We start from the raw sequence: 144,179 nt of genomic DNA, 5'->3' as shown, positions 1-144,179 counted from the left end.
ACTCAATTAGAGGTAACCCAGTTCCAGGACTGGTAACTTCATTTGGTGGCAAGAGATGGCCAATTGGGTCTCTGTCTCCCCAATTATTTGGTGATTTAATTTAGATTGCCTTCATATATGTATATATTTTAGGAAGACTCTAATGTACTGTGTCCATACTATACTTCAATGTCTCTTAATTGTAGCTGTCTTCCCCCTGCCCATATTCCATCCCACAACAATCTTTCTCCTCCAGATACAGTCTCGTTGCCATGTATCCATAATTATCTATTCTATTTATTTTTCAGAACAAGAACTATTTGTTCCTTTATGTTATACCTACTCTATATGTTTAGACAGATTATATCTTGGTTATCATTTACTTAACTTAATCATTAATATCCACATATAAACAAATATATACAAAATTTGTCTTTCTGGTATGGTATACCTCATGCAGGATACTTAATTCTAGCTCCATCGATTTGCCTACAAATTTTATGATGTCAGGTTTTTTTTAATTTGTTTTTCCCTCATACAATGCATCCTCATTGAAGCCTCCTGTCCCTCCACTCCTCCCAGTTCCTCCCACTTCTCCTCTCCTCTCCTTCAGATGCACTGCTCCTATATTTCCCTTCAGAAAAGGGCAGACCTCCCAGGAATATCAAATAAACACATCCTAGCAAGATTGAAGAACCAAAGTTCCTCCACTTTGTTTTCCACCTCCATCTTGTGTCTTGTGTAAACTATTTCCCATAAAACATTCCAGTCCTCAGAAATTGCTAGGGGTAAAAGTAACATGGTAGCCACCTTGTCTGATGGTCAGAGAGCTTGAAGTTTGCTCAAAATTGATGACAATAATCAGGGCTACACATTCTGACTCAGGATGTGGTTTCTTGATTCTTTTGACATTAAGATGGTTCATACAGGTAGATTCACTCCACCCTGACAGATGGTCAGGATATGCAAGCATATTTTTGTTCCTTCTTCTGTAATACAAGGGTACTAGGGGAGTGGCTATTTCAGAATACTTGGTCTAGGGTCTTGGTCTTTCACTGCCTACACAGCAGAATGCTAATAATTTGATGTCTCAAAGTGTTGAAGAAATTAACTGGGTTGTCCTTCATATCATGTTAAAGAAGTCTTTTGTTGCCTTCTTCCCCCTTTTGTATTGGGGTATAAAAGTGTTTCGAAAATTAACTGTGGGCAATTTCAATATTTACTGGAACTTCCTCCTAATACTGTTTTCTGTCTTATTAATTTATTCACATCTTTGTCCTTTTTACTAATTTTCTGATCTCCATGCTCATACCCTGGCAAGAGGTATTTTTGTCGAGGCTGGCCCCTGACAGTCAGGCTCCCTTTCATGGCTTGGGCCTCAAGTTAGACCAAACATTGGTTGTGGAGAGCAATTCCTTCAAGTTCTCAGTAACCATTGCTCCAGCATCTTGCAGGTAGGACAGGTTTTGTGGGTGGGCTGGTGTCCCAGTACCACCACTGGAAGCCTCACCTGTTTATAGAGGGTGGTGGATTTAGTTTTCATATCTTCCATCATTAGGAGTCCTCACTATGGTCACCCTCATATGTTCCAGGAAGTTCCCACTGCACTAGGTTTTCACATCACCTCCTAAATGCCCCCCTATTATACATCTCTCCTTTCATCCCACCCTTCCTCACCTGATCCCCCCTAGTCCCACCCCCACCTGCCCCAATACCACCAGCAAAATTTATTCTATTTTCCCTTCCATGGGAAAGCCTTGTTAATAGAGCCCTGCTTGTTATTTAGCCTCTCTGGGTCTATCAGTTACATGATTATCCTTTACTTAACTGTTAATATCCACTTATAATTGATGATTTTTTTTCTAATTCCATCCATTTGCCTGGAAGTTTCACGATGTTATTTTTTTTTTTAGCAGGTGAGTAATACTCCTTTGTGTAAATGTCCCATATTTCCTTTATTCATTTTTCTGGTGAGAGACATCAGTGTTGTCTCTGTTACACTATGACTATTATAGGTTATGACTATTACAAATAAAACTGCTATAAACATAGTTGAATGAATGCCCTTGTGGTATGATTGATCATCCTTTGGATAAATACCCAAAAGTATTACAGAATCCCGAGGTAGATGAATTCCCAATTTTCTGAGCCATATTGATTTCCAGAGTGGCTGTACAAGGTTTCACTACCACCAGCAATGGAAGAATCTTCCTCTTGCTCCTCATCCTTGAAATCATGAGCATCACTTGTTTTGTTAATCTTAGCCATTATGACAGGTTTAAGATGGAATCTGTAAGTATTTTTGATTTGCATTTCTCTGATGGCTAAGGAGGTAGAATGATTCTTTGTTTCCCAGCCAATTTACAATCCTCTATTGAGAAGTCTGTTTAGATCTGTGTCCCATTTTTAATTAGATTATTTTGTAAACTGATATCTGAAATGGATTAATACAAATGTTGCAGGATCCTCGGATCCCAAGCAGCTACAGCAGCAAAAATGATGCAGTTCCCTGAGTGGTAGCAGTAGGTCACAAGAAGAGACAGATAGATGGACATGCCATGAGACCTCACCACTGCAGGTCTCCGAAGGTGACTGGTACTGGGCAGGGAGCCATGTGGCAGCAGGCAAGAGACAGAGACATGAATAGGCACACCATGCAGAGTGAAGTTGTATATTTATTTAGTGGGTTATGGAGAAGAGGAGAAGAGCAGAGAGACAGACAGAGAGAGAGAGAGAGAGAGAGAGAGAGAGAGAGAGAGAGAGAGAGAATGGAGAGACAGAAGCTGCCTCTTCGAGAGGGAGAGGGAAAAGAAAAGAGATTCAGGCTGCAAGCAGGAAGGAAGATCTGCCTGCCTCAGTGGACAGGGGAGGGAATAGGCTTGGCTTGTCTCTTAAAGAGACAGAACAGATCATTACAATATCTAGTTTCCTGATTTATATATATAGCTAATATAAATATTAGCTCTCCACTGGTTGTGGAGTTGGTGAAAATCTTTCCATTCTGTATGCTGCCATTTTGTCCTATTAAAGCTTTGTCTTACAGAAGCTTCTACATCTCATGAGATCCTACTTATTGATTGTCTATCCCAATACCAGTTTTTCTTCTCTCTACTACTCCCAGTTGCCCAATCCCACCTTTCATTTCCCCCAACTCTATGCCTCATGGTGAAATGTTGCATAGACAGTTGGCAGATCCATTATAGCATCTGTTACTTCCATCTTTGTTTAGCTTTTGTCTTTATGACAAGTCAGTTGATTGGAGAGGGGTATTGAAGCTTCCCATAATAATATATGAGGGTTGGTGTCTGTCTTAAGCTTTAATAAGGTTTCTTTTTCAAATGTGGGTATACTTACAGTTGGAAAATAGATGTTAGTTATTGAAAACTCATACTGGTAGGTTTTTTTTTCCTTTGATGGATATGAAGTGTCCTCCCATCTCTTTTGATTAATTTTGGTTTGAAGTATATTTTGTTAGATATTAGAATGGCTACATCAGCTTGTTTAGGGTTCTTTTGCTTGAAATATCTTTTTCCAAATCTTTACACTGAGACAATGTCTATCTTTGATGCTGAGGTATGTTTCTTTTATGGAGCAAAAGAAAGGATCTGTTTTCTCATTCACTGTTAGTCTGTGTCTTTTATTGGAGAACTAATTGCACTGATATGAGAGACATTCATGAATAATGATTGCTAATCTCTATTTTGCTGTTGTTGGTGGTGGTGGTGGCGATATGTATGTGTACTTTCCTTTGAGTTTTGCTGGTGTGAGATTATTTATTTCCTGTATTTTTACAGGTTTATCTAACCTCCTTGGGTTAAAGTTCTTCTCCTAGTATCATCTATAGGACTGGATTTATAGATAGATAGGTATTGTTTAAATTTGACTTTATCTCAAAATATATTGCTTGTGATTGAAAGTTTGCCAGGTATATTAGTACAGGCTGGCATCTGTGATCTCTTAGAGTCTGCAGTACATTTGTCCAGGTCCTTCTGGCTTTTGTAGTCTCCATTGAGAAGTCAGGTATAATGCTAATAGGCCTGCCCTTGTATGAGAGTTGGTCTTTTTCTCTTATAGCTTTTTAATATTCTTTCTCTGTTTCATACGTTTATGGTTTTGACTATTATGTGCTGAGTGACTTCTATTTCTGATCAAATCTATTTTTTGTTCTGTAGGCTTTCTTTACTTTCAGAGCCATCTCTGTCACAAAGTTACAAAAACTTTTTTCTGTGGTTTCATTGAAAACATTTTTGTGCCTTTTGCCTTGGTTTCTTTGCCTTCCTTCATTCCTACAATTCTTAGATTTGGTCTTTTTATAGTGTCCCAGATTTCCTGGATGTATTGTGTTAGTAGTTTTTTATATTTAACATTTTCTTGACTGTGATAGTCACTTTTTTCCTATTGTATCTCGACTGCCTGAAAATTACTCTTCCATCTCTTGTATTCTGATTGTAAAGTTTGCCTCTGTGGATTCTGCTCAACTTTCTAAATTTTACATTGCCAGAATTCTCTCGTGTTTGGTTTTCTTTATTAATTCTCTTGCCAATTTCTAGCCTTAAACAGTTTTATTCAATTCTTTTCCATGTTTGTTTGTGTTTTCATAAATTTATTTAAGAGATTTATCTCTTATATGTCCTCTTTAAGGACTTCTATCATCTTCATACAGCTTGGTTAATAGTATTTTTCTTGGGCTTCAGCTATGTTGGGATGTTCAGGGCCTACTATGACAGGGTTGTGGGGCTCTACTGGAACCATATTATCCTAGTTGTTATTGATTCTGTTTTTATGCTAACATCTAGGTATCTGTGATTGGGATGATTATAGGCTTAGGTGCTGATCACAGGTTTTGTTGTTTCCTCTCTGGATGTTAAGAGAGTGTGGTGCCTGTGTGCGCTTCCTGGTAGGAAATTTTCTGTGAACCTTTTCTCTGGCCTGCTCAGCTGGTGTGTTTTCAGGGAATGCTTGCTGGAGTTGGAAGCTGAGATAATAGAGTGAGTTGGGGAAAGAAAAGTTGGAGGAGATCTTTGTGATCTGTTGGGGATCGGGTCTAGAGAGGAAAGAGAGACAGCAATGGGTGTTCTACTTACAGAGCTGGGATGAGATTGCAGGAAGTGGATCTGGAGGAGTAGAAGAGGAGGCAGAGATCTGAACTCAACCTACCTGCTTTCCTGACAGGAGTAGCCTTTACATTAGCAGGGGGTACCTGCTGAGTTTCCAGACTGAGTGAATCAATGAGTGAGAGGAGGAAAGCTGTGGGGGAAGATCTGTGGGATCCACAGGAGGTGAGGCATGGGCAGGGAAGGCTGCAGCAGGAGTTGCAGAGCTAGGAATGGCACTGGGGTACTGGATTTGAAAGAGAGGAGGGAGGGTGAAGGTCTTGGTTAGCAGACCTGTGTCCCTGGTCAGCGCAGTTGGGGTGTCCCTAGGGAATGTCAATAAATACTTAACTATTGTCAAGACTAGATACCAACTATCAGTACTAGCACACTCTCAGGGATATAAGGTACTTTTCTTGTCAGTGGCCAGTGTCACTGCTGTCTGTTTTAGCTGGAGTTGCTTGGTCAGAAACACACAGTTCTAAACTATAATGGGCCTAAATATTAGAAGCTCTGTTGTTACTAACATGTGAACTGTGATATACATTACTATAGTAAATTTATATGTACTGTTTGAGCTCACTTAGTAGCTGGCTCTGTTAGCAGGGTGACATACACCCCTTTCAGACCCAGATGTGTTTGTCTCTATAAGGCCCCTTCTCTGAGTATGAGCTAGGTCCCCTAATTCTGTGACAGGAAGAGATGAAAACAACCAAACAGCTCCAAAGTAAAAAAAAAAAATTCATGTCTTAAAAAATAGCTAAATGGTAAGTTATTTCCAGTAAGTGTTGCTAGTATTTATCTTGTGTTATAAAAGTGCCTGAAATCCAAGGGAGAAGCTGAAATTTCAGGCCTGGAAAACTCATCCAAGAGGAAAGGGCTCACCAGGAACTCCAGCAGGCTACCTCCATGAGCTGCCTTACTCAGTTTCAGCTGGATGTTACACCCATGTGATGTGATGTTTTGCTATCTATCTACCTATCTATCTATCAGCCATCTATTTGCTTATCTATCCTATCTTTTCACATATATAATGCATTGCTTATTTAAACATATATTTATCACTTGGTACTTATACTTTTGTTTTGACTGACTACATACTTGATAAACCCATACAGAACAAAAAGCACTGCTATTATAAACCAATATCTCAATCACATAAGACAGAAATAGACTTGGTATCATCAACCTTCACTGAACTGTACTTGTAGATTCTAATCTCCTAAGTCAAATATGATTCTATATATTACTCTTTACTGAAATATAATGATTTCCAAACAACTTTGAAAGATCATGGTGATGAAACATTAAAGTAAAAGAAGTCTTTTATCTCACTAAGTTTCTATACTATTAAGAGAAAGAGAAATGGAAAACAGATAATCATACCTATATAGAGTTACATTATGTAATACGTACATTTATTGAGAAGGTAAGAATATGAAGGAAAGACTTTGAGTGGATATGAAGTTTTGTATTTCAGGACAAGGGAAAGTCCCTTTGAGAAGATGATATTTGTGTATGCCAAGTAATTATGGAAGAAAAGAGGATTCCAAAAAAATAATAAATTCCATCAGAGGAGAAGATATAAAATGGCAAGTGTGGCTTAAATAGACAGATGGGTGGAAGAAGTGGAGTTCATTGGTAAGTCAGATTCACTAGGAGGCAAAATCTATTCCCTCCCTTTTTTTTTTTTAAAGTAATTTTATTAAATTATAAAAAGTTTCCATTTACGCCCCTCCTCCCAACGCCCTCCCACTCCCTCCCTCCCTCTCCTCCTCCCTCTTTGTCCCCAAGGGCAGTCAGGGTCTCCTGCCCTGTGGGAAGTCCAAGTTCCTCCCCACTCCCTCCAGGTCCAGGAAGGTGAGCATCCAAACAGACTGGATCCCAAAAATCCAGTATATGCAGAGGAAACCAGTCCCAGTGTCATTGTCAATGGCTTCTCAGAAAGACTGCAGGCCAGCCACATTCAGAGAATCCGGCCAAATTCCGAGAATCTGGTTGGATCACATGCTCGTTCAGTCACGGTCCATCTGGCCTTGGTAAACTCTCATTAGATCCGACCCCTTGTATCAGTGGGTGATAGTATCCCTCGCAGTCCTTCGTCATTTTCTTCCTCCTTCTGCTCCTCATTTGGATCTTGGGGGGCTCAGTTCGGTGCTCCAACGTGGGCCTCCATCTGTATCGCCATCCAACGCCAGATGAAGGATCTATGGTGATAAGCAAAATATTCATATTCCCTCCCTTTTAATAATAAACATGTATGTCAGTTACTTAAAAGTTTGGTGTTTCCAAAGGTCTCACTCTTTACTTAGATTGTATAATACTCTGTAGATTCTGAATCTGCAGTGGTTCTAAGGTGGTCTATACCTTTGCACAGTTCATATGCTATTATAATACACAGACTACATTGAAAATCAGTGTTGTAAGCATGAACTGTCTAGTGATCTACTTAATAGCCCCAGGTAGCCAGTATCACTAAGGGACTGACCTTAATGTTTATTCTTTTTAAGTATTTTACTACTTTGAAGTTCAGTTTCTAACATATCTGGAATAGTTTTGAGAATGTAAATGTATTGGTTCAGCTAGCCATGATTATTTGAAATTTATCTGTACAGTAAGCATTTCTATGAAAATTTGGTATCCAGGCTGATGTATGCTTATAGAATACTGCAAATCTCAAATATTTAGCATCAAAATTGGTGAAAATATTTCGTTAGTAAGTTCCATGGATTCTCACAAAGAGACTGAATGGATAAAACCCGTTGCTTACAAGCCTGATGTCCTGAGCCTGATCCAAAAATCCACGTGGTGGAAGTAGAGCATCAATATCCAAAAAGTCATTGTCTGACATTATAAAAGCATCATGATATGAACACAGTGCATACTCATACATATAACACTAAATAAATATCAAAAAAGTTATCTTCAATGAACATGAATTATGAAAAGTATATAATGCTAAATGTCCTTCTAGTTCTAAATTTTCTTTCTTGGTGATGGATCAGTAAATGAAAATATATTTTGAAATGAAGATGTAAAATTCAAAGCAAAGCTACACAGCTTCCTTTCCAAATAGTTATTCTAACTGTATACAAATTCAGTGAGATCTGTAGATTTTGTCTATGGTTAATTTGAGTTTGTGATCATTTTTATTTGCAAATTTTAATTTAAAAGTTTCAAATTGAAAAATATTTTAAAATATTAAAACTAATATTAAAATTTGTATTTGTTGCATATTGAACAGGATATTTATTTATATATATAAGTATATTTTTTAAGTAATTTTATTAAATTATAAAAGTTTCCATTTCCGCCCCTCCTCCCACCACCCTCCCACTCCCCCCACTCCCTCTCCTCCTCCCTCTCCATCCCTAAGAGCAGTCAGGGTTTCCTGCCCTGTGGGAAGTTCAAGTTTCTCCCGCCTCCCTCCAGGTCCAGGAAGGTGAGTGTCCAGACGGACTGGATCCGCAAAATCCAGTATATGCAGAGAAAACAAGTCCCAGTGCCATTGTCAATGGCTTTTCAGAAAGACTCCGGGCCAGCCACATTCAGAGAATCCGGCCACATTCAGAGAATCTGGTTGGATTGTGTCCTCGTTCAGTCCCAGTCCAACTGGCCTTGGTAAACTCTCATTAGATCCGTCCCCTGGTATCAGTGGGTGATCGCATCCCTATATGAGTCTTGTTTTGATGTGGGAAGTCCTTCTGTATATGTGCTGTTTTTATTGGTTAATGAATAAAGAAGCAGCTTTGGCCTATGATAAGGCAGAATAGAACTAGGTGGGGAAGACTGAACTGAATGCTGGGAGGAAGAAGGCAGAGTCACTGAGATGTTATTTAGCCTGCCATTGGAGACAGATATGCTGGAACCTTACCAGTAAGCCGCAGATTCATAGAAATGGGTTAATCAAAGATATAAGAGCTAGCTAGCAATATGCTTAAGCTATTGGTCAAACAGTATTGCAAATAATATAGTTTCTGAGTGATCATTTCAAATCTGATCATCCAGGAACAAACAAGTGGCCTCTGCTAAGAATGTGTTAAGAATAATTTTACTAACTTTGTTTTATTTGTATTTTGTCACTAATATAATTAAGTAGTTGTTAAGTAGTTGTAACAGGACCCAACATCATTTAGGAAACAAACACTTGGGCATACCTGAGAAAGCAACTGTGATTTTAAAAAAAAAGTATACTTCATCTTACAGCTTTTAGTATCTCATGAAAGGATGTCGTGACAGGAACCTGTAGGCAGATATGGAAGTAGAGACCATGAATGAATGAATTCTGCTTACTGTTGTAATCCTCCATGACTTCCTCATCTTGCTTTTCTTTACCACCCAGGGATAGCCCACAGAGTGAACTGGGTCATCTCATATCAAACATAAATCAATCAAGTGCCACCAAAGACGTGCCTACAGGCAATCTGATTGAGTAACTTCTTCTGTTGAGGCTCCTTCTTCTTGAATTTCTCCAGTTTGTGTCAAGCCAACAAAAGCAAACACTTGACCCACACATTGCCTCTAGTTGTTTCTGTCAAACTCTGTCACAGCAGAATGAACAGTAACTGACACTATAATGGGCTTGGCCTTCCATTTCAATTAGAAAAGCAGCACTGTGTTAGATGACGGGCTACTCATCTTTTCCTGTTCACATTGGCTTTCCTGAATCAAAATTAAGGCTTGGGGGAGTGGTGGGGAATATCAGAATTGATGTCTATTTTCCTTAGGTAATTGAATGATAATGCATCAAGCATCGACTTCATTTAAACATTTATAAAGCTAATCGTACTGTGGAGCATCTCTGACCAAAATGAACAAAAAAAATCAAACTGAAAGAAAATGGAAAAAGTCCCCATGTTTATCATTGCTTTCCCAACCCCCATCATCCAGTAGATAACAGCACTGGATTATTATTGGTTTATTAAGGACGAAATTCTAGCTAGATTCCTACTCCATAGCTTTTGACTTATAGCATTCCTTATCGTGCTTGCCTATGATTTCATAGGTCTTTTTTTTTTATCAGTTCCAGTCTAAGCTTCCTCAGAACCCACTCAATACCTTCCATTTATATGACAGAACTGTACATATAACTATGAGCAACTCAAAGACTCTTATTAAAGCAAGTTTTCCAGCTGGGTACTTTATTGATTTTTTTAAAAAACCACCATTCTAAAAGAAAAAAACATTTGGGTAGATGTGTAACAGGCCTCCTTGAATGAAATAGGGAGATACACAACACAGTAAAGCTATCCACTGAAGAGCCAGGTTCTGTTTGGTTCATTGTCCATTTTAGTTTTGCATTGCAGTTACACAAAATATCTTATGTTCATAGCAGACTGTTTTAAGTAGCTACAAATTTAAAGCCAAACAAAAGTTTGATGGAGGAGTGTTAACTGTCTATGTGTTACTTTCATTGGTTAATAAAGAAACTGCCTTGGCCTTTTTGATAGGCCAGCCCTTAGGTGGGTGGAGTAGACAAAACAGAATGCTGGGAGGAAGAAGGCAGTGAGGCAATTGCCATGACTCTCCTCTCTGAGACAGCCACAGGTTAGAATCCTCCTGGTAAGCCACCACCTTGTGGTGCTACACAGATTATGAGAAATGGGTTAGATCAATATGTAAGAGTTAGCCAATAAGAGGCTACAGATAATGGGCCAGGCAGTGTTTAAAAGAATACAGTTTTCATGTAATTATTTCGGGTAAAGCTAGCCAGGAGCCGGGCGGTGGGAGCACAGCCTGCCGCTGCTCCTTCTACAAAAGTTATTTATTGATCTATAATAGTTACTTTCAGACTTAGAGCCACACAAAGATGAAGAGGATACTTGCTTAAGTATGTCCTTCCCATTTTTGTTTTCCCTTATAACTTTGTTAGCCATATTAATTAGGCCAAACTCATGATTAATTGATGCCACTTTGCCTTTTAACTTACAGAAATGATAATTCTATAGGCCCTACAATATACATAACTCCCTTTGGAAACATGCACCTAGTTATTTATATATATATTATATATTCATATACATATATATATATATATATATATATGAAGCACAATATTATTTTTGTTGTTTAACAAAAAAGGGAAAATTAGTTCCTGCAACCGTAACTCTTCCTGAAGTTGAAGATGAACATTTAAATTCCTTGGGCATTTTGTGATGATATATAATATCACATATTATGCCTTTTGTGGGAACTAGACAAGAAAAAGATATAAAGCCACATAGGCCCCCACTGTTTAGAGAACAACTCAAAACGTGTTGACTTTGGGAAGAAAGCACATTTATCTTCATATATCAAACATTTTCTTTTTTTAATTTATTCATTTTTCTTAATTTCACTTTACATTCCAACCACAGTTCTCCCTCCCATCCCTCCTCCTACCCCCTCCCCTCGCCTTCCTCCAAACCCACTTTCCATTAACTTTTCCCAATGGGTAAGGCTTTGATGGGAAGTCAGCAAAGTCTGGAACTTTAAGTGAGGCAGGACCAAGTCCCTCCTCACCCTTCATCAAGGCTGAGCTTAGCATCTCATGGTAGAAAATGGGCCCCAACAAACTAGCTCATGCACCAAGGATAGTTACTGGTCTTACTGCCAGGGGTCCCCCAGATAGTCCAGTCTTCACCACTGTCTCCCACATACGAAGGGCCTAATTTTGTCCCATGGAGGCTCCATAGCTGTTGGTCTAGAATTCATGATTTTCCACGAGCTTGGTTCACCTGTCTCTGTAGATTTCTCTATCATGTTCTTAACCTCCTTAGCTCATATATTCCCTCCTCCCTCTCTTCCTTCCTCCCTCTCTTCGACAGGATTCCCAGAGCTCAACCTGGTGCTTGGGTGTGGATCGTTGCATTTGGTTCCATCATTTATTGAATGAAGGCTCTATGATAATGGTTGGGTTATTCCCCAAGAATCCACAAGGATGACTCCAGCTAAGACTCCTAGCAATAGTGGAGAGGGTGCCTGAACTAGCCTTCCCCTGTAATCAAACATTTTCTTAATAGTTGAGGCACCGTATTCTTTGCAATCACTGTGCCACTCAGCCCGGTTTTAAGTAAGTGCACCCTAAACAATGACAATCACCATTTCTTTGAAAGCTACAGGAACAATGATTCATAGAATTATTTCAGCAGTGTGTCTGTGTAAGCAACGCCTCAGATGTTCAGCAAGGTCTCTTTTCCTACTCATTATGCAGTGATAATTGATAGTTAGTGCTGTTGGTCGTCACTCCTGACTCTATATGTAGTCCTCAGTATTAACTGTTTGTAAAATGAATTCTTTACAGCTCTCCACATAGAGACGTAGGAAATCACACTTTTGCAGAAGCAGTTGACTGAAATTAAAACAAATCAGAAAAAAAGAAACACCAGCACTTCTCCTAAGTGAAATGATTTGCTAACTCCATAAAATAGTTATTTTAAGAACTGTGGTTTTTTTTTCTTTCTTTCCTGATCATCTGTGCTCAGAATTTGGACTAATGGTACATTTAAAGCTTACATTTGGGTCGGCTTAAGAAGTCTCTCCTTGAGTAAATGGGTCAGGTAGTGAAATCACTTGGAAAACGTGTCAGATCTCAGGACACTTGGAAGAACTTTTAGAAGATTTTCTCAGTGGTAGATCATTGTGGTCTCTAAATGGGATAAATGCCATACTAGATGCTTTTAAACTTGAAAGGAGGTGCTCTGAAATGGATTCTAAATGAATCCAATGTAGAAAAGGGAATATAAACGCTAAAGAAAATGTAAGTGAACATTCAACTACTCTCAAGGTGAGTGATGACATTCTAAATAGAAAACAGAAATGAAACTAGTCAGAAGAAAAAAAAATGTGCTTTAAAATTACAATTTCCAAAGTTTCATATAGAAAAGAAAGCTAAAAAGCAACTAAAAGGAAAAAAAATCTGAATATATACAGCAAAAGTTAAGTCACTACGTGAGTCATTTCAAATACTCTTAAGCTGATTGTGTGACAAAGACACACAGCTTCAAATAGGCAAACAAAGACGACCAGAAGCATCAAATGAAAATTCTCAAAAGAAATAAATTGCCCCAAAGTAGGTTAAATCATTTGATCTTATTACTAATCGCAGACACTTGCATTATATTGGGATACATGTTTTCTGCTACTACGATGAATCGCTTTAATATCTTAATGCAGATGATCTTTTGACACTAGCTATCAAAATTTAGAGACATATCCTGGATTTTAATGGAGGCATTACTAGAATAGCCCTGTCTTATGGAAGCTACAGGGGTCAGTCTGGTTTGGAGTCCCCCCAGACTCACTCAGGACACTATCTGTTTTAGGGTCAATTAATTAGAAGTTTTGTTGTATAACCTAATATAGTCACAGGACAAAGCATTTAAGGTGAGATTATCCTTAAGAAGCCATTATGCTGCCTATAGCAAACACTGTATTTAAAAATTATAATTGACTTACAAAGATTATATTCAGATTTGGACAGAAATCAATGGAAGTAAACTGGATGATAGACTTAGAATCTGAAGTATATGGATCTCAAAACAGTCTACCCATAAACCCTGTGTTTAGACAATCACATTGACGTCAGCAAACATCCCAAAGCTGAGGAATCAAAATGTCGTCTTTGAGCCTAGTACCAAACAGTAATAATGCTGTACTCAAGTGTGAACAGCAACATATTTTAAATATTATGTGCTTTGTGGTAGTAATTTGTGAAAGTCTATCATGCTGTAAGTGTTGATCTAAATAAAAGTATATTCAAGTGAAAAAAAAAACCCTGTGTTTGAGCATCTTCAGCAATGGTTTCACTTAAAGACAGTCATTTTCTCCAATTCTAGTTGTAGACCAAGTTAGAGAGATTAATGCAACAAATTTGTTTCTTGTTGTTAGACAAAGCCAGCCTGTCGACTTGCCAGAGAACTTCCATGCCCCCCCCTTTGACTGCTTTTGCTGCATGTGCCTCACCTCCCCCAACTACTTGTTTTACACACTGAGTATTCTAAAACGTTTGGATTGGCATTTTTATACATGTGCTTTATCCTTCAAATGAAAGTTAATTTGTTCTTTAAACTATTATATATATATATATATATATATATATCACAATTTTGAAATATCTTTAAATTTTTTATTGTTTTAGAACAGTTCTTTGACAGAATTCTTTTGACAATGCTTTTTTTCATAAAATCTATTTATAAAACAGAGTAGGAAAGTGACTTATAACATCCAACCACTAAACTAAGCTTTATCACAAACTATACTGAATCTAAATTCAAAATTTTCCTAGGAATTTTAGACAAGAATAGGGTGGGAGGAAGAGGAGAGAGAGAGGGAAAGAAAGTCAGAGGTAGAAAGGGAGAGAGGGAGGAAAGAAAAGAAGGAGAGAGAGAGAGAGAGAGAGAGAGAGAGAGAGAGAGAGAGTCCTGAATTTCCAAGGTTTAATCCTAATAGAGTAGAGGTTAACCACCATGGCATCATTTAATCTTCCTAAAGTCTTACCTGCAAACACAGTCACATGAGGGCTAAGGCTCCAACATTCATTTGAAAATTAATTTAGTTCATTCAAGGTAAGAATATAGCAAGACAAGGGAGGCCATAGTACAACATGAGAAACGGATGCATTTTTGAAAGATGGCAGGGTCAAGACTGGGCAGATGCTTTAATGTAGGGCTAAAATTTCAAAAAGTATTCCAGAAACAACAAGAAAATAACAAAAGAAGATATTGTCAGTAAGAGTGTCACACAATGAAATGAGACTACTTTAACATAAACTATAAACTATTAACATAAACCACATAAGCTATCTATGGATGTCTCGAAATCTTCCTCAGACTTTAGTGACTAAATATGTTGTGCTTTCTCTGGGCTGAAAATCTGGGTGCTATTTCCTGAGTTCACAGTCTTTACCAAAGACCCCAAGTTGTCTAGGAATGGAACACAACTGCAACGGCCTGGAGAACTGTCAACTCCCAAAGTCATCAGTCAGTAATTTCTCTACGATGCCAGCATTCACCGTGGCTCAGCCATGCACTCTCTTCATGTAGGTTTATTATTTTTTTTTTCTGCCAGGCAGTGATCCGTCTGAACTAAAGTCAATTCAACATTGGTTGTAGCTTTAGAGCATTGCTTGTCATAGATCTCTCCATAAAGTAGCACATCACATCTAATTCACCAGCTTTGGTAATCTAACTTTAGAAATTACAGTTGATACACTTGTATAATGTACTTCATGGGTTACAAGCAGGTCCCAGATCGCTCAAGAGGCTGAGTGTCCCACAAAACTTGAATGTAGACAGTATGTATCAGTGAAAGCCAGCTTGGAAATTCAAAGTTCTTTTACTTTGATTAGTACTTAGAAATCGTTCCTTTGTATTGATTTCATTTGTTCTGTGATAATATAATTTATGTAGATAACTCTGTTATACTCACTCCTATCTTCTCTTAATTCCCTCCTATTTCTGGACTTTTTCTCCTTCCCTTCAAGTCCCTTCTGTCACAGTCTCGCTGCAGTCTGGATTCAGATCCTGGCACAGAGAAGAGGCATGGGCACAGAGAAATAAGCTGTCTAAAGCAGATGAGTTTCACACATGTGGCATCCCCAAATATCCCCAACTGCCTTTATTTATACTTCAAAAGCAAGTCTTTTTAAAAATATGAACAAACATGTTTTTCCCACCCTCCAACACTAACCTCTGGCAAAAACACATAGGCCAAATATATTTCTCCCTACTTTTACATCAAAACATCTTTAAACCAAAACAAAACTTATCATTTTGTTAGTTTGGCCAAATATAGAGCCAGGTACATCTGGTCTTTACAAAACTAAAAGGTTATAAACAGAGGCACACATTTTCAAGAACTATTCAAAACTTAACAAAGCATATTTACAGAGATAGAGGTGAATTCTCTAGTGGCTGGTCACACTGCTTCTGGGATCTCTCAGCTTTCACCCCCTAATATCTGACTCTGAGCTTTTATTAAGAACAATGAGAATTTGTGCTACACCTTACCATATACTTTAACTCTTTCTTTAACCTGATTTTAAGAGAACAATGTAATAAGCAACCTTAGTTGCATCAGATTTCCCATATAATCAACTTTTACAACCTGAACTAATATATAGCTGCAATTTTAAATTATGCCGTCTTCCATGCCTCTAACTCAGATGATGCAAGTATATCATTTGCCAAAAGCAGCAAATCTAGATATCAAAAGCAGTCTTCTAAAAGAAATATCCACCATCAATGTTAAATACAACATTTATGGGTATTGGCTGAAAAACAATGATGTTTGTAATACTGTTTGCTTTCTAGTCATTTGAATCAGTTGGAGTCAGTCTCTCAAAATTTCTTCAAAAACTATGTCAAAGATTTCTGTAAAGTACCCCTCATCTGTCCCTGTATGATGTCTTCTGTGATTTTCAATGAAGAGAGAAAGCCCTTTGTTAGGGACAGACATATAGGGACAGGTTCTCAAGGCCATCTTCAGACATGCACAGATTCTGATTCATACAACAGGCAGAAGAAGGACAGAAAACATGTTAATGGAGAACATGAAATAGAGAATTCAAATCTGGATTTTTTTTTCTTGATTAAATGAAGCCGAGGGAAGACGATTTTCTTTCTCCCCTTAATGTAACCCCTATGCCTTGTTGGAGACTTGGAGTTAATCACTCACGTGTTTATTGCACACAGTCGATGTGACGGGAAGAGCTACTTATGTTCCTGCAGTCTTGACTTCCTTGCTATGATGAACTTGTATTAGTTACTTTTCTATTGCTGTGATCAAACAAGATTGTCATAGCAATTTATAGAAGGAAGAGTTTATTTGGGATTTACAGTTCCAGAGAGATAACAGCCCATCATCATCACTGTGGGGATCATGGCAGCCAGGAGGCAGGAAAAATGCCGGAGCAGCATCTGAAAACACATGTTTTAACTCACAAACAGGAAGCAGAGAGGAAACTCAAAGCCTGCCCCCAGTGACATACTTCCTGCAGTAAGGCCACACCTTCCAATTCTCCTGAAACAGTTGCCCACTGGTTGGTAACTAACTATTGAAATCACTAAAATTGATTAGCGGTGCCAAGAGGTGTTGGGGGTGGAGGTGGGGGGAATCTCACTCAAACCACCTCAAATTATAGCCTAATTTGCCTTTTGTCGGGTGTTTTAGCACATCAACCAAAATGAAACTAAAACATGAGGGTAGTCCATCACTCCCAGATGGGATTTGAGGCATTCTCCACAGGATGGAATATATTCCTTGAACTGTAAACCCAGTCAAATCCCAAAACTTGGGATGGATATTTTGGGTCCTGGTGGTAACTCACTGTTCTTTAGCTAAATTGACAAGGCAACAAATTTCATTTCAAATATTTGTGTCCAGGTCTATAGAAATCATTCTTTTAAAAGTTTGTTTAAAAATTAGTTCAAAATTTCAGTTTTGAAAAGTCATAAATAATATGACTTTTCCCTTTGAAAAGTCATAAATAATATTTTCCATTTTCAACCTTCAAGCCAATAAGTATCTATAAAATATTTTATTAGGTAAGAATCACGATAATGTTTGTGCCAGTTTTAACCTTAAATTTTGAAATGTGTTATATAAGGTTACCTTTGAGAATGGTGTTTAGGTTATTGGATTTTCTACTTCCTAAAACTGTAAAATATTTGAGACGTTTTCCTACATTTGTGTTACAGCCACTTGCTTTCTTTATCCTACAATCAGGGAACTTAATCATTCACTATTTTCTGGAAGAACAGAATGAGGTAGGTTCTGGCTGGTAAGTTTTGGAGTGACTTTGAGTCAATCATTTGAAAACTGCCTGCTTATATACTTCAAACTAAATTTTAATTTTGATTAATATAAACATCAAATCAGTTCTCCCAATTCAATAGGTTTCCTTATGTTCACTACACAAGCTTTTTCAAGTGCCCTATGATCCCTGAACCCCAAGGAAACAGCAGGCTGGCTTCCCTTTTCCCAGCAGAAGCTTATTGAAATACACAGGCTGTATCTGTGCTTCCAGGGGATGGACTGGAAGCACACTTGAGGCATAGTACCTCCAACAGTGTTTCTTTTATTCCCTTGTATCAAATGTTTTCTACCCCTGAAGTGAAAACAACAGTAGTACTCTATCACAATATAAGTAGGCTCCCATTTCAAAATCCCCCTGACTTTCTATTAGAGGAAAGTTTGTTTTCATTACTGCATTACACAAATAGAATGACTGAAATCTGAAGTGATTAGGTGAATGGGCACAATTTCACAACTAGAAAATTTGAAAAACAAGAACTTGAACTCAGGTCTGCTCATGCAAAGTCCAGGATTCTCTCCTCCATACCACTGTGAATATCTAAAGACAGACTGTGTTCAATTGATTTTCAGATGACTGGAATTATAGTCAAGGGCAGAAATCAAACCGCTGACCATGATTCCAAATGCCCTCCAAAGGCAGTTCCCCTCTCTCTCCTGCCTCTTGCCATTCTCCACTCTTTCAAGTTCTAATCACACACGATGGCTTACCATCTACAATTTTATGCATTTGATTGCATTCCTATCTCTACCTAAATCCCTGCTCCCCTTCTCTCTGATTCCACTATCTTTCATCTTCATCCCTTCAGAGATCTTTACTAGTTGTTCCTGATTCAAACTAGAGATTAGTGTCACCATGGTGACATTTTCCTCCCCCTTTCCATCTCTGCGTCCTGCCTATGTGTCCCATATCATATATTTACATACGCTTAGAGCCCCCGAGTGTTTTGATTGCCTTTACTTGATTATTTGAATGACAAACACAGTAACTTGCAGTGAATAGACTATGTTGGGTAGAAGAAGAAAGGAAAGAACATTCAACCTGATCCTGGAAACTCTGGTGCTATTAGCAAAGTGAAATTGGGGAGCTCATTTAGCCCCTTCAGCTTCAGTCTTAACTGAGCTAAGACCGGAATATTGCTGTGATACATTTTACATCTTCATTTTTGATTAAAATGATTATGTAAATCACATTGTAAGAAGTGTCAGTGAGGTACAGGATATATATAGGTCTTGGGGCCTAACATCTTAAAGAAAGTTAGTATTCTGGCCAGAGCTCTAGGAATGGGTTGTATTTGAATACAAATTTATTATGTGTAATTGAAAGTTATTTCTTACCTTTGGTTCACAATAAAAATAATCTTGGAAAAAATGAACTTGATTAAAGTGGAATCTATTTTTATCTTCTGTATTTTACTTTATGAGGAATGATTTTAGGCAAGCACAGTTACACACTGTAGCCATCACTGTATTTACAAGCATCATAATGCTCCTTCAGTACCTAAAATGTATAAATCCCTAATCCCAGGTCCCCGGAAGAAATCAAAGGAATACAGCAATTTCTGCTCTCAGGGAGCAAGTCAGCTTTTTTTGTCAGCTGTTTTGTTTCCAATCAGATGAAAATTAAAATGATAGGAGTACTGTAATACTTTGAGAAAAACATACATGCACATATAACTACTAATTGAAATTCTAACTCTTTGATTTTATGTCTTTTTGCTGTGTGTGTGTGCTGTTGGGGAGGGTATAATACAGCTGTTCTTGTAGATGCCAGAAGATGACATCAGGTGTCTCCCTCCGTCACTTTCATTTTATTTTTGAAATAGGGTCACTCTTATTGAATGTAGGGTTCTTCATTTCTGCTACATCGGTGGGTGAGTAACCTCCAGGTTGTCTCTGGCTCCACCCTCAGCATTTGGAATACAGGGACCTGCCACTGCACCTGGCTTTGGATTGACAAACATGATTCACAACCAGATTCTCATGCTTACACAGCTGGCACTCTTCCTATAGTGAGCCATCCCACAGCTTCTGATTTTATTCTTTGTGTTGTTTTTCTTCCATGTAATACATGTCACATACACCAAACAGATGATTTCTGAATTCATTGGAAGACGGAGTTATCTGAAAGTATGATAAGGAAAAAAAAGAGAGAGAAAGGACTAGGGCATCGGAGCATTTCACTGTGTGGAATTCTGAGATTCACACAATGGAGTCTGTGTTATTGTTTAAGGGACATATTTAAGGAAAGAGAAAGAAAAGCAGAAGAGAATGGTGGCACAGAAGGCACAGGAGGGATAAAAGTGCTTCAACTGTATTTATGTAGGGTCACAAAGAAAAGGACTGCAAATACTTATAATCGGTTATTTGATTAAGAAGTCATCCGTGCCCTGAAAATAACTACCTCGGGAGGGAAGCGGAATCAAACTTCATTTTCCAGTGAGTTGGGGGTGGAAGAGGTGTTGAGAAAATGAAAATTAAAAATCTGTGAAAGGATCTGTTAAGAAATCTAGTGCCAAAAAAAGCAGAAGCGCGTCTGAAGTCAGTATATACACTGATTGGTGAAGGATTGTGGTAATTCATGCTTTAAACACACTAAAACAATGAGGTAATGAATAAAACACTAAAGCTGTAAAGGTATGAGATTGGAGAATAAAAAGAGCTCCTGGGTAACTGAGGACATCTGAGTAGAAGGGACCTTACTGGCAGAGAAAAGGAAAGCTCGAGTTCAGGGATGATGTCCACTAAGTGAGAAAGGTAGCCACTGATGAGAGTCAAGAAACCAGAATGGTCAAAAGCTTTTGAAACATGAGAAATAGATATAAAAACGACCACCAGGATGGAGTAAGGGAAAGTAACAAAAATGAACAGAAAGGAACAATGTCGCACGATTCTGAAGCAAGTCATAGCTTTTGTTTCATAAGGTACTACATATTCAGTATATCTGCATATTTAAGGAAGGATAATCTATGTTGTTTAAAGATGGCTGTGGACCACTGATTCAAGGGAATGGATCTAATGAGAGTTTACCAAGGCCAGTTGGACTGGGACTGAATGAGGATGCAATCCAACCAGATTCTCTGAATGTGGCCGGAGTCTCTGAATGTGGCTGGTCCGGAGTCTTTCTGAAAAGCCATTGACAATGACACTGGGACTTGTTTCCTCTGCATATACTGGATTTTGGGATCCAGTCTGTTTGGATACTCACCTTCCTGGACCTGGAGGGAGGCGGGAGGAACTTGAACTTCCCACAGGGCAGGAAACCCTGACTGCTCTTAGGGATGGAGAGGGAGGAGGAGAGGGAGTGGGGGGAGTGGGAGGGTGGTGGGAGGAGGGGCGGAAGTGGAAACTTTTATAATTTAATAAAATTACTTTCAAAAAAAATAAATAAAGATGGCTGTGGAGACAGCTCAGTAAGTAAAATGCTTGCAATGTAAACACGAGGACCCACATAATGAGCTTAGGATGGTGGTGTGCATTGGTCATCTCTCTGCTGTGGAGGGGATGTCAGGCAAATCCTTGAAGTTTGCAGGCCTGTCAATTCATTTAAATCAGTTAACTTTGGGTCCAGTGAGGGATCTTATCTCAGAAAACAAGTGTTTCTTGTTCCTTAGTGTAACTAAGGAAGAAACCTCTGGCCTCTCATGTGCATGTATACATAACAGCATAGACATTGATACCACAGACATAAAAGAGAATATGTAGAGAGCCCAGAAAATCAATGGGTAAGAGCAGTGGGTCAACTTGCAAATGGCAGATTACGTTATCAGGAGTCCAGGGACATTTCTGATACAAGACAAGGCACAATACCATGTAGCATCTTCAGAGGGCATTGACTCCCCATCAATGGAGTCAGTATTGAGAAAGATGAAACTTCTGTCCATGTGTTACCCTTCGGGAGAAGAGCGAGGATTCAGAACTCAAGAGCTTGGTAGAGATTAATGACTTTGACATTTAGAGAGGCATGCTTCAGATTTTCTCCAGGTCCTACAAAACTGGAGACAAGAGGGAAACCAAAGGCTACACTGGAAACTGCATTTGAAAAGACTGATTTCCTCAGCAAGAAATCTGTAATGTTTTCCAGGTGATTTGCTCCAGGAGGTCATTTTAGTAGAGTCAACAATTGTAAACAAATAGACTTGGGGTAATTCTTCAAATCATGTATTGGCAAAGATTTGCTTTTTAAGTATACTGAATGTGATTGATGTTAGCCAGGATGTTAGCTGCAGGATGGTATAGTCAATGTTACTTGTAGGTGGCTTGTTGAATACACGCTTGAAACAAGAATGTAAGTGTCTAAATTATTTGAATTGGTTGTTATGAGACACACTTAAGGTACACAAAATTGAGTAGCTCCCTCTGGCACCTAGGTATAGCCTCTTCCTGTACAAGAGAAAGTATTGCTTGCAACATGACGTTTACGCCGCTACTATAAAAACTCTGACGGAAATGGGCTTGTCTGATAGGAAATTACAAACAGGCCCTGCAGTTTTATAAACTTCCAGGGAATCTATTCTTAATTTTGGTGAGCGTTTGCTTGTTTGTTGGTTTTTATTGCTGCCTTTGCCTGGAGGATTAACAATCAGATTGTTGGTGGTGTTATTTGGGTAGGAAGTGTTCCCTCAAGAGCTTTGTGTGTTGAAGGGTAGGTGCCCACCTGGAGAATTTGGGGACCTTAACTACGAAGTAGGTCACCAGGGTCAAGTCTTTGGAGGCAGCATCTTGTCTTATGCACTTCTTCTCCTGCCTTTCATAAAATGAATAGCCTCTGTCACACGTACCTGCAACCATGATGATCTGCCTATAGGCTCAGAATTAACAGAGTCGACAGACTGTACCCCCTGAAACTCTGAGATAAAGATATGCTTTCTCCTTAAGTCATGTCAGGTACATTGCCCCAGTGATGTAAAGTCTGACCAGTACATACAGAATACCACAAACAGAGGGGTCCTTTAAAAACAGAAATTTGTATATCCTGCACTGATAAGACTGACATTTATCCCCAATCAAATTTCCTAACTTGATATAAGAAACTGATATTGCAGAAGCTAGCATACTTGTAAGACAATGTACCAGGACATCTTTTCACTTAAGCCTACTTGCATGAGAAACTTGACAGTAAAAAGGTTATCAAAGCAGACAGGAAGCTGGTGTTGGAATTAGGAGAACAGAATAATAAGTAATATTAAGGGAAAAGAGCCTGATACAAACATCTAAAATAGATATGGCTGTCTGAGTGTGATCATAATAGTTCACTGGAGTTTTCTTCTTTTATCATCATATACGGTCATGTTAAAAAGCTGTGTAACAGTGTGACTTAGAAAAGAAACCAGAATACATTCAAGTCCCTTAAAAGAGAAGGGCTTCATACAAAGAAATAAGTTTAAATGTCCCGCACTTTTCTGTGAAACCTCACTCTCCTGGCACAGGGTGCGCTTCCTGTACCAGGCCGCCACGAGTCTGGATCAATATCCTGGGAGTTGAACAGACACACACAAAGAGATCGGATCATTTGCCCAAAGGGTAAATGTCAATCTTTATTCAGCACATGTAGGCTTATATATTTAAAGGCAAGAGGACGAGAGCCCTCTCCCACCTGGAAATGAGAAGAGGGGTGTTGACCGGCTGCCAGAATGAGCAGGGGAAGCTAAGCTTGTTAGCTTCTTGCATCCTGTGTTTTGGCCTCGAGGAACAGGGAAGACAGGGCCCTACATTTAAAGAATACAGATTTTCAAGGAACATACAAACATACACACGTGCACAGACACACACATATGCCTTAGTTAGAGTTTCTATTGCTGTGATGAACACCATGATCCAAAAACAAGTTGGGAAGAAAACAGTTTATTGAGATTAGACTTCCATATCGCACACAGTTCATCACCAAAGGAAGTCAGGATAAGAACTCAAGTAGGGCAAAAACCTGGAGGCAAGAGCTGCTGCAGAGGACTTAAAGGAGCCCTCTTTATTGGCTTACTCCTCATGGTTTGCTCAGCCTGCTTTCTTATAGAAGCTAGGACTACCAGTTCAGGAATGGCACCACCCATAATGGTCTGGATCCTCCCTCCATCAAACACTAACTAAGAAGAAACTATACAGGCTTGCCTGCTGTCCACTCTTATGGAGGCATTTTCTTAACTGAGGTTCCCTCCTCTCAGATGACTTTAGCTTATGTCAAGTTGACACAAAACTGTCCAACACACACACACATGAGAGAGAGAGAGAGAGAGAGAGAGAGAGAGAGAGAGAGAGAGAGAGAGAGAGAGGACTATAGACCCAGTAGTGAAGAAAAGAATGTCTAGCTGAAGGGGAGAGAGATTGGTTAGAATTTAATTTTACTATAAAAGGGATTTGGAACATAGAGCCTGGTCAGCCTGCAGGGGGGATTTGCTTCCATGAACCACTGAACCTTGTAGAAGCTGAGTCAATTTGCATCTGGCAAAAACAACAGTCATACTTGCATTAGCCTCTCAACCAGCTGTAGACACTACAAGGGCCTCATGTGTCCCCTTGTCCTAGATTGTTGTAAGGAGACAGCCCAGGGCTTTGTACTTGGCTGGTTGTCAAAAAGAATTCTACTGACTAACTGTGGCCAGCCAAGCCACATTTGGTATGAGTCATACCAAATACAATCAAGTGTTTAGGTTTGGGGGCCCAAGTTTTCAATTAAACCACGTGATCTTTCCAATGGTGGACATTTTAACCCATGGAATATGACAATTTCACATGGGGAAACTGTATGTTAATGTCAACAAAAAGCATTGACTCTTAGTCCAAAAGTTCCTTTAAAAAATGTAGTCAAATGCAAAGCCAAGTTAGATGTTAAGGAAATCAAAGGAAACCAAAGCCCAACTACTCTAAGAAATGAGTTGGACCATTAGGCTCTGCTTTGCATATGGTTGGAAAATAACTGCAGAGGACTATCTGAAGACGAATCAGAAGAGAAAAACACAAAGGTCAGGTCTTTAGGCACAAGTCTCCAGAAAGCCTTTTTAGGGACTCTTCCAAAAACAGAGGTGATCACCCAGCTGAGAGACCCGGTTAACCTCTTCCTTTCGGGAGCAATATCCATCTCTCCCTGTAGTTCTCCCCTTCTTTCTATTTCTGTGGCTAACAAAGTCTGCTTCTGATTGGCATAGTAATCTTTTAGCTACCGTAACTCACACACAAAATTATAACCGAGTCCTCTCATATTAGAAAATTAGAAAAAAATCTCTATCTTTTTAAGCTTTTTTTATATCTCCACTCTGATGTATTGATTTTTGCAGTTCAACAGTGAAGGCAATCTTAATTCTGGAAACGGAGAGGATTCATTAGTGTAATCGCCCTTGTCAATTAGTAGTAAAAGCAATGTATTGCCAGCTGAGCTCCTATGTGCCTAGCCTACCTATATGGCACTGATGGGAACCCCAGCTATGTACTAAGTCATTTCAGTTTCTTAGTGACCCCATTAGGACAAGGCGAGACTTCAGGAAATCAGATTGTGCAGTCCCTTGGTTACCAGCACTCACTTTTTTCTTAATCAGCATACAAACCTATCTACTTATCTGTAATGAACATGTTTAATTTGCAAAGTTTTAAACGCTATTATCTACCCTTTTCTGCTCCAATGAAACATTTTAGATGAGGTGGTCACTGGCAAATGTCTGAAACCCGGAGCAAGGACAGGTAGCATTCTCCAAAACAGCTCCATCCTCTTGTCTCCTTCTAATTTCCATATTGTCTTCCTCAGCCAAATACAGTTCAGATGTGCCCAGCTTGACGGCACGTACTTGTAATCCCAGCACTTGCTTTCTGAGGTCGAGGCCAACCACACTTGAATAGCAAACCCTGTCATGAGAAAACATTTTTAAAAATGTGTGGCAGTTTGTAAAATGAAAGATATGGTTAATATATCTAAAAATAACTATTGTAGTGATATATTACCTGTAAAGAAATAAAAGCCTTATTTTTTTCATGTATTTGTATGGTCTATACTGATTATTAGAGTGTTACTGGTTCCAGACAGGGCTGACTAGACGGATTCAAACCCTGCAAAATAAGTCAAAAAGCACCCAAGCAACAGGACCCCATGACTCAACCCCAACTGGGTGGCACAGTACACTAAGAACAAGCCAACAAGTCTTCTCCTCATGCCTTGGCTATCAATGGAGGCTTCTGATTTCCAAACTAGAAAATGACTGTTCCCTGGAGAGAACATCTCGCCAGACGTGAGTAATCCTAGTATATGGTGCTTTCTGGTACATCAGCCATGCAGGATAGTCTCTCATTAAATTCATTAAATAATGAACATATACAACAAAAATGTGCTCATCATATGATCTTATTAACAAAGAGGAAAGGACATTTTTAGATACCCTGGTCAGTATAAAATGAGAAAAAAAATTTAAGTGTTGCTAACACAAAGGAGAGCATTTAGTGACATTCGCCACCATATAAGATAACAGCTGAATTCAGTAGGGAGCTTCCTGGGAAGATAGAAATGGGTATGATCTCTCCAAGTTTCAACTCAGATAACATAACAAGAGTGCCTCTCTCATGCTGCAATTAGGAAGCTACCAGGCAAATGAAGGACCTTTAGAGAACACCTGGAAATGGATTTGGAAAGATTTAGGAGATGAGTGAAATGCGAGGGGAAGGGGTTATAGCTCTAAGTAATTTGAGGGGATGCTGCAGCAATTCTTGAGCCTGGGGAGCAGGGACACCTTAGGTGTCTATCATTTCACTAACTGACTTCCATCAGCTACAGAAAATAGGTAAAAGAGATTATGTGGCCGTGATGGTCAGTCTTGTCAACTCTATGGTACTGGGGACACCATGGAAACTGATCTCTGGGCACATCTGTCCCAGATCATCTCTATTAAGTGAGCTGAGATGAAAAGAGCCACTCTACCTGTGGGCAACACCATTCCATGGGCTAGGGTGGGAGACTGGAAAGGGAGGAGGCAAACTGAGCACAAGCTTTCAACCACTCCCCACGTGCCGACTGTGGACCCCACGCCACCAGTCAACTCCAGTTCCACCTCCACACCCCTTCCAGGGCGAAGATGAATCCCTGGATCTGCGAATAGAAGAAACCTACTTTCCTTCAGTTGTTCTTCTTTGGTATTCTCTCATAGCAATGAAGCAAATGGCCAATCCCAGGTAGCTGGGAGTGTTAGGATTATTAGAGCTGATTCTCCTGTTCTGAAGATTTTGTGTCTTGGTTTGAGTACTTTTTTTTGTCTTTGAAGTCTAATTTATTAGAAATGAAAATAGTGACGGCAAGACCTGTAAAGCACATATATACAACAAACAGAATTGAGTAAATCTCCTCCCCCCCAAGAAACTGTGAAGCAGCTGTTTGAGGGTTTTGTTGTTGGTGAGCATGCTCAGGTACAGCTTTCAAACGGGACCACGCTAAGGATTGGATGAGATTCTGTGAACCAGTGTTTTTGAGTTCTTCCCCCCTCCCTTCCTCCTTCCCTCCCTCCCTCCCTCCCTCCTTCCCTCTTTTCCTCCCTCCCTCCCTTCTTGTTTTTCTTTCTTTTTTTTCTTTTTTTTCCATTAGACTTGTTTACTCAAGTATCTGAAAACACTCTTTCCACTTCCTCCCCTCCTCCCAATACCCTCCCGCTCCCCCCACTCCCCCCACTTTCTCTCCTCCTCCCTCACCATTCCCCAGAGCAGTCAGGGTTTCCTGCCCTGTGGGAAATCCAAGTTCCTTCCCCCTCCCTCCAGGTCCAGGAAGGTGAGCATCCAAACAGTCCAGGATCCCAAAAAGCCAGTCCATGCAGACGAAACAAGACCCAGTGCCATTGTGAATGGCTTCTCAGTCAGCCCCTATGTCAGCCACATTCAGAGAATCCGGTTTGATCTCATGCTCGTTCAGTCCCAGTCCAGCTGGCCTTGGTGAGCTCTCATTCGATCAGTCCCCTTGTATCAGAGGGTGAACGCACCCCTCGCGGTCCTGACTTCCAGTGCTCCAATGTGGGTCTCCGTCTCTATCTCCATCCATCGTCGGATGAAGGCCCCCTCTGATTTTGCTTTCCTTGCTCACGATCTCCCTCCCTCTGCTTCTCATTTGGGCCTAGGGAGTTAAGTCCAGTGTTCCAATATGTGTCTCTGTCTCTATCTCCATCCTTCGCCATATGAAGGTTCTGTACTTTCTTAATTAAAAATTCAAACTGGAGCTTTCTTCCCTGGTTGCTGTTATCAGAAAAGTGCAGTTAACAAGTCTGGCTTCGAAGGAAGGATCAGTAATCTATAAACTTCCTGAAGCAGTCGCGTCCAATTTATCTATGTGCTGCTTCACGCTAAACAAGTAGGGTTTATTGTTGGGGCAGTGAGTGTGCGGTCTATAAACCTAAATATTTACTACCTCGTCCTTTACAGAAGCTTGCTGACCTCCAAGAGAAAAAGATGCGATTTGTTAGGCTCCTTCTCTTAAAGGACCAGTGAACTCAATCTTAGAGCTTGCTCTTTCTCACACCTGAGTCACATTTTCACAATTTCTCAGGACTCCAGACCTAGGCATAACCCTACCCTCACCAAGATATGTCAAGCTTCTTTGAATGCATGGATCAGGAAAACCTTGGCTACAGTAAAAGGTTTCTAAACACAAAACAAAAATAAATTAATTTCAAATCAAACGTAGTAAATCTGGGGTCTTCCTAGCAGCATTTGCCCATGTTTCATTATCTAACCTCAGTGAAACTTGATTCTGATCACACAGTATATTCACTCTGTCCTGCACACACCTCATACCACACAGCAGCAATGTTGGCCATCATGTATCAGCACAGATCCCAGGCTACTGTGTATTACAAACCGCAATATTTTATACTGCATCTACGGAGGTTCCTGCCTTATAGAAAAGTAGTGTTTAATTATGGAAAACAGAGACTTCATATTTTCCTACTGTTATTCCTTGTCATGTGTTGTATGATACTATTCCTGGGGAAGATGTAATGTCTGTACACTACTCACTCGAGATAGGAAGTCCTAAGTATAGATACCGACAAAGTCCAACTTGGTGAACCAATTGCGTTTAGTTGTGGTTAATTACAGAGATAGGAATGAGGGGTTTCAGACAGGAGCAGAAACGGCGCAAAGACAGCTGCTTCATCAAAGCCCATTGCAGAATGTATGACAGCTGGAAACCTTGTGGGCACCGCACAACCTTCAGGCAGTTTAAGAGTCTGAAAGGTATCCCTTCCTGGTGACTCCATTTGTCTGAGCCTTTTCCAAGCAGCCCAACTGGTCTGCTTCCTTCAGAGTGCTGCTCTCTCTGTTCCAGGGTGTTCTGTCTGAATCTCTTCCCAGCTGCTCAGCTGATCTGAGAATGATTCTCAATAGTCTTTATTGTTGTGTATGCTTGGGGAGGGATGAGCCTCATAAATCTGTTCAGTTTCAGGGACTTCCTGAAGCTATTTTGAGATACCTACTTCCAGTTTTAAAGCTTTTCTGCAAGACAGAATGTTTTAATCTCAGAGGTGACTACTATACAACATCACGTAAGAATAAAATTAAGAGACCAACATGTTCCCTATAGTGTTAATGAGATACCTGTATCAAATTCATGTACCAGAGCATTGTATTTATTAGTGTCTGACTGTAAAAATTGCTATTTGAATTGCTGCTGACTTGAGTTTTACTTCTATTATATGTGTTTGCATTTATTTATTTAAATGTATTTGAATATTTGCTTGCGAAATGGACAGAATTTTCAACAATATCTAAAATGACTAAACCTACTTCTGCCATTGTAATATGTGTTTAAGCAAAAAGATGCTTTCAGTATTGACTGTAGCAGACTTTTTCTTTTAGAGACCATCACTCAGCTCCCAAATCATGGCATAGAGACTTTTTATTAGTTACGAATGCCCGGCCTCATCTTAGCTCTTATTATAAAGTGTTTATCTATACCTATGTTTTGCCTCAGGGCTTTTCCTTTACTTTTCCTTCTGTATATTCTACTTTTCCTGCTTCTTCCATGTCGGACTGGCTGGTCACTGCCTGGCTGACTGGCCCCAGGTGTCTCTCTTCTTTCTCCCTCATTCTATTCTTCTCTCTCATTCTCTCCTATTTATTCTCTGCCCAACAACCCTGCCGATCCCTCTCCTTCATAGCTATTAGATGTTCAGCTTTTTATTAGACCAACCAGGTGCCTTAGACAGGCAAGGTAAAACAGCAACACATCTTTACATAATTAAACAAACGCAGCATAAACAAAAGAAACACAAATTTACAAAGTTAAAATAATATTCCACAACAATTGGCAATTATAAAACCATGATATCAGTCAACTCTGAAAACTATGTTAAAGTCACTAATGTTCTGTAGTATCAAAAACTCAGTGAAAGTTTAATTCGGTGTGAATATAAACAAGTACATAATGTTATTAGTATGTAAATAGCTTACTTTAGATAAATTTCTTTATTATTTCTTATTAACAGATGTTTGATTTATTTATATTGCCCACAAGAAGGATCACAAAATTTTCTTGGGCAAAGGGCATCATATAAGAGAAAAAGTTTCAGAGAGCCTGGAACATGCTAGGCTGCAGGCTAGCTGAAAAAGTGGCTATGCCTAGAATCGTATTGGAATAAAGTTCCATAAGGCATGGCGATGACAATGCTTAGCATTCCATCAAAACGTTGACTATTATAGGATGCTCATAAAACTTTAACATTCTTCCAGTGCTGTAATCAGATGAACAAAGTTATATATTAACACAAAGCACTTAAGATTATATAGCATAATAAGATTTTTAAAACATATGTTCACTCTACAGTCTGAAAGCAACAGGATGTTGAATAGTTGATAGTTGTAGTTAAACCTGCCATAAACTACATTATTCTTTTTAAATATGAATAAAATTACAGCAACAAAAATGGTTTATATTCAGCCACTAATGTGAACAGGCAGTATGAGTCAACTATAATAGATTAAACAAATCACAGCTGTGAATTTTTTATTAAGTAATTTATTTCATGCCATGTTTATCTCTGTTACTCATCGAGACACTTTTACCTCATGAAATGGTATTTCATTTTCTTTTATTTGAAGGAAAATATACACAAATGTACAGTTCTACAGTTTTTCATTTCTGCTATGAAAGAAAAAGCCTTTTTAATCTTGCTGGCTTATTCAATGTAAATAAACCATCTAGAAAAATTAAAAAATTAGCATTTTTACAATAAGGAAAATGTCACCTTCAAATAGGCGCCTCAAAGAACAATGAAGAAACACAGAAAATAGACCTCCTTTTTAACTTTCCAGGGATTTTCTCACTGATAACGGTGTGGCCTGATGCTTGTACACCATGCAGCACATTCAGAATCTTTCTAAGGTAGTGTACTAAAGCAACAGTCTGGCTGGGCACAATGGTCCATACCCATAATCCCAGCTCTCGGGAGACAGAGACAAGAGGATCAGGAATTCAAATCCAGACTGAGCTACACCATGAGTTCAAAGTCAGTCTGGAATATAAAGCCAGGCAAACAAAGCAAAGTTTTGGTGGAAAAGTGAGACATCTTTGGTTTTGCTTTTCTCTGATTTAACACGGAATAATAATCAGTTCAGTAAACACAAGGGAAGAATCTGTTCTACTTTTATACGTAAATTCGAGGTGAGTTTCTTAGTTGACAAAGAAGGGTACCCACTATCAGTTAATACATTACAACACATATCCTATATCTAAGACCAATGGAACACTAAAGAAGAGAGATCAGAAATACTGGATAAAGCCAAGGACCAAGAGGGATGCCACAAGAGAGTCTCTTCTAAATAAAAAGAGAAAGAAAGAAAATAACAAAATAAACAATTAAAAACAATAAAAGAGGACACAAATAGACGAAGAGGATCTGAAAGGTATTGGGAAGGAAGAATGAGAGGTAAATATGATCAAAGCATGTTGACTAAGGTTTCTGTCCTGCCCAGTTCCCGCAGTCATTAAGTCCCAACGAAATCACACAGAGGTCTACATTAATTAGAAACTGATTGGCCTAGTGTCTCGGGCTTCTTATTAACTCTTACAGCTTACATTAGCCCACAATTCTTGTCTGTGTTAATCACATAGCTTGGTACCTTTTTCGGCAAGGCAGGCACATCTTGCCTGCTCTGTAACTGACTTCCTCTCTGTCTGGGTGATAACTGCAGACTGAGCCGTCGCTATTCCCAGAATTCTCCTGTTCTTGTTGCCTCTCCTCTACTTCCTGCCTGGTCACCCCACCTATACTTCCTGCCTGGCTACTAGCCAATCAGCATTTATTTAAAATACTAACAGGATACATACTATTGTCCCACAGCAAAGGGATATGATATGAAATTCCCTAAAAATTAAGGAAAATGTTATTTTAATTTTTCGAAAAAACTAATTACATACGATCCATAAGCAACAGTTGAATATTCTGAAGTAAAATGATGAACATTTTGTTATATATCTAAGAAATATGAATTATTTAATAGAAGATGAGGGAGAGGAAATATTCAATATAAATTTTCAAAAAACTTAACTTACTGTAACTAAAAGAACAGCCTCTTCTCTGATTTCAGACTTTTTGGGTCTTTTCCATGCTTCTCAGCATCCCTTGGCTTTGTAAAATCCATTTTCTACATAAAACAGCTAGTTTTGCATTTGTGTTACCTGTCTAAGCTTGCAGTTCTTACAACCATTTCTATTTTATTTGTTAAAAATGAAATAGCAGATAATTCTTCCCAGTATGGGAAAATATCTTTTCAATTGAGATCTTGATCCCTTTTTTCATTTACAAAAGTATACAGGTCCACTTGTGAGGTTCAGGAAAGTACTCTTGAGCTCTGAGATCACAATTGTCTTATTGTGTAACTCCCTCAGACTCAGTAATACAAGTGCAGCACCTATCACTTGTTTTATATATGCTAGAATAAGTAATAAATTGATACTATTTTATTAGAATTTTTAAATCAAAACCTTGCTACTAAGGCAAGCTGAATTCAAATACTTATGTAACTACAGCAAAAGTAACTGAAAAGTTTGAAAGTAACTAGAACTTTACTATCTTGAAAAAAACTGTGAAGAAAAAAAAGATGCTGTTTTGTTTTTTACTATTTTTTTTATTAAATTATAAAAGTTTCCATTTCAGCCCCTCCTCCCAACACCCTCCCACTCTCCCCCACTCCCTCTCCTCCTCCCTCTCCATCCCCTAGAGCAGTCAGGGTTTCCTGCCCTGTGGGAAGTTCAAGTTCCTCCCCACTCCCTCCAGGTCCAGGAAAGGTGAGAGTCCAAACAGACTGGAGCGCCAAAATCCAGTATATGCAGAGGAAGCAAGTCCCAGTGTCATTGTCAATGGCTTTTCTTTTTTTTTTTTTTTTTGTAATTTTATTAAATTATAAAAAGTTTCCATTTACGCCCCTCCTCCCAACGCCCTTCCACTCCCCCCCTCCCTCTCCTCCTCCCTCTTTGTCCCCAAGGGAAGTCAGGGTCTCCTGCCCTGTGGGAAGTCCAAGTTCCTCCCCCCTCACTCCAGGTCCAGGAAGGTGAGCATCCAAACAGACTTGATCCCAAAAATCCAGTATATGCAGAGGAAACCAGTCCCAGTGTCATTGTCAATGGCTTCTCGGAAAGACTGCAGGCCAGCCACATTCAGAAAAACCAGCCACATTCAGAGAATCTGGTTGGATCACATGCTCGTTCAGTCACGGTCCATCTGGCCTTGGAAAACTCTCATTAGATCCGACCCCTTGTATCAGTGGGTGATAGTATCCCTCGCAGTCCTTCGTCATTTTCTTCCTCCTTTTGCTCCTCGTTTGGATCTTGGGGGGCTCAGTTCGGTGCTCCAACGCGGGCCTCCATCTGTTTCGTCATCCAATGCCAGATGAGGGATCTATGGTGATAAGCAAAATATTCATCAGTATGGTCACGGGCCAAGGCCGGTTCAGGCACCCCCTCCTCTGTCCAGAGAACAATCTGGGGATCTCTCCTTGGACCTGGGATCCCATATATAATCAAGTTTCCTGTAAACTCTAATCATACTACAAAAGCATTTGTTCTACTATGTTCATAGCAGCACTATTTGTAATAGCCAGAACCTGGAAACAGCCTAGGTGCCCCTCAATAGAAGAATGGTTAAAAAAGGTGTGGAACATATACACATTAGAGTTTTACTCAGCGGTAAAAAACAATGACATCTTGAATTTTGCATGCAAATGGATGGAAATAGAAAACGCTTTACTGAGTGAGGTAAGCCAGACCCAAAAAGAGGAACACGGTATGTATTCACTCATAAGTGGATTCTAACCATAATTAAAGGTCTTTGAGCCTATTATTCGTGATCCTAGAGAAGCTAAATAAGAAGACGAACCTGATGAAGATTATTTACCTATCCGCCAGGAGGTAGGAAATAGTCAAGAGTCCCAGGTAATCTTGGGTGCATGGGGGGGGGGGGTGGGAGGGTTGTTGGAAGGGGAGAGGGTTAGAGAGAAGGGAGTAGGGGAGGAATGGAGAAAGCTCGGTTGACCGGGATGGGGGGAAGGGAGGAAGGATGAATGTGGGATCAGGGAAGAATATATCTCAACTAAGGGAGTCATATTAGAGTTTACAGGAAACTTGATTATATATGTCAATGGCTTTTCAAAAAGGCTTCGGACCAGCCACATTCAGAGAATCTGGTTGGATCACGACCTCGTTCAGTCCCAGTCCAACAGGCCTTGGTGAATGTACGTGTATGTGTGTGTGACTCTGTGAATGTATACCACATGTGTGCAGGTGTCCTCTAGACCAGAAGAAGGTATCCATTAACCTGGAACTCGTGTACAGGTTTTCAGGGTGTTGGGAAACAAACTCAAGTCTTCCAGGCAGGAGAGCAGCAGGTGCTGTTAACCTCTGAGCCATCTCTGCAGAAACCAACTCCCAGAAACCATCCTATTAAGATAGCAGTGCTCATCTCTGGCGTTACTTGCTGGCAATATATTTCTAGTTTAGGAGTGTGTGTCTAGTCACACCAGAACTTCTCTTTCCTTAAGTTGCATATTAGAACCTTCTTGATTTTAGACTTTGGCATATAAGAACTAATATCTATAGCAATAAGGTATCCAGTAGGATTAGATAAAAAGATCCTGGAACCTTAAATGAAAGCTTTCAAACAAGAATCTGCAGTGATGAGATCAAAACAAGGATCTCAGGACAGGGTAATTTAGAAAGAGGTGGTTCTACATCCAGTGAACCAGATTCTTTATGAGATATGCAAAAGGAGCAACATGTATGTAAGAGGTAGAGATGGAAACAGAGGCTCAAATGGTATATCCATAAACCAAGGAATTGCAAATATTCCCAAAAGCCACCAGATACTGGGAGACATAAAGTCTATGCTTTCTCCTATTGCCCAAGGGAAACCAGTCCTGACAACAATTAGATTCTGTATTTATGAACTTGAACACTGTGGGAGAACACCTGATGCTTTAAATTACTGTAATTATAATTGTTTCTGATGGCTACCCATGGAAACTAGCCAGAAAACTATGAGAAGATGGGAATATAGCCTCTTTATGAAAACAAAATGATATGGTGTGGGGGAGGTGGCTGGGGAGTTATTACTTATGTCTTCTAGGTCAAAAAAGAGAAGAATGGGAGAAGTTATCATACCTCAGAGAAAAGCTGGGGATATAGAGAAGGACCACCTGCCAGGAGCTGTGGCTTGACCCACAGGAACGGCACCTCACAGCCAATCAGCCAGCAGGGAGTAAGCAGGAAGAACAGCCTTGGCCTCTCCTTCTGAACTCTGATCTCCTGCCAACACATCCCACTGATGAATCATGAGAAGTGAGAATGCCTGGAGAAATCTGTCCCGAGGACACAGAGCAGGGTGAGCGGGGAAAGGGATTATGTGTGGGAATCTAATGAAGAGTGTCTTGTGTCCCATAACATCAATAATGCCTGACAAGTATCGTTCCAGCAAATCTTGTACTCAACATGTATTTCTAAGCATGAGCAGGAAAAACAGCAAATGATCAAGTTTCCAAATGTCTTAATTTGTGAGAAATGAATTGTTTCTATACATCTTTGTCAACCTATAGACCACTGAAGACAAAATCAAAAACACAAATAACTATGATATCTGTGATTTAATGCATTTAGTTAATTTAGTTAATTAATGTTCTTCAGGCACAAAACCCACAACTGTTTTTATAACACATGTATTTTGGTTTTCAAATACAAAACTTACATTGCTTGAAAACAAGACATACAAAACTGAGTTTTACTCAAGTATTGACTACAGCATAGAAGTAGTTAATGTGGTTAGAAGTTTGGGAGATTGTTCATTTTCAAATTGTTTCTGACAATTTGATTATTTTTAATGTTGAAAATAAAATTCTTGCTGGAAATTTTTGTCTTCTAAAAAAGTGTATACATTTTTCTGATAGTGCATATTGAGTAATTTATAATTATACTTCTGCCATTGATCTCTGTATTGTTTATAGCAATTAAATACTCCCATAGAGTAAAGGTATGGCATCCCTCCAGTTCAACCTTCTCAGCCCTCATTCTGGATCCAAGTTTCTAGGTGGGACTGTGGGTCAATATTCAGGCAAGGCCTATGAGAATGAGATTAATACTTTTATTATAAATTTCCATTTTAGCATTTTTTATATTTTTTGTTTATTTGCTTGCTTGTTTAATTTAATCAATGTTTTCCCAACCATCTGATAGAAGAACTTTAAACAGCAAAGATTATGGACAAGGTAACTTTGTTTCTCAGTCTCTCCACTTTCGAAGTGTGGAAACTCCCCAGGAGCACTCTATGGTCTAATACTGTCCAAATAAACTGTGTGAGCTGTAGATAAATGGGGGCGCACTGTGGAGACAGCTTCTCAGCGGCAGGCCTATGATGCGACAGAGCTCAGGTGGAGGGAGAATATTTTACATAGAAGGCTTTGTCAGCTGCAATCAGGAATTACTGTCCCCAGACCACTATCAAGAAGGGAGAGCTGAAAAGAGAGAGAGAATAAAGATCAATGCTTCCAGTAGAGAACATATTGCAGAGACGGACTTCCTGCCAGACAAGATCTTGAGCAGCCTATTCCAAAGGAAAGAAAGAACTTTCATCGAGCCAGCGAGTGAGAAAGCACATCAGTGAGCGCCTATTCTTTTGGCTCATTTATCTCAGCTGAAAAAGAAAAGAAAAATCTATTTGAAGGTCTTAAAATAAGAAAAATAAATACTCTTAACTTTGGGAATAAGCAATCAGCATTTAAAAACTGGATTTCCTATAAACTAAGAAAGAATAAGTATCCATGAATATATTTCTGAGAGAGACATAGAATGAGCAATGATGATGCAGAAGATTGTGGGTATTGTTGCTCCAGTTTAATACCCATCCAGAGTTGTACGAATCAGAAGGCCTTCTCTCTTGGCCCATAACCTGTGACTGTGAACATAAAAGTAGGGCCTTCCAAGTCAAAGTCTATGGATATAAATAATTATAGTCTCAAATTAAAACCAGAACATTACAAATTATGTTCTTTTTATAAAAGGTTCATTTCAGATATTACATTATAGGCACATTGGAAATAAAGATATAGAAATATTATACCCCAAAAGACATTCTAAAGCATTATTGCTCATTATGTTTTGCTAACATCACCTATTGTGCAATAATAAACCAAAACTCTAAATAAAAGATTTTAACGTTTTTATCATGAAGAATGACAGATGTTTGAGGACATAAAATATCTGTCCCATTTTAAACAATATCCACGTGTACACCAGAGCATCAAATCATACTCCACAAACTTTCCTTTTCCTGCTTTTGAAAGTATGAGAACTCCTTTTACTATCTTTTTCTTCCCAGACCAAGAGCTAGCAGAGCAGAAAAGAGACAGGAGAATCGAGTCATGCAACAAAGTAGAGAGCCATGTTTAAAAATATCTGATACAAAAATACAACAGATTGAAGCAGGATGTGATTTCTACTAAGAATTAGGGTGGCTAATGGTGAGAATACTTTAACACCTCTTTAAAGTGTTTTTTTTTTAATTAAATACAGGATTTTCCTCCCTGAAATTCATTTTGTGTCTTCTTTAATTTTTTTTTAGTTTCGACCTACACTATGTGGCATATACTATCTTTTATAAGTTGCAATTTAAGCATTTGTGTTATTTTTCTGCTCTCTCATGTTAGACATTTATGATAATTATATCTATGTCATAATCTATGTTCATTTTCTTACAGGTATTGTTATAAAACAGAAGACATTGATCTTGTGTGAATCTGAGAATTTGATGCACATTCAGAAGAAAGCACTACCCAAGATTCAAGATGGGTTTATCTGTGCTAGTGATCCAGAGAGCCTGTGATGGACAGCTGAGCTGTGGCTAGAGACACGGTGCTGGAATTATAGCCTGAGTACAATTATTAGTTCTATGTCTGTTTATTTACTTGTTGGCTGAATCACTTTTTGCAGTGCTAGGAATCAAGTTCATAGCCTTATGACTGCTAGGCAGGAACTCCCTATAGTGCTATGCCTGGGCCTGTTCATTTTTGATGGAAGCAATGCCCATTGAAAGAACCTATCCTAAATTGTTGAAAAATTATGAAAAATGAAGAGAACTGTTTGGTATAAGTACAGCAAGTGTCATGAGAAAGTGCTATCTACACAATTAGAGGGTTTTAAAAATTGATTTGAGATAAGAAGAGTGAAAATAACTGTGAACACTATCGAACATCTCTTTCTCAACTTCAATAACTAAAAATTTAAGAGACTGTGTAAGTTTTCTTGAAATAATATGAATATTCGGGTTCAGCTTGAAAGCCAAAAATATATGAAATATATTAATAATTCTGTGCGACTGTTTTTTTCTTCTAAAGTTTAATGACTCCTAAGCATCTTATAGAAAACCTTTCAGACATTCAAAGCTCCATATCACCAAGCCTGCCAGCATTTTTTAATCTAAGGTGCAGCAAATGTTGATAGCAGTTCCTGGTTCCACTTATTAATTCCAAGTCCAATTACAATGTCGGAGAGAAACTGGGTTTTCTGAGATCTCACGGGTTGAATTGGAAAATGGGTGACATTTCCACAGCTAACACAGACGCCTACCAGTGGAGACAAGCGGCATGTAAGGAGGCTACCCGTTACTAAAAACCACTTGTGCTTCAAGCTTTGCCGACAGGAGTTAGTTTGGATTCTTAGGTCTTGGATATTTAAAAGATTTGTATACACATATCCATAAAGAAGATGAACCTTTATCACCCACTGTGTTTTTATTCTGAGAGGCTCGTATATGGGGAAATCACAAATGTGACACTTCCCAGATTCAGTCAGAATAAACATGGCAAAGAACGACTGAGGTTCTTATCACAGATTCTAGAAGCGACCAATAAATTGTTTCAGTGTTCATTGTGATTGCATAACTATGAACGAAGAAAAAGATGATACAGGAAGTTTACATAGGAGAAATATGGAAATCAGCTCTGTCTGTGTGGAACGCACCAACAGATATTTTCTGCCCTTATTTCCACTCTCCTATGCATTAGGAGAGTTCTTGAGAAGTTTGTGATGCAAATTCTAAATCACATGGAAATAAAATTCTCCCCTTGGCTTTAATACAGCTCCAATATAAAGCATGAAAACATATGTATTCCTTTCCCAGAAATATAATGAAATACACTGAGATTTATTTGGGAATTTTTTTCTTAATCTTAGAAATTGAATGGATTGGAAGAAGATAAGAATTGTTGACTATAAAGTTTTATAAGTAATGTTATTTTCATGAATAAGGCTATAGTTCTGTGTCCAACACTGACACCAGCAATAAAAGAGTAACGCTTTAATGTTAGTCTCCAGCTGAAATAGTCAACAAAAACATACAGAATTTTACTGGAATAAAACAATACTTTTACAAAAGCATTAAAATGGCTATATTCCACACTCAGGATTTTGCATAGTGACTCAGTTCTTATTCATTTTTAAAGAAGATAATGAAACTGCATTTTTGAAATTACACACACACACACACACACACACACACACACACACACGTTGGAGGGATTAAAGTCATTGGCTAGAGTTACCCAAAAAACACTTTCAAAACCCACTTCGCAAATAAAAATTATCTTCTCGTCTCACAAAGGACACTGACTTTCGGCTCCCCCTTCCTTTTCAAAACAGTTAATTAAATGAAAGATTTGTAATGGGGCTCTTTTCCAGTGTGTCTAAATATTTGGCTTTAGGCCAAAGTAGAACAGTTCTGAGGCCTTAGAAACCAAAAAGGGAAAAAAATTAACCATAAGCTGAAAATAGATAACTTTTGAAATGTTTAGAAATTAACTGAGGTGATTAATGGTCTGTTACCAAAGCAAGTCATTTTTCTGTATACTAATGAAATTATAGAATTCAGGAGTAGCTATAAATTCAAGACAAAAAGCCTAGACTAGGAATTCTTATTATATAATCACTTGGCATTCAAGAACATAGGGATTCCATTCAACAACCCCAAAGGAAAAGTACAAGGTTGAAAGTACAGGTCTGTCTAGTAAACTAAATAAATGAAGGAAGATAAAATATTCTGAAGGGAGAGAAAGGCTCCAGTCCTATTGAGAATGAACCTAAATGATCAAAGCCGTAAGAGGTGCTGACATAGTCGTAGTAAGCTGACTAGAGTAAAGATAAAAAAGACTGGCTATAAGATAGCTGTCCATTCAGATCAGGCTTTAAATGGCACCACAGGAAAGAATTACAAATTTATTAAGTGATATTTGAAAACAAAGGGGTTCTACTGGCTATAAATACAGCCTTATAAAAAGACTCAAATGTATCAGCATTCTAGAAAAATCTAAGCAATGCAGGCATCTGATTGACACACTTTGGCCTATAATTTAATTCTTAGTGCCCATATACCTACCCATTAACTAACTAACTAACTAACTAACTCTCTCTCTCTCTCTCTCTCCCTCTCTCTTCCCATAGTCACATACTTCTAACAAACCCCAGGTAGCATAAGATGGTGACTATTCCATTTTCCAATATGAAGGAATGTTTTATTCTTTATATTCCAATATGAAGGAAATTCAATAATAGGTCCAAATGTTTCATCTTCTCTGTGCTCCTCAGGATTACCTTCCACAGTCTATGCTCATATAAGGGTATGAATATTACAACAGCCTAGTGTATAGAGAACAATCAAGTTTTATTAGGGGTGGGCCCGAAAAGTCCAGAAGAAATAGGATCAGATTTTTGTGATCTTCTTCTTTAAAAATGTACTTGATATTTAATGTTTAATATATATTAACTCAGAATTTTGAGTACTCTTTTTTAAAGTTTTGAAATTAGTAGTATCTTTTCTAGTGTCAAGTGACCTAGGCAAGACAAACAACAGCCATAAGCACTGAGAGTGCCACTTAGAAAATCCTAACACTATACATTTTATTTGTCTTACCAAACAGAAACAAAATATACAAACAGAAAGCAAAGAACAAAGACAGATTTAAAAAGACATAGAATTTGCCACTATTGCGTGGCTTTATCATAGCACTTAATCTCATTACAATTTTCCATAAATAGTTTACTAACATCCACTAAGTTACAAAACCTCGAGCATAACTTAATCAGCCTTATCTAACAGAACTCCATCTATAGAGTAAAATGTTTTGAAAATTTTTCTCCAAGTTATGTAGTGTACATCTTCTTAGGTAGCCTATTTGGTTTACCTATTTATATCTTTGAACTAAATAATTTTTCCACTTATCCTTATAACTATATGATTTTACTAGGTGGACCATTGATTTATTATTGAGTTGAGATTCTGGCATACATAAAAGGCAGAAAATTAAGAATATACCTTACTGAACATTTCTCACTCATCAAACTGTCTGTGGAGAAAACATTAGTACCACGTTAATAATCTATTTTCTATTACTATAGTAAAGTACCTGAGGCAGGGTATTTTATAAAGAAAATAGATTTATACATCTGAAACTTTCAGAAGTTTGAGAGCATCATGCTTACAGTCTACTCTCAGTTCTCATGGGAAGCCCACAGTCTATAGAATCACAAGGACAGAAGCACGTGGAGAGACAAGAAGAAAGGAACTTGTGCATCGGTCTTGCTCTTTTGTAACAACACAATGCTTTAATCTGAAGTAAGTAGCATTCCATACAAAGTATATAGGTTCCTTTCAGAGGAAGCAACGTCAATGAATTACTTTTCCTAGGTTCCATTCCCTAAAAATCCTCTCACCTCAACACCATTACACAACATTGGAAGGACCAAACTTCAAATGTATAAACTGTTAAAGGACAAACCACATTCAAGCAAGAGTAACAGATAACCAGGTCTCATATTCGGGAGCTCATGACTGAGCTCTGAAGATGTATGTCACAGTGAGAAAGACTCAGGGAAAAAAAGATCTAGGGTGGGGCTCCAGGAGCATCCTTACCATCTCCTTACCATCTCTAAGATCTCAAACAAATTATGACCTGTTTTTTTTTCAAATTCTTCACTCATAAAATCAGAATCAATTGAAGTTTATCATTTATAACCCAAGAAATAATGTTTTATTCATATAGTATGTAAACAATAGAAAGTCACAGCCTCTACTGTTGCAGTAACTCCTAGAAGAGGAAGGAAGAAGGAACAGACGAGAAAAATGCTTGTCATTCTTTGGAGTAGGCTGCTTCTTCAGAGACTTGACCAAGCTCTAGTCATGCTACAGAGGCTCTTGATGACATTTGATTAGAAAAACACACCTCCTTTTTTGGTTCAGTAACAGTACCCTGGCTAATTATAGGAAATTATCTCCCCTTAAAGAACACATAACTAGGACATATCTAATTAAATTAACCTTTTTCTAATATATCAGAAATGTGTAATTACTGAACATTTATATAACAGTTGCTACAGTGTGTAGAGGAATACTGTGAAAATTTTCTAATCATATTTGAGATTTGGATGCCTCAAAAAGACCAAGAAATCATAAGACATTCCAAAGATAGGAGTAGATTCTTCCTTGTGCTCATAATCATGAGATTCATAAATCTATTTTAAAACACAATAAATTTTAAAACAAAATCAAAGTTAAAACACATGTATTTCAATTTAAGTCATAAATGAAACAGTTCTAGAAATATTTGAATATGGGTAAGGATATGATATATATCTTCCACTATTCAATTGAAAATATATACAATACTGTGAACAATAAGGTCAAGACAAATTAAAGCTAAAATATAATTTTACTATACACACTAGCTAGCTAAAATTTAAAACATTTACAGCACCAAATGTTTGGGAGGATATGGAGTTGGTGGGTTAACACATATTGTTGAGAATTTTAAATGATTTAAGTGCTTTTTAAAAGGTCAGGATTAGCTGAAGATGTAGTTTATTTAGAAGAAAGCATGTTTAGTATGCAAATCTTGGGCTCCAACCTCAGTACCACATAAAATAAGTATGATAATGCATGGCTCTAATCCTAACATTCTGGAGGCAGAGACTCAATATAATCTTCAGTTTCATACAGAGTCTGAGGTCAGCTGGGATATATGATGCACTGTCTCAAGAGAACAATCTAAAGCATCCTTACAAAAGAGAACATGCATTTAGCCTATGATATACAATTACAATTTCTCTGCTCTGAAAATGTTAATGATAAAGTGTTCCACCAAAAAGGTTTGGTAACAATGTTTATAGTAACATTGTTCATACAAAATTAGAGCAGTCTAGATGTAAAAAAAAAAACTATCTGCTAATAAAATAGAAATTCAGATAGCAATTAAAAACATCTAATATCCCAATGACAAGAGTGCATCTTAGAGCACAAGACTTTGCAAGTGAAGAATTCCACAAAAGTAGGCATAACAAATTATTTATACTATGTTCTAGAAAAAGCAATAGCTAATAAAACAAGACCAATTATTAGCTCTTTGTGTGGGTAGGATGGAAGTGGCTGAGGAAAGGCATGGGTAACATCATCTAGGACAGCATTACTGTCCTAGATTTTATATGCTGATGTGCAATTAAGACCTGTGAATTAGAGTTTATGTACCACAACAAAATGAAGACAGCAATAAGCACTGGACTCTACCTCCTAACATGCATACTGATGGGTATGGGGAGAAGTGGACTAATGTCTGTAATTTATTTAGAAATGTATTAAAATTATAAGGCTTAGTAGATATCTATAATTACATATGATATATGAGATATAGATATCTCATGTATAGATAAATGGGAGCACACACACACATGTGTATGATAAAGCAATAATAGTAAAGTGTCAGTTACAGATACCTGGGATTGAGTATATAAATGCTCCCATCGATGTTTTCGGGGCTTACTATATGCTTGACATTTTCGTGGTATATTGCTGGCCAAAATGGTATTGTAAATAGTTTCAGTTTCATTCTAATTTATATTAAAAGCCAAATAACAAATTCCTTGCTATTGACGGTAACTCAGCATAAATTCATCGTATATGAAACATTACAATAAGTTACATTTTAAAGAAAGAAACAAAATATATTTAATTTGAAACTTCAACCCGGACATAGAAACTTCACATGGTATATGGTCTATGAAACTAATACATCAGCTAAAGAGGAAAAATAAATTTTCCAGTTCTTAAATTCTTCCAAATATTAGCCCAACTTTCTCTTTGCCAGCACATGTTATTCTTTATCTAGTATATGTGAGTCCAGACCAGAGACAAATTAGGAAAGTCAACTTCTTAGCACTAAATTTTTAATGATTATCTGAGTGGGATTCTCACATAAAATCATTTTTTATAAAGTTGATATTTTCTCATATAATGTAAGAATCTATGTAACAGCCCCACGATAATAAAATTTAATAAATGGTGCCAAATTATATCTAATATGGAGACATTTTATCTTCATTTTTCACTAGCATGCTAATTTTGCTGTGAATTTGCAGGCTGTTTAATACCTATGGGGGAATCAAAATTTAGTTTTATTACTTTTGGGTTCATATTACAAGACTGGAAAGATAAATTAGAAGATCCAGCATCCTACATTCAGGAAATAGAGGGTAGAATTAAATGCAACAAGACTATTAAATCACATGCAATAAAACTCATTTATTGACAAGTTCACAACTGACATAAAAAATATTCAATATGACTGGTTACTGAGAGAAGGATAAATTTTGAGTTTCTCTTTTCTTGCTCAAGAAGCCAAGCTGAGAACAATATAAAAAATCGGCATAATTTTTACTAATAGCGTTTTCTCTTCTTCCAAAATATAGGTGCAAGTTGATTTCTGCACGAACCATGCATTAGTTCTTCTCAAGAAGGGACCAAATGGCATACAACAGGTTCCCAACCTTCTTTATACTATGACCCTTTAACACAGTTCCTCATGCTGTGGTGATGCCAATGATAAAATTATTTTCTTGCTACTTCAGAAATGTAATTGTGCTACTGTTATGAATTGTAATATATGAATTTTCCTGGGTATTGCAGGGTATCGGATATAACGCCTAAATAAGTGTCAACCCATAGGTTGAGAAACACTGGCATTTTCTTTTCAACACATTGCACGAAAATGAGGTGTGGTCAAGTGAAATAGAACTTAACACTCTGGTGTAAGCAGGATGGAAGGCTGACCAAAACTGTACCACCTTTTAAATTGTTGCTCAAATGGCTCACATATGACACACAGAGAACAACAGAGGACTCCAATGCAAAAGACCAACATAAAGCCCAAGCAGTAATGAGAAGCCATTATCGTTTGCAATCAAACAGTTGTGTTAGGTTAGGTATAAAGTACAGGAAAGAAAATTATACTTGAAAAAAATCTATTTTTCAAATTTCTGTCCTATTCCTGTGAGAATGTCAGCACTCTTGTATTAAAAAAAAATCTTAATTTTGTGCTGGAATGATAATTTTGCCATGAATTTCATTCTCCCTAATGCCTACAGGGGTGATTAAAATTTTGTGTTATCAGTTACTTTTGAATCCACATTACAAAACTGAAAAGAGAAATTGGAAAACTCAAATGCTTCAAGAGAAAGTAAACATTTTCTAGTCCCAAATAGCACTGATTAAAAGACTTAACTACAGTGGTAGCTTTTGGGACAAAGCGATAAAGCCAAGATAAATGAACAGCCACAGTACATCAGAGACACAAGTATGCAAGCCCAAAGACATAGTCAGTGCATGGAAGGGGTGTCATCCCACCAAGCCTTGGTGATCTCCACTAAAGTTCAGTGTTTTTGAAAAACAAGTCAGAACTTGAAAAACAATGAGCTTAATTGACATCTAGAAGGATGAGTCATGTGATGGAAATGTGTAAAATATAGCTTGCAAAAAGAAAAAAAACCAATTTAGGTGAAAAAATCGCCTGACAAAAAGGCAATCAAAAGAAAATACAAAGATAGGAAATATGCCTCAGAAAAAAATTACAATAGCAATTATTCTGTTTACTTAGAAAAACTATAAACCTAAGTGCTAGTTTTGCTTGGTTAATAAAGATTTTAACAACAAAATGCTCATTTGTTTTAATATTAAATTTACAGTTTCCTCAGAAAAGGATTGGAACACGATAAAATGGAAAAGTTTATGTATAAAGTGCTAGCACATTGGCAGCCTCCTGGGCCCTGATTATTATTGCTATATGTGTACATGTGCGTGAGTGAGGGGCACAGTGTAGAAGCAGTTGGAGGAAGGAAAGGGAAGGGAGAAATTGATGCAATTGTATTTTTATTAAAATGTGTAAAAATAAAGGAAATTGTTGGCAGAGTAAATAAACTCCATTCCTGATCAATAGTCTTTAAAGACTATTTATTAATCAAGAAATAAAATGCAACCACATCACTTTGTTATAGAAACAATCACAAAATAAAGGAGATCAAAACATAATCAAAAGTTGCTGCATAAGGGACTGGAGATGAGGAAACCCAGATTCTAAAGGTACTTAGCCACTTGGACATGATGCTACTTTTGACACTTTAAATTTATATCTTCTTATACATGTATGACTTTTAAAACAAAACTATTTAAGGATTCATTAAATGGAACCATTGAATTTGTTGTTAAGTTTGAACAGAATGAATGTTTAAGTGAAGCAGTCTTTTTTAATCTGTTTAATCTTTTTAAAAAAGAAAACAGCTTTTTCGCTTTCCATTCCAATCACAGTTCCCACTCCCTCCTCTCCTCCCATTCCCTCTGTCTACCCCCACCCCCCACCCCACTCCCCATCCACTCCTCCAAGTCGGCAAGGCACATTGCTTTGAGGAAGGTCCAAGGCCCTCCCTACTGTATCTAGGCTGAGCAAGGTATACATACAAAGAGAATAGGTTCCAAATAAAGCCAATATAAGCAGGAAAGATACGCCAGTGGCCCCGCAGTCTGCCCCAGCCATGCACCTGTCACCCACATTCAGAGGAACTAGTTTGGATCTATGCTGATTCCTTCCTGTCAGGCTGAAATTGGTGAGCACCCATTAGCTTAGTCACCATAGACCCGTCATACAGCAACTGATGGAATAAGAGGCAGAGACCCGCAGCGGAGCACTGGGCTGAGCCCCCAAAGTCCAGTTGAAGAGTGGGAGGAGTGAGAATATGAGCAAAGAGATCAAGACCATGATGGGGGACCCCACTGAAACAGTAAAGCAGAGTCTTACCAATACCTCAGACAGAGTCCCTTAAACGAAGTGCCAAAGTACATCTGAAATCCAGTCCAATGTAACTCAAGATGCCAATATGAAAACACTTCCTCTGGTCACGTATCAAGTTTTCCCTTCCCTTCTTACCTTGGCTTGAAGCAGAATAGAAGCCAGGTTCTGTGCCCCCACTTCTAACAGTCATCTCATCTGGATGACTATATACCTTTGCTATATTTAGACGATATATACCTCTACTATATTTAGAAGTTATCTTTTCATTTTCCCCTAATTGTCTTATTTTGTATCATTCCTACTCTCATAAACCACTTCAAATCATCCCCGAAATAGGCACAATGTAAATTCTAAGTTGCAGGAATTTTCAAAAGTTCTACCATTTTAAAAACTTAAAAAAAAAAAAACTCTCTAGTAACCTAAATGCAGCCTTTCAGAGTTAAGTGCACTGGCCAATCTCTATCCTCGCCCCCCAGAACACAGAGGCATGAAGATTGCCATTAAGTGTGAGGTAAAATTAATCTACGTGGAAAGTCCCAGACCAGCTGGGGCTACACAGTAAGAACTTGTCTCAAAAATCCAAAAATAGAATAATAAAGTAGAACTAAGCTTAAGCTTAAATTAAAAAATTCAAAAATAAATAAGTAAATAAAATGCCTTTAAGTTTAATTTTTTATAAGAGATATCCTGCAAAATAAAGAGCATTATAAGCAATGAATGATATCATTACTATTCAAAACACACTGTTAATAAATGAAGAAAGAGATACAAAATCAAAATGTAACATTCTACACTGAACAATCTCTACACAGGCTTTTTTTTTTTTTTTTGGTATTGTTCATTCCTAGGACCAAGTTTTTAGCACTGAGCTTAACTACACTTGGGATTATCTCTTTTGTTATTAACTATCTCCAACCTCAATAACAACATGACTTAATTCTTTCATTGATTTCTCCTAAGGTAGCAGAGATGTTGTAATTATTCTGTGGACCATTTTGTCTTTAATTATCTTGTGATGTTCCCAAAACAAGTTTAGTAGAAAAAGTTTGAAATTTGGATTTTACCCTTAAGTTTTAAAAGGAGGAGGTTTTATAACCTAATTTTCTAAATTATTAATTAATTATCAGATAGGATTAATGTACCGGGAAGATATAAAGTTCTATCCACATTTAACTGGTACTTCTGAACTTACTACTATTCTCCTTTTTCTTAGAACATTTCATTCTTGCTCCCTGTGTTATATCTAAAAATAAACTTGCCGAACTTAGCAAAAACTCATCATTATTCAATTCTCTTTAACTAGAACAATTCCAGTCTTTTCAGGCAGGTTATAAAAACACTTCCTATGTAGACATGTGAAACTTTGATAACGTGTTTGAACTCAGCGCTTAAACTATGCTTGTTTTAGTCTGGTTTCTTGTTGTGATGATAGAATACTTTGGGGGAAAAAAGCCATTTAGGGTAGAATAGGTGTGTTTTGGCTCTGAGTCCCAGTTAAAGTTCTTCATGGCAAGGAAGTCACAGCAGCGAGGGCATGAGGGAATTGATCATACCACATCCATAATTTGGACACAGAACAATGAATGCATACATGCCTTCTTGGCACTCTTCTCCACTCATATTGTTAAGAAACCCTGGCTTGAAGGAGAGGGAATGGAACAGAGAAAAACTGTATAGCTTGATAAAATCAATTGGAAGGAAGGAAGGAAGGAAGGAAGGAAGGAAGGAAGGAAGGAAGGAAGGAAGGAAGGAAGGAAGGAAGGAAGGAAGGAACCCTGGCTAGGAAATGGTTCCTCCCTCAGTTCAAACTTCCCACTTCAATTTGATGTAATCAAGATATTCCCACAGAGACAGGCTCAAAAGTCAATCTGATTTAGAAAATCCTTCACAGGGATGCTACTGGGTGATTCTGGGTGTGTTCAATTGACAGTTACAACTAACCACCAAAACACCTACACTAATCAAAATTGTATTTCTTCTGAAATTCTCAAAAGTGCTTGTACAAAATCCAACCAGACGCCACAGTCCTCCAATGTTATCATTGCTGAGAATATATCACCCTGTTTTCTCATGTACCATTTCTTTTAAGGAATCAACTCAGTCAAATGAGGATATTTTTAATATATGGTTTTATTTTTTTTCTCTCTTATTAGAATGGTCTTTGGTAGTTTGGCCATAAAATGCCTCAGAAAAAAAATGGCTCCCTCTGTTTTTTTGTTTTGTTTGTTGTTGTTTGACTTCTTGAAACTTGAACCTAAATGTTCAGAACATTCTCAAGAGTTAGAACCTATTTATTCATTTTCTATGCCTTTTCCCATCTTCCGTGTTTCTGCTACAGCCACATTCCAAATGTTGCTACATGTCTCATAGGCCACATTTTTTTCTTGTTTATTTCTGTCTTATTTTCTAAGTCCTTAAATGCAGAAATTCTTCTGGTATTAACCTAATCTGTTCTTGAGGATAAATATCACTTATCAAAAGTAAATCAAGACCAGATAAGCAAACTAAACAGACCTATAACTGCTAAGTAAATAGAAACAGTCATGAAAAGTCTCCCAAACAAAAAAAGCCCCAGACCAGATGGTTTCAGCTCAGAATTCTACAGGATTTTCAATGGAGAACTAATACCAATACTCCTCAGAGAAGTAGTGAGCACCATCTCAGCTTTATTATTTTTCATCTTATTCACTGTATTAGGAGCTCTTGATTGATTTTGGAATACTTGTAATAAATCCTGGTATCAAATGGATTTTACTAAACAAATAGCTTAAATTCTCCTTAAAGAGTAGACAAATGAGAGGCATTTGTTAATAGAATTCTAAGTTTTGATTACCCCTATCACTCTTTTTATTGGTCTTATCAAAAGCAAACAAGGCACTCTATTTCTAACTTATCTAAGATCTTTCATGGCAGATACCCCAGGCCAGAAATGCCAAATTGAAATGCCAAGGTGAATGTGTTCCATCCACAGTGCCCAACATGATCCTAATGCATTAGACTTGGAGTTTCAACTAGACAACTCTGCGGTTTTTTTTTTAAAGTTAGTAAAACTGTCCACTGATTTTAGTTTGCTTAGTCAAACGTTTCGTGTAGTAAAATGTAGTCATAAAACTTTAAAGTAATTAAGATTGAGAGTCAAAGCTCATCAATCTTAAAAGCAAACACCCAACGACTGCTTTCTAGAATTCACTACATTTCAAGGGAATATGCCATGGATGTTCTATTTGCAGTTTATGCTCTATGCTGCTAACTATTTAAACTGAAAAACTAACTGAAGTCCAAGAATGATCAAAAACATAAATATCTAAAAGTATTGTGAAAAGATGATAACTTTTTGTTAGTTTTTGGTTCAATATTATTTACTTCTGTCTATATTTTAAAACATACCAGATATGCATTGTAAACATTTTATTTTAATTCAAACGTTTATCAAGGTATACTTAGCCTCTTATTTGATTTTTGAGTAGGTCTAGTGATTGTCATCTTCCATTATCTTCCTGAATCTATTGCTCCCATTGTTTTCTGAAAGGTCCCAGTTTTGAATTTTTAAGGAAGAAGACATTTGCAGTCAGTTGCATTAGTTTTCTGTTGCTCTGATTAAACACCACTGCAGGACAAGTTCTCTAAGAAAGAGGGTAGTTTGGCTTACAGTTCTTTAAGGACAAGTCAGTCAGGGTGGAGAAGAATGGCAGCTAACAGCAGGTGTGGTAGAAAGAGCACAAAGCTGAGAGCGCACATCTTCAAACACAAGCAAAAAGCAGAGAGAGAGAGCTGGAATTGACAATGGCTTTTAACTTACAAAATCTGCCTCCAGTGAAACACTCCAACAAGGCCACACCTCTAATTCCTCCCTAGAGAGCACCACCACCTGGGGATCAAATGTTAAGAAATCTGAACCTCTGAGAGACAGTCTCATTTAATCAGCTACATTTCATTCCTTGGTCATGACCATATCATAACTTTAAAAGTCCACATAGTCTTTTATAGTCTCAGCACTGCTGAAAATTATAAATTATCTTCTGAGACCTAAGGCAATCTCTTTCTGCAAAATCAAACAATTATATATTCCCAACAATGGCACAGAATATACATTACCATTTTAAAATGGAACAAACAGAAAGTTCTGTAGCTCTGTATCTGACATCAAAAGGCTTAAATGGCTCTGCCTCTCCAGCTTTGCTACCGATATCAAATACCAAGCTTTACCTCTTTTATTCTGTACACTTTTTATTTCTTTCTGTTCTGCTTCCTCTTTTCCAATATAGACCCCAATTCATATTATCAGTTATAACTACACCACAAATTCAACATTTTGCTGTCTAGAAATTTCCTCCACCAAAAAAAAAATCAATCCCTTCTGTTTAATTCAGCCCCACCCAAGTTCTAAGGACATGAGCTGAAACCATCCAGATTCTTTGCCAAAATATCACGTTAATGCATCTAGCCCAGTTGTTAGTATTATTTCTGTCTGGAACCTCTTAGGCAGGCCTCTGCAGTTAGCATTGCTCTCAGAACTACCGTCTTCCAGACTTCTATTATAATGGCCCTTTTAGCTCTCCTTACAGCATTCACAAACTTTTTCAGTCTAAAGTTCCAAATTCTCCCACATGTCCTTGTAAAGCAACATGGTCAGGTTCTCCATGGAAATACCTACTCTCTCAGTATCGACTACTATATTTGTTGATTTCCTAATTGCTGTACTAAAACACCTTAATCAAGTCAACTTACAGAGGTAATCAAGGAAATTTACAGAGGCAATCAAGGCAACTTATAGAGGTAATGGCCCTGACCCCAGAAAGCTAGGCCTTCCTGTACTAATCAATAATCAAGAAAACACCACACCAATATACCCATAGGCCAGTCTGTCTAAGCAATTCCTCAACTGAGGTACCTTCTTACCAAATTAGATTTATGTTGAATTCACAACTGAAGCTAACTATGACACCTTATTCAATTCAAATATTAGAATAGCACTAAACAAAAAAGAAACTTTGTTTCCACTGTCCATATTCTTCAATTTTATGCCTCATCTCCATTCTCCCCCGTTTTCACCATGCTAGGATTCACTGATATATTGATATTAATTTAGATAGATAGATAGATAGATAGATAGATAGATAGATAGATAGATAGATAGATATAAAGATATGCTATGGATAGCTATCTTCTCCAACTAGACAATAGAATATGTATATGTTCTATTATATTTTTCTTCTTTGGATTTTCCAGGTTAGTATTGAATTTAATGCTTATTAGAAATATACAGTACTCTTAAATGACATATACATAATGATGACCACTTCCTAATTGAACTTTTATGCTTCAAGCACTTAAAGGTAAAAAATGTATATACATACATTAAAGATTTCCCTCAATTGTATATAAAACAGTTCTCAGTGAAACATATCAGCCTATTAAAAAGTTACTTTTAAAGCATAAACTGAATGAACAAGTAAAACTGATTTTCAGATGATCAACTGATACATATAAACATTATATAGAGATAATAAACTACTGTTTCAGTAAGTACTTAATACTTTCTAATACAAAAGCACCCATATATTTTTTAAAACATTTGTTTATTCGTATTTTATGTGTATGGGTGTTTTGCCTGGATTTATATCTATGTATCACATATATGTCTGCTGCCCACAAAGCACAGAAGAGAATATCAGAGCTCCTGTAAATTAAAATACAAATGGTTGTGAAGCTACCACTTTGGTGGGTACTAGTGTTAGAACCCAGGTCCACTGGGAAAACAACCTGTTCTATTAACCACTGACCCCCAGCACCCATACAGCTTTCATTTCCATGAGCTACTAAATTAATAGATATCATTTTTAGAATGCAAATCTGTCCATGGCTTCTTAAGGCTCTTCATTAACAAAATACTGTTCAAACAAGTGATCCTTCCAAAATCTCCACCTATCCTCAAGAAATCAACTGTCAAGTCAGTAGTGCAGTCTCAAGCTTTGTCTTTTCAGTTCCTGGAGAAGGAGTATTAAAGACAGGATATAAAGTGTGGAGGAAGAGAGGAGGGACTGGAAACTTCATTGATCAAGTGAATAACACAAAATCAAAATCTCCATGCTGCCTCCCATGTCTAACTCCTCTGTCCACCTAGACTGCGGATTTCTGAATGACATTGGTGGTCATGGCAGTTTAGATTCTACTATGGGATGCTTAAACTTTTTGGTAGCTCTTTTATGGACTCCAATTCAAATGCATGTGATTGAATAAGATAAATCCTCATTAACTTCACAAATCAGAGAACTGGAAGGATCTGAATATGCAGGTGCCCTCCCAGACTCCTTTATAAACCAGAGGGAACAGGCTCACATTCGGTGTGCTGCAGTCGTGGTAAGCACATAGGAGAGACCACAGCTATTCGTTTCCTTTAGAGCAACTCCTTGATTGATGTCAGTATATTAACACAGGTAAGCAAGGTTTACAACAGGAAAAAATATGGTTTTGCTGTTGGCTATTCTACTCCATCACGACAAAGGGTGAGAAGGAAAATTATAGTATTAAATAGTGCTGAGGAGAAAGCACGTTTACCCATCTATAAACTTCCTTTCAAGGCTTTCTTATTTAAAAGATTTTTATTGATCAGGATGTACTAACTTTGCCTTTTGGCTTCTTATCTAAAGGAAGATATTTCATTTGCGATCATTTAAGTAATGTTTACCACAGTACTCTACACTTAACATTCTGTAATTCTTTTAAAGTTATTTGTCATGTTGAGATATTGGTTTTCATTTTCTTTCCATTTTGAGCTACCTTTGCAGCTTTGCTAAACTTTCCAGAACTGACTATCCTTTGGTTGAGACCTTGTAAGGCAAATACATAGAATACAATGATAAATTCAAAGTGAGTTAAGGTCATAAGAGCTACAAAGTGTTAGACTCTCCCAACAGTAAAGCAAACATGTACATTTCAGTTATTCAACCTAATAATAAAACTGATACCACTGATTATTTAGTTTGTCTTTAATATTCCAAACATACTAATGAAAATTTGATCCAAATTATATCGCAGCAGTAAAATTATCAAAGAGAATTAACAAAAAGGATTATTGTAGATGATGGTAAAACCACTTGCTTTTACTACTGGAAGAGGAAAAGGCACACACTTTTTTCTAATTATTCTTCCCATCAGTGTGCAACCTATTGTCTACAGGTAACAGATTTGTGACTGAACAGTCAGCACCAAGGCTTCTCCTGGGAGAAAGTGAAGCTATCATGATGGAAGACTCCTTGAGAAAAACGACAATTACATCTCCACTTCTACCCAGTATTTAGTTTTGAGGAATTTCTTCAAACTTTTGGTAAAAAATGTCAGAAATAGATATTTCACTTCAGCAACAGACGCCCTTGGAATCAGTACCAGCGAAGAACGAGTATGTGGGCTTCAGAATCAGAAGATGATTTATGTGGCTGGATTGAAAATGCGATCAAAGGAGAAAGAACAATGAAGATGTAATAGGAAGTATAACTTATACTGAAGATGCTGAAGAAGAAAGTGGAAAAGGAGAATAGGAAAAGACATGCAGAGACTACTGTGAAAATGAACTGAACTCAGTTTTAATTTTTATTTATTTGTTGGATGTTTGCATGAGAGCAGGCATCGCGAGTGCCACAGAATGCACTGCACTGAGTTAGTTTCCTCCTGCCACCTTATGAGATCTAGGGACCAAACTCAGGTCACCAGACACAAATGTGAGCGACTCTACTTACTGAACCATCTACTTGGCACCAGACTGACTTTAGATATTAATTCAGTACCCCACCTTTTGCCCTGGAAGACTGAATAAATTCAGAATGATTGATACTACTCAACACTTAGTTTTCTAAAGGAAAACCAACATTGTAATCATTACGGCTATTTCAAATAAAGTTACACTTACATTTTATTCATACCTAATTTGTTTTCAAAATATTTTAGGTATATCCTTATAAAGTATATATAATGTTTCAGAATCCAACTGCATATGAATGAATTTTCAGCTTATCACATAATCTTCTTTGAAAAGAATGACCCTAACTTTAATATCATACTAAAGAAACTTTTTAAAACTGAATTAATCGCTAAAAAGTAAGTTTTCAATATTGTGTCTTAGAAGTTATACATAAATCCAATGATATAGGAATATAACTGAAGTTTATTATGTAACAAAATTTATCATATAGAAATTTGATAACAAATATATGTTCTATAGGAGAAATTATTCCAATAACATACTTTACCAACACTGAATACATTTTTGTCCTTTAAACATAGCGGGAATGAAAAATCTTTTTGTTTAAAAACTCCCTCTCAGGGAGAAATGCGTTTTATCCAGATTTTCATTGTACGTCATTGAGTTACTATGAAAAGCTCAACAGAATCATCACTGGCACAAAAAGAAAAAGCGTTCATGTTTTCTTATATCATCGCATTCATCCAGTGGCATGTAATTGACTTGTTTATAGAATTTTTGTTTATATCATCTCAAAAGAATGGTGACATTCCAGTTGTATATCTGGCAGACTTGGACAAGGAGTTCATGTCTTTCAGCAACAATGATCTTTCGCATTTTTTTGCATGGATTCCTTGATAAGGCAAAAGCATATGAGCATGCAAGTGCATAGAAGCCACCCATCTACATGCAAATCTTATGAAAACACCGAGTAGAAAATCATTGCCAGTTTCTGAAGACCTAGTAAAACAGCAGACAACACTGAGACACATGGAATACTTTAGAGGACTGAGCCAGTGTGACTCAGTCCAATAAACAACCTGAGGCAGAGGTGCTGCTATTGACAGTTGGAAGCTTTGGGGTCTTGAGACACAAATACCGTCTTTCAAAGCAGCCCAGCTGTCCCTGCTTCCCATCAGCAAAGCCGATTAAGCTGCTCAATATTGCTTCACCAAGCTGTGGGTAATTATCTTCGCCACAATGTTTTTTCTTTTTTTCTTTTCTTAATGGGAACCATTTAAAGTTGTGTTTTTCAATGGGAAACAGCAGCTACACTTTCTACCTTGGGGTGGAAGTATATATTTGGCACATGGAAACCTCATATTCCTTCATTGTTCATGAGCCAAAGAATTTGGATAAGCACCAAACTGCTAATCCACATGTAATTTTACTACTTTATACAGTAAACAAGCTGGACAACCATACTTACTACCTCTGGGGACACACTTAGATTATTAATATTATTTAATAATGACTGGCATTTTTAAAGACCTGTCACCTTATTTGCTGAAGGAACAATAAAATTCCGTAATTAAAGGTAAAGCTTGACATTTGAAAACTTCATATGCACGAGGACCTCACTGCAGTCATGTAGCTCATATCTTATTACATCACAAACTGAAACAAATGTATTAGTCACTCTCTGTGGACCAGGATTGAAAAGGACATGATGTCAACATTGCTTCAGAATGGGTAGAGAGATGTTTCAGCACCCAGTGAACATTAAGTTTTATAATTTCTATAATGTGCGGTTCTGTTTCTAAGTGACTTACTTGCTGCAGCCAAAATCAGTGACAGGTTTGACACAAGCCATAAAAGAGGCATCTGTGTGACTAATGGCCCAGCATGTGCACTTGCCCAGTGGCTGTGTGCCAATATTTTATCTGGATGGTTGACTTCAGGAATAGATGTTGTTGCTTAAGTGATTTTTGAATGAGGCTCTGGAAACACTCCCTGATTTCATCTCCTTATTAACCCTTTTTACCTATCCCATCTCAAGTCACGTCTCTTTGTAGCCACCCATGGAAGACCAGAAGAAAGAAAATATGTACTACTGAAAAGTAGAATGTCTAAGACTCAGAAGGACAGTGACATAGCAGGAAGGCAGTATCTTGTTCGGGTTTTCCATGAAATGTCATTTAAGCATGGGTTTAACGCCTAAGCAAAAAAAAAAAAAAAATCAATCATGTTTCTCCTCTCAAATTACTACTGCCATGAAGATCCAAGTAATAATTTTTTTCTCTGAAGAATTTTTCCTCATCTTATGCTGGAGAAAAGTACAAAATGTCAAAGAAGGTGAAGTTAGACACGCAACTATGTCTCATCATATATGCTACCAACTTGAGTGTGCTTTATGGAAATAGGACACAATCTCAGTCCTATACTTGAAAGCAAGTAGCACAATGCAGAGCCATCACATCCCTGATGCAGCGTCTGTGCATTTAGAAATAAACCAGATGCAAAGTACGCAACTATGGCTGGTACTGGCATGAAAAAAGAGTGTCTCCTGCGGGCTGTCATAAAGACAAAAGTGTAACGAAGAATCACTAACAACAGCCTTTCAGGAAACTCAGTGTGTATCAGGAATTTGCTCCTTCTCACACCGCTCAACATAAGCTTATGGCAGACTGCCACTTCACAACTTAGTAAGCACCCTCTCAGGAGAACAGGAAAAGTATTCCAAAACGTTTGCTTATCTAGTTTAGATAGAGTCGATTAAATAGTAGCCATGTGAATGGACAGACGGCATGTCCTTCAGACAATCTTTCACAAATACTTCTCCCAGCTGAGATTCTGATAACTGCTGAGTGGCAGCATTGAATTAAAGATCATATTTCCTGACAAGTACCTGGAGTGCAGCTTTTCTGTTTTCCCAGTTAAGCGCAAAGCCATATGTTGTAACAGCTCCTCAACTCAGAGGCTAGATTGACATTTCCTTAGGAAAGTTGACAATTCTGACAAGCACAAATGTGTGACGGGAAAGCCACTCCATCTGCACATGGAGATAAACAAGAGAGCACCTGTGGGAAGGACCAATGTTCCTTTTCAAAACGGAATTACTATTCTGCTAACAAATGAAAGGATGGTCAAAGCACCGAATATCAGCATCCTGTGAATGGAGGATGGTAATTTTAGGCTACATTAAGGTCAACAAAACACATGCCCATTGTCAGGTGTAAAACTTTGCTCCATACCTACCTTTAAGAGTAATGAATCTCCATCTATTCCCAAAGGAACAGAGTGTTACTCATCCAAAACACTTGATGCCCATTCTAGTAGATGAGGCAATGGATAACAGAATCATAGCTGGCATTTTTCTATATTCATAAACAGTAAAGATATGGTTGAGTGTTACCTTTATGAGAGAAACTCCAGTCACCCTGTTCCATTTGAGTCTACTCCAAATCCCTGTGTTGAGGGAATCTGAGACAACACCTGCTTGAAGTGATGGCTCAACAGTTAATAGAAGATATTGTTTTTTTGATAATGCCATTGTTTGATTCCCAGAACCTACATGGGGTATCTTACAACCACACTAAGGTCCAGCTCTAGGGAATACACACTCTCCTGGCTTTTATATGTAGTGGAACACATGTACACGTATTTACACCCAGATACACATACAAACACAGAGTGACAAAAATCAGTGTTCTAGGATAGGCAGATTATGTTTTTTTTTCTTACTTTAATGAGAAAGCATTTTTCTCATCTTCTTGGTACTTTAAAGGAGCAAAAATGCAATTAGTTCATTGATCTGACCAATCTGTGTAGAAGTACCATGCAATGTAATAATCTTCCCCTACTTGCTAAGAGCCTCTACAATTACACAAGTGTATCTGCATGTTACAGTGCTCCAATTACCTCTTATGTGATCATTACAATTGTGTTAAATATTCATTCTGTCTCATTGTCATTTTCCATGGGAATGTACTGTTTGTTTGTTTTTTAATCTGTCTCATTTCCTAAGTCACTGGGGAAAAAAACATTCTGTAGATAAACTTTAAAGAATAGAGATATTGCTTCAGCACATTCAAATTGAGTTTTGCCAATGAGTGTGAATGAATCCTTTGCTTCTCTGTACTCTTGCCAAAACCTGGTGGTTATTGTCAATAATTTTAACCCAGTAACACTTCTTATAGAAAAAATAACATTGCATGACTGTCTCATCCTGAATAGCATAGAATACAAAACAGGATTTCTGAAGTTGGTCATGATATTTACATTTTCTATATTTTTACTTTCTTTTCTAAAAATATATATTTAAAAGATAAAAAAGAGATATAGCTTCAAACTTTCACAATTACTAAAATAATTTACAATCTTCTCCTTAATGGTGTATCAATTTCAATCAGTTACTCATACTAACAAGTTTGGTTTACTAAGAAAATCTGCAGAGCATGCGTAATACGCAATTCTCGTTGTACCTCTATTCAATTCCTTATCAACAGACAAATTAGAGGGAAAGTAGATGAGAGAGATAGAAATAACATCACAACTGATAACTTAGAGGCTTTATAACTAAGTTTTGATCAAAGTTGCATGAAATTCACTCCCAAGAAAGTCGAATGCATGTTAGTCTTTCCTATATTTATATAATTCGAACAAGTTACTATATTTTGGAAGCCATAGAAAAATAGACTTAAGTATCTCTAATGTGCAGTTTCTTTTTTATTTGACCAACTTGACTACACACAAGAAACAGTATCTAGAAGTTCTATACACTACAGACTGTGTCATGTATTTGTTATGGAGCAGAAGTATTGTATCTATGTTCAGAATGAAGTTATCTGATTGCAAGCACATACTCACCGGTCAAGGAGCATCTCTGTGTGATTGAACAATGATGAAAAGTTGTGGATGTTGTACACACGACCAAAGGAAATACTCCCTCAGCATGTTACATCCCACTCCCACCCTAGTAAGAAATTCTCACTCACTGCACAAGATTTTCTGTTCAATTTCAATTCTAGTATTCTCTTTAACTATGAAAAAGCAGCAAAAAATAAAATATTACAAATCACTAATCAAATACATCTCATTATGACCCACTCAAGAATTTTCATAACAAAATAAATTTAGTTGATGTTATGTATTATAAATATGATCCAACCACATTTAATCAGAGCATTCCCTTTCTTCACTATTAATTGCCATATACAAAATATGATGTGATAGTCAGTGTTGTCAGCTTAGAAGAAGGGAGTATTACTTGGGAGACTCTGGGCATGTGTTAGGATGTAATTACCTTGAATGTAATAATTGGAGTGAGAAGACCTGTCCACTTGATGTGGCACAATTCCCTGGCCCAAGTTCTAAACTCTTTAAAAGCAGATTCTGAACTCTTTAAAGGCAGACTCTGAACTCTTTAGAAGAATAAATGGAACTGAACAGCAGAAAGCATCCATTGATCTCATCCTGATTGTAGGTATAGAATGACCAGCTGATTCAAGCTCCTGCCACCTGAAATTCCTCACTACGATGTACTGTACATTTGAAATATGAGCCAGAATAATTCCTTTCTCCCTCAAACTGATTTGTTACAGTATTTTATCACAGCATTCAGAAAAGAAAATAAGGCATGTGTTACTGGGGAGAATATTCTCTGACCAGAATGAAAAGCATGCTAGAATTCTATGTCAACTAAATATCAATACAGGGGTCCGCTGGAGGCCTTCCTCCAAACGGATTCACGGACCTGGGATGGATGTGTGGAGTCAGAACTAAGAAGAAATTGGGACCACCTGTTGTTGTTCAAACAAGTGGCCCTGGATAACTTCAGCAGTCTTTATTTATACAGTTTAATTGGTCTGCACGAGCAGTTTTACAACAAGCTTTTACTTCCTGAGTCTCTAAAATTGGTTACAATAATTAGTAGTTTGTGCCTTTCCTCTTTTCCCTTCTGTTTCTCAACTCTTCCACTAATAACCATTACCTCTTTGATCTATCTCTCTATGGTCAGAAACATAAGCAGTGGTCCAAACTGCAAAGGAACTTTTCTAACTAGGCACACGTAGAGGTAAACAGTATGCATAGTTGGCAACACATGCGGTTACAGCATCATGCGAACTGAGAGACAGTTTTGTCTCTTGTGACTAATATTTATATCTGGTATTGTCTGGGTTCTCAGGATCAACTCACCAACAAAAGCTGGATCAGTCCATTGTACATTTCATGCTGTTCTAGTCCCTTGGGAGACATACCAGATTTTTCCATTTGTCCTATAGGCAAAGTACCTTGGAAACGTCCTCTTAATAGTTGGTATTGCTTGTCCCTTGTCCTTATGTCCACCATCCTTAACTTCTTAGGCACAGTTATTAGAAATGAGGGAACTGTAAGTTTCTCAGATTCTACTTCATTCCCTGTTTCTTGAATGTTCCCACTAACTCTTAAAACTTTCTTTTTAATAGCACTTCTTTAAAATTCTGTGGTTAAATTCATTCTTTCCAGAACAGTTATGCAAATACATAATATTAAACTTCATGATCTATGGTGCCGTGTTCAGGCCAGCAGGATAGCTAGCACAGTGAAAGGAAGGAGAGCCTGTAGCACACGTCCTCCCAGGGTCGTGCCCAGAATTATGAAGTGAACTGTCGGCAGGTCCTTGCCAAGTGGGTCAGGGTCTCCAGGGTTTTGCCACAAGGAGAGTCATTTGTGCTGTTCTCAGGCACTGTTCCCTAAAGATCATGGCTCCTGCCAGGGGTCAGATTTATATAACTCTATAAAGAAACCTAATATTGAAAATTTTCATCTCAGCACCTTTCCTTTTCCTGATGGTCTCAATAAAGAGTTTCACTTTCTTTAAAATGTATATATTAGAAAATGTATATATTTAGAAAAAGATATAGTATGCTAGCTACAGAAATTAATAAACATGCAATAACCACAGAGATTATCTATCCCAAAAGACATTGTATGATTAAATAGAGAGAACAGAGATTGGCATAGTGTCCTCTAAAGAAAACTTACTCTTGATTACCATCACTTGGATAACTATTCACTAGATGTATCATTGCATTACTTATATATTTGAAAGAAAATTAAAACAACAAGAAAATACTAAGGAACCACATGTTATCTAATATACACACATACACATATATTCATTGTATATATACATATGTGTTTATGTATAAATATATTAAAAATTTCCTTTCTTCCATGTATAACATACATACATACATATTCTGTCTTTCTACTTTTCTTTCTTCCATATATATAGGAAAGTTGAAAGACAGAAATGCACTGTGTATTTAAGTCAAAGTCAAAAACCCACAAAATAAAAGTCAGGAAAATTTCGTAAGAATTAAGTGGTGATGTTGCCATAACTTTTCAGGAAAATTTTGACATACAATTCTTCCTGGACCCACACAACTTGCCTTCAATCACAGGCTACTTCTCTAGCATTTTCTGTACCACTTCCAGTTTCTCTGTCTAGATAGATCTCATACATTGTTCTCCAGAGTCTAGTCCCATGAGTTTCCCTAACACTCCAATTCACATGTTCTCAGCAATCCACCAGATCTAGCTCTAACCTAATATCCAGTGATCCAATCTAACAGAATTCTGTTAGACTTTCAAAGATCTCTGCAGTAACCCTTCTTATAAAGGGAAAAAAAAAGAAGGAAGGAAGGGAGGAAGGGAGCAATGGAAGGAGGAAGGGAGGAGGAAGGAAGGAAGAGGAGGAGGAGCAGAAACAGGAGGAACACTCCCAAACTCCTTCTCTGAAGCCAGTATTACACTAACAACAAAGAAACAAATAAAGTTACACAGACACAAAAATAAAACAACAGGTCAAAATCCCTGCTGAATATAGATTCAAAGATGTTCAATAAAATACTTGCAAACAAAATACTTTGCACACAACAAAAACATTATCCACTGTGACAAAGTGACTTTATCACTGGAATGAGCGGATGGTACAAATTGTAAGGATAAAATAATTAAAAATAAAAACTGTGATAAATGTCAAAAATAGACTTAAGGATAAAAATCGTATGATTCTCTCTACAAATGCAAAAAACTTCATAAAATACAACATGCCTTCATAATAAAGCTTCTAAAGAATTTTGAACTAGAAGGAACAAACCTCAAACAATACAAACTATGTATGAACTATGTATGAGAAACCACAGTCAGTATCATACTAAATGGAGAAAAACTTGAAGCAATTACACTGCAGTCAGGAATAAGATAAGGCTCTCCACTATCCCTGTTCTTCATCAATATTGTTCTTGAGTATTATCTGAAGCAATAGGTAAAAGAAAAAAATTAAAGGGAAAGAAGTCAAACTATTAAAAGATGGTATAACCATGTGTGTGTGCACGTGCAGACGCGCATGTGTACATATATGTTAGAGATCCTAAAAATTCTACTAGAATTTATCTTAAAATGATAAAAAAATAGCAGGGTACATATTCAACTTGCTGTTGTCAATCAATAGCTTTGTTATATACCAACAACAAACATACAGAGAACGAGATCATGAACACACTGCTATTTACAATAATGTCAAAGACAATGAAATATCTAGGAACAAACTCAACTAAGGAAATGAAGGACCTCTCCAATGCAAACTTTAAACCCTTGGAGAATTTTCCCTTTCATCAGAGGCTCCTGACTGTAGATCTCCAGATGTGTGTACATATCCTTGAGTAGTTGAAGAAATCAAGAGAACCACTGCTGGAGTATGGAGAGGGGACTAGCAACAGAGAGGGGAAAATCAGGGTGTAAGTGAACTGATCTGGGAAGCAGGACAAAGAGGAAGTGACTATAGAAGGAGGGAAGAGGGTAAAATAATAGTAAAGATGTCTGAAAAAGTCCTAAGGAATCATACTATTAACTTTTTATCTTTAAAAATTGCAATGCCTGTAGGTCTGTGTATGAATAAACATATACAGTTTAAATAAAATTTTCTCATCTGGGTTGGCAATGCTCCAAGGGCCTAAGCCCACCTGAACTGGTTGACCAATATCAAATGGTCAACCCTGAAATCATACATACAAGTAATATACAGATCACGCAGGCTTTATTTAAAAATATGTATGTATTCATACACATGTACAAATATAAATGTGATAACAATAAATGAAAAGAGGCCATGAGTTTGAAAGAGAGCAAGGAAGATTATATGGAAGGGTTTAGAGAGAGAAAAGATATAATTATAATCCCCAAAATAAAAACTCTTAAACATTTGTTGATATAGTCAAATCAAATATAAGACAACCTTCTCTAAGTATGGTCATGGGGAAAGTCTCAAATAACCTCTCTAAAAACAACTTCTTTTTATTTTTCCTCCCGGGTTCCTTAATTACTTCTCTTGATTTAATTTTTTTCATTTTGTTAACTGATGGGATCTCTTTTCCTTCACCGTTCCTTTACCATTTTTATTACTCCTAAGGAGCAATCCCCTCTGCCCCAGCTCCTCACAGCCATCTGGACGACCCTTCAATATTTTCTCACATTTCCTTAGTGCATGAGTCTCTCCAACATTACTGACAGTAAGAGGGCAGGCCATGGACCAAGTGCCCTGATATGCTGTGATGGGAGACAAAGAACTACTTTCCTGGAACCAGTTTGGTTAAATAATGCGCAGGTTTCACAGGTCTATTTACTGTGGGTGTTTCTTATCTCTCTGAATGCCAATTAGCAGTTTTACAGTTGCTTTTTTTTATTGATTTTATTGAGCTCTACATTTTTCTCTGTTCTTCTCCCTGCCTCTTCCTTCCCCTTCAACCCTCACCCAAGGTCCCCATGCTCCCAATTTACTCCGGAGATCTTGTCTTTTTCTACTTCCCATGTAGATTAGATCTATGTATGTCTCTTTTAGTGTCCTCATTGTTGTCTAAATTCTTTGGGATTGGATTTGTAGGCTGGTTTTCTTTGCTTTATGTTTAAAAACCACTTATGAGTGAGTACATGTGATAATTGTCTTTCTGTGTCTGGGTTACCTCACTCAAAATGATGTTTTCAAGCTCCATCCATTTTCCTGCAAAATTCAAGATGTCATTATTTTTTTTTCTGGAATCTAAAATGACTGAAAGACACATAAGGAAATGTTCAACATCCTTAATCATCAGAAAAATACAAATCAAAAGAACTCTGAGATTTCACTTTATACCTGTAAAAATGGTCAAGATCAAAAACACTGATGATAACTTATGCTGGAGAGGTTGTGGGGTAAAGGGAACACTTCTGCATTGCTGGAGGGAATACAAGCTGGTATAGCCCCTTTGGATGTCAGTGAGGTGATTTCTCAGAAAATTAGGAAACAACCTTCCTCAAAACCTTGTAATACCACTTTTGGGTATATATCCAAAGGATGCTCAATCGTGCCACAAGGACATGTGTTCAACTATGTTCATAGCAGCATTGTTTGTCATAGCCAGAACCTGGAAACAACCTAAATGCCCCTCGACTGAAGAATGGATAAGAAAAATGTGGTACATTTACACAATAAAGTACAGTTGATTTTTAACTGAGGGCTAAATTCAATACATCTTTGAGATTTATAAAACAGTACCCATTGGTTTAGAGACTGTCTGATCCTTCCTTTTGCTTAAACGCTATACATCCTGTTTCTTTCTTTTTTATTTTTTTCACCACTATACTAACGAGGAACATCCTGTTTCTAAATCCTGCATCTTAAGCCTTCATTTGGAACAGTGAAATGATTCAGTGAGTAAAAGCATGAGCCTTGCAAACAATGGCATGAGTTTGATCCCCAACACTCAAGAAAAGGTGAAAGGAGAAAATCAACTCCACATGGTTGTGCTCTGAGCTCCAGGAGTGCTGCACACACACACACACACACACACACAAATAATGATGATGATAATAATTAGTAGTAGTAGTAACAGTAGTGTTAGTATTATAAAAATAAATGTAAATCCTTCATTTGCCATTTCAGAGGCAATAAGTCTAAAGGAATGAGTTTGTTCATTTATTCTATGTGGGAACCCACATGTGACTCAGTTTCCATCTGGAGTCATTACTGATTTAAAGAAGTCATTTGAATTCAAGCTTGCCTGCTCTGCCTGCATCCTTGAGGGCAGTGAGAAAGTTCTGAACAAGCCCAGAAGAAAAACCAATTTTGCTCAGTTGAAAAAACACTACCTATTAAGATTTGGGCTGGTGTATGCCACCCGGAGGCATTCATCCTTAGTGCTTAGAAGCTGCTTAGCTGAATGAGATAACGCACCTGCTTGAGCTTTCTCCCAAGAACAGTGCAGCGAGGTGGCTAGCTATGTACTGCTTTGTTCTGCCTTTTGCCTGTAATTAGTATATATGCTGGGTGAGAAATAAACTCGGAGCTGTTTGGTATTAACCTTCAGTCCTCTAGATCTATTCTCCTCTCTCTCTCTCTCTCTCTCTCTCTCTCTCTCTCTCTCTCTCTCTCTCTCTCTCTCTCTCTCTCTCTCCAGGATTTCTTTGTAGCTTTGGAGCCTGTTCTGGAACTAGCTCTTGTATACTAGGCTCACCTCGAACTCACAAAGATCCACGTGTCTCTGCCTCCCAAGTGCTGGGATTAAGAGCGTATGTGTGCCACTACCACCCAACTCTGTCTTCATTTCTCTTAATCTAACGTTTCCTCAGCCTCAGCACCCCCATCTCAGGGTACCCCCAGCTGATTTCTGTCAGAATGGGCTCTGACAATTCAACATTTTGAAGATCATTTTAGCTTGTCATATGAATAACAAAATAAGATGTAAAATCTCATTTTTGTCATTTTGATTTTCTTTAATGGTAGACTGAAATATTCACAGACTTTTGGTAGGATGGCCATTTTGACTATAGTAATTCTAGCAATCCATTAGCATGGGAGATCTTTCCATCTTTTATCTTCTTCAATTATGTATAAAGATTTTTATCATATAAGCTTTTTGCTTGCCTGGTTAGTTACCCCAAGACATTTTTTGAAGTTATTGTGAAAGGTATCATTGTTTCACTGATTTATCTCTCAGTCCGTTTGTCACTTATATATAGGAAGGCAACTGACTTTTGTGCACAAGTTTGTAGGCTGCTCCTTTGCTGAAGGTACTTATCAGCTGTAGGGAGTTTCCTGGTGGAATTTTTAGTGTCAGTTGAATATAAAACTATAATCATCTACAAATAAAGGTATTTTGACTTATTAAGAATACAGAGAATGCAAAACAGCCATGGCATCTTCTCTGAAATCATACTGCTTCTTACAGTTGAATGAAGCTTTTCATATTACTAAGTACCAAACACATGCCAGACCCTGAGCCTCAGAAGAGGGATTCCGCAGATCTGGCTGCAAGTTCCGGGTAAACTGAGCAGGAACAGGTGAACTTCCTAATCAGGTAGTCTGATAAGCATTCAGTTAGAGGATCGCACAAACATAGCTTTACTTTGTCATTGGGTCACAGTGGCTCCTTTAGTGGACACAGATATTCCTTGACTACTGTAGTTCTTTCATCTCCTCCATATCCATTACCCTTCAACATCAGGAAATTATAGGAAGCTTAAGAAAAATAAAACAGCATCATATTGTTTCTTGACAGACAGATATTTCTCCCTTGTCAATTTTATTGTACTTCAGTCCTTTAAAAAAAATCTCATTAAAATTTTAGGAATGAATTAAATTTTATTGGTTTGCTGTCTCCCAGTGTACTGCTTTCATTAAAGGACTGCACCATGCTGTTTGTAGTTCATATATCTAAAGCTTTTAGCTGCTCGCTGTTCTATGGAAATAGTAAAGTTAACATTCTAAAAATGAGAAAAAGCACGAGTCAGGACACGGAAGGCAAAACTCCAGTCGAGTTCCATTCCCTTCCTAGCTGTTGAAACTTTGGAAAAAGATCAGCATCTTTGCCTGTCAGCTTAAAATTGCTGCTCTCCTGGGGGCTGCAAATCTACATAGGAGTGTTCAGAAGGTTTTTCAGTGGAGTTGAACAGCCATTACGTTTCAGATACACTAGCATGAATCCCTCCTCATCTTTTGACATGGTTTTCTAACAAATGAAAGCTTCCACCGTGGAAAAAGAAAACCGCTGTACAGACAAAACCATCAACGTCAGTTATGGTCCAGAAAATCCAATTTAGGGTTTGTCTGAGAGGTCCATACCCTCTCTCTAGCAGAAAAATAAAAATAAACCCCGCAACGGTGAGATTCATGACACATTACAATGGCTGAAGTAAGAATGTAGGTAAACAACACACCTGCATGCTGCCACAAATTGCAGGGATATCTCTTCATTGGAAGGGGGGCAAGGTTATGTGGAAATCGCACAGGCCTATTTTTAGCTGAGTAACTCCTCATCTGCCCACACTAAGAAATCAGAGCCTTGACGTTAATTATGACTATGGAAGTGTTAGCTACAAATTGAATTTTTATGCTGTGGAAACAGGTAGATAAACCAGGGAGAAAGCGGCACTGAAGCAGGCAAGTGTCCCTCTGGAGGGCAATGAGACCATCTGTGCCTTCTTCGGAGCTCTTCCTCTGGTTACATTTGAGCTGCCACATCCACTAGTGGCAAATGTTCTTACTTCGAAAGGTAGCATCAGGGAAACATACTATAAAGTACTTTTTTTTTCTGTGACTCTCCTTATTAATATATAGGCTCAAATGCATCAAACTAATGAGGCGGTGTCATTGTATGGAGCCGGTGTATTGAGTATTCTGAAAGTTTCAGGCCATTGAGAGGATAAAGCCAAAATAAGCTATTAGTTAAATACTGGTAGCCGGGCAGTAATAAAAAAGACAATCAAGCAATATATTGACTAGAAAGAGTGGAATTTTAATACAATCATATTTCCAAAGCATACATTGCTAAAAGCTAAATTTCAAACATATCTTAAAATATAAATTTATTTCATTAAAAAAGTGTGACTCCCAACATATTTAAAATTCTTCTTCCTATTTAAAAATAGGATAAAATACATATCAGTTTCTAATATCATGAGTTTAAGGCTCAATTCATTTGCTTAATCTTAAAATTAGAAATAAAAATAACCATTTTTTGCACACTTAAAATGAAACCTAATGAAAATAAGGAAGTTCTGAGAAAATATAAACAGACACCCTTAATCTTTATCCACAGAGTATGATAGTAGGAAAATTAAACCCACTGTTAAACCATGCCATGAGCATTCTAAAATTAAGCAGAAATGACAACTGTATAATTAGAAATGGGAAACAAGAAATATTTAAATCCATCTTGGTATTATTGCTGAGTATATTCCATTATTGGCTCACTTTTCAATTACAGTAATCCTACAATCTTTTTGGTCCCAGCAAACACAGGCAACCCTGTATAACATTAGCCATAGCTCAGTGAATCACCGGCATCAAAACGTTTCAAACCTGCACATTATATAAGCATAGAAAAGATCTCTTTTCATTCCATGGACTTGAATTTTCACAAAATGCACCCACAGAGAATGCTAGAAGCCCCTTTCAAATAATCTTTCAGATACTCAGAGTAAGTTGAGTTAGATATTTCTCCAGAAACTATTTCTATAGCCACTGCCTGAAAACTTAAGGTTAAAAAAAATGTAATCCATTTCCCTCATACCATAAACTATAGTGCTTTGAATCCTCCAAGATATGCTTTCAGCTTTCTCAAGATGCCTCTTGTTATGTCTAACAGAAAATATAGGTAGGGCTTGAGAAACTGTGACTCCCCTTGTTTAAAACAGATTCTCTCTCCAGACCTCCCTCATGTCTTGTTTTTCCCCTTTGCAACTTCTACCCAGCTGCCTGCCAACCCCCGGTGTTCTCATATTCTTCCATGAATGTGAACATATCCTTATCCTAGATTCTGTAGCCCAGATGATTCATTTAATATTTATCAAGTACCTACCATACACCAGGCACCAAACTTCATAGTTAAATATCACTTCCTGTCCTCCTTTGCACTCTAAAAACAGTGCCCTGCGGTGATTGCTCATGGCATCTTGCTTCTGTTTTAATAAAGTCATTTCCTCTGCTCCTTACTTCTTTGAGACAGGGTCTCTCACTGAACCTAAAGCTAGGTTGGCTGCCCCAAACCCTCAGATTACAGCTATGTACACAGCAATGCCCAAGGTTTTATGTGGGTGTTGGGGATTCAAATTTAAGTAAAATGTTTGTATAACAACACTCTTATCCACTGTACCATCTCCCCAAATTAAACTGACATTTCAAATACTCAAGATGTTTTTTTTTTTAAAATAAAAGTTCCACTGATTTCAGCCTTCTCCTTCCACAGAGTGGTTATTCCCTGCTACTTTCTTTATCAACATTTTTGAAGTCCTTCTTGATTCTGTTATTGTTCATATGCCTTTATCCTGTGCATGTTGAGAATACATCTAACATCCCACCACCTCCAAACCCTTTGCAGTAAACTATTCTACCATTAAGCTACGCCTACAAAAACTACCAGCTATGTATGGAAACTAAGAAATGAATCCTTAGTATCCTGAAAAAAACAGTTATTTTTTTAAAAATTTCTTCTATTATTCAAAATCTTTTTTATATAAAATGCTTTGATAATATTTCCTTCTTTTCCCAACTCCTCCCAGATACTTCCCACCTCCCGAACCACCCAAGTTCATGTTCTTCTCTGTTCTCTCAAGAAAAAAAAAAGAAAGCATAAAATATTAAGTCCAAAGTAAATGAGTAGCAACAACAACAACAACAACAAAAATATCCAATAAGATTTTTAAAAATACACCAAATCAAAAGGCACACACAAAAAAACGCGGGGTCCATTTTGTGCTGGTCATCTACTCCTGGACATGAGGCCTGCCCTAGAATATAATTGCATTATCCAGTGATTTTCCGTTGAGGAAAACTAAAAACAAACAAACAAACAAAAAAAAACAAACCTGACATCCCTTTCCCAGTAGGCATCAACTGCAAATAGCTTTTTATTAGGGGTAGTACCTTGTGTCCACTTCCTTTTCTCTATTCTGGAATTTTGTCTCATTAGTACCTCTCCAGGTCCCGTGAGTACTGCCACAATCTCTATTGAGTTCTTATGTGTAGTATTATGGAGATGCTGTTTAGTGTAGTCTGCCATCTCTGGCTCTTAAATTCTTTCTGCCTCTTCTTTTCAGATCCCTAAGCACTTGGGGGATGGAATAACCATAGTTCTTGATGTGGGATTCCCCTCTGTATGCTGTGAATACCATTGATTAATAAAGAAACTGCTTTGAGCCTATAGCAGAGCAGGGTAGAACAGAGGTAGGCATGGAAAACTAAATTGAATGCTGGGAAGAATAAGGTCAAGTGTGAGAAGCCATGTAGCCCTGCTGGAGACAGACACTGGAACTTTACCTGATAAGTCACAGTAACATGGCAATACACAGATTAATAGAAATAAGTTAAATTAATATGTAAGAGCTAGACAATAAGAAGTCAAAGCTAATAGGCCAAGCAGTGATTTAATTAATACAGTTTTTGTGTGGTTATTTTGGGTCTGAGCTGCTGGGCAGCTGGGAAACAAACAAGCAGCCTCCCTACAACATATTTTTGACTGAAATCAACAAACAAAACAAGAAAAGTTAAATATTCTTCAAATGTTTTATGATAGTTTGTCTAAAATAGCTTGGAAATTCACCTATGAAGGTGTGTGAAGATGGTGTTGTGGTTTTGTTCTTAAATAGTATTCTCAGCTGGTGCTCGAACACCATGTCTGCTTGCCTACTTGCCTGATCCCTGGCATGATGGTTGCAGACTCTGAAACTGTTAGCCCCAAAGAAACGTTCTTCTATAAATTGCCTTGGTCATGGTATTTTAACGCAATAGAAATGTTTGGAAAAGAGAAAACAGCTGGGGAAGGAGAAAAAAAATCATCATTCTTTGAAGGTAGATTTCCCATCCTACAATAGATGGCCTCACACCCATACCACTTACAGACAGGACTATTTACACTCAGTGATTTATCAAATAAAAATGAAAAAGGCATGAAGTTAAGAGTAGGAAGTGTTGAAGGTGACATGAGACCTGGAGGGGAAAGCTGGGAAAGGAATATAAAATAGTACAGACAGTCATGTGTTTAAGGAGTACTGATAATAAAATGAATATTAAACTTGTAGAAAAGGTAATAGAGTAACAAAAATAAACCATGTGAAGATGAAAACTACATAGAGAATCTGTATATGTATATTATTGTGTGTTTTTTTTTTAATTTTTTGACTGTGAATGAACTAAGTATAGAGAAACATTTCAGTGTACAGGCTGCTAAGACAAACCAATGTATATACTTTAAAGGTATCTTGACTTCAAAATTTGGGCCTAAGGATGTGCTGCTTTGGAAGAGAGGTTCCGCTTTTGTTTCCACAGAGGATGAAAACCTGTGGATTTGTTCTAGAATAATATTGTTTTATGGACCAAGATCCCCCAAAATGTCTCCATGAACACCCCCTGAAAGAAAATACTTCACCCAATAAAAAAAGGAAGTGGTTTGGAGAGAATTATGCCCATATTCCCTAAATGATTATTTATAAATGTTTGTTTACTTGTAAAGGGGGATATGATATAGCAATCAATAATTTGCATTGGTATGGATCTTGGTCTATTGATACATATTTAAAGTCAATTTTGTTTTATGCATATTTCTGCTCTCTATTAAGGTATTGTGTCTGTGTAGCTCATTTAAAAATGTAATGTATAATTAAGAAATACAGGTTAATATATAGTCACATGTGCTCCTGGCAGCACTAATCTACTTCAAGAGAAAGATGGGCAGCAAAAAGAATCCATATGGAGTTTGTTAGCCATTTGGGCAGGAAACTGCTGTTTTCTGAACTGCTTGAGATAATGCTGCATGAACTGGACATGCAGGACCCACAGAAAAATGAATGCTGAACTTGCCTAAAGGTGAGGCAGTCCTTTGGTGTTTCTGATTCATGTAAGAGTCTGTCAGACATCCTACAGGACACAGAAGAAAGTGACTGACAAATTGCTAATATAGGTGGAATTATCTTTGAAATTTCCTGTTTCATGGAAAACCTGCTGGATACTATGGGCCTGAAGGCTGAATATGGGTGCCCCAATGGTACAGAAGAACTTTGGGTTACTGTCCAGGTAGCAAGATGTCTGTCAATTCAAGAGTTTTGGAAGCTGTTTACAATGCACTTTCTGTTTACTTAGGTAATACCATATCCTTCTAGAATCTTTAATGGAGTTGAAGAATAGATAGTTATAATTATAGTTTCCCTTAGTTATGATAAAAGATAAAGTAGATATAAGTAGTGTAATTATAATTCTTACTTGATAACTGCTTTGTTGTATGTAATCTTGTTATGTTAAAGTTAAAGGCTTATTTTTAATTAAACAGAAAAGGGGAGGTTATGTGGGTTATGTATGCTATGAATATATTTTATTGCCATTGGTTAATAAAGAAATTGCTTTTGGCCAATGGCATAACAGAATATAGCCAGGCTTGAATAGATATATATAGAGAGTAGACAAAATAAAGGAAAGAAGCCATGTAGCTGCCACAGGAGACAGATGCTGGATGGTGGATGGAACTTTATCAGTAGGCCACAACCCTGTGGTGAAACACAGATTAATAGAAACAGGTTAATTTAAGATAAAAGAGCTAGCTAGCAGTATGCTTAAACAATTGGTCAATAAGTGTGTTTAAATAATACAGTTTCTGTGTAATTATTTCAAGTATGGGCATCTGAGAATGAACAAAATGAATCTGACTGTAATCATATTTGTGTTTAAACGTCTCAAATGTAAAAAAGCAATAATCACATGCAACTCTGCATTTTGTGAGGTATCCCTAACCCTGTTGTCTTCCTTTTTAACACAAAACCCAGAGTTAGGACAGGTGAGAAACTGAGGACTATCATCAATTATTTTTTTACCTACAGTTTCACACTAAGTTGCAAATATATCTGTAGGATTTATGTGTTTGCCTTAGCAAGTTCAAGGTGGTAAGAAAAAAACTAAAGGCAGATTGCTAAAAGTAAATTTAAATAATCCTCTTCCATAAACCCTGATGAGCTTTGCATTTTAGAGTCAGTTTTGCCAAAGATTCTATTACTGGAATGAATGTAGATTTGGACACATCTTCAAACTTTTCCAGCACTGGAAAATGGCAAAACAATTAGCAACTTTACAAACCAGTTTGTGCCACATTTGCTGAAAGAATACTGCAGGCTAACAAGGTCTTTCCTATCTGAGTGCTAATCTGTTTCTGAAAAGAAAGTCACCCTAGCTCTTTTAACACAAAATTAAGAAAAATATTGAGATAATTTCTTCATAAGTAGTTATTGGGCCAGTGAAACAATTCCTTTAAGATGTCACCTAACTTTTACATGCATGCATGCCATACACACATACAATGTCTATACATTTACACAGGATTCCAGAGGACAAGCACAGCTCCACCTTAGGTTTCCAGGTGGGTAAGAATTTCACCCAGGAACCATTGGGCATTTCTAGGTCTGGCAGACTCAGGAAGACAAAATCACTGCCTCTCCCCAGGTTTCTAGTCCTGGGACAGAAAGAGTTTCACCCGTGAGGCCACCCAGTGCCTCTGGTGCCTGGCATTTGGGCACCAGTATGATGAGTGAGTACATGGGGGAGAAAATGTGAGAAAGAGGCAGAAAGATTAGTGTGCTGGGGAAAGAAGCAGATCTAAAAAGCTGAGTGCTTTGAGTAACCTACTGAGGTAGATGCCTGCCTTGCCACAAATAGCCATGGTGAGATTTGGGCCTGGGATACTGCCAAAGGCCATGACTCAGCCTGTGATCTTGACGTAGTTGTGAGGGGTCTCTGTTGATATCCATGGCTCCTGTTACCACTGAGGGCCCTGTGGCCACCATGAAGGAGTCTGTGCCACTACCTGTGACTAAACAGATGTCCGAGGGACGTGCCCCCACAGGCGCCATGCGGATCAAGGATTCTCGCACTACCGACCAAGACCATGGTGCCATCTGGCCCAGACTGCTACTAGGTTCACGACCCTGCCGTCGCTGGGCTCTTTATTGGCATCCCTGGCTCCTGTTGCCCTGAGGGCCATGCAGAGGCTCATAGTCCTGGCTGACAGCTGAGGCCATGTTGTTCTTAGAGGGACGAGCTGCTACTGGGGCCATATAAACATGGGTTGCCAGTGCTGCCACCCCGGGATATGGTGTCATCTGGTCTGAACTGTGGCCATAGAGCACGTCTGGGTCTGTGGCTGTGCAGCAGCCAGGGTCTGTGTCAATGTCCATAGCTCCTGTTTACATCTAAGACTTAGTGGCTTCCTGGGCTGCCACCTGGGAACATGTTGGCATTTGGGAACCATGCCACCACTTGGGCCATGCCAATCTGGGTGATCCATAATGAGAAGTAGGGCCGCAATGACATCTGGGCCAGGACTGTTGCCAAGGAACGTGTCTATATCTGTGATCCAACCACAGACAGAGTCTGCACTAATGTTTGAGGTTCCTGTTGCCATAAAAGGCAGTACTGATGCCCAGGATCTAGGCCCAAATATGGGGCCAGATGGGGGTTCAAGGGCCATGCTGATGTTTATTCCAGGCTGACCTAAATTACCTGAATTTCCACCACCAAGACCATGGTGACATCTAAGCCTAGGATGCTGCCAAAAACCATGTCTAGGTCCATGGTCAAATCAGAGCTAAGGTCTGTATTGATGTCCATGGCCCATAGTACCACTAAGATCAAGAACCAGAGGAACCACCTAGGACCAGGTTAGTTTTCCAGGGTTGAGCTTTTGTCAGGACCATGCAGATCTGAGCAGTCTGCACTGCCACCCAGGGCCATAATGTTGACCAGGCCTGGGCTGCTGCCAGGGGCCATGTCGGGGTCCATGGCCCTGAACAGTCACGGTCTGTGTTGATATCCATGTTACTACCAAAACAATGAGGACAGGGTTACACAGAGTTGGTTCTGTCCCTTACCGACTGCAACACTTGGAAGAATTGGCCCTGACTCTGACCAATTGTAGCACCTGGGAGAGCAGGCCCTGCACCTTACCTGGGCAGCACAGTAGAGCTGACCCTGTTGGGGGGGGGAGGTGCAGGTGAGTGGACCTGTGGTCATGAAAGCAGGAGAGCTGCCCCTACCCTCATCCTGATATGCCATGGGATGGCAAGGGTAAGGAAATACGCCCTCTTGCTCCAACCCCTGCAACCTGCAGTAGGCAGAAGAGCTGACCTCAGGGGCATGAGAACAGAAGAACAGGCCCTGCCCCTCATCAAGAACAGCAATCCAGAGAGTGGGCCCTGGACCTCACCTGGGCAAACTAGTAGACCTTGCCCTGGTGGCGTAAGTTCAGATGATCTGGACCCATGGGTGTGAGAGCAGAAAAACTGGCCCCACTCTTTGCTGTGTGCTACATTTTGTGATCAAGTCAGGGCAATGTTGAAGAGCTCTGCTGGGTGGCGATGATGAGGGAAAACTGGCAGACTGACCAACCCAGCTACCACCCAGGCCCAGAACCAGGACTACGAGGTACCCCACCCCAACACCCACCTCATCTATGAACTGCTTTAGCATATGAAGGGATTGAACCTACAGATCTAAAACTACAGGATCTCTATGACACAAAGCAACTATAGGATATCCAAGGGGAGTCCCAGTAAAGGCACAGTATCAAGGGTATAGCAGAAATCAGAAGTCTCAAAGCACACAAATGACTTACTTCAATGAACACTTCCAAGTAAAGATGTATGAACTAAAGAGTATTCTCTGTGACTCACTGGGCCACACTGTAGCTTCCATGCTTAAATATATTTTACTGGCTTTATTTATTTGTCTACTTTGCTTTGTTTTTTTTTTCTGTTTCACTTTTACATTTTGGGGGAAGGAGGTTGCAAAGATAGAGGGAAAAGTTAATTGAAGGGATAGGGAGAGGGGTGGAATCAGAATGCATGAAGTGAAAGCCACAAATAATCAATAGAAAGTTGAAAAATTAGAAACAATGATCACTTCAGCTGCACATTAAATCAGAAGTATACAAAGAAAGGTTAACGCTCTTCAACATGCGATCAACTGAGGCACGTGTGATACCTAACCTTAAATTCACACAGTAACTTTACATATGTACTAACTTATGCTAGCACTGAACAGGTCAAGAATGGGAACCCCTCACACCCCAAAATCTGCTGTCAGGATCAGTCCTGCTTGGTTCAAACCAGAACAGAAAGGTACTACAACTTGAGAAGGAGTAAGGCAGCATCCTAACATCATACTCCTTTGGGATTCATGCATTCATTTACAGGGACTTTTGTCAATGAACATCTCTCCACTCAAGATATATCTAAATAATTTCATATAAGAGAAATGTATAAAATAATTATAAATTTATAAATGATAATTTATAAAATATAAAATAATCGTCTTCATCTTTGACAACTCTAACCTTGGGCTTGGTTGGTAACAATCTTATTAATCCTTTCTGAGACTTCTAAAAACTTCCTAAAATAATCAGCAACTATTTTGTTTATTTACTCTTATATTCTAAAATATTAATCATAAAGATAGCTTAACTTTAACTGACTGTTACTTGTCGGTAATATTGAAAGCCAATTAAAATACTCTAGTTCATTCAATAGCCTTAATAACCCAGTGAGATGTATATTAGTAGCCCAAATCATTTCCAACAGGCTACGTGAGAAAGCTGCTCATCTGTGTTCGTGAAATCAGGGAGCGAGGGCTATTAACCAAGAGGAGTTCTGCTACACTTGCCTCCTGCTACAAAGGAACTACTGACGGGTGTGCAGTCTTCCTCACTGGATGACAGGATGGTGAAATACCCACATTTTAACAAGGGAGACTGAGACACCACTGACAGAAAGATGCTAAAAGCGAGCAAGTTCAAAAACGTGTGTTGTTCTCAGCCTCCTCTGGGGAATAACGCCTCCACTCGGAATTCTAATTTCAGTTTCTGTTACTAAGGAAGAGGAGCAGCACCAGACAGCACAAGCCGTGGAGGAGAAGGAAAGAGAAACAGGGCTGTGGATTCTTAATTAACAGGATGTTCAAGGATGCCAGGGCCAGCTTTTTAAGCCGCCATGGAAGGCTGCATTTAGCATAGACACAGAAGCCACTGCTGCTATTGCTGACTTCAGGAGGTAAAAAGACACTTTCCAAAGTTCTGGCCACTGGTGAGAAGGGAAATCATTTCCTCTGAAAACCCTAGATCTTTCTCTCTCGAAAATCATTTTCATACTGCTAAATGACTCTGTTAATGGCACGGCTCAGAGGTTTCAAAACTGAGTTTCTGAAACTGATTCAAAATGTGTATTCAAGAAATGAAAGAAAAAAATCTTACACAAAGCAAAAAAAATATTAAACACTACAGGGCCTATTATTTCAGCTAATGCTACATTCTCAGGGGAATTAAGGGAGATTTTATATTTTGGGGAAAGTAAAAATAATATCAAATCTCCTTTATCTCAAATGAAAATTATGGAGTAAATAACTATGCGAAATGGTTATTGTATTTCAGTGGATGCAACCTAAAACTTCACTAGGTACTAGGCACTGTATTAGGCAACCAGCTGCTGAGAAGACACACTTATCTGAAGGCAAACAGTGGTCTGATTTCCTCAAGTACACACACTAGACCAAATGCAGACTACAAAGTATATATGTGGATGGGAGCACTTGTTACACTCATTGCTGTCCTGAAAGTTTTGATGCCTTCTTGGGTTATGGCTTTGGTCAATGTAATTGCAGTGCACCAGATTTTACTAAGACTCTACCTGTTAAGTAACATGTACTAAGTTAGACAAATTAGAGCAGGCAGCTGATTATCAAAGAATTTCAAGTCCACTTGGATTGAGAAGCACGTAACTGCTTGATTACCCTGCGTTACACACAACTGTCTTCATAGAAACACACTCCCTTAATCCATTATACTTAGTTGCTGTGATGACAAAATAGCATAAACAGAATGCCTTATTAACAACAGGAGTTCAGCAATCATAACTGACACATGTTGTTTCTGCGGGGGACCATATTCCTGATCAATGACTAAGCCATCGTGCCATTATCTCACAAGATTGGCAGGCTCATGAGCTCAAACCGTACTAATCCCATTCATTACATTCATAACCAAATTACCTTTCCAAAGATCTTACCTCTTAACATTACACCCTTGGCTGTTAAAATTTCTGCATTTAAACATGAGAGGAGAATAAACCTGAGTTCAAAGAACAAAAGCAAGTCTTCTAGAATGGGGGAGATAAATAAGAAGGAGCCTCCCATGGCTTATCATCAAACTATGTTGCCTGTCAAATAAAAGCAACAGAGAAATCTGCTAAGTGGGGATCCCACAGGCTTCAACGAAGCTAAACCAAAGGTTACTGTTCAACAATATCTAGAGAAACTCTGAAAAGAAATTAGGTGAATGCCCAGCTTTCCAACTCACTTTGGAATCCAATAGAACTGCCCACGGAGGTCTGAAGAGCTCTATTGTAAAACTGCCTTCATCAGAACAAGGGCCCACAATCAACATGCACACACATGGCTCCTTGGTGGCAATGAAGTTGACCTTCTTTTCTGTAACACGACATGACACAGCCCAGCACTGTCATCACTGTCAAGCCATGCCAGGTTCTTCAGTCACATTCACTTTGAACTCATCTTACATGTCATCTTCATCCTCCAGTACAACTCTCGGCCCTGAAATTCACTGCTCCCTTGGTTTTCGGAATCACAGCCTCAACCTCCATTTTTCCACAAGTCAGCCCCACATACCACCTTTGCTCATGGTCTCCCACAGCAAATACTGACCACAGGGCTGCAGAATGCTGAAAACACGGGAGGAAAATAGCTGTTTCCTTCAAAGACGAACTACGGAGCCCTTTCCCAGTTCTGCTTGCTTCTGGCTAACACTGATGAAGCATACACATAGATGACCCCTGTGTCTAATAGCCTTCCACACAGCTCAGGGGACTTACTGGGTTTAATCCTCAGCACCATTACTAATCCTGACATGCAGTACCACATTGGAGTCATAAGGGACTAACAATGAGATCTCTAAAGCAACAGGACTGGATGGAATTTGACCCATGCAACAGGAAGACAGAGCTGTGCACTGCCACTGTTACACACTTCCGGGTGGCAGTGGGTGGTTCTTGCAGTTATTTCCAATGTGACTCCAGAAAATAAAGCAGAAGATGAAAAGTGGGAAGCCAGATAGATTCACGGTGCTAAGCCCCAGATTAAATGCTAGAAACACTCTAGGGATGGACTTTGAGGGAGGATTAGAAATAAGCATAGTAGGTTCACTTAGATGTTAGGAAATCTAACAAAAAGAGCTGCGAGGCCAGAAAGATTAATAAAAACAGCCAAGCAGATAAAATACACAATTGCCTTTAATGTACAAATGTGGCAAACGAAGTAAAAATTCACCACATATGGAAGATTATTAACTTCCAAGATTATGTCAACTGCACCGACAGCAATTGGTACTGCTATTGTACCCATGCTAGTACTGTGACCTATTTCAATATTCTAACAGTGATGACATTCTGGGATGTTATTATCTATCAGTCTGTCTTTTCTCCCAAGTTTTAATAACTAGGAAAAGTTTATGCATCACCCAATTTTAAGGAATTTGAAAAATGAGTCCATGTTCTCTATGTTTCAGCAATAATTAGCATGTATTGGGGACAAGTTGAGATGTGATCTAGTATTAAAAATTTAGAAGTCCTGTTTTGGAGGGGAGATTTCCCTAAAAGCTTCTGAAAGAAATTAAAAAGGAAATGGAAAAGTTTATTTTAATCAGTTCTCCAAAATGGCATAGAGCGAAGAGTGAAAAACTTTAATAATTCTGCAAAGATCAAGGTGGAGAAAGCTTTAATATTTAGAAAGTGTTACCATAGAGTAGAAAATGAATCGTGGAATACAAAATTCATTTTAGGTGGATGCAAATAGATGTATCCAAGCATGTAAAAATTCAAAGTTGCACAAGAGACAAGATGACTTTTTGTAACGCTTTTAAATTCTAATCCCTGCTACAAAATCAAACTGGAGCCTGAATTTTGAGACAGCTCTTATCTTGGCATCTATATGGTGACAACACTATATACGTCGTCAACACTACCTGTTTTATGACCCACATGTCCACTCTCAGGTGAGTTTTTACTTCAATCAAAGCCTTGCAGGTTTTCTAGATGCACGAATTAAGCCTCCTTTACTTTAAACCGATGAGACAGACAGAGACAGAGAGCAAGGTCATCACTACCTTCTCTATACTCCCAGCAATGAGTACATTCCCACTTCCATCGTATAAGTTCAAAAATACCAAGTATAATGAACTTTACACGCCATTAGCAATTCATTCCCTGATAAGAAAAATTGCATTAGTCAGAAAGAGTTGGTCGGCTTTTGTTCCATTATCACATGATAATTATAATGCATATCTTTAAGAGCATACGCTACAAAATGAACTCCTTATCACCCCACAGCAAGCATAGGCTTCTGGTTTAGGACTCAGTCTTTTCTAGACAACAGTGACCTTTTCATTGCTTGGGAAATTACATAAAGTATGAGAAACAATTACAAGAAAATAGAAGTTATGCATATCCTTAGAGTTAAACATGTAGACCTATTTATCTTTCCTGCTTAGAATCATCAATGATTCTAGCCATTACTCTTTCCTGCCCATCAGCTATATGTGATTATGTGAAGTAAATAAGACACAGGTTACCTAGAGACAGAAATACACGGTACAACTCCCTGAAATTGTCATCCATAGGTGGAACATTTCAGTGGTGTACTTGCTCCTACATCACCCATGTTCCCAGTGCAGTGATATGAAAAGTTCCACCTCACACTAACGTGTGACTGACTCCCCAGTCCTTCCCTCCCCTCTTCCTCACACTAAGCCTATCCATTGACTCTAACTGGATCTACGATTAACACTCTGCTCTCACTGTGTGTTGGAGATCAAACCAGGTGCCCGGAGCACTTGGACTCACGGCTGCACTGCTAAGCTGTGAAGGGAAAGAAAAACACTTCAGTCCTTCTGCAAACCAGAGCTGCTTGAACTTTTAAATTATTCCAACTGAAAGAATATGAGTAATGTCAAATAACAATGTGAAAGACCTGACACCCAGGAATGACAAGGAGGACAGCATCTGTAAACAAAATTTAAAAAGTCCAAAAATTTGAACACACCATTGCCATCCCTATTCCCCCAGCAAGACGAGGGTAATTGGTGTGACCCATCATAAAAATAATGCTGAAAATCTCATGTAGGTTCCGCCATCATCCACTTCAGAATTCCATATCATAGTGATCCAGAATTCATAACACGGTCCAAGAAGTTAATATAATGAATGAAGGAGCAAGCCCAATATTAGGTAACAGTGATTAGAAATCTACCTCAAGGTAATTACCAGATAATTTAAATACTATTATCACTGTGTTGTCTAGACTAACCACGTGGTTTTCAAATGCAAATAAGAAACATATCCAATGAAAACCATTTTAAGGTATAACTTTCAAGAATATTTATTCCAAAGACTTAAAAAGAAAAAGCCAAAGTAGCCAAAATTGCCCATTTTATTACTTAAAGTGGAAGATTAGTGAAGACTTAATGGAAACTTGGGAGCAATCAGCAAAGCTGATAGGAGGAGAAGGTAATTAAGGTGAATGAGAGGAAAGAAAATGACTCTTGAGTCAGCACAAACCTGAGACCTTTGTAAATTCCCAGTAAAGAAGGGAGTGAGAATGTAGGCTGTAAAAGAGCCACTGTGTCCTGGTTTCGACCTTGTCCTAAATAAGCCGGACTACCTGCCTCTGCTACCACATAGCTGCTCTTATTTTTCTGCAGGAAATAGCCATACAAAAAAGCGGTAATCGTCGGTTATCTTCCCAAGTATACCATGAGTCTGCACTTGAGTTTCCCAGCTATGGCTGCTTCCCTGCTGCTGGCAGTGGTCACCTCACAAAATCCTGTTTCATACACAATAGGGAGGCATCACCTATTTTTGCAGAATCTGCAGAGCATTTACTGAAGCAACTGGCACCGAGGAATTAAGTAGAAGTTCCAGGTTGTACAAAGAACAGGTGGGTGCCGGGCAAATACGTTTTGATCCATTAATAACTGAGAACAAAACGCCACAGGTAAAATAAAAATCACTGTTAAGCACCCCAGGCCAAAAAAAACAAGCTTATTTTTTAAATATCACATGACAACATTTGTATCTGCTTCTATGTGATGCTTTGTATATACTCTTTCTTATTTTATACTACATACCTTTTGTTCATTTATTCAGTTTAACTATGAAGCCTTTTACTAAACATCTCAATTTCAGACATGATTATCACAGAAATCTTAAGAAACAGAGGCTTTCACGCCTTCGGTGGTGTCTGTGACTTCTGCCACTAGGAAGCTGGAAGAACCACAGGCACTTCAACTTGCTAAAATGAGCCAGGACAGATTCTGCACACTAAAACCAATAGGATGCTGTTGAAAAACCCAAATCAGTTTTTCTCATCTACAAGATTTTTGGAGCTTCCAGAGGATCCTGTTACATCTTACTCTAGACGCAGGAAGATGGCCCAGCTCACTGCTAGAACATAATAAAGGTTCTATGACCTGTGAAAAACTGTGATCCTCACTTCATAGTAAGAGTCCTGAAGCTCAGGAGCAGTGAGAGCAAAGCTTATTTGCTTGACCCTTGTGATGTCAGGAGTCAGACTAGAGACAGGGAAAAATGGCTAGTGTTCCATTTTGGATCAAAACTGTTCTTTGCAGTCCCTGATTGAGAAGTGTTCCTGCCCTCTTTCTCTCATGGCCATGACTCCAGAGAACCATGATCTCTCCTGCTTGCCTAGCTTAGTCCCCATCCTGAATTCCGTACCCTCATGGGGATCAAGATCCACCCCTTTGTAATTTGCTGGTTCAGTCATGTCTCAAATTGTCTATAACTTTTCAAGCCGAGATAAGCGACAGAGCACGTGGGAGAGAACATCCTGCCATCTAGACAGAGAGCACAGGGCCCTGCGGTCACCTCGTTATCTGTGATTCACTGTTGAGCTTTCAGTGCACCTCTTACTGAGAAAGGACTGTCTTAGGGTCTCTATTGCTGTGAAGAGACACCATGACAAATGTAAAACTTCTCCTTGGGACTGGCTTATAGTTCAGAGGTTTAGTGCATTATTATCAGGGCAGGAAGCTTGGTGGCACGTTGGCAGACATATGCTAGAGAAGAAGTTCTACATCTGGATCAGCAGGCAACAGGAAGACAGTGAAACACTGGGCCTCGCTTGAGCTTCTGAAACCTCAACCCCATACTGCCAGTGACATTTCTTCCAGCAATGCCACACCTCCTCCGACAAGGCCATACCTCATAATCCTTTCAAATAATGCCAATCTCTGTGAGCCTACAGGGGAGCCATATTCATTCAAACCTCCACATGCACCATGGCGATTTATTACAAACTCTAGTACAGGATGCTGACATGGCCTTAACAGTGAATATGGAACCATTCTGACACTAGGCCTTGCATCAGGTATTGATCACTTTTGTCACACAATCTATGTTTCTGGGTTTGCTTAGAATAGCTTTTTTCTTATGTAGAATATAATTGCCTTCCCAGTTGGGTTGCTAAGCAGTAGTACTTATAAAATGTCAGGTATGTGTTTGCTGGTTGTGTGTCATCTCATTAAATCTTCGTAAGAAATTCATGGAGGAAGACATTGTTATCACTTGCTGGACAAAATCTATTCTATGTTCTAAAAAAACTAAAAATAACATGTCCAAGTACTTACCTCAAACTCAAGCTTGAGAAAATGTTGACACGAAATTTTGAAAGCAAGAATGTAGAGGCTTATGTATACATACTTAGTTTTTTGTCAGTGAACAGTCTGTACAGAGTCACCTCAGTAAACCTCTCCTGGGTGTCTTCTAGAGACAATCTTTCTTTACTAATGAGCTGTACCTGTGGTCACACACTGCACACATCTCTACTTTGCCAGCATATCCTCTGCTTTTCCAGAATTCTCCTCCCTGTGACTGAATCAAGAACCATAATTTTTGAAATTTGACTTCTTTTCTTCTATAACCAAGAATGAATCATGCTTTTTATTTCATAGTTCTCCTTCCTCAGCAATTTACACATTTTAAAAAAAGCTGAGCTAAAGTGAATGCACCCAAGATCACACAGATGCTTTGTGTGATTAGCAAGTTAATATGAATAAAGACCCACCTGACACTGACCTACTAGTCTAATCCTCGAGTGCTGAAGGAACAAGTGAGAAGTACTTTGTGAGTATATTACCGATATAATATATCAATATAACAAGCAGAATACCGATCTACACAGAAATAAACATTTTGTAAAATACACCATAAAGCAAAGCATGCTAAATAAGATCTTACTTTCTTCTTAGGGGGTTTCTGTATCTCGAAGAACATTAAAAGTTCCAGTAAGTACTAAAAGATGTAAGGAGAGAGCAAGCATCACCGTGGTGATTGATGTAAGAAACTGAATGTCTGAATGGTACCCTCCAGTGCACAGAACATTACATGATGAAATGACCAGTGTATTAGTATCTATTTTGAAACTACAAAAGCAGACTCTGAAATTAAGCCACCTAAGAATTCCAAGCCACTTCATTTGTTTTTGTGACCCTTTGAAAATTATATTATAAACATATTAGTATTTTTTGAAAACCCAAAAACGTAGTTGCTTTTATCACAAATAAATATATTGGTGTTAGCCATTCTCCTCAATCTAATTTCATTGTTATGTTCAACTAGCAAGTTTAGACACTCAAAATGAGCATGGTAAATTCTTCTAAGCAGTTATGTAAGACACATCAGATTTGAATGCACATACGCTGGTTTTACAGGTAGAATGTATACATACTACATATCTTTACCCCAAATCTGGAAATCCCGGCAGACAACCTACCTAACACAAAGAAAGGGTCTTCACTGATACACATAGGGACTACAGATACTAAACCTATTTCTTGAAGATATCCTTTAACTGGTAAACTTTAGAATGAGGAGATCCAACAACTGCTGTGTGCTCAACTGTATTTTATAATGTCTCTGACTGTTTCTTCTGTTGCTATCATTCATGATTAAAATTGGATTGAATATAATTCTTTTTTTTTCTTTTTTTTGGTTCTTCGAGACAAAGTTTCTCTGTAGTTTTAGAGTCTATGCTGAAACTAGCTCTTGTAGACCAGACTGGCTTCGAACTCACAGAGATCTGCCTGCCTCTGCCTCCCAAGAGCTGGGATTAAAGGCAAGTGCCACCACTGCCCAGCTGAATATAATTCTTTTGTCTAAGACATATTTCATTATCCCAAAATTATCTTTTCACTCAATAGAATAAAATTGTATGTTTTACACTAATGGATCCAATGCTGACTTGTTTATACATAATATATGTAAGGTTTAAGACTCAAAAAAGGAATATGAAAAGTCTTAAGGGTCTGGAAAGATGATTTAGTGGATAAGATCATGGGTTTCTCTTCCAGAGGACCTGGGTTCTACTCCCAACCCACATTGTAACTCAAACCATCCATAATTCCAATCCCAGGGGATCTGACAATTTCTTTGGACATAAAATGCATGTGGTACACATACATACTTGCAACCAAAACACCCATATACATAAAAATAAATACATTAAAACAAAAAGTCAAATTTAAAAAGTTTTAAGTAATAGAAGATTAAAATGGAATTTAATTGAAACTCTGACTTCAAATAAAAGCAAAATTTGGTAACAATAAAGGTAAAATGACAAAGGACAGGGATGGTAGCTAAGGAATAGAGTATTACATAGCAGAGAAAAATAACATCTTGTAATTTGCAGTAAAATGAATGGATCTAGAAAACATCATATTGAGTGAGGTAACCCAGACCCAGAAAGACAAATAACATATGTAGTCATTCATAAGTTGTTTACAGACATAAAACAAAGAAAATCCATTCTACAATTCACAATTCCAGAGAACCTAGACAACCATGAAGACCCTAGGAGAAATATACATGGATCTAAATTACATGGGAAGTAGAAAAAAAAAGACAAGATCTCCTGAGTAATTTGGGAGCATGGGGACCATGTGAGAGGGTAGAGGGAAGGGGAGATAAAGTGAGGAGAGCAGAGAAACTGTATAGCTCAATAAAAACATTTTTTAAAAATGGATAGAGTATTTACCTACATTCCTGATGCCCTCAGTTTAGCCTGTAATACCACAAAAGAAAGAAAGAAAGAAAGAAAGAAAGAAAGAAAGAAAGAAAGAAAGAAAGAAAGAAAGAAAGACAGAAAGACAGAAAGACAGAAAGAAAGAACAGAGGTAGGGAGGGAAGGAAGGAAGGAAGGAAGGAAGGAAGGAAGGAAGGAAGGAAGGAAGGAAGGAAGGAAGGAAGGAAGGAAGAAGATTGATTATGCTTTTATATAACTTTCTTTCGACATCTATGTATTTTGCTACACACACACAAAACCATTAATGCCCCAGGTTAAGTGTGGGATTTATTACAACTTTCAGATGAAAATTTGTAGTACAGACATTGTAACAGTCTAAATCATGTTTTTATAAAGTATTATTTATAAATGAAATATAAGGAAATCAGATATACAGGAATTCTATGTGGCATCCCAGACCTGAGGGTTTGTACCCACAGAAGGCAAACTTGGAAGGTGACTGAATCTTGCAGAAAAGGTGCATTTTAACCACAAGGTAGGATGAAAATTCATTTATGCAGTGAAGCATGAGGTAGTCTGGAGTTGTGGATCTGGAGACTGCAAAAAAGAAGAGACATCCAGAGTGAACTGAAGGCATGGCATGTGTAATGAGAACAGAAGGCTTGCAGAGCAGACATCACATAGAGTTCTCATGTGTGGAGGGATCTGGGAAAACTACATTCACCTTAAGCATCAACATCATAGAATAACTCTCTTCTTAGGAGTCAGTAGATGCAGCAGCAGCCCTATCAGACGTACTAAACCCACACCAGTCTGCACAGCAGCCTTTGCCTCCTGCTAAGTACATTCAGATCATTTTCTGAGAGAGTTTAACCTTATATCCTCTTCAAAGGAGAAATTTCTGGAGGAACGCTCCTGTTTATCACAGAGAATATATTATGTATAGAGTTGAGAGGCAATAAATTAAAAACTGACAGTCAAAAGGCCCGTATGAATACTTTCTTGCTACATTTTCTAGACATTTTCATTCTTTCAAAAATAATATTCTGAATGCATACTAGTTGTGATAAAAGATTAAAAATATGCTATTCCTGTCTCTAATATATGGGAGGATGTTCAAATAATGGAACTGTTTAATCCAGTGTTGTTTGTACTATAGTGTGTGTGTGTGTGTGTGTGTGTGTGTGTGTGTGTGTGTGTACACCAAAGGTAAGTTCTCATAACAAATTTCTGCCTGTGGCACATAGAAAGATTAACTTTACTATGTGTAGCACCATAATTTCATGAGGTATACACAGCAAGTACCACCAAAACTATCTAAGTATTATGCTTCCATGATCTTATTTTAATGAATTTGAATGGAATAAAGTTGTCTCCTCTCAGAGCATCACTGTGATTTTCACAGTCATTGATATGCTTTCCTGAGGAGGCACAGGTTTCAAAGAGTTAAAGCAAGAACTATATAACCCAAGTCTGCTACCCCTAAGCTCAACATGTTTATAGGATTCTATTTTATTCACAAAACTATTGAAATTGGTGGATATTAAAAGGCATTTAAACCTTAGTCTAGTCTCAGACTTTTATGGTCTTGAAATTTCTAATTCAATGCAATTAAAATGAACCAAAACACAGCTGAGCTCAGAGACAGACGGGAGCTCCAAAGCTGATAAAATCTAATACGCAGTTTATTGTACTTTTCAGCCTGAAAGTTGTTGAGTAGGAAGAAACTCTGTATACTGGTTTTTGCTCAAGCCATAAAGTTGGCTACAGGGAACATATAAGAAGAAAACAAATTAAAGGTTCTACGCTGGGGCCCCATAGAAGCAGGGTGCATTGTGATACAGTATTTTCAGGTGTTCACTGAGGTAATACTTCAGGAGAAAGGGGTTGAGGAAAACAATAGGAGCTAAACAAGGAAATGATCCAAGAAGGTGTCCATCTTCTATTTAAGCACAATGTTGGTCCGACCTTGAGGCGGTTCGGCCAGTCTCTTAGAGCAATTCTCCCGTTATATACAGTGTGTCATCTGTTGCCCAGGCTGCACTGGGGAAGAGAGCAGAGCATGACTTCTGGTTGAGGTAACTATTTAGAGGGCAGCAGATATGTGCTAATTTCTTGTAACTATGGGTGGGTCTTTCCCTTCTCCGCTGTGGAAATAACATCCCAGTTGTACTCACTATGTTGCTAGGTGCTTCTTAATGCTATCAAGTTGACCATCAGGATTAGCCTGTTAACTATAAGGAGCAAATACCCACCAGAGCCACTGAATTCATCAAGTATTGAATTGAAGGTGATCAAGTAGCATGTAGGTAATCTCAGGACGGTACCAACTGTGCCTACTATACACATCAGAAATGAACTTTGTGAGGTTTATTTGAATAGAAACTCTGAAAGACAAAGTCAGAGACATCTGAGAGGATGGATACTGTTAGTAGCCACAATAGGTGTATACAAAAATCACAACAAGAGTTAAACTTAGAAAATAGATCAGAATGAAGCGATTAGAATCTCTTCAGCCAGCACCCTAACTTATCTCTTGGGAGAATATTTTAAAGATTAGAAACATTTGGTATTGTTTTTTATTGTAAAGAATAATTGACAGAAATCAGAATAAAAGCAAAATCGACACCAAATAGACAAGGAGAGCCATGGAGGAGGGGGTCTAATCTCAGAATAGTCCATCAATTACGTGGAGGAGAAGATCACATCACAGAGGCATCTAGAGCCACTATCTTCCCTAGAAGCTGTTACTGCAAGGCTTTGGGAGATAAAACAAACAAAAAGCACAAAAACCCTCTCATGTGTATTTGCAACTGGCAAGATAAACTCCGGTGTAATAAAGTACAGGAGTAACTTGATTATACATAAGCAAACAAGAACACACTGTTTGACAATATCCTACTGATTTGCAATTTTCTCGTCTTAAAAGAAAGTCACGCTGTATTTTTGACTCATTAAATAGAGATAAGTCATTTCTTCTGACTGAAAAGCTGAAACTTGATTTTCAATTTATCTAAATATTGTTTCCTGTACTAAAACTAGACCAATTGAACCAATGATAATTAACCTCTGATTATTTAATCAAGACCTAGGAATTATGCACATGGTGTCTAAGATCCAAGAAGAACTTAGGATCAAATCAAAACACAATTATGCTTTTACTTCCCCTGACCTCTAACTGTAGCTTATGAGGTTAATTTATTCCTTCACCTTTGTCAAGAGATTCTGTCAGACCCGTAATTTCCATGATACTTATCGAGTGTGCCGTCCTGAGCTCACCTCATACGCTTCTGTCAGGTAGGTTCAGCTGGGATTTGCTTATTGCCCATTTTGTTCTTCAGAGCTAGATAGCACTGGGGTGGGTTCACTATACTTGCAGTCCCTAGGCCCACTCAGTGAGAATTCATATTCCCAGGGTGACTTTGCTTACAATCTCTGCTGCCAACATTAATCTGTAACTCACTTCTAGTTTCTCACATTCACTCTCGTCATGTTAGAAGGAAGACCCCAATTTCATCTGTTGTAAAATCTTCCATGCACACAAACACACACACACACACACACACACACACACACACACACACACACATACACACATATATGCATGCCAGTGGGATTCTGACATCTTACAAATAATATTTTTTGGGTAGTAGCAATAGTAAGACTACCTCAATTTCAAATAAACCAAAGTAGAGGAAAGAATAGAAGCACATAAATTAACCCCACTTAAAAGGAACAGGTTTTCCAGTCTTGTGAAATCCCCAGAGTTCTGTCAGCTCTATTCTTTTTATTTAGAAACACTCTTGGAACAGGGGTACAAACTGACCCAGGGTCTCAAGTGAGGATTTGGAGAAAACAAGTGGCTAGACTCCTAAGTAAAAGTTGAGTTTCCTCTTTTGTCCACCAGTACCTATAAAGATGTCTTCCTTTTCACTTTTAAGCAAAAATTGCCTGTACAGGCACTAACTTGGCCTGGATATTGTGAGTAGCTAGGGAAGACTAGCTTAGAGGTCACCTAAGACAATGTTTTCAACCTCATTAGACTCAATATTTAAGGAGAATCACTTTTTCACTTGAAGTATTCATGTAATTATTTTAATTTTGTTTCTTTCTTCTATTATGGAACTATCTGAGCTTAGTAGTAAAAAGAAATCTACACTGGAAATACATCCACTCTTAATAAAATCTGGATAATTAGCTTACAGGATTAAAGCCAATACATTTCCTTCAAATTAACAAACTTTTGCATTCAACCACAACTCATAAGTTTTCTTTATAATTTGCCTTCCATGTTTTAAAAGCTCTAACAATATACTCAAAACTGCACAATTTAAAACCAAGAGCTGAACTGATATTTTTATGTTCTTTCTTCAGTGGAAAACACTATCATGGGAGCCTAGAAGGGTATGAAATTCTTCTTCCAAAGCAATAATCTTATAATATTACACCAGGAAGCTAAAATACTACACTCACAAGTGTCATATTGCAAAACCTCCACAAGCGACTGAAAGGGTTTTACTTTTGTCTGGAGTCATTATAAAGCAAATCGAATCATTTTACATAAACCTCAATCCTCTGTAATCTTACTTTTTTGTTCTTGTCACTTGGGAAAATGAACAAAAGAGAAAATCTTTTTATTTTATCTATTGTAAGAAAATATGGCAGCTCTCATAGAAAATACTAATTTCATTTATTAACAGATTTATGGAGAAAATAGTTTCTCATTCTTTCATCACCTGAACTGGTGAAATGTGATTAATCCCAGCCATCTTAAATATTTGAGGTGAAAAAAAAACTTATTTAGTTTCAGGGAAATTTAAATATCTACACCATCCCACACACAAAAAGTTAATGTGCCATTTTACTAAGAAATCAATAAGCAGTCAAACTCACCTCCAGTATGAATTGCTTAGCAATCGCCTTTGAAGTGTTTACAAATCAACAGTTTCATTGAGGGAGCTGTAATTAAATCTTGTTTTCTTCACTATTATCAAATAAATAATGTAATATAATCTAAGTATATCAAACTTTTTATAGGAGATTTTTCATCTCCCTTTGCCTATAGAGAAAGCAGTAAAAGCAAAGCTCACATTGGAGGGGAGAAAGGGCCAGGGAGTGTTATGAGACTCACGCAAGACAGAGAAGTGAAAGGAGAGGAAGGAGACTTTAAATTGTTATTGCCATCTGTTTGAGGCTTACAACTGAGAGGCGGTGAGAATCCGGCTTTTGGTTATTTGTACAGTGATGAGGAGAGCATGGGCAATAGCTGCACATCTACCTTAGCTAGTTGCGCACTGAGATCGAGCCTCTCAAGTCCTGCAGCACCATAATCCTTCTGGCCTTAACACTTATGCTCTATATTCCAATAATACTAAATATAAACTGTGAGAAATGCTTTGCATCCAGATTTCCATGTTCTTGCTATAATATTTGTTAAAGGAAAAGTGAATGAAACTCATCACAAAGCGTTCTTTTTTATTGATTTTTATTGAGTTCTATATTTTTTCTGTTCCTCTCCTTGCCTCTCCTCTCCCCTTCAACCCTCTCCCAAGGTCCCCATGCTCCCAATTTACTCAGGAGATCTTATCTTTTTCTGTTTCTGCTTCTCATGTAGATTAGATCTATATATGTCTCTCTTAAAAAGCCTTCTTAAAACAACAATCTATTCTGCAAGTCATCACCAAACTATCACAAAGACTTAATAAAGGAGGTACACTTTGAGAGAAGCATCACTTGGTAAGTTTGGAACCACACTAGAGAAATGCTGGTCTGATTTGGGAGCTCACAATTAAATGAGAGCAAAGCTGTTAATATTATCAAGAATACAGTCAACTTCAACATCTGGCAATCTGAGGAATTAACAAAATATAAAAAGACATAAATGCATAGAGACTAATAATAGGCAGATAATGACAGATCAGTTAGTTAGATAGGCAGTAAATGATCAAAATAGATACATGATAGATAGATAGAGAGAGAGACTGAGAGATAGAGAGACAGAGAATCATAGGTAGATAGATGATAGATTGTGTGAGTGGGAAATGGAAGACAGAAAAAGGAATGACAAAATGAGTGTAAACAACGTGGTGCAGGAAGAGTCAGAAGCTAGGAAAGTAGTGGATTTGATCAAAGCGTGTTGTAGCATGCTTGGAATTCTCAAAAGAAAGGGTTTCAAAAATGTCATCACTAAGGTTAAGTCTGTATGTCATCTATAATGGAAAAAAACTTTAACTTATGTCTACACTAACTTCACTAGTAATTTGGTAACTAAAAAATAGATACTCTCTTGGGTACCTTAGTGCCTGGGAAAAAAAAAAAAACCCTTTTACCTTTCTGCCCATTTCCATGCCTCTAAGTCATAACCAGACTACTTCTCTGCTTTAGTATATTTTTACATTTTTAACTTTTTTCCTTTTTTATTTTATTAAGAATTTTTAAATAACTCTATTCTCATTTTATATAGCTATCCCATCGCTTGCTCAGCATGTCTTTGTATAGCGCCCAGGACCACCAGTCTAGGGTTAGCAATGCCAATAGTGATCTGGCTCCTCCCATGTCAGTCTTCGAGCAAAAAAGTGCCCAGAGGCTTGCTCACAGACCAATTCTGCGGTGGTATTTTCTCAACTGATGCTTCCTCTTCCCAAATGGTTGTAGCTTGTGTCAAGTTGGCAAACGAGTAGCCAGCATATGGAGAGACTTAAACTGGACATAAGCAAGGAAGTATAATATAGACGGAGAAGAAAGAGGGATAAATAAACTAATAATGATTGAAAAATCTATAGAAAAATGTTTTATATTTACTTAAAATTACATATGAAAATTTGTGAATCCACATGTAAATAGATAGATGGATAGATAGATGATGATGATGATGATGATGATGATGAAGATAGATAGATAGATAGATAGATAGATAGATAGATAGATAGATAGATAGATAGATAGATGTACCCATAAATAATGAAATCACACCCACCTGAGGTGACAGTGTTTCCCCCAAGGGTCATATATGTCATATATTAGCTAACAAAACCCAGTACCAGGCATGAGAAATCTTCAATTTGTTGATCAGAGGCATAAAAGATACCCCCAAAACAATATAAGCTATTGCCATCACCCTTGGCAGCTGCCTCCCAGAACTTGAAGGTACGACTTTATTTACTGCAAAAGATGATTCAAGCATGGAACTTAGAGTAATTGAGCTACAGCTTATCTGGAAGCATCCTCCCTGAGGACTAGATCTCATGATATCTGAAAGCAACACAAGCTTCCAAGGAAGAAAAGCAATTAAAAATTCTACCCATCTGCACATCCTACAAATCACAACAATGACTAGCATGGCAAAATATACACATGGGTACAATAGTGGCGCTGATGTCCTACAGGTAACCAACAGCTGTCTAATCGGAATTAAGACTTAATTAATTAAGAGGGAATCCATGCCTGGTAAGCTCACCAACTACCTGTGGCTGATGAGATCACGAACCCTAGAGGACATCCTACTACTGCCACTTTCCTAAAATCAGTATAATCTCTAATTCCATTTTAAAACCTTATCCTTTACCCATGCACAAGACTATATCTTATCTCTGAGCATAGAAGCCTCGCTCTGCAACAGAAAAAAGTCTATAGACTCACACAACTGATCAAAACACACAGAACAGGCCACGGGGTGATGAACAACAACGGACATGTATATATAACAGAACTTCTAAACCTAAGGCTTTTTGATCATTCCAGAAGAGAGACCAGAAAGGCTGTAAAGTCAGAAGACCAGGACATCTACTACAACATGGTCATAGAGAAACTGCATCCATGAAATCTCAGAAGCAGTCGTCTAAACAAGAACTTAATAACAGTAACACCAGTTGACATGCCAACACAGACAGAGGTTCCACTCCTAGATAAAGAGTGAGAAACTGGGGGAATCATTCCTTTCCAGAGAAGAGACCCCTGATAGATAATCCAATTCTAAATTACTAGCTTTAAATGCATATACTTACAAGCAACACTAAATGGACTCAGCAGGTTACACATAAATACACATGTGTTTGTAATTATACATGTGTATGTGTATATTATATGCATATACAATTAAAGAATATCTCACGAATTGAAAGGACGTGGGTGGTGCATGGGTGGATTTGGAGATGGGAAAAGGAAGAACCAAAGTCATGTAGCAATGGTTCAGATGTAAGGAATTTCCCCAAGAACATAAATTTAAAAAGAATTTTAAAATGTCTCACTGTCTCACAATATGCATGAAATACACATTGAACAATGGATGTTTCTATTTCATGTAATCACCTTTGGCACACCTCTGATTGACACGAACAGCTAACTTCAACAGGAAGTTAATCCCTTGCTTTGCTAATTCAGGCCAATTAAATAATTTAAGAAACAAAAACCCTCCTTGAACTTTTACTCCTTTTCCCAAAAATAAAATAAGTAACTTTTCAATAATATTGCCGTATACACTAGAGAAGGAGAAAGATTAACTCAAGACACTAGAAATCAACTGCTACATTGGATTATACAACGGTCATTGTTAGAAAGTTCTTCAAACTCTCAATTGGGTGTGTTTCACACCATGGTTTAAATGTTTCCTTTATTTTGTACATGGTGCAGATGAAAACATAATTATATACTTTAACTTCCCCATAATGTACTCTTAAGACAGGAGTTAGTCCTGTGTTTGTTTGCTTTCACAGCGAATTGCACACCTTGAGCAGGGTCCCTACAGAGTACTATTATTCTATCTGCTTCTTCACTAACGGCAGGAATCGTTACTAAGGCTCGTTTGCCTATGGTGCTTACATTTTCCAAAAGAAAAACTATCTTCAATATAACTCGAAACAGAGAATGATTAAAGTTTAAATTCATTAGGCACACAATAAATGTTTATTGGATTTAGCTGAAGTGCCACGAATTTTTCTATTTTAGACTTCATTATGATTTATTTTCTATTTCATTTATTATGAGAAAACATTTCTATATTCCAAAGGCTTTGTTATATGTGATTTTTTTCCTCTATTGAATAATTCTTTATTCCCCATTATTATGTATAATATTTCAAACTGAAGTATTTTTATTTTAAGTGCCCTATCTCTAGTTTCTTTTCCTTGCAACAAAGAATTGTATTAAACATCATTTCCCTTTAATAGGGATTCTTACTACCTACCTGAGCATTGTGAAGATTGATAGGCCCATGAATAAGACACTTGAAATTCTTCATTGTTGTTTAGAGCAGAACAGAGAACTGTATACGGAAGATAGTGGCAATGCATTTCTCGACAACATACCATAACTCCTTAAAGGACCCTCCTGTCCTTTTGTCTTTGTAAGAAAACTATCAGGAAACATGAACTTGACAGAATATGGATCCCATTTAATAAGAGACCATTCATTTCTATTTGTTACAGAAGATATGTTTACCATTGTCCACTTAATAACAACTAAATGGGGCATGACAAGACCAGCTGATTTCAAATTAAGATACAGCACTTAACAGCATGCTTCAGCAGTTGGTTTTTTCATAGCTAACTATCAGCCAAAGGAGAAAATACTGTCTCCTCAAAATCAAGGTCTATAAAACTTGTGTGCCCAGAAATTAGAAGATTTTCAGGTAAATTCTTCATCGCTCTTTTTATTGATTCTATCTTGCTTATTTCTCTGCCATTTTTTGTGGTATAAGACTAAGTTTGACATCAGGAACCCTGAGTTTAGGCCCTTTCCTGTCACTTAGCAGTTAAGTAACATGACAGCTAGAGAGCTACTCTTTGAAGTAAAGGGTCGTGTGAAAATTCTGGGTATAATTGTGGACAAAGTGCTAGAAAATCCCAGAGATTCTGGGTGCAAAATGTCTGAATGCAAAATATCCCCAAACCAATCAACCAGAAGGGCTTAGTATGTATGAGGCAAGCACAGGGTTCCATAATATACAGAGGTGCGATATGGAGAGAGAGGACCTGGCATCTGCATGCCATACAGACATTGTGAAGCACAGGACTCCACAACATAGGGACCCTTCATATTCCTCAGCATGTTCTGACAGTACAGGAGCAAGAAGCCAGCTTGAAAGAGCTCTTTTGAGTTTCTGCCCGTGGGAGTCAAGTGCTGCGGCATGTCCCCGTCGTTGGAAATCTACAGCAAATACCAATCACCTGCCTCGAGAATCAATTTGGCTCCAAGAGAGAGCTTGTAAACTAAAAGTGCTGAGAACCCAGGGGTGGGAGAAGACCTGTGACCCCAAAGAGTATGCAAGTCACTTTCCCTTAAGAACCTCAGCTCCGAAATCTCATATATGAAAATGTGGTTAAGCATGGGAACTATTGTGGAGACACTATTGACAAAGGACCTGAGTTCCCAGAATGCACTGCTGACACCCTACACTACAAAGAATTCACCCTCTGAGCAGGCTTCATAAAAGGTACCAGGGAGCCTAATGAACTTGGACAACTATCACCATCCCTGTTCTGGTTGAAAACAGTGGAAAAAGCACCAGCATGTCATGTATAGGATTCTGTGCTAGTTTATATTACTGACAACAGCAGTAAAAGAGGTTTTGCAGGTTTTTTTGTTTGTTTAGAAGGAGGTATTACGAGTACATCAGTTAACAGAAAGAAAAATGATAGTACTCCCTTTGGGTATCAAGAAAGAAAGGAAACTTCCAACCTGTGCTGTCTCCAAGGGATGCCCAGCCTAAGAGACCATGGAAAGAATATTGAGTCAGTGATGACTGCAATCATTGCCGCATGTCTCCATAATCAGCCTCTGACGTGGAAAGGAAGTTAATTTTGTTACTAAGATGTTCGTTTCTGCCCCTTTCGATCGCATGTGTGTACTTTGTCTTCTTTGCCTGAAGGACCAGACATTGAACTCAGAGCCTTGCACAGGTGTGCCCTCTTCCCCTGCTTTCAGCCCCTTTTCATTGTTTTGGGAGAAGGGCTAAATAAGTTGCCCATGTTGGCCTTGAACTCACCATGTAGTGCAGGTACTCCAGAGTATCAAGGATAATTAGCTTGTACCATTATGACTGACTTTCTATTTCTTCTTTTTTTTCCACTACTTTTTCTTTTTTCTCTTTTTAGTTTTTTATTTTATCTCACTCTCTTCTTCTAATATTTTATTTGCTTTCTTTTCATGTTTTTGTCTTCTTCTTTATTTTCATATCTCTCCCTCATCCCTTCCCTCACCTTTTCTCTTACTCCTCCTTTTGTACATAGGAATCAAATGTTTCATGCAGTATGTGCTATATGATTTTAAATCTTTTCTCTAGCTGCTAGTGTTGTGGCTATTCATATCTTCTCTTTCAGTATTACTGCTTTTTCTTTGTACTAAGACAGAGCAGCTCATGCTGACCTTGAATTCTCAATCCTCTCAAGGGTTCAGATCACAAGCATTTGCACATTGACCAGCTCATACTATTCTACTTCTGTCTGGTTTATGCTCATGCTTTATGTTTATTACTGATATGTATTCATATAAATGCCATGCTGAAAATGAAGATCAAGATCAAGGCCAGGACTCCATACGTACTAGGTAAGTATCCTAAGCTAAGCCATATCCATAACCCATGTCTTTTTGTTGTCTTTTTTCTAGACAATGCTGTAGTGCCTGAAGTGTGTTTGATTGTTGTTTTGATGTTGAACTATATCCAAAACACTTGAGAGATATTGTGCTTTCAACCAGTCAAGACCTAGTCTTGCTTGAACATTGGCATATGCTTCAACTTAAAAATACAAGCAATAATAGCCCCCAAGCTAATGATCTAGCCTAAACTTGGCATTCAAGGTCTGGTCTGAAATCCTAATCCTACTCATTGATCCCTATAGCAACAACAGAGAGGATTATATATTGTACACAATGCAGCAGCAAAGGGCTTTAGCAGAATTCTTTTTCCCTTTCAGATCACATATTACCAACAAGAATGGATGATTATGCACATAGGGTCCATCCCATGCATTCTTCTGTCCAAAACACACCCATTTCTCTAAGATCTATAAAAATAGTGAGTCACTCTGACTTTGGTACAGTCCTTAGTAGCTCATAAGCCACTAATCACAGTTATAGATGTCACTAAGAAAGCAACACAAAGAAATCCAGTTGAAGTTAAACTCATTATTATACCAAAAAGCCAATGTTCCAGTGCACATTTATCATTGAAGGTTGGTCCCAAGGAAGATTCTCATATCCAAATGGAAAATAGTCCCACTTGAAAAGGTGTCCTACTACCAATAAAGAACTAGAATACAAAAACAAGACAACATTCCTCCTAAATGTTTATAATGGTCTACTAATTAAATCCAAAAATACATAATGAAATGACAAAGGTTTCAAACAACTGGGATCTTTAAATGATCAATGAATTTAAATAGGATAAAAATAAACAAATTGACTAATGTAAGAAAAAACATTTCAAAATGGAGTGGAGATTCAGAAGAGGAGTCAAAAGATTCTGAAAATCGAATGTAGACTAAGTTGAACAAGAAGTTCAGAGAAAAGCCTGGCCAATAGACTAGAAGAAAACCTTCAGGGCTAGAAGTCAATGTAGATGGATTATAAAATTCAGATAACAATAAAGAAAATAGTAAGAAATTATACACAGAATGAAAATGATGAATAACACATGACAAATGATCAAACAATAATAATCAACATAGCATAAATAACAGTGTAAGAAAGAACTAGAGTATAAACTAAACGCTTTATAATTTAGTTAACTGAAATAACACCAAAAGTTTCCCACTCTTGAGGAGATTATTGTCATCAAAGTGCATGAGGCATTTAGAACACTAAAGGACATAACCAGAAAATAACGTCTTCATTCCTTTTAGTTAAAAACAAACAATACAGAACTAAGAAAGCATCTTAAAACCTGACAGAGGGAAACACCAAGTCAAACATAAAGAAAATGTAATAATAGCAACAAATTTTGAATCAGAAATGAGAAAAACCAGGAGGTCATGGGATGATGTGATTCAATCCCAGGAAGAGCATAACTGCTGATCTATATCTGACAAAATGAGCCCTTCAAAGTCAAAATAGAAATACAAACCCTTGACAACAAGCGTAAACTAAAGCAATTCGTGAGCACTAAGCCAGCGTTACAAAAGATGCTTAAGGATTCTCTCTCTCTCTCTCTCTCTCTCTCTCTCTCTCTCTCTCTCTCTCACACACACACACACACACACACACACACACACACACACAAAAGATTCATCAAGATGGATCTGTGGGGAAAGATACTTGTTTCCAAGCCTGATGATCTAAATTCAGTTCGCTGGGAACCACCCAGTGAAAGGAGAGAACCAACTCCCAGAAATTTCCTCTGACTTTCACATGTGTGGCATTACACACACCTCCCCAAAAAATGTAATTTAAAACAATAAAGAATAGACACAAGCAAATATAACCACTAAAACAACAGACAGAGAAAATTAAACCCTCTTAAAAGATCAGACGTGCAAATGAAACAGAGGAGAGAACTAAGCATTATTAATTCAGAAAACACACTTCTAAGAAAAAAAATGGAAAGGAATAAACGCATGACTCAAGATGAGCAGAAGAAAAACATCAAGAAGAAAACACATAGAACTGGCATGTACTTTTAATAATAACTCTGGCTGCAAATATTCACGGATCATTTAACTGAAAGAAGCAGACTGAATGGATAAAAAATAAATAAATAATGCTCAGCTTACCAGCAAAAGCACATGCAAACTTACAATGAAAGGATGGAAAACATTACAAACAAATGGAATCTAAAATCCAGAAAATTCCAGTAGAGAAAGAAGCCTTCAAACTAAGAATAGAAAGAGCAAAGAATGTTACTATATTTTGATAAAGCAAATAAGACACAAAAGATACAACAATTGTAAATATATTTGCCCTGAATCTCAGAACATCCATTTTGCAAAACATTAATATATAAAGAGAAATACAAACCCTATAATTAACTGGATAAATCAGCACCCCATTAACACCACAATATTGAGCACCTAGCCAAAATACTGCAACAATTTTCAGAGTTAAATTACATGACAATTTAGATAAACTTAAGAAATACCTACATAATATCCTAGCCAACCACTGCAGAATATACTTTTTTTCACTAGCTCATAGAATATTTCCAAACAAAATAGGTAATATTTTAAGTCTCAAATAAAATGCAAGCAATTGTGGTCTTTTGTTTTTCATTTTTGTTTTGTTTTTTTGTTTTTTTTTTTTTTTGCTTTTTTGTTGGGTTTTATGTTGTTGTTTGGTTTGGATTGGTTTTTGATTTTTTTTTTTCAAAACAGGATTTCTCTGTGTGTAGCTCTGGCTGTCCTGGACCTTGCTCTGTAGATCAGGCTGGCCTCAAACTCACAGAGATCCACCTGCCTCTGCTTCCAGAATGCTGGGGTTAGAGGTATGCTCTACCACCATCTAGCTATTTGGGTTCTTTGCTTTGTTTTGTTTGTTTTGTAATACAGGAATGGGGAATTCTGTCTCATTTATTCTATGATGCTTGTGTTAACCTGTTAACAAAGCCAGATTTTAAAAGAAAAACACCAATAAGACAACCTATGAGCAATATACTTGATGAGCGTGAACACAAAAGTTCACAACAAAGCACTCACCAATTTAATTCAACAATGAAGTTCAAATGGCACACAATATGGTAAGCTGGTTTCCCTCCAGGAATGCACAGACAGAGTTATAAATCAATCAGTAAATACCATACCACAAAGAAATGGAATAGAGGATCGTCATGTGATCATTTCAATAGACACAGAAATGTCCTTTAATAAATTATGAAAGCCTTCAACTCTAAATCCCTAAGAGGGCAGTCATAACAGTCTTGTACCTCAACATGGTAAAGGGAACATTAAAACAAAACTTTTGAACCAGGAAGAGAAAGGCATATTGATCATCCTCAGTTTTATTCAATGTTATACTTACAATTTTAGACAGATAAACCAAGTTTTTAAAAAAAAATTAGGTGATGCCTAAAAGCAGATAACATGAAATGCATATGGCCCAAAATATCATGTTAGAAGATTCTTAGAAATGATAAAGTAATTTAGCAAAGTAGCTAGATACAAGACCAGAACATGAACATCAGTTTTCTATACATTAATAATCAATGTGCTATGAAAGAAATCAGAGATATCTTCTAACAGTGACCTCCAAAACATGCTTAGGAATAAACCCACCAACGTACTGAAAGAGTTCTACAATGAAACAGTGACACACTTGATTTAAATTTAAAAAAAAATCATGAAAGAGATCAGAAAATGTAGTCTTTATATGATCTTAGCTCAGCAGAATTAATATTATGAAAATTGTGCTATTTATTATAGCAACAAATAGATTCAAAATCAATACTCATTACAGTTACCTTACTTTACAATTACAATAGCATTCATCACAGGACTACAATGAAATAAAATGAGTCCTAAAATTCACGTGTAAACACAGGTGGTCCAGAGCAAGCCTGGAACCCAAGTGAAAAGAACGAAACTGATCCTGTTCCCTCAAGTTCTCCTCCCCTCCTCTTCTCCCCTTGCCTTATAATCATATTGATGAATATCTTAAGTGTCACCATAGAAGCCTCATCCAGCTGCTAAGGGAAGCAGAGGCAGAGGCCCTGCTGTCGAGCACTGGGCTGAGCTCTCAAAATCCAAGAGTGGGGGAATGGGAATATGAGCAAAGAGGTCAAGACCATGATAGGGACAGCCATTAAAGCAGTTTACCTGAGCTAATGGAAGTTCACCAACTCCAGCCAGTCAGGGACGGAACCAGTATAGGTCCAAACTGGCCCCTCTGAATGTGGGTGACAGTTGTATGGCTGGGACAGACTATAAGGCCACTTGTGGTGGCACTGGGGTTCGTCCCTACTGCATGTACTGACTTTTGGGGAACCTATTGTCTTTGGATGGACACTTTGTTCAGCATGGATATAGTGGAGAGGGCCTTGAACCTTCCCCAAAGTAATGATGTGCCTTGCCCTCTCTGAGGAGTGGATGGGGGTAGGATGGGGGGTAGGTAGATGGAATGGGAGGAGGGGAAGGAGGGGAACAAGGATTAGTATGTAAAATGAAAAGAGATAGTTTGTTTTTCTTTTTAAAAAAATAAATTAAATAAAATTTTTTTAAAAAAGAAGAAAGCTACAAGTATCATGGGGCAGGATTTCCTGCTGCTAATGGGATTTTACAAAGGAAACAAGTCTGTGATATGGATAGAATCCTTGTCAGTTATTCACCTGACAAAAAAATAATACACAGAATATATAACTGATTCAAAAACTTATCCGTCACAGAACAAGTAATTCAATCTATAAGTAGGCCAACAATTAGTCAAAGAAAATGATACAACCTGTTAGTAAATAAAAATGTTCAAGCATCCTTGGTTACCAAGGATTAAAACTCAACACTGGACTCATATTCCATATGACTTCAATAAGAATGGCTATTATCTAAATAGTGGCAAAATCATAAAACGTCATGAGGAGGAGGCAGAGGAAAAGGGACTTAACACGTTGATGGAGGAACACATATTAGCATAGTTATTGTGGATATCAATATGGAGATTCTACAAAAATAAAAAATACAACTCTTAAAATGTAAGCTATGCCTCTCTTTGGCATATACTTGAAGAAATAAAGTTCATCACACAAAGAAATACTTGCATACTCGTGGGTATTGTGGCAATACTTACACTTAAGTATTGCCAACTATAGTACCAGATTTGGTAACTGCATAAATACATAAAGGAAACGTACACTATGGAGCATCATTAATTAAAGAGAATTAAATCATGTCATTCATATGAAAATTGGAAGTATTAGGAAAAAAAAGCCAGAAACAGTGTGAGAAGAATCACATTTTCTCTTACATGTGGAAACTAAAATACATAAATAAAAATTACTTGAAAGCAAAATAGGGAATAATAAGAAAGGAAAACATTAGCATGGACAAGGAGGGAAGGGTAAGCAGGATTCTATCAATGTGCAATGAGTACATGCACAGTCATGCACATTAACACCTCTTAATAGATGCTTCTCAACTTTAATAATCACAATAAAAATTGATCTCACAAAGTAAAAAGCATAGGCTGGAAGAGTCTTGGGAACAAAGAGGGTTCTTACACATCACACCACTGGTCAGAACATGACTTATAAGCATCTTGAAAAATACTATGCCTCAAAGAAATTGCTACCACCAATATTACCACTGGGCATACACCTAAGGAAATTAGATAAGCATCCCAAAAAGACACTTGCATTCCATATGTTTATTAAAGGTCTAACTATAATGTCCCAGGATATGAATCAGCTTAAGCATTAAGTGTGGTACATGTGTATAGTAGAATGCTACTCAGCCATAAAAAGGAAGAATTTCTGTCCTTTGTGATAACATGAATGAGTCTAGAGGACATCACATGAGATGAAATATGGGAAGACAAACACTGCATGTTACATATGTGTATCAACAAAAACCAAAATGATCCCATAGAAGTAGAAAGCAGAACACTTGTTATCAGTAGCTAAGGAAAATGAGAGAAAAGGAGATAGCTTGACCAATAGGGACAAAATTATGAATAAGAGGAATAAATGCTATGTTCTGGGGTGCAGTAGAATAAATGGAGTAAAAAAAATAAATCATTTTGAATGGTAAATTAGAAGTGAGGTGCTTCAATGCACTCACTAGGAGAAAAGGTACAAGTCCAACGCATACTTTATGAGTGGATCATTTTCCTTTGTGCAAAAACCAACACCACACTGTACCATAAATATACACAAATATTGTGAGCCTATCAGAGCCAAAAAGACACAGTGTGTGGAACCACAAGGAGTTACTAATAACTGTCTCTTCGAATTAATGTCTCAAATGCTTCAATTTTAATAAAAAGATATGAGACTCAAAATCATATTCAAAGTTGCTTAAGACACATGATTAATTTTCTCTGTGTTTCAGCTCATTGGGGAACTCAGGATCAACGTGGATCTCTACCTTTACCCACAGTGAGAATTTGCACACATTGAGGATTTTATAACATGTCTTGGGTTAGTTTTCCTATAGCATATTATTATTAATATTATTATTTATTTTCCTTGAAATATGCCTCATGTTTTTTTCAGTCTCCATTGTAACATTTAATACAGTTTGCTTATTTCTTAAAAGCATAGGGAAAGCAGAGATAAGCAATTGGTTTCTTTATAGAAGCTTCCTGCCTCTAAACCTTGGATCACCACCAGTGCCTTGCAATTTCTATAAGGTTGCTATTAGAATTATAAAAAGCCCCACCAGTTTGACCACCTGAGTGCTTTCTGTTGCTGCATCAGTAACAATCTGACTCATCCATTAGGTCTTGCCCCACAATTCTACTCTGTGCAATCGATACTCTAGTTCTCGTAGAAACACCCTGTAAAGAACAGGTGATTCCATCATTATATTTTTCAACTGAAGTGAAGTTACTTATGCACAATACCTAAGCACCACTGCCACCATCAAAAGTCAAAACCATGAAGCCACCCATCACAGTGTTTTATCCAGAAACGGTGGCTTATCTAAAATACCCTGCGGCTCCTTTATTTCAACACTAGGCAGGTCTTCATCAGAGATCTGAAAGTGAAATGTTGAAAGTGATCAAATAAGAGCATATTAGTCATAAATGCAGAAACACTTGGCATAAGCATATTTAACAAATGTGATACAGATGTGCAGAACTATAATCTTAAATCATACTTTAATGTAAATTATAAGGAGGAAAAAAACAGAAAATTTATACTTTATAAGATAACATTTTAGTAAGCTACAACGGTATGTCTTAGGTCAGGGTTGTCTTTGATGTATAAAACTTAAGATTTCAAAAGAAAGAGCCAGGTTCAGCCAAAATATTTATTTAATGAAAATAATCATTTCTGAAAGATCATTTTAATCAATGAAAATTCCCAACATTTCATTTTCAGCTATAAAAAACCACACATATCTTTACACAATGTTACCCATGGGGTTTACCTAACTGGTTAATTATTTTTAGCACCAGATCATTAAATGTCATGAATAGAACTTGTCCTAACCCTTCAGACATCTTGTGTGTGGACTGCAGGTCATCTGCTTCAGTGTTGCCTAGAAGGACTCTTTAAATCCCTAGGACCCATTCACACCAATAGAATTAATCTCTTGGATTGAAGTTCTCCAACCAGATTTCTTTATTATGGATTACTACCTGCCATAAAGTCTGAGTATGTCAACGTGAGGAGAATGCCTATGGGAGAAAATACAAGCCTCCGTGCAGAGGTTACTTTTAACACACAGTATCCAAGAATGCAAGACTACAAGGTCCTGGAGGCAAGAAGACTGATGACAAAAGGAGATGGGGGATCCCCCACAATCTCACAAGGCCACGGGTTAGAAACTTCGCGATATGATTGTTATACTGGAGTCACAAGACCCCCAACGAGACCACCACAGAGCTGACTTTCTGATGCGATCACACAAAGTTTCTTTATTGTTTTACAAGCTCGCAAGCAGCCGCTTCGTCCTACACACCTATGCACTGGGTGAGGAAAGAAGGCCCCTAGCTCACAGTGCAAGGGGGCTTTAAAGGGAGAAACTGCAATCAGGGAATTACATGCCTTGGTATTGCCGGATTGGGTAGGGGGATATGCTTATGTTGCGGTTGTCTCTTAGTCAAGAGGGGATTTTTGTGACATTTCACATAGCCACCCGACAACTGTAAAAACTTGTCTGTCTAGCTTCTGATTGGCTGTCCTCAGGTCTCTAGGCAGCCAGTTAGATTTTGGGCTGTTTGTGGCTTTTCTAGGAATTTTTAGATACATGGCACCTGGGGTGGGGTGCCTGCTAGGTTAGATTCTCACCAAAATGGGGGCCTGGGATTAAAATGGCTTTAGTCCTGTATCTTCAGTGATAACCATGGGTATTACGTAATTTCAAATCAATGACCTAATTGCCACATTTAAAAAGTAAGAAAATAATAATTCATCTATAGCGTGGTTGTGAGAATTCAGAAAGTTCCCACACTGGACTCTACTCCATCATTCTGAGTACATGGCCTTCAAGTCAATAGGTGAAATCTCTCACTGTCTCAGCTGCAGCCTGAAGCTGTCTGTGCCTCTCCTAGATTGTGCTCTTTGCAATCAATCTCAGGGTGAAGCACGGCCTTCCTCGGTTTTGGCTCTGAATCCCCTTTACTTTCCCCTAACCTGAAACTTTACTGTGATTTTTCCTTCCTGTCTTCCAGGACTCCAGTGCTCACTTTTTGCCTGGTTTTCATCACTTGTAAGTGAAACCATCTATCATTGCTTAGAGTGTTAGTTTGAATCAGACTACAGCTTTGGATCCATGCTCTGACATTTACTCCCTCTGCCATGCAAGTCAAACTACCTATCATCTTTCAGATTCACCAGCTATAAAACAGAATTGACAATAATACTCCACAGGCTTTCTGAGAGTCATAAACATATATAAAGCAGTGTGATAGTTAACCTTATGTGTTGATTTGGCTAGTCCACAAAACTCAGATATATAATCGTTCACTTTTAGGTATGATTAAACTTCTAAGTCAGTTGTTACTATAAGGAAGTAGATTACTGTCCATGAGCCAGGTGGACCTCTCCCAGGAAAAGCTTAAAGAGAAAAGCCCAGGAGAGTACCTTCACCTACAAAGGAAAGGAGAACTCTTCCCTGGGTCCCCATCCTGACACTGGCCTTGCAGTCCTCAGAGTTGGCAACCTGCATAACCTTATGAGCCAATTTTGTAAAATCTCAATTTTTCTTCTTACATGTCCATGTTTCTAGCTGCACTCTGCACAGTGACTGAGAAATGGAGCCAACCCAGATGTCTATCAATTAACAAGTGGAAGTGAAAATGTGGTACATATACACAATATGATTTTATTCACCCATAGATGAAAATGAAATCGTGACATCTGCAGGAAAATGGTGGAACTGGAAAACTGCTGTCAATTGAAATAGGACAGACTGCAAACACTGCATATTTTTCTCTCGTAAGCAAATCCTAGATTTTAGTGTGTGTGTGTGTGTGTGTGTGTGTGTGTGTGCATGCGCGCGTGCGCACATGCACGTGAATATTTGCACATGTGCATGTACGTGTGTCAGGAAACTAGAGCCTGGACCATGGGAGAGAAAGAAGAGGTTTTAAAGGGGAAGGAGAAAAATGAGGGTAATACAGTACATGTGTCATGAATGCAGAAAGGAAGAGACTATGTGGGACCAAAGCAAGTTCGGCAGGGAGACAAGAGGAAGCATGAGAAAAGCAGGGCCATACGGGAAAAAAAAAAGGAGTATTAAAAGTATTAAAAGTGCTATACTGAAACTCACTATTTTGGATGATACCCTTAATAACTTTTAATATGTCTCTCCTCTCTCTCTCTCTCTCTCTCTCTCTCTTCTTCTTCTTCTTCTTCTTCTTCTTCTTCTTCTTCTTCTTCTTCTTCTTCTTCTTCTTCTTCTCTCTCTCTCTCACTTTCCTACTCCAGATATCACCTATTTAAAATAGGCAGTACAAACTCTTACTCAGTGTTCTGAGGAAAATACGGTCTTCAGTGCTTCAAGGCTCGGCTCTCTCTACCCCTGCTTCTGACTCAATGTCAGTGCCTCTCCTCAAGAAACAAGCTGTTCAGAAACCCATGGCACAGCCCCCGCTTTCAATAGCATCAGAAAGACACTTGAAGAGTCAAGAGGGATTCGCTGAATTAGAACTCTGTAACCAACATCTACCTGAAGTTACTAGAAATATGTTCTTTCTTTGTCAGAGGTACTCTGAAAAATCATCTAGAGCCAAAAGGACCAGCTTGGACGCTTGCCAAGAATATGAATCATTATCCCCCACACACAAAAAAATGCTTTGTGGCAAAGATTTTCAGACCCAGAACCACGTCAGATGAAAATCCACAAGGGATTTTTTTTTCAGTTGTATGGTCATTCTGACATCGTTAAGCAGACTGTTTAGCTCAGTATTGAGCCAGGGGTGAGGTTTAGATCACAATTACAGATATCCATGTCAGCTGTTTTAAAACATTGACAATCAGGTGTTAATGAAAGAAAACCTGGCACATTGGAGACACTTAACTTAAAACTAGCACTTTGGAGGATAAATGAATTAGTGTATGTAAGTAAAACACTTAACACAGCAGAACAGGATAATCAATAGATCTTACAGCATCATTTCTACATCCTCAAGGCCAACACACATGGTAGCAGAAGGAAAGAATGCACGGTTGAACAACAACAACAAAAAATAGGGCAATATAAAGATATAGTATCTACAAATTCTATATATATGTTTTGATGTTAACTCCATAGCAAAGTGCTTGCCTTGCCAACTGGGGACCTAAGTTCAATCCCCAGAACCCACATAAAAGGCAAGTATGCTGGTGTGTACTTGCAACGCTGGTGCTGAGAAAACAGAGACAATCAGATCCCTGAGGACCAACACCTGAAGACTTCGCCCTCCCCACATGTGTACAATACACACATACACAAAAGTGTACCCATATAAGCATGCATTTCCCTACAACTGCGCATAAACACATACACACAAGCATACAGTATTAGGCAAGATGACACCATATTTTCGCATCCATTGAGTTTATGAACTGAGAAGGGAAGGGTTTGAAGAGCAGTCATGTTAGTTGCGTTTTGAAAAGCAGACTGTACTAAGACTAAAAACAAGAAATAAAAATGTCCTATGGGAGTAAACAATTCAGACCAAGAGAAATCATACAGTATGGAGCTAAACAGGCAGGAAAGACTTTGAGACTGCTGCAATGGGTGAAGAATATGTCAGTGAAAAAAAAAACATAAGGAATTAGCTGCTGAAACAAAAGGCAGAAAAGTTTGTAAGACCTCAGCTATGCCGGTGGAATAATTAATACTAAAGTACACTGGGAAGGGGTGGTTTCCCAACTGATTAGGCCATCTGGGCTTCCTAAATTGGCAAGTTAGGCTCCTACTTTCGCACAGAAACTGAGAAGTAGGGGTCTGTTTCCTTGATTTTGCTTCAAAGGAATGGTGCACCTGTCCTTGAGGAAGACATTTCCCAATTATAAGACTGACTAGGGCATGGGAGATTTTACACCTCAAAGAGGAAGAGAAACTGTTTGCAAATGTGTGTGAAAGTGCTCCAAGCAAAGAGAGGACAGAGGAAGAGCTCTGTCAAAAATTTTAGCAAAATCAAGAGAAACATTAAGGGCATCTTGGTTGCTGACTTCTTTATGTGCCACATTTTCTCCTTCACTCAAACTATCTTATCTCTTTCCCCACATCACTCAAATCTGCTTAAACCTACTTCCCATGCTAAATCTGACAAAGATGCTTGTTTGCCTTGCTTTGTCTACAGCACTTGCTGCTAGTGAAGGACGTTTCTTGGTTATGTTCGACTACCCTTCGGTTGCACCACAATATAGATTCTCAGTTCTCCTATATCTTTTAACATTGCTTTGAATGGTTGAAAGTCTTTGTTCACTTATTTTTAATTTATTCCCCTAACTACTTATCTCACCTCCTTTCCCTTTTTAACTGTTGTATTCAGCTATACAATGATTTTTTTTTTCTTTCACCAAACACCCTTCTCACCATCCTAAGGCAAATATCACAACTTCTAAGAGGAGGAGAATGCTGTGTGCACTAAACAGAGGAGGAACACAGCAGTGTGTTAAATGGGTGGCAAAGTTGGACAGCAAATGCTGTTGCTTTGTTTTTCTCTGACAGTCTCAATTGCAATTATTTAACACAGGGAAAATGTAGTGGTGTTTCATTTGTATTTTAATAAATAAAGCTTGCCTGTAAATCAGAAAAGTAAAACAGCCACACTGGCCAGCCTTATAGACCAGGCAACAATGACACATACCAGTAGCCACAGAAGCTTGCCATAGAAACCAGGTGGTAGTAGTGCACGCCCTTAATCACAGAACTAGAGAAGATTATAAAACAGGAGGAGACAGTTCTCAGGCTCAGTCTTATTCTGAGGTTTCATGGAGGCAGGATCACCATTTTCGGAGTGAGGTCAAGTTAAGTACCAATGATTGGCTGTTTTGCTTCTTTGGTCTTCAGGTTGATGCCCAATATCTGTCTCTGAGTTTTTTTGTTTTTTTTTTTTAATGTGCCTCAGGAAAAGCCACACAGAAGAGACAAATTTACTCTTCTGATAAAAATTTCCATGGCTGCAGAAATCTCAGTTTGTTAGCACACCCACTTTTGCTGTGCAGCCCACTGTACCCCCTCTCCCCAGGGATGCTAGGAGCAGCATTCAGGCCTTAGCTCCATTTGAATGTCATAACCACTTAAAACCCAACAGATCACAAGCTCAGTTTATAACCGTGTCCTACACCTGTTAATCCCAGGATGATTTCCCATTTTATAAATGACATTTCCATCACCTCGCCGCCATAGGCTCTGTCCTGTCAGCCCATATTCAATCCATCACTGAGAACTGTCTGTTTCCTCTTCAGAAGAGTTAGTCGTGATTTCTCATCTTAATCCTTGCTGTCTGTCAGTGCTTCGCTTCCACCATCATCATTCTTTATCTGGATTATTTCAGGATCCATCTAACAAGGATCCCTATATCCCAAATCCCCTGACTCAAAGACACCCTTTATATTCCTATCAAATTCTTACAAAACTGTGTCTCTCATCTTTGCTAGCTTCAAATCTTTCAACAGACACCTAGTCCCTTCATGATAAAGTCCCAATTCCTTCATGGAATAAAGCCCTTCACAACTCTGCCTGCTTCTTTAGCGTTTTTTTGCCACTGCTACCTCCAAAAGCCACATTCCAAGCCAACTGAGCTGTGTATAGATGTGAGAGTGTCCTCTATCATACTTAACACACTTTTCTTTCACGATGCCTAACTAACTGGGAAACTCCCGACCCATCACTGTCTATTCCCTCATCAAACAGCCTTGTCTAAGACTCACTTCATAAAGTTCCTCTCTAGGTTTATCTTAGGTTTATCTGATAACCTCTCCTCTATTAGCTCATGCTGACCACATTTGACTCTTCCATAGCCCCTACCATATTGTATAGCAATAGTTCCTTTCTGGCTGGACTGAAAGCACCTGTCCTCTCTATAACACTTTTCCAGATGAGTCTTACTACTCCTGGGCTATAAACTGGGGACAGGGATTGACAAGCATTTTTTATTATCTTTAAACTTTATAAGGTCATGAATGAATGGCAGGAAACACACATACTCAAGAAAGATAAAGCCAATAGGAAATTTGCCTCTACCAGTTTACCAATTTGTTACCTGAAATCCTGGCTAGACTTGTGGTGACCAACTTCTTGAAAGACAGTAATATTCTCAGTTATATTAAGACTTAATAATATATTAATTAATATTAATATTAATAATTAATATTAATTAGTTAATAAAATATATCTGTAAATGTAGGTGAGACCAAATTCCTTCCATGGAAACGTATCAAGGATATCATGGTCAAGCCTTGGGTTTGCTTGTTTGTTTGTCTAATTCGGAGTATGAGAAAGCAACTGAGTGGTGACTTCAGAGGCACCACGGGATCAGTTTACCCCATCTACAATGGGATGGAGAAGGAGAGAAAAAGACTGGGTCAGGGTGGTCTTTTACCTACCCTCATTACACAGTTCACCTGGATGGCTTTCCTAGTCTGTCACCTTGGAGAAGTTATTACCATTCTAGTCTGTCCCAGAGAGACACCTGACAAAGTAGTGGGGTTTCTGCACTTCACTCATGGTTCAGTCCCCAGGCACCTCAAGTTTCTTCCTTTAGTATGTGAAAACTATACAAGCTCCAAGAAGTACTACAAGCCTTATTTACTGACACAACTGATTTCATTCAAGAAATGGACACCAATTAGCCTCACATGATCTAGTAATCAATCACAGAGCTTGAGATAGAGCCAGATGCCTAAAGTAGATTCCAGCCTCTTAGCTTCTTAGCTTTTTTTTTTTTAAACAAATATCTAAGGGTATACTAGGGGATGCTGAGGAGCCAAGATTTATCTGACTCATTTGGGAATTCATAAACCTACCATTTCAGAGTCACCTTTTTTTTTTAGTTGTTTCCCTGGGAATTTCCAGAAAAACAGCTAGGATCAAATATTTCTTAATTCCAATAGGTAAGAGCCAGGACATTGCAATCAGAACTCAGTGCCCAATGCCTGGGTCCCACTTGAGCTCCTCCGTGCTCCAAAGGGCTTAGACAGCTCCACTTCTACAACTCTGCCCTCCACATCACATATGGCTCATCTCAAAGGCTCAGCCAAGCTCCGTGCCATAGCTACTTCTGTCCTTGGTGAACATCTTATAGTACTAGTGTTCTCAAACTCAGAACGAGCTTTAAACACATTAACAATTTCAGCTGCCAGCCTGATACGTAGCCTAAGCATCTCTAGACCACAGCCTCTGTGTGCTGACGCTGAGAAGAAACTTTCTAAAAGAAGTCACCTCAATGGCACTGTTCTCTTCTTAAAATCTCAGCTAATCTCTCAGCTCCAGTTAACTAGTGTTGATTGTCCCAGTTAAGCAAGTGTTACACTTTAACAATTCTGGTCTCTTATTAGTCACAGCTTATCCCTGAACACCACCTGAACAGACCACAAACAGCCTTGTCTTCTCTCTGAGACTTCACAATCCAGATTTACTACCTCATTATAAGTCATGGTTGACAGGCATCTCACAGGCTTGCCTCTGGTGCTCATCACAATACTGCCTAGTACCAAGATAAGAAGGCTAGAGGCCTTTTGGTAAGACCGTTCCTGGTTATGCAAGCTGCATTACCTGTGACTTCGCCCCAAGTCCAATGGCACCCAACTGAAACAGTAACATGCAACTGAAGGATCATATATGACTTGGCCAGCAAAGTCTAAGACCTTACCAGAGCCTGAATTCACATCACTGATGTTTCTTTATTTATTATTAATAATTTATAAAAATTTCCACTTCCTCATCTCCTCCCAATACCCTCCCACTCCCCCCACTCCCTCTTCTCCTCCCTCTCCAGTCCTAAGAGCAGTCAGGGTTTCCTGCCCTGTGGGAAGTTCAAGTTTCTCCCTCCTCCCTCCAGGTCTAGGAAGGTGAGCATCCAATCACACTAGCATCCCAAAAAGTCAGTACATACAGACAAAAGCAGTCCCAGTGCCATTATCAATGGCTTCTCAGACAGCCCCCATGTCAGCCACATTCAGAGAATTCGGTTTGATCACATGCTCGTTCAGTTCCAGTCCAGCTGGCCTTGGTGAGCTCTCATTAGATCAGTCCCCTTGTATCAGTGGGCGATTGCCCTCCTCGCGGTCTTGGCTTGCTTGTTCATGTTCTCCCTCCTTCTGCTCCTCATTTGGACCTTGAGGGCTCAGTCCAGTGCTCCAATGTGGGTCTCTGCCTCAATCTCCATATATCGTCTGATGAAGGTTCCCTCTGCTCCTGACTTCCTTGCTCATGTTCTCCCTACTTCTGCTTCTCATTTGGACCTAGGGAGTTAAGTCCTGTGTTGCAATGTGGGTCTCTGTCTCTGTCCCCATCCATCGCCAGATGAAGGTTCTATGGTGATATGTAAAATATTCATCAGTATGGTTATGGGCCAAGGCCAGTTCAGACACCCTCTCCTCTGCTGCCCAGGGAACAATCTGGGGACCTCTCCTTGGACCTGGGAATCCCTCTAGAATCAAGTCTCTTGCAAACCCTAAAATGGCTCCCTTAGTTGAGTTATATACTTCCCTGCTCCCATAACCATCCTTCCTCCCTCCCCCCATCCCATTTCCCCAAGCTATCCCCCATCCTCCCCTTCTCCCATTTCTCCTTACTTCCACACCCCACGCCCCGTGCACCCAAGTTTGCCTGGCAATCTTGTCTACTTCCAATATCCAAAAGAATAACTATATGATTTTCTTCAGGTTTACCTTCATATTTAGCTTCTCTAGGATCACGAATTATAGGCTCAAAGGCCTTTAACTATGGCTAGAATCCACTTAAGAGTGAGTACATACCATATTCCTCTTTTGGAGTCTGGGTTACCTCACTCAGTAAAGCATTTTCTATTTCCATCCATTTGCATGCAAAATTCAAGATGTCATTGTTTTTTACCGCTGAGTAAAACTCTAATGTGTATATGTTCCACACCTTTTTTAACCATTCTTCTATTGAGGGGCACCTAGGCTGTTTCCAGGATCTGGCTATTACAAATAGTGCTGCTATGAATATAGTTGAACAAATGCTTTTGTAGTATGATAGGGCATCTCTTGGGTATATTTCCAAGAGTGGAATTGCTGGGTCCTGAGGGAGGTTGACTCCCAGTTTCCTGAGAAACCGCCACACTGATTTCCACAGTGGCTGCACAAGTTTGCATTCCCACCAACAATGGATGAATGTTCCCCTCACTCCACATCCTCTCCAGCATAGGCTATCATTGGTGTTTTTGACTTTAGCTATTCTGACAGGTGTAAGATGGTATCTCAAAGTTGTTTTGATTTATATTTCCCTGATCACTAAGGAGGTTGAGCATGACCTTAAGTGTCTTTTGGCCATTCGAAGTTCTTCTGTTGAGAATTCTTTGTTCAGTTCAGTACCACATTTTTTGATTGGGTTAATTAGAGTTTTAGTGTCTAGTTTCTTGAGTTCTTTGTATTTTTTGGAGATCAGACCTTTGTCTGATGAGGGGTTGGTGAAGATTTTCTCCCAGTCTGAAGGTAGCCTTTTTGTCTTACTGACAGTGTCCTTTGCTTTACAGAAGCTTCTCAGTTTCAGGAGGTCCCATTTATTCATTGATTCTCTTATTGTCTGTGCTACTGGGGTTCTACCTAGGAAGTGGTCTCCTGTGCCTATGTCTTGTAGACAACTTCCCACTTTCTCTTCTATCAGGTTCAAAGTGGTCAGATTAATGTTGAGGTCTTTAATCCATTTGGACTTGAGTTTTGTGCATGGTGATAGATATGGATCTACTTTCATTCTTCTACAGGTTTACATCCAGTTCTGCCAGCACCATTTGTTAAAGATGCTATCCTTCTTCCATTGTATACCTTTAGCTCCCTTGTCGAAAATCAGGTGTTCATAGGTTTGTGGGTTAATACCCGGGTCTTCTATTCAATTCCATAGGTCGACTTCTCTGTTCTTATGCCAGTACCAAGCTGTTTTCAATACTGTAGCTCTGTATAGAGTTTGAAGTCAGGGATGGTAATGCCTCCAGAAGTTCCTTTATTGTATAAGATTGTTTTGGCTATCCTGGGTTTTTTGTTTTTCCATATAAAGTTGATTATTGTTCTCTCAAGGTCTGTGAAGAAGTTTGATGGGATTTTGATGGGGATTGCATTGAATCTATAGATTGCTTTAGGTAGAATTGCCATTTTTACTATGTTGATTCTCCCAATCCAAGAGCAAGGGAGGTCTCTCCATTTTCAGGTATCCTTCTCAATTTCTTTCTTCAAAGACTTAAAGTTCTTGTCTAATAGGTCTTTTACTTCCTTGGTTAGAGTTATCCTGAGATATTTTATGCTATTTGTGGCTATCGTGAAAGGTGAAGTTTCTCTGATTTCCCTCCCTGCTTCTTTATCCTTTGTGTATCGGAGGGCAACTGATTTTTTGGAGTTGATCTTGTATCCTGCCACATTACTAAAGGTGTTTATCAGCTGTAGGAGTTCTTTGGTAGAGTTTTTGGGGTCGCTCATGTATACTATCACATCACTGCTGTTTCTTACCACACTGACCATTTCTATAAATTTAAAAAGTAATTATAATAGAAACTAGCTATTCATATCCATATCCACATTCCTTATTACACCTCATCACATACCATGAGGCCAAAGGTTCAAGTTTGTAACAGTTTGCACCTGTAACACAATAAGCAATGGCAAATAGTGTGGTATGAGTAGCATGCACACCAACAGCTCTGTACATAGGCCTAAGACCTGATCAATAAAAGAGAGACCATGCCTGACACTGGAATTCTTACTTACTGCTCGGTGCTAGTGAAGTCATGGTTATTGGAGGAGAATTCCCAACCACAGATTTACTAGACAAACATAATCCATAACAACAATCTATAAACTTTTATTCTTATACCCATAGATAAGTGTAGTCTTCATCCCTCAACAAGGAAACATTTCTTTGCAACAGACAGAGTCCGTTTCAGAAAACCATAACCAATCAAAATGTAGAGTGATAGGGTCCAGTACCAATGGATACAACCAAAAAACCCTACTGTTCCTAAGGCTTTGGAAACATGGTGGAAGAGGCTGTAGAGAGATTGTAAGAACCAGAGGATTGGGAGTTTTCTATTATATTATGTCTCCTAGGAATGCCTAGAGGTATACCTATAAAGTCTCACAACTTGACTGTCCAAAGGTGAGTTGAACAAGGATGACACCAATGAACAAGGCTAACTGGATGGAGAAAATCCCATGAGGCCTCAATCCTAAATAAAATACTATAGGCAAGTGAAGAAAGCAGGGAATGGAAGAAGTGACCTTCCCCAGGGACAAATACACCAATTAGTTGTTCAGGATCAACAGTCAGCTCTGAAAACATAGCATACAAATAGTATTATATGGACTGAGCAGGTTATATGTAAAAAAATATATATATGCATATATGCACGAAAAACCAATCAGTAAATTTTAAATGAGACCATGAATTTGAAGGAGATAGAGGAGTATATGGAACAATGTGGAAGAAGGAAAGGGAAAGGATAAATATTTTAATGAAATTATAATCTCAAAAATAAAAAAAATTAAAGCAAGATAAAGAGGGTAAACTCTCAATGAGAGAGACCTAAAACCATCACTGATAGGACAAGTTGTATAGAATTGGTAGGAAAAGTAAACATAATCTCAAGGATATTAGGACAGAAAGGTCTGTGGTATAACTAGTGGACACTTGAAAGGGCACTTTTAACTGCCCTCCAGGAGATTCTATGGCCATAGGGATAAAGCCAGGGGCAGGACAAGATGTGGTAAAGCAGCATCAATAGCAGTGAAACTATATACACATCTCCCTTCCTTAACCATGAAAGTGAGAACCTAGGAGAGACTCTCCCATGTGCTCAGAGCAGAGCAGTTTGACTCCAGAGCCCCAAAGTCTCTGGTTCTTCAGTCTCCACAATAGTGAGTATATTCTGTTATCCCTAATGTACTCCTCTGTTGTCTGGGGGCTTTCCTGAATAAGGCTTCCTTTATTGACAGTACTTGTCATTAAGTGTAAAGTACTAAGAAAACATGGAACCTGTAACAACCTATCAAAATTCAGTCAGCAAGAAACCAGTGCATCTACCTCTCAGTCCATGCCAGGATCTGCTCAGCTGTAAAGACTTCCTATGCTGGCAGCTTCCACATACTCTGATATTTTCCACTGGAGAACACTACTTTTATTTCTTTAGATTGTATTCAGGAAAAGGCAGTGCACAGAAAAGTATTGGTTGTTCCTTCCTTAAGTCCCACGGATTAAAGAGACTCCAGGGGGTAAGGGCACAGTCGAGCAGAGCCTTTGCTCATGAGTCCACACCTTTAGGACCAAAGAGGATATGTAAGAAGGTCTTCCAGGTCCTCTCTCTATCTCTCTCTGTGTGTTCTGGAGATTGTATCAAGACAAGCATGGGAATTTGCATCTTCTCCTTCCTCATGAGTGATCATAAAATAACAGGATACCTGTTCACATGCCATCACCATAATAAAACTCTGGCATAAATATTCTTTCAGACCCCTTTTTAAATTCAAATAGATCATCTGTAAGAAAGCATGATACACACTTAGAGTGAATACTTCATATGTAATCTAGAAAATATGGAATATTTTTCCGTCAGCCTGTTTAAGTCATAGCAACCTAAAAGTGAAAACAAAAGTGAGGGTGCCTTAGGTATGTCAGGATGCAAAGAGACAGCATAGAGACAGAGGAGAGCAAACCTGGAGATGAAGGATGTAAAGAGACAGCATTAAACCCAGCAGAGGCAGAGACCTCATCTTCTAATGTGGAATTCCCCTCTGTATACCATTGGTTAATAAAGAAGCAGCTTTCGGGCCAATGGTTTAACAGGCTGGAAGAGAGAGAGAGAGAGAGAGAGAGAGAGAGAGAGAGAGAGAGAGAGAGAGAGAGAGAGAGAGAGAGAATAGGTAGAACAAGAGAGAAGCCATGTAGCCCCTGCTGGAGTTCTATGAAACTTTGCCAGTATGCCACAACCTCGCGGTGATGCACAGATTAATGGAGATGAGTCCGTTTTTTGGTTGTAAGAACTAGCCAATCAGAAGCTAGTTTTGGTCGTAAAAACTAGCCAATCAGAAGCTAGAGCTAATAGGCCTAGCAGTGATTTAATTAATACAGTTTCTGAGTGAATATTTTTGGTCTGAGTGGCCGGGAATGAACAGCCTCCAACTACAATCTCTAGTCTTTCACCCAAGTAAACTGTTACTGGTAGAAGTTTGTCTCACAGCTAAGCCTGGACTGTTGCAAACTCAGTGTTGGAGATGGAACCCAGAAGAGCCTTTTGAGCACTTAGACAAGCATTCTATCCTTGAGCCCTGCCCACATCCCCACTGATGGCCCCACAGCCCCTGCTCCTAGCATCTCCTCCTCTGTTTCCCACCAGCCCAGAGAACTCTGGAGCCCATGGTCCCCTGCAAGGCCAGCAGCAAGTTCTGAACACACAAAACTGGGGAACCTGGGCTGCATAAGGACTATGTGTGCATGTGTGTGTGAAGGGGGCATGTGCCATTCACCTCACAGTCCAGATAAGGGAGATCCTGTGTCTACAATCCTAGCTCCTACCTCAGAGTTCATATATGATGACAACTCTTTATGACTGAACATTTGTACTTTTGTCTCTTGAAAGCTTCAAGGAAGAGTAAGGCCAAACCATGATAGTTCTGGACAAACAGCCCCAATCCTTCAGGGATGCCAGCAACCAAGAAAAAATTCCTTCACGGGGACTAAACTGTCCATTCTAGCTCACTCATAGTTGCCACCATTTGGATTTTAGACTCTTTTATCTTAAAATCTGAGCAAGCCTACTATCACTTTCTTTACTATACATTAGAAAACTTAAAACTATTCTTGGTTTTTCTTGTGTACAGATCAAGAAACAAAGAGAGGCTATCTGCAGTACTCAATGATAAAGGGAAAATCAGGTTTCACCAATAGAATGTCAGTCACTCTCCAGGACGAGCCTCATGCCCAAGAGTAGTTGGCTAACACAAAATGAACTCAATAGTATTTTTGCAGGCTTTTGTTTTGTTTTGTTCGCAGATTTTTTTTGTCTTAATGGTCTTTTGTCTATTTTCTTTGGTTTTAATTTTTGTGTTCTTATGGTTTTTTAAAAAATTGTTTCTTTTATTTGTTTGGTTGGTTTTGGTATTTTGAAAAAGAGAGAAGGAACATAAAATTATGTGGGTAGGGAGGTAGTGGGAATTTGGAAGTAAGAGGGAAGGGGGAAAACATGATCAAAATATACTATATAAATGTTTTAATAACAAAAAAGAATAGTACGGAAGTCTTTCCTCAAACACCTTACTCCCAGGTGCCTCCACTTAATATATTTACAGCTCAGGAGCTAGTATGAAGTAAGGAAGATATCAAGGCAGAGGAATGGCCATCTCTGTGGATCCCTGTGGATCTTTCCTGGTTATACTGAATAGAGGAGCATCTGTCCTTTCCCACCCTTCCTCCCTGAGAAGACTACCATTTCTCTAGGGTCCATTCCTTATCTCTTGGCTTAGGGGTAGCAACATAAACCTTCACACTGTTGATATTCTACCACAGCTTCAACAAAAAACATCCTTCCAGCCATAAAATAACCATGTGACCTCCTATTTAATTGAGCCTAAACCCCTAATCTTACTCTGTCAGTGATGGCAGGGGCTCACTGGGGTTCCCACTCTGCTGGTCATTAGTCACCAGAAAGGGTCTCTTGGAGTACAAGAAGTCACAAGCACTTTCCCATTCTTTTCCACGACTTCCAGTCAACTATAGACCCTAAATAGAGGTCTTCTAAAATTTCAGATGAACTCTCAACAAAAGGAAATGGAACGGAAGGTGGTTATCTAGGGGTTGCTGAGTTCATTCCCTCTTGTGAACAAAAAATTTAATAACCAAGAAAGACGAAAGACCAAGCAAAGGAGAAAGGGCAAAAAAGAGAGAGAAGCCTAAGGCTGGAAGTCTGCTAAACAAATGCTGGCTTGTTTATTTTGTGGGGTCCCAGGGTCCTCCCCTCTCTATTTTTTCCATTTAAATAACCATCCCCATGTCTTACCACCATTTCTCCTTACTGCCTTCTGGAACAAGAAGCTACTACCATCGACGGAGCCTGCCTTTGTTTCCCCTGCTTTCCTACATTCTTATAATCCCCACTGTACATCAACTATACCTCAGCGTTTCTCAGGTGTCTCAACAATTTCTCAATTTCTGCACTCTCGACCAGAAACTGGAGAGAGTAGTTTAGAACACGTACTGCTCTTGCAGAAAAGCCCACAAATGGGTTTCAAATATCTGTGTTGAATTGGTTGCCTCCCAACTGCCACTAAGTTTAGTCCAGAGGAATTGAGGCCCCTGGCCTCCTCAGGCAGCCTATAGGCACTCATACTCACATTCACATATCCACACACATACATACAATTAAAAATGAAATATCTTTTTAAAAGGTATGCAACAGAACTTGGAACAAAAAGACTGGAATCTCAACCTCATGCTCCAAAGCCAGTTTTTTTCTCAATCCCTTCCCCTTCCCCCGCCACCCTTCTTTCTCCTTCCTCCTTTGCTATGCTTTTCATTGCCGCTCTATTAGGTAGAAAGCATAGAGCTCTTTTGTATATGCTTAGTCCAACAGTGTAATCTCCATGTTTGCCTTCTTCTTGATATCAGTTATCTCTAGTCCCTGTACCCACTACCTGCTAATTTAAGACTTTCATTATTTGTTTCGCCCCTTATCCAACCCATCACCAGGTTGTGTCTATTTCTTCTCACTATCAGCCATTGCTTTTTTTCCCATCTTTATCCCTGCTGTCAGTCTTTTACTTCCTTCCTAAACTATTTCAGTGGTCATATAACAAAAATCCTACAAGAGTCCTCAGGTTATCTGATTCATGAAGACAAAGGTTTTAAAACTTGGCTGCACCTGAAAAGTGCCTGGAGCTACTTCTGGAAGACCACGTTCAACCCCAGCAATTGTTTTCAATAAGTGAGCAATGTAATTACAATATATCTGATCACTGAACAGGAACAGAAATGCCACTGTTTAGGGAAGGGTTTTTATTTCCCCTCCCATCCTATCAGCTATATTTGGGGCTACATAGTTCTCTCTTTTTATAATCTTTCTTACTAAAGATAGGGATAGAAATCTCAGGAAAATTCTGTGACTCAGGGTTACAAAACATAAGATATCTAAAAAGAAAATCATAATGGATAGTTCCTCAATAAATTACATTTTTATGTAAAATGTCACAAAATTCTGAGGGAAAACTCTTTGCTGTTACTCCGTGCTGATTAAACATATTTGGAAAATGCAAATAACTATATAACATAAGGAATTACTGTAACTATTTTTTTGCCAGGCACAGTGTTTAATGATCTCTGCTTATCTTGGAATTATTTCCTAAAAGAATTAAGGAGAAATGAAGCTTGCAGAACTAGGTGTTTCAAATGGATCCAGTTCATTACCAGGCAGCTTTCCAAACTATCATTTATGATTTTTGATACTTATTGTTCATTATAGTATTAAATCTTATTTTCAACTTCATTCAGAGGACCTATCTACCCATTAATATGCATGTTACTTAGAGCACTGATTTTAAACCTTCCTAATGCTCCAACCATTTAATACAATTGTTCATAGTGTGGTGACCCCCAACTATAAAATTATTTCATTACTACTTCATAACTACAATTTTATTATTGTTATGAACTATAATGTAAATATCTAATATGCAGGGTATCTGATTTGTGACTCCTGTTGGAGTCTGACCCACAGGTTGAGAACAACTGACTTAGAGAGTTGGCAGTAGAGCAGAACATAGCTCGATGGTAGAGTACTTGACTCTAATGTACATGATTCTAGTTTCAGTGTTCAGTATAGCAATAAATGAATGCAAGAATAAACATTCGGGTGTCTTAAAACTATCTAAGTCTGCTAAACCTATTTATCAGAATAACGTAAGGAATTTTAGCTGCAAAAGTGGACAAGAAGGATCAAATAATAACTTAACTTAAAAAATAGAAAATTAAGATGGTGGTGTTATAAAAAGGCATAGATATTGGCTTAACAAGTAAGAGAAAACTTTGTCATAATTAGATAGTAGGACCAAAGTTCTGTAAAAGTAAGAAATGATGAGTCACAGTGACTTTTTCACTTGTAACAAATGTTTATTATATTTAGAAGAAATGTACCATAATACTCAATGAGTGTAACACATAAAGGAATCCCACATAAACTAAGAAAATATCAGTGATGCTGCTGTGTTAAGAGGTCAGTGGGATATGAAAGTGCATCGTCATCAGGACTGTATTGTTTTGTAAAAGATATCACAGTGAGTAAAGTTACTCCATGAATATACAAATAGTGGTAAAATGAAGTTTTCCCACTTGACTGACAATGAGCCTTCCAAAAGACAAGGATCACCTAACAAAAACAAACAAACAAACAAACAAAACAGGCATGAGAAGCCCTCTTGTGAGTTGTTGATCAGGGCAAACCAAGAGATGTCCCAACTTTATAGGCTATTGATATTGCCCTTGGTAAGTCTCTGAAGACACCACCATTCAGACACAGAACCCAGACACCTTTTCACTAGAACTGACCCAAATTCCTCCTCCCTGTGAACTAGATTTTCATGGAACCATGAAGTCACCATGGAAGCTTCCAAGCGAGGGAAGCAACCGACAATCCTACCCAGCTATGATGCCTATGAACTAAATCAATGACCATTATGACAAAATGAACCTAAGGGAGCAGTACTGGTACCCATACCTTCACAGTAACTAACTTCTCCCTGATTGCACTAAAGATTCACCCAGCAAGAAGAAATTCATGGACCTGGAAATGTAGCCCACTCCCCAGAGATAGTGATGTCATTTTGGAGGAAAATCTCCACTTTACTAGACCAATATAATCTATTACTACATTATAAGTATTTATTTTTGATATGTGGAGATTTTTGATACGACAGATATGTGGAGATCTCACCCCTCATCAAGGAAACATCTCTTTACCACAGATGGAGATCATTACAAAAAAACCTCAACCAATTAAAATGTAGAGTTGTGAAGCCCCATTACAAAGATATATCTGCAGACAGCATATACATAAAACACTATATTAACAAATATTTTTTTAACTTTAATTTTTGAAATAAAAATAGAAGTAATATCATATTAATATCAAATAGTTATTCTTATGGCCTCTAAAATGATTCTTATAAATTCATATATGATTTAAAGCATTAATAGAAGTGTCTGAAAACATGGACGGTAGTATTAAAAACACATTCATAGTTGACCTCTATGCATTAATTTTCACTGATTATTCAGTAAAGAACTTAGCCTAAGTCAATCAGAGGCCTGGCTTTCACCCTTGCCTTTAGGACTAGAATATAATCTATTTTGTCTATGAAAAATATGTCTTTATTTATCTTGATTTAGATAAAATGCATGGAAAATGAATCAACCAGTCTCAGACACACACACAAACACACACACACACACACACACACACACACACACACACACACACACACACAGAGTCCTAATATAAAGACATTGGATACTGAAACTTGGATGAGTATCCCTAACTGATGCCCATTGGTACTTACCATCACACAGCACATCTAAGAGAACAGCACATCCTGAATATTCCAGTCTTCTTATTTGAAGCCCTTCCAGACCCCATTCTTTGAATATCTTCCTATCTTCCTCTGGCTGAGTTTAGTTTGTATCTTTCGCTGAATCAAACCACAACAATGAATATAATAGAGTTTTTGTTGCTATTGTTGTTTTTAATTTTAAGTCCTTCTATTCAATTACCAGAGCTGAGAATGGTTTTAGGAACCCATCAAATTCTAGAAGTGGCATCCCCAACTTCACGGTTTACTTACTCTGAACAAAGGGATATCCGATCAGTTGAGTTCATACAAGAAACAATTCCTCACATAGAATTCTTCATTTGTGATAAATACCCCACACATAAAGGAGAATTGAGAAATTTACCAAAAAATATTTTAAATTGTTCTTCTAATCTCAGATAAAGATGTGGAAATAGCATAAGGGCCAGAGGACCAGGACTTCTACTGCAAGGTAATATCTTTGGTATATGACACAGAAGCTGTACCAATTATCTCAATAATACATCCCCCTAAACAAGACCACTATAATGACAACATCAGCTGACATGCCAATGTGGTGGGAAAAAACTAGTACTTAGTCAATCCTACTGGTCAGGCCTAAACTAATATTCATTTGAGGATCACTGAATGGACCTAGGTGGTGTGTGTGTGTGTGTGTGTGTGTGTGTGTGTGTGTGTGTGTGTGCGCGTGCGCGCACGCATTAAAGAAAGATGGTGTGGTGGAAATTATGTAAATACAGTACTCATGTATGAAAATTTAAATGAAAAAATATATATCCTAATTAAGGATCATTGGATTTTTTATTTCCATATTATCCTCTTCTATCATTATTAGCACTATTCATATGTTTGTTTATATATCCAGTTGTTAAAATAAATGGATAATTTGTCAAACTTTATTTGAAAAATAAATTTTGACATGTGCAAATAAGTTACTATTCTATCATATATTTAGAAAATATATGCATACATGTATACAAGCATATATGCACAAGTAAATATATATGTAGGGTTGTATAACATATGTGCATACATAAATGTATAGATACAACTTTCTTAGTGCTCAGTCTACTCATTATAATACAGACACACACACACATATCACACTGAGTTCATTTCTGTGGTTTGTGTGTGTGTGTGTGTGTGTGTGTGTGTGTGTGTATGCCTTCAAGGATGACCATTGAATTGGATAACCAATAAATGGGTTCATACATGGGAAAAACTAATTCTCCTTTTCCCAGGAGTTACTAGTTTTCTATAGTTCTTATATAGGGATGGGACTTTCTAAAATTTCCCCCTTCCATGTTAACATGTCCACTGATATCTACATTGTTCCAGTTTGTTTGGATAGCCATCTCCTGCATAGACTGTTTCCCAGCAGCCTTGCTGGTATTCTGGACCTTACAGTCCCCCATCCCTCTTCTGTGATATTCCCTAGGCCACAGACTGTTATAAAAGTAGATTTGTCTGTTGACGCTGGACTGCCCATGATCTATTTGTTAATCTCTGCATTGTGTCTAGGTGTGTTTTTCTGTGATGGGCACCAATAAATTTATAGCATACAAAGATTTTATAAAGTTTGATTAAAGTATAATCTGGGTTTTTTTCTTATCTCTTAAAAAAGTATTCTCAAACGGATGTGATTTTTATCCCCAGAGACATTTAGCAATGTCTAGAAACATTTTAGCAATTGGATGCATTGCTACTATCACATGGTGGGTTAAGAGCAAGGACTCTGCTAAACATCCTATAATATACAACACCTCCCAGACAAAAATTTAATAGTAGAAAAGTGAGAAGCCCTGCTTAGAGAAAACTTATAGTTTCAGTCAAATTGAACTTGAATCTTCAAGGTCAGAACAGGGTGATTGCATCGTGGCTCTTTCTGAACTGAAGACATCACCAGTCTCCCTAAATGTAAAGGAAAGTCATACATGCAGACCCAAAATACAAGTTAGATTTGTTTAAAGTAAAATTCTTAATAGCTAAACTTTATAGTAGTTAGCACATTAAACCATATAGGAAAATTAAAACTGTATATTCCAAAATCTCCCTTTTCAGAAATTCTCACATGTACATATGTTAAGGCCTAAACCACTCATGTGACTATCTCCCCTGGTGATTCTCACAAGAAACCACATTCGAAAGATGCTGACCTAAAGAAATATCTGGAGTCCTTGTCTAAGATAAAGCTATCAAACCTGCACTAGAGCCATTGATCAGAATTACCAAAAGCGAGGCCTGAGAACCTGTGTTTTTAACAATGGTCTCTTTATAACTCTTACTCTAGATATGTTTGAGATACAGTGGTCCAAACAATATCTTAACAACTAGGATCTGTGACTATGGCCCTCAGAGATGATATCAAAATTTCATGGGAATGGAATGACTACGAGAGGGAAAAAATTGCCAAAGCCAAATTCAGCCTATCACCTCCCAGAAGAGATAATAGCATTAAATGCAGATAAGAGGGGAAGAATTAGTATTCCTAGTGCTGAGCCCCCAATTGCTTATCAAATACCAAGTGATCAGCCCTGAAATGCACATACTAGCAACAATAAGCTGGCTGAGCAAGTTGTAGTTATACACTTATATATACATATACACATAATATAAATGTACAAAGATACATTTATGTATATGCGTATACATGCATAATTACAGATATGCATACATATGTATATATAATAATCAAATAAGAAGAGTTTATGAAATCAGAAAGAGTAATGTGGTATGGGAGGGACTAGAGAGAGGAGGGAAGAAAGAGAAAGGGGAATGGTGTAATTTCATTTTAATGAAAACTTAAAATTATTAGGAAGAGAAAGGACCCCTTGGATGAAGAACATGACCTTTCTCCTCTGAAGAGGCACTGTCCTGGTCCTGCTGTCATGTGGTTAATTTAAGACGTATCATCAAATCTGTCCCTTTCTATGGATACCGTGGAGAGTTTTCTCAGCTGCTCCTTTTAATGGTTTGCTCAGATCCGTCAACATTTCCATAATATCTAATAAGGTCAATGAAGAAAGGCAGACAAGAGCCGATGGCCTGCTCAACCCTTTGCCAGTTTCCTAGGTGACCTCATTATACCTCAGTGCCCAGATTTGGCCTCGAAGCACACTCCTGCTAATATTTCTGACATCAGCACTTCAGTAACAGCCCAGTGCTGATGAGAAGCTACACGGCGAGCAGTGTCCAGCTTCCAGCCATCTGATTAGACACCAGAAGTGAGTCACATTTCATAAGCAATGGGATGGCCAAGTGTTCTGTAGCCACAGAAAATAAACTAATCGTCCAGATGCCAGCTGTTCTATAAAGCCACGGGGAAAGAAGGAGGCAGGATTCACTGGCAACAACGGCCTTCAGTTCACCGTCAACTGTGGATTCGAGCAGTTGTAGCTTCAAGAGGACCTCAACTTTTATCTAACTCAGTCACCATATAGCCAAATATTCTGTGACCCTACCAACTCATTGTCTGCCTACATGACATATTATCCTAGGATGGCTTCCAGTTTGGTTGGTTTGGTTTAAAGCAAACATTCTTGAGCCAGAACTTGGCTCGACTTCACTAAAATCTCCGATAATGGAACGATTTCTAGGTCAAGGCTGTCCTTCCTGTCTCTGGTCATCTTTGCAAAGTCCTGTTGAGTTTTCACAAACTAGTTCTCCTTAGCTTCTACCATAGGTTCTGAGTCATTCACTTAAGACCGCTGTCTCTGTCTTAGCTAAATCTCAATAGTTCCCTCGTTCAACATGGAACAAAATATTGAGTCATCTGCTTAGTTTCCCACAAATGTCTCACAGTTAGAGTGCCATAACCCAGGGGAAACGCAGCATCCTAATACAGCACAAAGGACAGTAGACTTCCTCTCACGTTCCACATGGCCAACTCCCAGTCATTGCATGCATTCTCTGCACTGACCTTACCTTAATTAGATCCAAATGCCACTTTGCAATTTTACTTCTCTCAGACTCCTTTTTCTCCTCTCCCTCCACAGACTGCTCAAAGTCTATTATACTTCTATCTGACGCTGACCTACTAATCTCATCCCTTTGCTCTTAGCTAAAGGTACTATCATCAGTCATCCTCAGAGGCAATAGATATACTTTGTCCCCACCTCGCCAAATTAACATCTAAGCTTAACACACAGTACCAAACGACCCGAGCAGAATCACAATCATCAGAGAACTTACCCAACCAAATCCCACACAATAAAATGTAAACAATCAAGAACGCACAGAGAAAAGTCAGGAATATCCCATATGACTTCCCACATTCTATCTTTCCATACTGAACAGGTTCCACCTGCCTGAAGAATAGATGAGATCTCTAAATAAGGTTTGGGAGTCACTGTACATTTGGGAGGGTTAGTTGTAAGATCACTGCTTTGAACGTACAGACAGTTGTAGGAATTACATGATGTTTCCTCAGTTTATAATTGTGTAGATTCTAGGTGATTTTCTCAAAATGTTAAGCCAGAAACAAACTACACTGGACATTGCATAGGTGAGGACTCCCATCCAGCAAATATCACTGGTCTGAAGGGTAAACACAGCATGGGATAACTGACCCTCTTTCTCTCAGAAGCGTAACCCCGGCACTCAGGGCAAAAATGGACCACACTTCTCCCTTAAAAATTTCTTTCTCCCTGGCATTGTGCTGTCCTAATTTGCTTTCTGTTGCCGTGACAAAATATTCCTAATCAAAGAAACTTTGAGAGGAGATTTATTTCAGCATATAGTTCAAGGTCATAGACCTTCAGTGAGGGAAATCAGAGAAGGAACTCAAGGCAGGAACCTCAGCTAGAAGCCATGAAGGAATGCTGATTACTGGTCCACTCATGTTTAGCCAGCTCTTTGATACATCCCATGTCTGCCAGCCTAGGGTTGTTACTGCCCACAGTGGGCTAAGCTTCCCTATATCAATTAGCGATTTTTTAAAATGCCCCACAAATAGTCTTACATGCCAATATGATTGAGGTAATTTGTAACATGACGGGCTGACTTGTTGGGGTTTCTGTCCCGCCCAGTACCCCACAACTGGCAAGCCCAAAGAAAATCACACACAGGCCTCCTTAAGGTTATAAACTGATTGGCCCATTAGGTCAGGCTACTTATTAGCTCTTATAACTTGTGTTACCCCATTATTCTTATCTGCGTTAGCACATGGCTCATTACCTTTTCCAGTGGGGCAGCTTACATCTTTCCTCTCCGGTGGCCTGGGCAGAACTGGAGGAATGGCTTCCTCCTTCCTGGAATACTCCTGTTTTCATCGCCCTGCCTCTTCTTCCTGTCTGGTTGACCCGCCTATTATTTCCTGCCTGGCCAATCAGCGTTTTATTAAAATACGATTGACAGAATACAGACAATTCTCCCACACCAGTAATTGCTCAGGTGAAGTTCCTTTTTTCCTAGGTGACTCTAGGATATGTCAGGATGGTAAAAACAATTCAGCACACAAGCTTATCCTCATTTATTCTTATTAGAGAGAAATAACTCCTGCTTTATACTATTAAGTACTGTGCTCTTGTTATTTTTTTAGCTACTCTTTCTACCACACCCTCTGATAGGTTTCACTTTCCATTTCTTTGTCCGTCTTCTTCTGTGATGCCCTCTGATACAGCTTTAATGTACACACCAGCATCTGACCTGTCCTCTTCCTCTCTCCTCTCCACTTCCACCACAGCCTTGCTCAGGGTTGGGGATGAACCTGAAGCTTCACATGTGCTAGACAAGTGTTCTGCCACTGAGCTATAGCTCCAGCCCAGCATCTTTTCTTTATTATACAAATCGTTTCTTTTCTCCTATGAATACTTTAACTTAGTTAGCTGTTATCCTAAAGATATTAATATCTCCATTGTCCTTATTTTACAACTGAAATTCTAAGTATTTAATGCTAAATGTGATTGGTAACTAATATGTGTCAGGTATTCCCTGAGCTATGTAAGGTATTTCTAGTTGCTCATCGACTAGCACCATCTGCATGTTTCATAAGAGCTTGAAACTTCAAACTCTGAAACTAAAATTGTACTTATGTCTATTTTCTAGTATGTCTTTATACCTTTTCCAAGCTTAGAGTAAGTCAGATACACACACATGGAAAATATCCTTTTACCCATTGAGCACGACATTCGCCCAACAGAAAGCAGTATTATTTCTATCTCCAAGATAACTCCCAAATCTATCTGCCTTTCAAAAATAATATTTCTTGCCCTGAATCATTTATCTTGTGAGTCCAGTAACCTAACACCCCCAAAGAGTTGTGCCACACATTTTCTAGTAATCATAAGAAATAGCTCCCATCCTGAACTCAGGGTCTATGAAATCTATTGTTTTAGTATGCTGCTTCAGAAATCTCGAGATGGAAAAGAAGAGTAAATAGTAATGTGATGTATTCTGACATTGTGAGTGCAGTGCGGTTTCATTTCATTTGTTTATTTTTTTTCCTTGGCCACTGCTGTTGTTTTAGTTTTTCTCTTGTCCTTTGTCAGTTTTTTTATGCCTTGTCGTAGTCTTCCTGATCCTCAGCTCCTCTGGAAACAATTTTAGGCAATATTTGGAGATAGATAACAGGATTGTTAAATGCCAAAACCATAATTTAGGTTGGTACAACTTTGCATCTCTCCAGTAAAACCAAAATTATAATTTTCCAACCAGAAATTACGTTGGAATCTTGTTTTCAGATTCTTTAATAATGCTTAAGTGGTTAGATATGCATGATACCCAGTTATGTTCTTTCGCTTAAATGTGGGCATGTTTATAATAAATACACATTATGTATACATAACATTACAGATATACAGAAACATCGAATTTATAAAGGAAACATGCAGGCAGGAAATTCATCATGAATTGGTCGATGTTACAATCTTGAGACAGAAATCCCTTCACTAGGCAACCTCGAATTGGGCTTTAAGATCTTCATCTGATTAAATGAGGCTCACTAACACTACCAAAGGCAACACCATTTAAATACCACACACAGAAGGAAAATGGAAAGAAATCAATGAAAATGTTTTCTTTAATGTGATAAAGGCTTTATCAGTTTTAAAATTCTCTCAAGCTAGGGATATGTCAGAGCACTGGCCTAGCATATATAAGTCACTGGGGTCAAGTCCCAGCACCACAGAAGCAAACAAATAACACAATAAAAAATTATTGCAGACATCCATTACATCTACACATCACCATCCAATCAACTGCATTAATTTTTGACTATCTACTGAACACTATTTACTAGCCAAAGTGACATATAAAAATTAATTATCACAACCATATGTCAAGTTCTTCTGATTCTTTTTCCTCTGGGTATAGTTAGTATGACCCAGGTAAAAATCATGATAAAATCCATCAAAAGGAGAAAGACTTTAAGAATAACTTCTTGAGTTGAAAATTATATAATTATTTTTAAATTTTTATTTAGCATTTCACAGTATCAGAAAGTATGGGTGTAGTCATGACAATTAGATTATGAGAAGTAAACATCACCAACAGCTCTTTAGATGATCTGGAAATCATACCTGGAGGTGTAAGCCATCATCATACATACAGAAATGGTAGTCACATCATTAAGCAAATTCACCAAAGAAGTGGCTGTAGATACATAAGAGACACAAGAACTGATCCCTTTTATTCTCTAGGATCCAGGGATCCAGAGGTGATGAGAAATACCAAAGCAGCTTAAGGATAACCCACCAGTGTGGTAGGGGGAACATTCTAGAAGCAAAGGGAACATAAATTAGAGAAGAAAGCACATCAAATACAAATGATCTACTATAATAAGTGAAGCTATCAGGCTAAATAAGAGGAGCATGGGCAAGGATAATTAACTCTGATAGTCATTACGGGTGACCATTCACAAGCATTTTTACTTGAACCTGATTGTCTCAGGTTTTGCTTGCAAGGTAAACTTATAAAAGGAGTCATAGTTAGAAGAGAGAGGCGTGAGTGGATTTCTTATTTGCATAAAAAGAATAAAAATAAGTGTGTGTGAAACCTAATGAGAGATCTTAAAAAAATATGTTGGGAAATGATGATAAAGAAAGGTGGAGAACGGAAAACTTCTGGCTTTCCAAAGGTCAAAAAGGATAGGATGGAGTCCCTGTGGGGTTATCCACTTTGACAGAAACAGAGGTATATGGAAAGCGAGGCACATCAGTGATTAGATATGGAAAAGCTGGCTAAACGAACTGAGTCTTACAGGATAAATAGAACCACACAAGTTAGAAATAGTTAATGATGGTGAAGAGCACACTTGATAAGAAAACAAAGCTGTCACTCCTGGCACAATAACACTCAGTTCTCCCATCCGACTCTATTAAGGACAGCTGTAAACGATTCTATACAGAAAAACAATGAAGGAAGAACCTGCCTGGGATGGGGGGGAGGGAGGAAGGATGGATATGGGAGCAGGGAAGTATATATCTCAACTAAGGGAGTCATTTTAGGGTTTACAAGAGACTTGATTATAAAGGGGATCCCAGGTCCAAGGAGAGATCCCCAGATTGTTCTCTGGACAGAGGAGAGGGTGCCTGAACCGGCCTTGGCCCATAACCATACTGATGAATATTTTGCATATCACCATAGAGCCTTCTTCTGGCGATGGATGGAGATTGAGACAGAGACCCACATTGGAACACTGGACTTAGCTCCCTAGGTCCAAACGAGAAGCAGAAGGAAAGAGAACGTGAGCAAAGAAGGCAGGAGCAGAGAGAACCTTCATCCCACGATGGATGGCGATACAGACGGAGACCCACATTGGAGTACCGGACTGAGCCCCCAAGGTCTAAATGAGGAGCAGAAGAGGGAGAACATGAACAAGAAAGGAAGGACCTTGAGGAGTGCGTTCACCCACTGATACAAGGGGACTGATCTAATGAGAGTTCACCAAGGCCAGTTGGACTGGGACTGAACGAGGACGTGATCCAACCAGATTCTCTGAATGTGGCCGGATTCTCTGAATGTGGCTGGCCTGGAGTCTTTCTGAAAAGCCATTGACAATGACACTGGGACTTGTTTCCTCTGCATAGACTGGATTTTTGGGATTCAGTCTGTTTGGATGCTCTCCTTCCTGGACCTGGAGGGAGGGGGAGGAACTTGAACATCCCACAGGACAGGAAACCCTGACTGTTCTTAGGGATGGAGAGGGAGGAGGAGAGGGAGGGGAGAGTGGGAGGGTGTTGGGAGGAGGGGCGGAAATGGAAACTTTTATAAATTAATAAACTTTTATAAATAAAAAAAGAAAGGGGAAGTGGAAGTTGAAGTGCTCATAGACACAAGAACCAAAAAAATAGTCAAATGGCATGAACAACCTTCCCCAATCCATAAAGCTGATTTTGGCAACTGTTCACCAGTTTTCAGCCTATCAAGGGAGGACAATCAAGGTAGGTTTCATTCTTCCCCTAAACATCAAAGATGAGTCGTCATGCTGAGCAGGGAAGTTTTGTGGGCATTTTCTCCATACGGGAACTTTGTTTGCAGGAACGAAAGAAAGAACTCTCTGTCCCTTGTGCCACTTTGTGCCCACAGACACTGGTGGCACTGAGAGACGAATCCTGCAATAATAACATTTTGTCTGTAAGTTCCTTCTTCCTAAGGATAGGAGGGAAACAATTAATAAATGGGATGTTTTCAGATCATCGCCAGTCCAGGACTCTCTGAATCATGTATTGTATGGTGTGTGAATTGTATGGTATCCTCCCAATCGGAACTTACCTTCCACCTCTGTAATGAAACCAAGAGCAATAGCAATAGCCTATTTGGGGAGTCTCTTGGACAACACTATTTAGCAATTGAAAAGAGGGAAGTTTCTCATGCCTGGTGTTGGGGTCTTTTACAGATGGTCTTTGGTTCTTGGAGGGAACATTGTCAGGCCAGAAAGGAAAATTTCACTGATACACCAACTTACATGTATTATAGACGTTTCTGGTTATATAGTAAATAGTATGATTCCTTATGATTCTTTTCAGACATACTGTTATTCTACCTTCCTTGTGCCTTCTTTTATATTTATTTCTCTCCAATCCCATTAATGAGAATTCCTTTTTTTACAATTTAGCCTACAAACCACGATACCCTTCTATTTTCCTCTATATTTCTTCCACACTCGCTCCCGTGACAATATCCATTCCTACTTCATGGCTTCTACAGTTACTCCGTGTCATGTACTCACAGCTGACGATTTCTATGTAGCTGCCTTAACTGAAAGAAAGGATGTGTGACATTTGGCTCTCTGGGTCTCAGTCACCTTACTCACTATGATCTTTTCTCATCCTATCCATTTAATTGCACATCTCATAATGTTATTTTCCTTTACAGCTGAATAGTACTCAATAGTGTATATGAATCATATTTTCACTACCTATTCATCAGTTGAAGGTCATTTAGGTTGGTTTAATTTGTTACCTATTTGTTGCGAGTTGAGTACCAGTGAATATGACTGACAAAATATACGTGGATTAGGAGGTTGGGTTCTCTGGGCACATGCTAAAGAGTGCTCTGCCTGAGTAATATCTTAGATTTATTTTTATCTTTCTGAGAATTATCCACACTTGATTTCCACAGCAGCTGTATCAGGATAGCAATGCTTGTCTCAGAAGGAGTCAATGGAAAGAGAATAAAAAAACAGGATGAATCATAACCAGAGGAAAGAACATCATGCAAGTTTAAATGTGCAAGTAAAACTCAAGGAATTGAAAGCAGATGACATCTTCAAGAAAGAAGCTGTCATTTCTTCTGCTTATAAAGAAAAGGAACAGAGAGGGAAGGAGCTTCAGAATAAACAACTGTTGTCCATGGATGTACTCACTAAAGTATACTTTAAGTAATAGTGACAAACATAAATTCACTTTGTTTCAAAATAGTTACTTTACATAACTGATTTGCATGAAAATAGCACAAGGAACTTTAAGCTGTGACTGCTTTTATTCATTGTTCAACCTGCATGCTCAGTCTTTTGGGATTCTTTTCCTTTAATCTGTTCATGAAAGTTCTTCCAGATAGTGTCTCCTTTTCTAAAGAATGTACTTCTAGAATATTCTAGTGTATGTTACTAGCTTAAGTTAGGCCCTGGCTATAGCTCAGGAGGGCGGGTTCTTTAACTCTATTTTAATGGTACCTGCAATTTTGAAAGTGGAAATCGGCTCATCGTTGCTCCTAGACACATCTGCAGGAATAGGATCTGTTTCTTCAGAGTTTCTATCACCTGTCAAAGAAGAAGAATCTAATTCTTTCTCTGTGATACCTGCTACTGGGGGCAACTGAGGTACTTTTATTAGAGTCTTATCTTCAGGGCTTTGTTCAGAAGGAGAAAGTGAACCTTCATCAGGTGTGTCTTGCATGGGAAACTCTTGAATATGGACACCATCAGTTTTGGGAGGCTGCTTAACAACAGGAGAGTCTTCAACAGGAATCTCAGGTGGTGGAGGCTGACCATCAGCAGAAGCCTTTTCAGGGCTCTCCTCAACTACTGTCACCTGGGCTTCCATTGTAGTTCCTTCAGGAGGAGCCCTCTCAGATGAAGGAGACCCAGTTTCACCTGTAGGGCCATCTTCAGCAGGGACCACGTTGGTAAAGACCTCCTCAGCTGATAGAGTTTGAACTTCAACAGAAGCCCCTTGTGGAGGTGTCTCTTGAGACTGTGGAAACTCAGCTTCTGTAGGAGTCTCATATGTGGTAAAAGGTGGAGCATCTGCAGGGGCCTCATCAGCTGGTACAGGTGGAGCTTCTGCAGGGGCCTCCTCAGCTGATGCAGGGGGAGCTTCTACAGGGGCCTCCTCAACTGGTGCAGGTGGAGCTTCTGCTGGGGCCTCCTCAGCTGGTGCAGGTGGAGCTTCCACAGGGATCTCCTCAGCTGGCGCAGGTGGAGCTTCTGCAAGGGCCTCCTCAGCAGGTGCAGGGGGAGCTTCTACAGGGGCCTCCTCAACTGGCGCAGGTGGAGCTTCCGCAGGAGCCTCCTCAGCTGGTGCAGGTGGAGATTCTGCAGGGGCCTCCTCAGCTGGTGCAGGTGGAGTTTCCGCAGGGGCCTCCTCAGCTGGGGCAGGTGGACCTTCGGCAGGGGTCTTCTCAGCTGGTGCAGGTAGAGCTTCTGCAGAGGCCTCGTCAGCTGGTGCAGGTGGGGATTCCGCAGGGGCCTCCTCAGCTGGTGCAGGTGGTGCTTCTGCAGGTGTTTCCTCAGCTGGTGGAGCTTGAGCTTCTGCAGGGGGCTCCTCAGCTGGTGCAGGTAGAGCTTCTACAGAGGCCTCCTCAGTTGGTGCAGGTGGAGCTTCTGTAGGGGTCTTCTCAGCTGGTGCAGGTGGTGCTTCTGTAGGTGTCTCCTCAGCTGGTGGAGCTTGAGCATCTGCAGGGACCTCCTCAGCTGGTGCAGGTGGAGCTTCTGCAGGGGCCTTGTCAGATGATGCAGCTGGAGCTTCTGCAGGGGCTTCCTCAGCTGGTGGAGGTGGCACTTCTGCAGGTGTCTCCTCAGCTGGTGGAGCTTGAGCTTCTGCAGGGGCCTCCTCAGCTGGTGCAGGGGGAGCTTCTGCAGGGGCCTCCTCAGCTGGTGCGGGTGGAGATTCTGCAGGAGCCTCCTCAGATGGTGCAGGTGGAACTTCTGCAGGGATCTCTTCAGTTGGTGCAGGTGGACCTTCTGCAGGGGCCTCCTCAGAGGGTGGAACTTGAGGTTCTCCAGAGGCCTCCTCAGCTGGTGCAGGTGGAAATTCTGCAGAAGCCTCCTCAGTTGGTGCAGATGGAGCTTCTGCAGGGGCCTCTTCAGCTGGTGCAGGTGGAGCTTCTGCAGGGGCCTCCTCAGCTGGTGCAGGTGGAAATTCTGCAGGGGCCTCCTCAGCTGGTGCAGGTGGAGCTTCTGCAAGGGCCTCCTCAGCTGGTGCAGGTGGAAATTCTGCAGGGGCCTCCTCAGCTGGTGCAGGTGGAACTCCTTCAGGGGCCTCTTCTGCTGGTGCAGGTGGAGCTTCTGCAGGGGCCTCCTCAGCTGGTGCAGGTGCAACTCCTTTAGGAGCCTCTTCAGCTGGTGCAGGTGGAGCTCCTTCAGGGGCCTCTTCAGCTGGTGCAGGTGGAGCTTCTGCAGGGGCCTCCTCAGCTAATGCAGGTGGGGCTTTGGCAGGGGTCTCTTCATCTGGTGGAGGTGGAAGTTCGGCAGGGACCTCCTCAGCAGGTGGAGCTTCTGCAGGGGCCTCCTCAACAGGAGGAGCTTCTGCAGGGGCCTCCTCAGCTGGTACAGGTGGAGCTTCTGCAGGGGCCTCCTCATCAGGAGGAGCTTCTGCAGGTGTCTCCTCAGCTGGTGCTGGTGGGGCTTCTGCAGGGGCCTCCTCAGCTGGTGCAGGTGGAGCTTCTGCAGGGGCCTCCTCAGCTGGTGCAGGTGGGGCTTCTGCAGGTGTCTCCTCAGCTGGTGGAGCTTGAGCTTCTGCAGGGGCCTCCTCAGCTGGTGCAGGTGGAGCTTCTGCAGGGGCCTCCTCAGCTGGTGCAGGGGGAGTTTCTGCAGGAACCTCCTCAGCTGGTGCACGTGGAGCTTCTGCAGGGGCCTCCTCAGTTGGTTCAGGTGGAGCTTCTGCAGGGGCCTCCTCAGCTGGTGCAGGTGGAGCTCCTTCAGGGGCTTCCTCAGCTGGTGCAGGTGGGGCTTCTGCAGGTGTCTCCTCAGCTGGTGGAGCTTGAGCTTCTGCAGGGGCCTCCTCAGCAGGTGCAGGTGGAGCTTCTGCAGGGGCCTCCTCAGCTGGTGGAGTCAGAACTCTTGCAGGGGCCTCCTCAGCTGGTGGAGTCAGAACTCTTGCAGGGGCCTCCTCAGCTGTTGGAGACAGAACTCTTGCAGGTGATACTTCTTCAGGAGCATCCTCTGCTGATGGAAGCTGATCTTTTTCATAGACATCTTCTATAGGAAATTCCTCAACTAGTGCCTCAGCAATTTCTGCAGAGACTGCTTCTAATGTTTGCTTATCTAATGGTGGCTGAACTTCTTTATAAGCCCCCTCAGATGGTAGAGGTTCAACTCTGTCAGTGGACTCTTCCGCAGTAGCAGGTTCTTCTTTGCCTGCTACAGTATGGACTTTCACAAACACGTCTGTGAATGGAACCACAATTTCAATAGGATGTTCTTTATGATCCGCCTCAGCCCCTGGGTGATACTCTTGATCATAAGGCTCATATGAAAGGGCCCCTTGCACTGACAGATGGCTAATGTCACCAGGGCCTTCTTCAGAAGGTAGCTCATCAGTTGCTAGAGCCTCGATTTCACCAGAAAACTGCCCTGCAGTGAAAGGCCTCATGGCATCAGGGACTTTTTCTGTTGACAGTACCTCTATTTCAAGAGAACCATCTACTTCAAACTTGGAGCCCTCTTGTGTAACAGGTATTGTTGCCTCCTTTGGCTTAATCGGGGAAACACTTGGCAAATTCATGATAGTAATTTCTAACTCACTGAAGTATGTCTGTTGTTCTTTGTCCACTGTATCTTTGGGGCAAATGTTCAACACACTCCAGTCACCGGTACAGCTGGTCTGCTGAGATCTGTCTATTAACCGAGCTATGGGTCTGCTTGTTGGTACCTCTACTTCTGGAACACTCTGTGGCAATTCAGGAGCTGTTTCTTCAACCCCAGCTGGGGTTTCTTCAAGGGTACGTGCTTTATCAGTGAGCATGGCTTTTGCTTTCTCTTCCGCAGAAGCCTCTGTCTGCAGAGACTTATCAGTCATTTCCATGCCACGCTTTCTCTTCATCCAAGTTTGTTGAAGTTGAGAAGACAGTCTAAGAGACTCATATTCTTTTGCAGAGTAGTTGTCTTTGCTTCCAGAAATATTACCAATACTGAGGGTAGCTTTGGGGACAGGAGCTTGTGCTACAGTCGTGGGTTTCTTTTTCTCTGGTGCATCCGTCTGCTGGGACTTGTCTACCATCGATTGACTGGGCCGTCTTCTCCTTCTAAATTCCTGCCTCCCTAGTGAGATGGGCTGTTCAGGTTCATCACTTTCCTCCATTTCTATGACCGATGATATCCAAATTTATGAGCCTTCAAGTAGTTAATCATTAAGAATCATAAATGTACCCAGTGGTTAAGCCTTTGCCTTCCTTCATTGAGTTCTTCTATGGAGTTTAGGGAAAAATAATTTATAAATTATTGGCATTCTTTACTACCTTCTTGTTGGATCCCACCTTACTCATTCATCATCTTTCCTGTTTAGTCTCTGTTAGAACAAATCTCCTTTAGAAGTTTCCCTCAAGGGTCTGTGACATCACAGCCACTTCTTCTTACTAGGTTCCGGAAGTTATATTTCCAGCAGTTTTAAGCTTGATTTATTCACATAAGCAATGACTAAATGTGAGGTGTCTAGTTTTTTTAAAAAAAAATAGGTTGAAAAATGAATTTCTTTCCCAGATGAGTAACAATTTAACTCCAAGAAAGCCACTAATTGTTAAAGATGATCTTTTTGAGCTTACAACTTGATTCTTTTCCTTCTACTAACAAAGAAATTATAATATATAACTCAGTATGGGCAAGTTGTTCATTATTAGAGTTAACATATATATGTGTAGGAATGTATGATAAATGGATATCTACAGGACTTCAAAAGAAACTGCCTCTCCTTAGGAGACTCTAAATTTGGAATTTATTATCTATGGAAGCTCCATTCCTTTGCCTTTAACCTTCAGTGACTACAGCCTTATACTACCAAAAGATAATTCATGTTTTCAGTCTCAGACAATGTAAGGTATTTTTCATTTTATTTCGAATTATTTTAGAAAGTAGTTTTATTCAAAGTTTTACAGATGTAAGACTACTGAGCCTAAATATATGTCAGGTTAAACAAAATGTGTTTAAAGCAGTTTCTACAGATTCTGCTGAACGATCACATGGAATGGATGCTTCAAGGGGAGAAAGTCATCTGGTAATAAATGGGACTGGTTTTATTGAGGGGTTTGATAGGGCTGAGGAAACCCTCAGGAAAATGAGAAAGGGTGAGAGGAGAGTATATTGTATACAATTTAGGAAACTTTCAAATAGCAAAATTATTGGTAAAATTTTGTATTGAATTGGAAAATAGAAACCTCACAGAGACATATCATAGGTGCTAAGTTGAAATTTTATCACATTATATACATATATATAAAACCATATTATATATAATCACTATATATCTACATATTATCACATTTATAGATATAAAACCTTTTACTTATATATAACACAAGAATTTTTTATTGCTTCAAGACAATATGAAAGCAAATGAAACAATCCTTGTTGATAGACAGTAGCAGTATGAATGAGTCCCTTGTTCATTCCTTCAAATATAAATTGAAAACTAAGGCTAGAAGATTTCTAGACCTTTTAGAATAAACCATCTACAAACTAGGGAGACACAGATCAACTTTTAGTATATTCTTTGTTTCTACCAGTAATAGTGAGCTCATAGCCATGAATGACCATGCATGCACGACCAATTAATGATTCTCCCTAAGATTATAACAAGCTTGTGAAGTACTTTCTCATGCTAATTTTCCTTTTAATAAAGAAAATATATTCTTTTCTCATTCAATATATCCTGATTACAGTTTTCTCCTTCCTCAACTCTTCCCAGTTCCTCCACACCTCCTCTTCCTTCCAGATTCACTCCCTTTCTGTCTCTCATTAGCAAAGAGCAAACTTCTAAGAGATAACAGCCAAACATGACAAAATTAAAACATAAAAAGATAAATCAAAACCATCACATTGAGGTTGGACAAGGTAACCCAATAGAAGGAAAGGAGCCTCGATAGCAGGAACAAGAGTCAGAGACATGCTCACTCACACACTCAGGAGTCCCATGAAAATATTAAGCTGAAAGCTAGAACATAAATGAAGGTGAGCTGGTGCAAACCAGTGTGGTCTCTGTACTTGCTACTTCAATATCTTTATGTTCCTATGTGCCTTGCTCAGTTGACTGGGGGTGGCGGCTTGTTCTCCTGGTGTCCTCCATCCCTTCTGGTACATATATTCTTCCCTCTTCTGAGGGGTTCCCTGGGCTCTGAAGAGATTTGATGGAGACATCTCATTTAGAGCTGTGTGTTTCCAAAGACTGTCTCTGACTGTGGATCTCTGCGTCTGTTTCTGTCCACTGTGGGAGAAAATACCTCTGATGATCTCACACGATTTCTTAAAACCTACAGATGTTTTGACAAATGTTTCCGGTGGAGACCTTGTTACTCTCTGTTTAAGGCTTGGTTGGAATTTCACTGTTTTCCTTGGTGATCTCACATGTCTTAGCACTTCTCACTTGAATTAATATTATTATTATTAAACTGTGATTCCCAAATGAAATTGAAATCCTAATCTTAGTACCTGTGGATGTGACTTTGTTTAATAAAAGGGTGTTGAGTGGGGACATGATAGGTACTCCTTTAATCCCAGCACTTAAGAGAAAGAGGCAGCCAGATCATTGTTGAAACCAGCCTGGTCTACAAACAGGTTATAGGGCTAGCCAGAGCTACATAGGGAGGAGACCTAGTCTTTTTTTAAAAAAAATAAAATGTCTCTGCATATGTCATCAAATTAAATTTCTAATCTTACAGGAAGGAGAATATTTAGACACAGAGACAGAGACGATGGGAACAGAAGAGGAGTTTGCAGCACAAGGTAGGAGATGTCCAACGCTGTCAGAATACAGAAGCAGTGAAGAAGGCTCCACCACAAGAGAGTGCCTACCTCTGCCACCAACTTTATTTGGAATTTATAGCCTTCAGTAATGCAAGAAAATTTATTTCTGTTGTTGTAACTCAATTTTGGGACTTCCTTGTGGGAGCACTGGGAACTAATACAGCATGATTTCAAAGCTCCACACTTAAGATTTTTGCCTTGCTGACTCTTCAATTTGAATAACTGGGGCACTCATTTCAGACTCAGAACTGATAAGTATTTTGATATTGTATGTAGCATATTCCTATAATCAAAGAACCAGAGGGATTTTCTGAAAGGCTTCTCCCAGATAATTTGCATTTAATTTTACCAAAAAATATTCTAAATAGTATATAATTTCATTTAGTATTTTAATGAATTTGAAAGTCATAATTTAAAAGTATCAAACATTATTCAAATATATTCAAATTAATATGGACCTAATATATAAAGTGTGACCTGCAAGCTTTTGTTCCTAACTGAATAGAACAGACAAGATAGGCCTGAGATATGTTCCTGGATCCATGAATGATAAGGGCAGAGGGTAGAAAATGTAAATCTCTGAGTGCCTAAAAGTAGATTAAACTAAAATGTCAGGAGAAACCATAAAATTATGCCAAAATATCACATAAAGATTTTTAATGTCCAAATCACTTTAGAAGTCAATATAAAGATAGAAACAGTAGAAGACCAAAGTCTGGCTTACCTAATACCTGAAATATTGTTGGAATATATACATACTAAAATATATACATACTAAGAATGTTTCTTGGAGAAACTGTATTTCCAAAATTCAAGTTTCTTAAAAATATGCTTGCTAGTAATCTTTCTCATGTATTTATTGGTCATTTGTTTTCATCTATAAGTTTGTTTTACTCACTGGCATCTACAAAGAAGGATGGGTGTGATCAAAATACATGTGTAAGTGTGTGAAATTCTCAATAAATAAATAAAAATATGTTTATAAAGAATTATTATCAAGATACTGACTTTTAAAGCTACATGAATAGAAATACCATTTACTGAGATGGTGAGAGAATGAGAAACAAGATCAGCTAATGAAAACAATATCCAGGCTCTCTTCCCCCCTCCCCTCTGGGGCCACAAGATCTCCCCAGAGCTGCTCCCTTGCACGCTGGGCCTGGACTGTGGGCTGAGGCCAGCAGGGGCATTTCCTTTGCTTTGAGAGCCTGCCTGAGGACAGGCAAGCTCTGTCTCAGCTCAGCCACACTCCTGGCCAGCAAGAGACAGTGATCTTCTAGCAGACATCCATTGGAGGAGGGGTGAGTTTGCTCCTGTCCCAAGGGCTTTGGCTAGGAGGAATTCAGACTTTCCCCGCCCCCCTCGACTTTCTGGTCACCCGGCAGAGGCGGGCCCTCCCTGCGGAGCTCTCCCGAATCCTGTCCTAGCCTTTATCCAGGTACACCTTCCTCTCTTCCCCC

At 38.6% G+C, this 144,179-nt stretch overlaps 1 protein-coding gene across 2 annotated transcripts; it reads right to left on the bottom strand.

Annotated features, from left to right (window-relative positions):
- Positions 1-25,417: 25,417 nt before the first annotated feature.
- On the bottom strand, positions 25,418-140,276 carry Fscb (fibrous sheath CABYR binding protein). 2 transcript variants are annotated; one of them, XM_087911790.1, is made up of 2 exons: positions 136,219-140,276; positions 25,418-25,694 (listed from the first exon to the last, which is right to left on the bottom strand). In XM_087911790.1, the coding sequence occupies exons 1-2, from the start codon at positions 140,063-140,065 to the stop codon at positions 25,456-25,458; spliced, it is 4,086 nt and encodes a 1,361-aa protein (XP_087767916.1). In that variant the 5' UTR covers positions 140,066-140,276; the 3' UTR covers positions 25,418-25,455. The 2 variants fall into 2 exon arrangements, with proteins under 2 accessions (XP_087767916.1, XP_087767917.1); XM_087911791.1 differs by lacking the exon at positions 25,418-25,694 and having other exon boundaries at positions 136,007-140,276.
- Between the last annotated feature and the right edge of the window lie 3,903 nt (positions 140,277-144,179).

The sequence above is a fragment of the Myodes glareolus genome, chromosome 11 (assembly GCF_982192425.1).
Source record: "Myodes glareolus chromosome 11, mMyoGla1.1, whole genome shotgun sequence".
Taxonomy (NCBI): domain Eukaryota; kingdom Metazoa; phylum Chordata; class Mammalia; order Rodentia; family Cricetidae; genus Myodes; species Myodes glareolus.
This window is presented reverse-complemented; position numbering and strand designations above follow the sequence as displayed.

Coding starts and splice junctions, on each gene's coding strand:
- Fscb (XM_087911790.1), bottom strand. CDS start 140,065: ATGGAGGAAAGTGATGAACCTGAACAGCCCATCTCACTAGGGAGGCAG. Junction 25,695..136,218: donor TTCCACTTTCAAAATTGCAG/GTACCATTAAAA, acceptor TTCTCATGACAG/GGTTTGCTATTCAAGTGTGG.